This window comes from Ischnura elegans, chromosome 4, assembly GCF_921293095.1.
Source record: "Ischnura elegans chromosome 4, ioIscEleg1.1, whole genome shotgun sequence".
NCBI lineage: Eukaryota > Metazoa > Arthropoda > Insecta > Odonata > Coenagrionidae > Ischnura > Ischnura elegans.
In genome coordinates, this window is record NC_060249.1 from 56,038,454 (window position 1) to 56,182,632 (window position 144,179).

Genomic DNA, 144,179 nt, shown 5'->3' on the forward strand with positions numbered 1-144,179 from the left:
CACGCCTTGAAGTGGTTCGCAATCTGATGCATCGTCCAGGACCATAATGAATAATTTTTTAATGGTTACATTTGAATAGAGTAATTTTGGATGAATATTTTGCTTTTCATGAGTGCTTAATTGGCATCCTTCCTATCAAAAGGAATAAATTGCATAGTCGCGAGTGTGACTACTGCTCAATTGTTTGTAATATTCTGCAATAGGCCGGTCAAATTGTCTTTCTTAAATGTATTATTTTCTGCCATGGTAGGGTAGTTTTTATTAATGAAATATATAATGTTTACAGACATTCATTTTCATTTTTATCGTTCTTTCATAGACTTCCCACGATTTTTCCTATGTATGTGGTACATACATTTTATATGACGGTCATCCGGGGAAACGTGGGTCGGTGTGTGTTGACTTTAAAAAAGTGGATGAAATTAGTTAAATTTAAAGATTGTCCATAAAGTAGTGGTATTCTATTGTCGTCGTGATAGAAAAAGATAATTTTGTGCAGATGCCCTCCAAGTTCATTTACGTCCACATACTAACCCTAAAACCGCCGTAGTTATGTAAAAAAGTAGGCGTGCGGGAGGGAGATGTTAAGACACCAACCGTTAACAAAAACGGAAGTGCCCGCAATGAGGTCCGCCTAGTATTCCCTTATTATTCGGAGGAAAAACGAATTCTATGCATATTCTTTCATAAAAACATCCCTCTTAGTTTATCTTTCTGTCGGATAACACATTATAACTTTATTGCTTTGTTTTAAAATTTGACTTCGGCTTCTGAAGACGGAAAGGAATGATTGCATCGCTGCGGCAGTTGGTTGGTTCCTCAACATTTCGGACCGCTTTTTCGCCTTTGGAGGGAAAGCGGAAAAAATGAACGGATTGCATGCGGCGAGTAGCCCGCCCTCCCCTCCCCTACTCTCTTTGCTTCCTCGTGCCCATCCCTCTGTCGACCTCACGTATCCCACAAACCCCTTCGCCTCTCCACCCCCAATCTCCAATGCATCCAGACGAAGGAAGCAGCATTCGGGCTCCAGGTTCAACGCTCCAAACGGACGCTACCCCGCATCATTCCTACCCATACCTTCTCCTTCCCCTCCCTCCCCGCATACAACCCAATCTTTTCCCCCATCTCCACACCACCGAATCGTGCCCTCCCCCCCCTTTCCCTCCCATCCCGCTTTCTCTTATCCGCACATTTATATTTTTTGCATAAATGAATGCTGCATCCCTTTTTCGTCCCTCCCTGCAACTGCCCAACTCTCAAAGCCCCCATCCCAACGAGCCATCCCTCTCCCCATGCCACCAACACGTATCCAAACCTGGCCTCTCCCTCCCGTCTTCCCCTCCTCCCTCCCATCACTATCTGCCTCCCCCTTCCCTCTCACACACCTCACGCCCCCACCCCTCGGTCCTACCCTTTCCCAAAGTGACAGGCGATGATGGAACTCGCCCGTATCCGAATTTGATCCGATCTGAAAGTCATGTGCAATGCAAAGCATATGCCACCAAACTATTGGCCTCACTCTGCATGACATATCTTACATATCGGCCGCAGCTGAGGATGACGGTTGACGTTCAATGGTCATTAACTTCGGCCAATGGCTCGGTGGCAACGATACCCCCTGCGTTTTCCTGTTACATTATGCGATTCATGCCCATACTTCCACTTCAACTTACGTCGCGCCCGGTGCCGCGTTCATTTTCTGCATTTTTTTTTCGACTTGTTTTCAGAAATGCGGTTGACTAAATCTTTTCGTGAGTGCGCCGGGCGTCGGATTTTCTTTTCAATCGAATTGAGTTGTTTCATTGCGGTCAATCGTGATGATTTGTCACCAGGAATCGCAATAGATTATTTTATATATGTTCCTATCGTGAGTGAGATTCTGCCTCCTTCTCATGTGCCCCATTAAAGGTTATCAAATTTCGACCACGTGCATTTAGCGTTTAACGTTTGAAAATTCCTACCCTGGTTGCACCAGATCTTCGGTAAATATTTATGAGTCGCAATTAAAAGCGATTCGCGTGTACCTCTTGAAAAATGTACGAGCATGCAAAATCCCCAAGGGTAAGTGACAATTGCATCCATGAGACCCACCAATCTCATGTCGGGAGAGAACAGCGGACAATTACTCCTTTGTCTGTCTCTTCGATGTCCCCGTCTGTCTTGCCCTTTCGGTCAAGTTTCTTTCTCACCCTCCTTCCTCTCGCTCTGTGTCTCTCACCTTCCTTCTCAGTCCTTCAGACCCTCTTTCGTGCCACCGGAAAATTTGCCTTCCACCTCCATTTCAATACTGGAGACCCGAAAGATTTCAGGGGAACCAGAAATTCGTATGCCTCAGCTACACGCTGCTATGGTCGCCCGAGTACATGGATTGTATATTATTTGATTCTTGGTCATGAATTCTTCCCATAATTTGTTACATTTCCTTAAAAAATGAAGACTTTGGCTGGCAATGAGACATTTTAACTTGCTCCAAGTGGTGTTCAAAGGGTGCGCTGGGGACTATTTCCTATACTTACATTTTCGAAACAGTTTCGAAAAACATTGAAGACGAGCGGTTATAATTTGTCGGGCAATTAAACATTTAAATATGTTGCAAATAGTGTTCAGTGGTAGCGCTGGGGTATTCCTTTTTCTCCCCGTACATAAGCTCATTTTAATGCTTGCCATGTACTCTAGACAATGTATAAGTTTCATCTTACTTCACTGTTCGTTAGCGTGGTAAATCTAATTTTAAATTCACGCTTTTGAGGTCTAATATGCTTCCTTATTCTTTTACTTAATTGAACTGTCGCAGTTGTTTTTCAAGTAATAAAGGAATCCAATCCCGTTGTGAAAAGAGATAAACTCGTTCACTTTGAGCATGCGATTTTGAAAATAAGTAGGCCGAATCAAATTTTACGGGGTCAAAGGGATAGCATTTTTTCTGCAGATTATTGTTTTAGGGTAATAATTTTGGAGTAAAATTTAATGCACGGTAAATCAGTGGGATATGCCATTGATGAAGTATATGATCTCATCCGCAATGTCGATTTGTCAATACCCGTGGGGTCGACTTGCTGATGATTTATCTCAATTTTGTCGTGTTGGCAACTAATTATAATAATGCAATGCGCAGCTATCATGCCATCAACTTGTGGGTGAAGCCTTGTCCCTTCCAACTCATTTAATTGCTTTTCACCTTTTTTCTTTGGGATCAAAATGAATAGGTCTTCAGGCCAGCAAATAAAGCTTCAATCTTCTTATCTAGTGTGTGAAACTTGAAACCGATGAGGTTGCTCTTGTTGTATAACTGACATTATTATTGCTCATTGACATGGCTCTTAAATTGTTGAAAAGAACCTTTCAATTTATTAGTTGTCTTTTTCAATAGGTTTATTTTACCTCGTTGAAAGGAATAGCCTACCTGACGGAGAGAACGTTAATGCAATGCCTTGCGAGTGCTGTGCTTTCTTTCAAGTAATTTTCAATGGTTGCGCTTGGTTGTTCCTATTTCTCTCACTAAGCTCATTTGAATGCTTGCCATTTATTGTACATAATAGTTATTTTTCATCCTGTTTTTACCTGTCTGTTCGGTAGCACAGTACATCTAATTTTGTGATCCCGCGTACATCTATTTAAGCAACTTTTCCCTCGTGTGTGCTCCAGCACCGCTGCCACACTTATTTAATCTTTGCGACTATAGGTGCTGGATCTCTTAAAAACAGATTTTTACACGTAGAAGAGTACTTTTCTTAGTCATTTACGAAATAATATTAGTGAATATACGAGACGGACAGCTTTTAGCGAAATTATATAAAACCAATTATTTTTTACTTCATTTATTTCTATCAATATTGAATTTCCTATCTTAGTTTTTACTATCGTCTAAGACTTTTAATACGAAGCACTCAATAAATCAATAAACATCAGCGATCTATATTCTCGTTGAATTATTGAGAAATCCCGAATATATATTTTTAGGAGTTGAAACTCTAATGAGTTAACAGCAAATCGTACGTACATACCGATTCGTTTGTGAGTAATTGACCTGAGTAACTTGACTCAACTACTGGATAGTCATACAATGACGATATGGGTATCGCACCGGCTGGTGGGTTGATTAATTTACATACAGATGGTCACCGGCCAGAAGAAGTCCTAGGATTAAATTCATGACCTATACGTGAAGAATTAATATTAAGGAGTGCCGCATAAATCGCACTGCGACCGTAATCTCACAACTGGCCTAAAATCTGACACGCTGTACTTAGTTTCCGTCTCATTTGGAATATGTTGCATCCCTATTATTAACCATTCCTTTGGGAAGCGGTGAGTAATGCTATGGTAATTTTAAGAAAATTACTGGCTCATTAACTATTTTTTGTATATCTACGCAAACATATAGGAATCTCCAAATCGCCGCATGGTGCAAACTTATGTTTGGATCCATGTTGCGAATAGATAAATTGAATTCAGTTTTGCCTTAGATCAACGACTTCATTTCATATTTTCTCAAGCGCAGAGTTTTAATTTTATCGATCAAAATGTAGCTAAAATACCATACCCTACCTATAGTCCACTATCCTAAAATTAATATAATTTCTGATGATAAATAGAATTATCTTCAATTCTTCTAACCGTTCGGTCCCAAAATATTACACTCAATTGAGTGTTAATAAGGAGTTTTTCTCAAGATAACTTATAGTCATCTTTTATATTATTCATAGAAGTTGATGATGGTACGATTTAAGATATCCCGTGGTCAAATCGCTGCATTCAAGGCTAATATAATAAAAATAAATAAATAATAGATTACGAGTTTTGCCGCTAGAAAGCTATTGTATCATTAATTTCATGCTTTATATAATTACCAGTATAGAAAGCATTCATGTATTTCTGTAGTTACTTCATTTTTTGTTTGAGTATGTTAAACTACCTATTTTTAGCTTTATACTTAAGGCACGTCTCATATACTCACACAGCCTTGTCTTACTCTGCAAAAGATCTGCCAACTGTTAAAGAACATATGCAAAGCGACTTAGATAAGCTAAAGTATTGGTTTTCTGTTAATAAACTTACGCTGAGTGAAAAAAACTAAATTTATTCGATTCAGCTTAACAGATAGAAAAGATTCTATTGGTTGTTTGTATTATAAGTGTGCCAGTTGCCTTGCATTTAAAGATTACATGTGCAGAAACTGCGTGCAAATTGATCAGGTTAGTAACATAAAGTATTTGGGTCTTGTTATTGATGAGAATTTAAATTGGAAAAATCATTTACAAAATTTAAAAAATTACATGAATACAGCACTTAGGAAATTCTATTACTTAAGACAGATTTGTAATTTACCTGTACATACTAAAAAGTGTATATTACTCACTGATTAATTCCAAACTGCAGTATGGTCTTTGTTGTTGGGGAGGAACATATATCTCAAATCTAAATCCAGTTTTAGTGTCACAAAAGAAAATAATAAGAATGATAATGGGGGCAAAAAGAGACGACGCTTCTTACCCATTATTTAAATTACTAGGTATTTTACCACTCAGATATTTATATGTTTATAGAGTTTTACGCATGTTTTTTATCAGAGGAGGAAATGTCAATGGCTACGCAAATATTCCCTATCATGGCTTGAGGTCACGGAATAGAGTATCTATTCCACAACCTAATAATGAAGCTTTCAGAAGATTTTATTTATATTGTGCAAGTAAGATGTTTAACCTCCTACCATTTCGTATCACATCAATAAAGTCCCTCACGTTGTTTTTACATGAATTAAAAATATGGTTATTCTCTATAGACAATATTGAAGTGTACTTCTAAATACTATCTTTGCACATTATTTTTTACATTGTATTGTATGTTATTAGTATGATTTCTGTACAGTGTATGAAATATTTCTATGTATCATGGTAATTGATGTATTTGTTTTCATTTATTTTTGTTTCAATTTTTCATAATTTTTCTCAAAGGAACAGACGCTTAAGAAAAGCGCACTTTGACTCATTACTTACGGTATATTCTTTTGTTTTTGGCCGCACCAGCCAGCTGTATGTTTAATTTAAGAGATGGCAACCCCAACACTGGTTCTTACCACAGGGGTGCCTATATTCCACCTTTGTAAAAACTCATGCTTGAGTAACCTATTAAAATTTCATGTACCATAATGTGGAATAAATATATATTATTATTATTATTTTGTTTTTCAACCTTCGGTAAGCTCTATAAACTGGAATTCTCTCAATTCTAATTCCTTGCTATAATTCTCCCAATTGGAATTTCGGTTTGGTAGACCCTTCTAAGCGACATTCCGTTTAAAAACTGGATTGAGAGCTGATTTTATAAATGAAACCTGTCAAAGTTGCAAAAAAGCTAAAAAATAGATTAAAAATTTAGATTTATCTTTAAGGTTAAACGCAGTGATAGACGATTGACGAGCCTTTTTTACCGTGTTAGAGATTCAATTTAAAGCCAAGGAAGCCTAAAAGGTACTTTACAACCTCTATAAAGAAAATGGCTTGTTTAAATGAAGTAACTTTAAGTAAAGTGAAGTAGTCATCACTATTATCATCATAAGTTAACAGTCATAACATCGGTTTGACGCAACTATTCATCGCGCTCCGTTATCTACTAGCTTTATCATGCTTACGTATTTCTTCTCTTTTACATCCTTAATTAACGCTTTCATGTAACTCATTCGGGGCCCTCACCCTTCTCCCCGTCCACCTATCCTTCGGCGATTGTCTTCATCAGCCTATCATGTCTTATGGTGTGGCCGACTATATTCGTTGCCCCGTCTTCTTCTTAGGCCATTAGAAGACTTCCCTTTACTCCCGCTCTTCTTAACACTTCCTCATTACTTACCCGATGGATCCATTTTAAACTTCATCATTCTTCGGTAGCTCCACATTTCGACTGTTTCCAGCAAATCTCCTATCTCATCTCAGTTGCTCATACCACTATTAAGCATTCCATCGTAGTTCAGCAAACGGTTAAACCTAAAGGTCTTATGCTTAGATGAAAATTTTCTATGCACCTAAAACTAAGTACCGCAAGATAGTGTTGCGATAAAAATATTTGCGTACTTCATGCATATTTTAGTTTTTTTATATGTATTTACTTTAAATGATTATAGGAAAATTTATAGAGTGATTTCGTATGGCATTTGGATGAGGTTTGAAGGTTGTTTGCACCTTGTAAAGATTGATTGGTAAATGAGTTGGAGAAGAACAGATGGTAACCGAGGAAGTGAAGCTCAGCGCCAGCAAATCCTTACTCTTTTCGATATGCACAAAGGAGACTGTGGTGTGACGCGTATTGTATTTTTATTCCAATTCCCTATCCACAGTATCAATTAGAGTTCTAAATTTTTGAAACGGTTCCCCGAATTTTGTGTTATGAGAACTGTGATGGGAACGTAGTTCTCACACCTCATCAACCACATCTCCATTTTGAATTCTGATCAGCCTAATATGGAAAGACCTTGTGATTAGCTTTAAAGCGAAGAAGTTTTTTGTACTCCTGTGTTAGCTTGAAGCACAGGGTTTATGGTTGTGTTGAAAACAATCCGTTATGGAAAGAAAATTTCAAAATGAAGCTCTGGCTCTCTTGGTTGGGTTTTAAAGCATTAAGCTACTCCCCGTTATTCTAAGTATTTCAATTTTTAAAACACCCAAGTATTTGGCTAGGATATGCAGACTAGATGAATGCAAAGCCATTGAGAGAGAAAATATCGATGACATTAGGTATCTAAAATGCATAAGATTTCATTAAAAGTATTAAGAAAGGTTATATTCGGAATCTCAGTATTCTCCATCAAAAGTTACCAACTAGAAGATCACGTTTGGATAAAAATTTGTCCCTCCAATAATTCATGGATTCGTACTGGACAGCACTGCACACCTCTTTTTGATATTGCTAAATAATTATATATATTTTTTAATGAATTTGAATTATACTCCCTCTCAGAGAAAATGGAAAGTGATGAAATACTACTGTTCATGACCTTTTTTTCATTGCACTTCTTGAGCAACCAACCGGTTGAAGGAAGAAATTTCTTAGATAGAGCGCCATTAGTAGACAGTTATTTTTTAAAAAACAAATTTTACGACATAATAATCGATTGATTCGAACATTAAGCTTTCTCATTCACGAAAAGTATAACTTTCCGCTTCAGACCACTCTTGACGGTTTGAATCAGCTTCCATCTCAATTTTGTGACTTCTGGCCGTACGTGCGCCTACGTTTTTTCGTCATCCCTAACTTTAATGGTGATCAAATTTTTCGGCGGGATTCGATTCAGTTCCTGTTTCCTCCCGCGCGATCCCTTGTGTTCAACCAAGCCTTGGAATTCAGATAGACCTGATAGCCTCTTGAGGTGTGGAAGAACACATCCAAGCGTCCGTTAATATTACAAATTTTCGAAAATTTACCGGTATTGCGGTTTACCTTTATGGCCGTTTCCCGGACGCAAATGGGAGCCGCCTCAGTCATCATCTCCCCCCTCCTCATTTTTGCCTACTTATCCCCCTGGCTATGGATCCAGTTAACTCATCCAGCATCTCCTTTCCCTCATGTCCGTCCGGTGATTCCGCGTAATCTCGGCCTGATGTCCAGGTGCTCTCCCGGATGCCGAAATGGGGCGGTAGCAGCGGGGAAGCGTGGAAAGGAGGAGACTTGGTGGGGTACCGAGTACGAAGGAATAAAAAGAGCTAAAGGGTTAGGGGGAACGCACTGGTGGGAGGGGGGAGGTAAAGTAGGGGGGCAAGACGCCGGGAATGGAGGAATTTGGAGTCCAAGTGGTTTTCATCGACGACTCTTTTTGGGTTTTGTGATCTTCTCCACATCGCATACCTACCACATTCACCCCCTCCAATCCCCCACCCCACCCCCCTCGATCTCTTTCCCGCGCAAACGAATTCATCCACGTTCCGTATCGCTCTCGGTAATTCGTTGCAAGCCGTTTTCGAGTTGACGATCGTGCATGTTAATCGTTAAAAAGTTGAAGTGTGGACTGGTCGGCGTAGCCTTCTTCCTCCACCTCGACGTATTATTTTTTTCTGTTTTTATTTCGCTTTTCCACTAAGGGGATGCGCTCTCAGGAAGGAAAAAAAGGCAGTAAAACTCGTTTTTATAAGCGTATCAGTTGCTCTTTCAGGGAGCGGCCTGCTTTAGTGAAAATTTATGATCCCCCACCCCACTTTCCTGTTGTTTTTCCCGGGCACAAGTACCCCGTGTTGCATTTTGTCCCCCCACCCCGACAACCATCCGCATCCGCAAAAGTGAATAGTGAACTAGTCCGTCATTTCCCTTTATAGCTTATACCGTGGACTAGCTCGTTTTTACGTTACCAATTTCGGTCGGAGCACCGGGAGTGGAATCTCAGACACTTTTTAAAATGGGAATGCTATGCGCGAAACACTGTCCATGATGAAATAGGTTGTGCTTTGTTGAGGAGTGGGAGGTAATGTTGTTCACTTCGCGCGAAAGAATCCCGTTTTCACGGAACTGGATCGACCCAAGGTCACTCACGTGCAGAGAATATGCTACGTCCAAAATATTTATTTTGTCTTCATTTTTGTCCTAATAGCCTTATTATAGTCTAAACAACGTGATACTTAGCTTGGGACTCTTTTATGTGTTTCCTCATAGGCGTTGAGTGTCCCCTTTTCAGAAATTAAATTCGTGGAACGGGAAATAGTTTAAAAAGTTATTATTTTATCATATTCTATATATATGTTTCTGAAATATTGTTACCCTAATGCAATTTTGCAACTAATATTTCGTTAAAGACCAACCGAAACCTATTAAAATCGCCAATGCTATGGGAATAGATTCTGTGGATTACTTCTCAGAGCTAATTTAAAATAATTATCGTTTACGTAACTTAATTCCGAGTTCCGCTCCTAAACTTTCGCCAAAAATCCTTAAATAACTATTAAATATATAACAATAAATAATTATAATTTTTGTTTTTAGCATTTATTTCTTTCATGAGGGTAGATATGCACTGTATTTTGGCTTTTATTTCTAGAAACAATGAACTTTGATTTACTTTTAGATTTTTTCCTTGCTTTCATTACAATCATTCTACGCCCTGTTCTTATATGTGTACAATCATGACTATCCACTTGTATTACATAAAATATGCTGTACTGCCCTTTGGATTTACAGAGTTATTCCATGTGGATTCCTGTATTATTAATACACCATGGGATATGTTTTCGATTACATAATCGGTTTATTCGCCGTGAAATTTTATTATTTTAAAATGATTGATTTGGTGAATAAACTATTCCCGGATGTTTATTGACACCTATTTCTGATGGAATTAGAATTTAAAATCATAATGATTGCGCGGAAAAGAATTCAATAATTATGCCATCGAAAACAATTCTCACTAGTCAAAAACCTGAGAGAGAAGAAAGATGAACAGAATCACTTATGTCCTGTTAATGATTCTTACGATACTACAAAAGAGAAGATAAATATATTTTTAAATTATTCTCATCCCAATAAAATGCTAAAATAGAATTGTTACACTGGATTTTATGTGTGACAGAGGATGTTTTTAATATGATTTCCTCCAAACTTACGGAAAAGGATTTACTTTTGTCAAACTATCGATTTTTTGTGGTTAATCGATGATGCCAAAAAAAAGTTTCACCCAAAGTTAATACTGCCTACGAAAGGATTGCCATTCATTCAAGCTTCATTTAGTGTTTTGATGACAGACCAGCCGCTAAATCCGCCATGGAGGAATGAATTGCCTGTCTAAGGGCAGAGAATATTTTGCTATCTGGTATTTTTACAGTATCCATGAATTTTTTACATTTATTCAGAATTCAGGTACAAAGATATAATTCTGGTTTAGTGGTTAATGTCATATTTGTAATCCTGAGCATGGCGTCCTGAAGTTATTATTTTTCACTTACAAATGCCATCCGATGAAATTATTTCCAGTGTTATCCTATTTGATCCCGAAGTCGAATATCATTTAACTCAGCATATTCTAATTCAGAATTGGTGTCTACTACGGGGAAAATAATCGGAAACCATCCGTTATTTATTCTTATCGATTCAATTTTTTAGTCTGGAATTGATTACTATTTTTTCTCTTATTTCCTAACTATCCTTCGTCACCATCATATGATTATTAATCTTGTATTTCAATAGAAGAAGCGTTCGATTTATCATGCATTAGGTATAATATTTCATTTGTTTGTATTTGATGTGAACGCCAGCCGAATATTTTTAATAGTTTTTTTTCATTTAGATATTATTTTATTGAAACATTCTATCATATATTTTATGTAATATTAAATTTAATTTGATTACTATAGAGCACATGGTCATATTGATGTGTGGTTATTTTTTTCCTTTAAAAATGTTCATTCGCTGCAGGTGATTGTAACTGTATTCAAGGATGCAATCATAGTGGATTCATAAGTACTTAAACTCGTTGAATTTTGTGCAAAGTCACCATGTATTTCCCTCGTTCCTAAACAACGAACAGAAAGTGGATATGTGGATTTTACAGCTCAAGACGTGGTATGGCTGATTTTAGTCTCGCCCATTTGACTTTTTCGACACATGATGCGTCATTTCTTTGAACAACACCTTTTCAAAAGTTTGTATCCACGTCACCTATACTACACGGCATGATATAATAAGGAAGCGACGGATAGCTAAGTTCTTTTACGCCATGAGGCAAGGGTAGAAATGAAAGGGTGGAGAAAAAATCGGTGTCAGAATTAGCCTTCTTTTTACGAAAGGCGCCAAAAAGACGAAAGGATTGTTGTGCTGACGTTTCCTCCATGTAACAGTCAAACAGGGATCGGGCACACACTGAAAATTCCCTTCTATCGCCGGAATTTGAACTCGGACCCGTGGATTATGAAGCCAATTCTCTATCTACCCCACCAATCCGATCCTTGTACCCTAACTACCCTTACGTTTAGTAGGGAATTGTATTCCTTCCATCATCCCTAACCAACTGAATAGGAGGCAGCAGGTAACAATGTTATTTTTAAGCCCAAGGCATGGTACGGCTGATTTTTCTCTCACTCTTGTATCATTTGCGAAGTATGATACGGCTTCCCTTTGGCCTGCGCCATTATGCTTTTTCATCGTTGTACGCGTGGTCACTGCTCGTTTTATTTTTGTTTTTATGGTGCCAATACGAACTTTCATATCCAAACAAATCGCCATTGTCATATTCAAGGGAGAGAATAAATAAACAAATGATTACACGCACTCTCCAAGGCATCTGCTTCACCCGCCTCCTTCTCCTACCCACTCTCGCCCCATCAACCCTCCCCACTCATATTTTTTTATTCTCAATCTCGCTCGCGATAGGAACTGTTCGCGATCCTCTCCATCTGCTTTTATGATGTGTCGATCCCATAATAGTACTGGGGAAAGGCGTCGCGGGGTGTCAAGAATCTTTGCAAGGGCGAAGTAAGGTCGGTGGGGAGGAGGAGGTGTGTTTTGTGATGGTTGTTGAGTCTTGGGGAGATTATTAGTCGGTGGCGGATGAGGTGGGGGAGGGGGTTGAGGAGGAGGTGGAAAGAGAGGGGTTGGGAGTGAGTAGGATTGCAGTTTGCCTTGTGGTCCATATAAGAAGTCGAGCGAGGACGTAGAGCGAAGACGGATGGGTCGATTGATTGGAGAGTCGTTGGCTCTTCTGTGGTGGGGTGGGGGAATCTTTTGAGGGGGTAGGAGGGGGGTCCGTGGCAAGGGCGTGTGGTACGTGGACGCAATAATATGCGAGAGATCGCAAGGCGAAGTTGGGCCTATCCCCTCCATCCTTTTCTACGACCATGTTATTTCCCCAACCAAAACTTCCAATCGACCAAAGGGATGAGGCTCCAGTCCGTTCGGTGGATTCTTGGTTTCTGTTGCCAAATAGAACGCGTATTTAATGGTTTTCAAAAATATCCACCGTGCGGTCATGAGTACAGAGGTATCCATTGATTCATAATATTTGCAATTGCGTATTAGTACCCTCAAGGATTAACTTGGAAAGGTTTTGAATTTGATGTATATCGTTTTTAATATTTCGTTGAACAGCTCTTAACTTTAGATAATTTTTCCATGAAATTTGGATCGCTTTGTCCGTTTGCGACGTGAGTTGCAAAATAGCAAACCCATTGAAATGCGCGGTTGATGACAATACGATTAGAGACCGACTTTATCGCAATATTCGTGCTTCTAACCTTCTCCAAAGGAGTGCCATCCAGCCACTGTTGGGTGACCCTGACCCAAGGTCAGAGTATTCGGGTTCGAATCTCGGTCAAGGTAAATATTTATTGCACTGTTAAATATTCGCACTTCGAGTGCAATTGCGGGTGTCTTCCTAACACTATACCACTAGGCAGTCCTTAATTTTCTAAAAATAGCCAAATTGGTTTCCATACTAGTAGATTATTCTTTAGTTTAAGTGACGGAGCGAAATGTGGCGAAATGCCGATGTGCTTCTAACGCTAAGGGAGTTCCTGGAGGGGAAATCATCTAATTCATTCGTATAGGTTATATCTACTCTTACAGGAGAAGTACTGAGATTTTGCCCATTTCTATACCGTATTGTCAAATGACATTTAAGTGCGTACATCGCAAAAACATCTGCCTCTAGAGGAGGGTAGAGTAGAATTTCGTTTCTTTATTTTGCCTAGTGGCTGATATTCTAGCTACGATACTCCCCAGTCGTCGCATTATTAAGCCACTTCAGCAATTCAAATTTTCCAAGTTCCTGGCGCCTGCTGAAAGTTTGATTTTGAATATATTTTAGAATTACTTATGGTGCTTTGTTCTTGAATATTAGTTCACATAATTTCTATATGGTAACGGTTGTTTTAGCGAATATACGAAGGGTATGAGAAGTGCTTCGGGCGAGAAATAAAGTGGAGAGGAAACATAGAGTCACTTAAGTGTTGTTGATTAGTTAGCAAATTTGACATGAAGGCATTATGATATCGTTAGTAAATAATTTTGCTGTAGTATTATTTAAGCAAGATAAACGTAATTATGTTCATCGCAAAATTAATTGGAAATTTTTTTTCCTGTTACAATTGTGATTTAAGGTAAGATTTTGAAGTAATACATTGAATGGCTCGGAGAAAATGTTGAGCAAATTTTTAGGAAAATTGACTCTGCACTTTAAAAAAAAAATATGGTTCTATTGCGTGAATATTAGAGGCGACCTCATTTACCCGTTTCTAGCTGACTTTGGTATTACATTTTTAGAAAGAATAATTGGCACTGGAATGAACAGCGAGGTTTCTGAGGAATTTTATTACCCTATATCATAATTTTTAATTTCCGGTTATGAATAAACAAGATCCAGAAATATTCATTGGTATCAGAGCTACGGATGATAATTCTTTCAAAGAGTCGAAAATCGAAGGGCAATGAAGGACATGTTGAGTCAGCCAAGGTTGGGGAAGTCCCGGAATTACGTAAGGGGTTGAGAAAAGTCATCGGTAGCACTTCATCTCCAAGGCTCATCATCCATGCCTCTCTTCTGCCATTATATCTTTCTCACTATTTCTTCCACTCCCTCTTTTGTTCTCAAATTCCATGACTGAAATTCAGCCCCATTCGGATGGGGCGATGTGGTTTGATCCTTTTAGCGGCTTTCGATCAGAGCGGTCTGATTGCGACGCCAGGTTTCTCTCCACCCTTCTTACCTGCCCTTTCGTCACGGTGAAAGTGATAAGATGTCGGTCACTTCCTTCAAATATGGCACCATTCATTCCATTCTATCGCACCTCAAACAGTTTGTAAATTATTAGACAGTTGATTGATTCCTTAAGCTTTGGAAATAGTGATGGGTCAGTCATGAGCGACTGACATGCGCGATCGAGATTTTGTGTGCGATCAATTGATGAACGGTATCACTCCGAAGAACGACACATTTCTTTTTAGCCGCTCGCGAACGAAATCCGTGATCGGTCATTCGTGATCGAAGTCGATGCACTGAATAGTAGAGGCCTTCACGTTGTAGAAATCCATCTTACTGATTTGTGAATGAAAAACTTTGCTGTTTCTAAAATTTGGAACTTTATTTTCCAGACTAGTTTCGATACACTTACACTATATCATTATTTTCCAGGCTAGTCCTATGAATATGATACAGTGCATCGAAACTAGTCTGGAAAATAAAGTTCCAAATTGTAGAAACAGCAAAGTTTTTCATTCACAAATCAGTGATCGAAGTATGTGGTCGGTCGTCGAATTCGGCAATGATTGGCATCGATTGTGAACGAAAGCTAATTGTAATGGAATTGAACCGGAGAGGTAAAGCCTTTTTGGAAACGAAAATGGAATCAAAATTAATTACAGACGACAATAGGACCTCTGAACGAAGCTTAACAAAATTCACGTTTCACACCAGTGCAATCACCGCAATAGGGGTACACACTGTAGTTTGAAGTTTGAGTGTCGACGCTCACTCGTGAGGGTTGATTTTTGACTGTGGGTACGCGGATTTTCGTTTTCTCTGCGCAGTGATCTTGCTTCTGGGCAGAAAAGACCCTATTTTACTCTCTCATCTCTGCTATTGTAGTTGAAATTTCACCATATGCGTAGGAGATTCGAACATTTAATGTTCGTTCCCAGGGGTAAATTTTCGTCTCCGGTTGGAAATAAAGTCAGCATCATGTCGGGACGAAGCTTTAAGTAGAAGCTTTAAGTAGCTCATACTTCAAAAGCAATCCCTGGGATAGCTTAAAAGCTTACATTAAACCTCACATTTGCTTTCAGCTCGGGGTTTCGATGAAACCTTCGATTCATTTTGATTTCCGTCCCGGGATAGTCGCCTTTATTTATGAAAAACCCTGGGCTTGGTTTGATGCAATTTTCTATTCAATATTCCAGTCAGAGTGTCATATTACATTTTAATTTTTTCTTAATATTTACTACAAAGAATGATGCTTTGATGCGTTCCATCGTGTCAATTGAGTTTAATTCTCTCTGGTCTTCCACCGGTTGAGTTTCTCTATTAATGTCGACGTTTCGACCGGCGACTCGTTGGTCGTCATCAGGAATACTGCGTTGCCATGCGCTGGAATTTTCTGCCTAACATACTGTCCGTCTAGGCAAAGGTGCCTCCTGAACGTCGACAGTAATGAAACAACTCACCCGGTGGAGGACCCAAGAAGATTATATTCAATTGCGTTGAGGATTTAAAATCGGTAAAGATGTGGTTTACTTCGTTAAAATATACGTTTAGTTTATAAGAGTGGAATGTGGAAGCAGATTGAATATATTACAAATATTTGGAAGTTAAGCGGTAGGATAAAAGAACTAATCACGATCGTTACAGCATTTAATATAACTCCTGAAGTTGATACCTATTACATCACGAGACTATCAATCTGGGAGCCGGTACTGTAGCCTCCGTATCAAACTATTCCTCCCTTTTTTTCTTTTCTTTACTCAGAGTATTTGAGTATGATGCCTCTGCAGTCAATTTCTAGCTATCCCATCTCCTACCTCAGCATCCCGCCAACACACCAAATACTCCCCTCTCAGAGTCAAAAAGAGTTAGGGGCACTTTATTCGGCATTCCTCAACCCTACAAATTTCCCCTCTTCCTCGCCGTTTACTTGGTTCAAGAATGTTGATAAGCCTGAGGATATTGTTGGTACTGGGCAGCCAAGTGTGGAAGGGGTTATTTTCCTGGAAAGGGTTAAGCGGGTTATTCCCCTTTCTTTCCATTTCCTGTTTCTTAAATTTTTTCACCCCACAAACAACAGGGTATTGTGATATATCAGCAAAACATCTTTAGCAAAATGTTTACCACATTTCTACTTCACGCTTGTAAGTGATAGTAGATTTAAAAGCCCTTGGTAATAGTGAGGGAATAGTTGTGAATATCTGTTGTGGAAAAGTTCAAGTAAATGAAAGATGTTGTCTCAAAAAAATCTAGTGGCCAGCGATGTTTATTTAGAAGTAAGACGGCGCGTCATTGCAATAGGACTCGCAAAGACCACCCCTTTATGTAGAAAATATTACCAGGCATTAGAACGTTGTTGATTTAATTTTGTTGGGACGTAGAAAATTCGCCTTCGCAGAAGACGATAGAGTATTAAGTTAATGTGGTTAACCTAAAATTCAGCAGTGTTCTTAATGGTTAGACACTAAGCAGTCACGCTAAAAAAAATACGAGCTAGTCAAGGATTAGCAGCACAGAATCGAAGTTAACCTAATGAATTAATCATTATCAGTGTTTAGCATACTTTTTGTCGCTGTGAATCCCGTGTTTGAACGTCAATCATGGTAAATGGATTGGAGTAAGAAATATTATATATTTAAGAATGAGAAGGCTTTTAAGGGTAGTAGGATAAATTATGTGATACGGATAGTCGAGGTAAATATCCTCATTAGAAACGCTGCTATTAGTAAAAAATACTAATGTACCTATACAGCGCAATTTCTGAGATGCGTTCCCGCCATTCCAGCTTTAATGGATCCTACTTCGTAAGGAAAAAATTAGGATGAGAAAAAATTAAGAGAAAAATTCAATATATAAAAATACCCTAGTAAAATTTCTTTAGGTCTCAATTCGGTATTCGGATGTGGAATGAAGGCATCATATTGAAAAAGACGGATAAGATGGATGGAAAGCAGCCTTAATTGCTGCTGTTTTGGTTTCAAAAACTATAGTTACTTGTAAATTTAGGTGTCATCGAGCGCAGCAAAAACCATGAAAACGGTCGAAATCGTTATACTCGTCAGAATCAATGAAGAAAACGTGGAGCTTTCATCGAAAATTGTTGCCGATTTGAATTTAATTGATGGGATTAAATTTAATTGGCGGTTCGAGTATTTCTACTCGTGGCAGCTTGCGTGAAGGGCTGGAAATTGCGAGTGGATAGTGGGATTCCGAGAACTTTCATGCGACTACCTACACCTGATTTATTGCTACCCGTAAAATATAAATGTCATGCAGTGAACGTCACGTACTCATTCCATTTCTTTAGCCGTATCAGGTCATTTAGTTGTCGGTTTTTTGCATTCCCGAGGAGCCTTAGCAGAATAAAGGTTGTAATTTGAAACCGGTCTCTCCTCCCCTCTCTCTTTCTTGCCCAAAGGAATACATTTTTAAATTTCTCACTGTTCAAATAGTTTTTACATTTTTTTCGCGGTCTCCTCTCATCGTTATTTGTCCTTAAAATCGCCTCATTACATTTTTAAGCTAATCTCTATACCTTTCCTTAAACCTATTCAATTTCTGTAGAATATAGTTGCAGTATCAGTAAATAATGTGTGTTTATGTCCCGTATTCTGTTCTTAAAAGCGTATGGAGTGCAATTTATTAATTCAAGCTTTGGCCAAATTTTATAAGACAGCTTTCCGTGCGAAACGCTTTTTACTTTAAGTAAATTTGAGGGAAGTAATTGGTACTCCTCTCTGTTGATAACTAACTCTTAATTACCACTGCCTCCGGTTCTAGGACGTATTAACAGTTCAGATGGGGAATAGCAATTCTATAATAGGTTTAGGTATCCAAGATAACCTATTTGTCATTTGCCAATGAAATAATTTTTTAGAACAATTGCCATTTTTAAGCTAATACTGAGATAACTTTGAAACTAACATAGGTACTATTTTTAGAATTGAGGTCAGATGCTGAGCAAATATATTGAGCAAAACAATATTGATCAATCTATTGTACCAACTATTCGTAAAGTACCTTAAAAAAATTGGCCAAGTTTTTCTATTTTTCGGATTAGTAACTGAGCCTTATAGCCACTGAAGATAAAAAAAGAGATTTTCCCGAACAGTGAGATGTAGTGAATTCGTTTTTCCCTCGAGAAAAAAGGACTTAAATAAATGCTAGGCGGAACCTCATATGCGCATTTTCCTTTCATTTGTTTATGGGTGATGTCCTAACGCCTTGAGGCGGCTTGCAGGGTAGTATGTAGATGCAGATTTTGTCATCAATTGCTAGGAACTGTTTTTGCACGTTACTATGAAATAAATGGTGGGTGGCTATGAAATAAATGGCAAATTGGCCAAAGTTTGCCCACTTTGTATTACTGTACGAGGTGATTTTGTCATCATTTGTCGTGTTCTCAAATTTTAATATCCAAAGTAATACCTCTTAAATGTCGCCAAAAGGATGGAGACATAAAATTGATGTTGATGCTATAAAATTGATACCTTTTAGACATAAAAATCATTTGTGATGCTGCTTGGGAGATCGCTCCTGTATATGTTTACTTTGCGATTTCGGCCGTGTGATGCGAACCCTCCTGACGCATTCCCCCGTCAGTCGCCCGCCCGCCATGATGCATTCGGCTGCGGCGAATGACGTGGCTAACTGCACCGCCCCGATGAGGTCCTTCGCCTCCTCTTACACGGGAGGCCGATCTCGATAGTCTTACTTCTCCGAATTACTCTCCCGTCCCCGAAACCACCCCAAAAATACGAGGTCTACCATTCCACCCCTCTCTTCCTTTCGCCGGAAATTCCCAACCGAAAACTCCCCTCTCCGCGTGCTCTGATTTGCATTTTTTTATTCCAAGGAACGCAAGGTATGAACCACGGAGTGTTTCTAGAATTTTGGTATTTCCGATCGATTACATTGTTTTAGAGCCATCTTGCTGGTGCACATGGAAGCTTGTAGTCACAGCCTTAATCGCACGATAATTTTTCTTGCAAAAGTTCAGGGATGGCGGCAATAGCTGATCAAGCGATGACTCTCGGACGTTATAATTTTCAGAGATGGCAGCAGGTATCACGGTCCCTATTTTTTACCGTCACGTATTCCATGAGTGATCACGTACGTGAAATACAACAGCAGCCCATCGGCGGACGAACCGATACGCATATTGAGGTGACACGTCGCGACGCCATTGATGTTTATGATAACGAACACATAAAAGAGCAAGGATGCCTCGAATGACCGTGTTATATAGAAAATGAGGGCTTAAGTAATCATAGGCGGTAGGCGACCAACAAACTATTCAAAAATACCGTTCGTATATACGGGCCGTTCACTCTTATGCAAGGGGATATACCTGTACGTAAAAGAAGAAGGAAATTTTCACAAGTTTTCCCTCAGCCTAGCCCTCGTGGATCACATGAACTGGTTTTTGAACTCTCACGAAGTATTTCACTTTCAGACTGAAAATAGAGACAGTTTCAAGATGGAAATACAGAACCGCTTTCATCCTCTACATATGATTCATCAAAGTATCTAATTATTCGTTGTTCATTCATTTTTAAATGTCACGTATTTTCCTTCTGTTGGTAAACTAGTAAAAATATTTTAAAGTAATTCTTCGTTCTTATTTTCTTTGTTTTTTTTCAATTTGTAATTTCATTAATTTTACTTCCAACTCCTCTTGTCTCACACTCGTGGGCAGGCAGGCAGTCAAATTTCCCCTTTTCGTTGCTTTCCATAAGTTATTCCTGTTGATGTTTTGCCTCTTCTTAAGGCCTGCTTATTTTTCAGATGCAGTCCAAAATACGACTCTCACAAGATAGATAGCACTACCTCAACTTGTTTCCTTTTTTTATGTATCTAGATATAACTTAAATACCTAGGGCAACAGGGTTTAGTACAGATAAAGTAATGGAATTAGAGCGCCTTAATGTGTTCCTTTTAAAGATGAAGCAGGTGACAGTTTAATATCCAGCGTATTTAAATAATACAGAAACATTTGGAAATCCTTTATATCAGCATAAAAATGAAACTCTTCGCATGCCTAATAAATCAATGATTTATGAAAAATTGAATGGGATGTTATTTTTTGCCCAGGGCTGCCGAGGATCGTAACAAAACCAAGGCTATAATGAAAACGCTCCGAGAGCGCGCGTGAGCATTTGATTTTACGATACGTATTCCTTTTCATACTAACTGCTGATTTCCTAACAACCCCCACTTCCCGCTTATTAAGGTATCTTGCGAGTTAGTATGTATGTAGATGTAGAATATTGATTGGCTAATATAGACCTCACTTCCATATTCCATGAAAAGTACGGACGTTCACTCGAATTCGAAATGGTAATTCATTGAGTGAATTTGGTACCGTCATCTACGTTTGCTTTGTCTCAATTTTTTTATGTTTATACGTAAAATAAGCTAAAACAAGCCATTAATTCTACTCTTTTTTTTAAACATATTTTAAATACCTTATAAACAAATTTACCTGCATAATTTAAACGAAATCCTCGAATCATCTTGAAGTGATACGCCATTTGATGTTGGTCAATGCATGTCCTTGCCATATCCAAATCGTTGCCGGTCTTCGGATTTCTGCTTAAGGAAATCCTCGAAGTTAGGTTTAGGTAAAAGCAGTTTTGCTTCGGTTTGTGTATTCAATTTATAAAACTGGTTGAGAAGTGGTGGAACCGTCTCATCATAAATGAAAAATCCTTTGCTGGTTCCACTTACATTTCCTAGTGGAAGCTGCAAAGGATCTTTCATTCATTTTAAATGCATGTTTAAACCTGGTTATAACGGTAAATTTCCATAGTATTATCCTTCGTTCCCAGCAACTTTACTTGACTTAACCTGGAGTAACTTACAGCCCAGTAAAATTGACAGATTAAGGCTTGAAATAGTGGAAGTTTCGACAGACTGAAATAAAAGGTAGTTGCACTTTTCCACGATTATTTTAATGCGAACGGTGCGACACTTTTCGGCTCATAGAGCCATCATCTGGTCTTTTACGAAGTGATGGCTCTGAAAATTGTGGATAAGTGCATCAACCTTTTATTTCAATACAGGTCTGTATCGCGGGTAGTCGCCACAAAGGAAAAAATTTCGGAGTGGCTGAAGCACCCAAAGGAACCCCCCCCCTCTCTGGGTACGTGCCTAGTCATTCAGAACACCTTGCTTTATACATGATAAAAATATAATGGTGACCGCTGATCTATGCCAACATCCTTAACTTTGAGGCACCGTAAGCGTGCATGGCCGAGGGAGTTTTTTTTACGTTAAACAGGACGAAAAAGTTTGAGGAGACTGAAACCGAAAAACCACAGAAAATGCGGATGTTCTCATCGATTGATGGTCTGTTGGTCTGTTATCTTCTTGATTTATGTTCAAGGAAGGAGAATTTTCTTGCCTCCCTCCTCTAAGATTTTTCTTTTCGGGCTTTCGATTTTGTCTTTTATAATGCTTCTTGCCGTACTCTTCAAATTCATGTTATTTCACTGCTGGAGGCGGATCCTCCTTTTTGGTTTCCGAGCTTGTAAACCATGGACGGTCTTAGGGGAGGACCACAGGGATCACGATCTCCCCCTAAATTTTGTGAAAATTTTTATTTTTATAATTTAATAGTTTTTGTATCCTTTAATGTCTAATGTTGTTCAATTGCATTTGTTTTTAAGAAATAAAATGAAATACTAGGCTTCAAAATGCAGAAAAAAAAATGGTTTTTTTTTAAGTATTATACGAGAGAACGCCCCTCTCTCCTGGGAAGTATTCCATACTACCCGGGCCAAGGTCAAGACCCCCCCCCTCAAATTTGATACTGAATCCGCGCCTGGCTTGTACTTAGTGGTATGATGGCTACTTTAATTGGCAGTGATACCTGCTACTCGTTTCAGAATTCCTCACATCTAGTGGTCTGGATCAACATGAGTCTTCTCTTTTACTTGCCTCGTCATTTACATCCTATCGAATTAAAATTTTGGTTTAGTGCTTAAAATAAAATACCGTTTATGACTCTAAATCCTCAGGAACTAGACTTCCGAAACAATTCTAAAATACTAAAACTCATTGGAACTTCTTTTTATAATACTCTCGTCAAATGCTATGTTGGAATAGCCTTGGGTCTACGACATTATATGAAATAAATTATTCATCTTTGTTTCCTCAATGTATCACAATTTCGAAAGGAGTCATGATTTTTCTAGATTCTAGATTCATGGAAATGCCTTTATCGTTGCACCATTGGCATATACGTTCCGCTTCGAAAGTGTTGGGTTTGTACGGCTATTGTGTCACAAAGGGATTGAAGTTTTATGCAATAATAAACCACTGCCGCACGAATTACTCGATAGCACGAGTTTACGGGAGCATGAAGCCGTACGAGATTCAGCGTCAAAGCCCTTGCCGTAAGCATAGATTTTATATCCTAGTGTGTGACAGCTTATATGGGCTAATTTGTTGGATCGTGAAAATACGGTGTTCGTAAAACACCTATTGAAGCCCCAAAAGATGCATAATCTGCGTACTCACCCTGTGTTGCATGCAACATTGTTCGTCTTGATACCTTTTTATATTTCTGCTATCTACTTTTAGGTCTGAACATTTGCTGCTGGTTTTTAGTTTAGGGCTCATTGCCTGGATTTGAAATCGAACCTGATTTTTGATACAACTCTTTTATTTTATATTTAGGTGGTTTTGTTATAATATTCATACATTGTGGCTATCGTTTATTTAACGTCTCATCTTTAGGTTAATGACTTCAAAAAATCTCTCACAGCGATGGAAAGATTTTTTATACAAATATGATTCAGGAGAACTATTTATATTTATAATCCTTCATTAATTGCCTTTCAGTTGCTCTTGTGTAGCTTGTAGCGTAAAATGTTATTTACCATTGGATTTTAATGTCACTGCGTTCTTTGGGTTAAGAATGTATCGAGTCTTAATGATGCAAAATTATTCATTCATAATGATGCATACTTATTTATTCATAATAACTCATTTTGGATATATTGTGCTTGATACACGCTTATTATGAATGATTAATTAGCAAACTGGAAAAGCGTTTTTAACTCTTCTCTGAGACAATGTAACATATTTTCTTCAGCCTTCATCTGTTTTTCTCGAGTAAATGATTCAGAAAGTATCATTAGGTGCAAGCATTCCAGTACGTTCCATCTATAAAATATATTGTTCTATTTAAAGTGTTCATTTTTCTCGTGCTGCTTCAAATATACGTTTCTTAACGACCGTATGCTATCACATAGTGTTTCAAGGTAACTTGCAACGCGCAAGACTCCCGCTGTAACCATGGAATGCCTTCTCCAAGACTAGGTAGATTTCCTTTTTATTGGTAATAATTTAGAAAAACACTCCCTCACTTGAAACAGGTAATGCGTTTAAGACTAATATCAATCAATCATTCTAAATGTACGAGGTAATTGAAGATGGTAATTCTTAATTCTAACAGCTATTTCATTTTTTAAGTATCCCAAGATAGCAACTCGAACTAATGCTGTTCACAATAGGAGTCTCATGGCTTTAAGCTGAATTATTACGATCGATGTTCGTAATAACAACGAATTCTGAATGTGCATGACTTTAAACACGTCGCAGTCTAATGGTTTTTGCTCTCTTGAATTTCTCCATTGAGTAGCGCTACGACACTCCTATGGCGTAACGTGCTGGGGAATAGAAAGAAAGAAGTGAATGAGATTCAATCTTAAAACTCCATTCAGTTGTGTGGCGAGCCTATTCGCCATTCAGTCTCTACCGTGCTCATTATACTAATGCTATGACGGAATTATAAGTTGAATGGAATAGTTGACCCGCTTATCTCTGTTATACCTTAATCATCACGTGGTCAACATTCTGTACCTGTCAGATTTCTTCAGGTGCATTAATAACGTCCTAACTGTTATTCAAACCTCCTGTATAATGAGCTCCGAACGGAAGTTGCCAAAATTTAAACACCAGGAAGTTGCCTCTGTATCAGCGGAAACCCTATTTTTACACCCGAGAACTAGTGTAAAAGAATAAATAATTCATCTCCTCGAACAGTGAAAAGTAATATTAGTTATTAGCCTATAAAGAACCATAGATGCTGTTGAAATTATCGACGACCAGATAGTGATAACGTTTTAATGTTGGATTTAACAGGAAACACATAAGAAATACAATGCGAACTTCTTCTATGGCAGCAGAATTGACTACTAAGCAGACTGAGCACATGGTGAGAATTGCACACCACACTAGAACCAAAAACGATATATCGATAGTGTCTTGTTTCAATATCGATTGACTCATCAATGTAGTTAGTTTGCTTTTCAATAGAAGCAAACCTTATTATTCGTGTAAGATGTTTCCCACTAATATTGCATGTTATTCCGGAAGTATTTCACCGTTTACGTAGTTGATGATCTTTGCATTCGTTTTCGGTGATGATGCGAAAAGGAAAAGAAAAAAGGTATTCTTCCAAGTTATTGGATAAGGCATCCCCTGGTTATAGCGGGAATCTGTACGACTTGCGCATTGCAAGTTACCTTGAAAACTAACTATATAATAGCAGATCGTCGTTTAGAATCATTATCACGCGATTAAATGCTGTTCAAGCCGTAATTTGGAAGGTGAATGAAACGCTGATATGGAATCTGTGCAAAAAGCTCTTCTGGTTTATTTATCGTTGAAATTATTTGCTTGAATGTCGGGTGAAATCCGCGATATTGAAGCGATTTTTTTTCGCGTATTTTCTACGGGAGTATGCACTTTTGAATTTATTGACAGATTAAGATAAATTTAAGTTGTATGTCATGTATTTTCGTAAAGTATGTTCTTATCTGGTGGAGTACTTTATCGTATGGAGTCCAAATTTGTGATCACGTTTTGGCAATATTGTTAGTTCTCGGATAATTGTCAGCTTTGCGTGTTCTTGAATAAATATTGGCAATTCTTCTACGCAGACGAACATGTCATGTCAGGTAATGTTATTCAGGTGAAATTATATTGCGGGACTGGTAATTGATTACTAAAAAAATGATGAAGAAATATACCCAGTGAGAAATTGATTATCGAATCTGCGTTGATTCGACGTCTATAGATCGTTGTGTGGTCGACTTCGATTTTATTTGTTCAATCGACGATTTTTCGACGTGTTATTCTGATAAGTCAGGGTGTTGATTGGTGGAGGGGGGCATAGTGAAGTAGTGTTGAAGTCTTAAAATTAACTGAGAGACGCTATTAAAACATATCTGACAGAAATAAGAAAGCTAAAATTAAATAATTATGTTGTTAATTTTCGTACATTAGCCACATAATCCCGGAGAACAATTGTTGATTCCTTTTCATTCAGTAACTTGACAGGAAGCGCGAGGCGTTCTAGCTTGAAGGCAATTGTTGTAGAAGAAAGAGTCGAAAAGCCGGTCGAAACGTGTGTCGGTCGTTGTTGGTGCTGTGCTCGCAGTTTCTCTGTGCAGATTTCCATGCTCACACATTTGCCTCAGATACACTGGACCTTCTACTTGTGTCCAGTTCTTAGTATTTCCTGCGTGATGTGTGACATTATGCTTAAGCATGGCGTTGTTGCGTCTAATTCATTTTAATAGCTTGGCACTCGTGCCACGGATTTCAACATGATCTCTCTTTTTTTCTTAAGGGTGTCTGCTTATTATTCAAGATAAATGTGCAAGACTTGAGGTTACTATTCGCGAACATAAAATTGTAACCACCTAATTATTTCAGCCTTCATTTTTTTACACATTACGTGCTCGATTGAAATCCGTCGTTGTGGTCGCTATAGATGGTCATTATTAGTCGAAAAGATTGTTATTTCCGTAATTGTTATTAAACCTTATTTTCTTTTGCATCATAATCAACCGAAATTCGCTATTCATAAAATCGCAGGTAAGTAGTCGATATCACGTCGAAAACTCATCGATTTTTGGACCATATAGGCATCGATCGATGTTTTACCATCAACGTTTTATCGAAGACTACTTTGACGTCGCATCGACGACGATTCGATAACTCATTTCTCACGGGGATATATCCTCACTTTTCGTTATAAACGCACCCGAAATTATTCACGCTAAGTATTATTATTCGTTCTAACTCACCATATCGTCGTTTTTATTTGGATTGGATAGTTTAGGCCGTAAATGCTGACATCGAATTTCTTGTTTAGTCTCAATAGCTTGTTTTAAATATAAAATTATATATCTATCCATATCTAAACCCATCCAAACCATATCCAAATCTAATGCCCACACGGTCATTAGACTTACTGCTGTAACTTACATGCCTATACATTAGATATAGGCGTCTAAGTTCTGCAATCTTCCCCTTCATATTGATTCATCTTAATATGTGAATTTCTTTTCTTATTTTAATAAATATCCTTTATCTCAGCGAATGATTAGGTAATGTACGATAGGCCAAAGTCCCATTGGAATGTAAGGAAACGATTGAGTCAAGGGCATGACATACCCTGCATTTCCATTGGCATTACGACTAACATGGGGTCAGTGGCGCAGCGAGGGAGGGCTTTTGGGGGATAAATCCCCCCCTGAGCTCAGATATTTTTTTTAAGTTTGATCTATTTTACTTAATTAATTTAGAGCAACAATACTTATAGAAAGTGTAAGGATAAATAAAATAACCCTCAGAAAGCCGTAAAACTCACCATTTTGAACCATTTATCTTAGACTTTCTCTGGGGAAGAGCCCCCGCACCTCTCGCTTACCCAGGCGGGTATTCCATACCCCCAGAACCTCCAGAAGCAGTTGCGCCTAAAACCCCCCTAGTCTTAATTCCTGGCTGCGCCCCTGCATGGGGTGACCACTAACTCAGGAAATTTGATGATATAGGGAAAAAAATACTGGAATTTAAAGAATTCGTGAACTGCTTGAAATACTGGGGAAAGTTTTGTTGGTAAAGTAGTTCAGTTTCTTGAACTAGAAAATATGGAAACGGGAAAAAATAATGTATGAATGCTGAAATTTCTGATGTAGCGGAACCGACCTATGGATTTGCGCAGTGGAATATCTATAATTCGGATTAAATTTTCAAATATCCTTAAATATGATGTGTGCTTCCCCGTGGTGGCGTGGTAGAGTTCTCGCCTGCCAAACCGAAGGTCGTGAGTTCTAGTTCTGCCTGAGTAGGTAGCTCCTACTCATATTCAGGATAATGGTGTTTGTGATCAATCAAATTAAATTGCTGAGTAGTCCCCGTCGTGAAAAGACCGCCATTTGTGCTTTTTTCGTGGCGGATGTGTAATGGAATAATTGTGACCACCGTGAATAGGGTAGTTTCCTTCATCAAAGAAAACGAAAGGCATTGATTGCGATTCGTTACCCACCATTAGTGTATTCATAATATACAAATTATTTGGCTTTAGAAATCCCATTTTAGACGAATGGCAATGGTCAATTTTAACCGCATTTGGAAAAGGCCAGATTGGCGCCTATGCGATGCCACTCCACGTGACGTCACAGGGACCTAGTTTCTATACGAGTAGATAGGAGTTTTACATCGTCTGAGATTACCAATGCATACATGAGGCACAGAACTCAGGGAAACATGTCTTAATAATCACCTATTAAAACTGCCTATGGTCGGAAAGTTTTCTTCTAATCATAAGGTAGTAATAATCCTTATTTAAGCCAAGCGCTACCGCTACCTGATAGCAGCCTGCATCTCAGCGGCGCACACATCCTCGCCCCAAGGTCACCTCACATGGCGACAGCGGGAACCAGAATGACGTAACGTGGCATTTTCCCAGCATTCATACTTAGTCGTCGCGTTTTCACGCGCTTGAAATTTTTCACTTTTCATTTAATCGCAAAAAATAGATATCGAAATTTAAAAATCTAAAAGCATGAAATTCGTACTCCAGGAGTAATAATCTTTCGAATTAGGCAATAAAAAAATAATAGGAAACCACCCTATTAATACTCTCAGCTTTACACATGGCATCTCACCCTGAAACTATACTGCCTGCTGTACACACTTATGCTTCCCCTGAAATTATACTGAGTGCAATGCATATTGTCGGATATCCTGATTTCAAATTGTCCATCTACACTTTTAGAAATAATACAATTAATATTGAAATATATATTACATTAAATCCATCCATCGCAATTGGTCATCTGGTTAACTGTGGTAAATCCCTATGTTTCTTGAGAAATTTGTTGTCATTCAGAATTATAAAGTAGAACCAAAAATGCATTAAAACTGTGAAATAACCAAAGAAAAATGAAAGGTCATTAGGAAAACCATAAAAATCTTTTATTTTTATAACTGACTGGATGCCCTTGGTTTGGCAGAAAAAAAAAACCTTAATGGGGTTCCAAACCATAGAGCATAGAAGAAAGAATTATTGAGAGGATTAGGGAAAAAGTTGGTGGAGATATTTTTCATGTGAGTGCTTCCTCGATAAAGTGGCCACATAGTCATCTACCTCCTCATTGTTTGGGAAATGTGTCAATGAAATTTTTGTTCTGTATGCCTGGCTAGTGCGAAGGACCAATGAGATAGTAATTTTCAAAATACATATAGGTACATGCAGCGTGTCTAAGGAAAGATCATGTACTAATGATGGTAGGAAAATATCTTCTTCTGCTGCTGCTTCTGTTCTGATATCCTACATTATGAGAAGAACAGAAAAATATAGATGCATTTGGTCAAAACAAATCAAACATCATACCTAAAATATCCAACACTTTATGACGACACTATTCCACTTGTTATTCTGTTAAACACACTCATCTGCATTTTAATCCATCAGGAACCGAAAATGACCACCATCCTTCCACATCCCCTATCCCAACATGACTTCTCTATATGCAGCCACAATACAATGTCTGGATGATACATAAGTACAGTCATTCTTCTTTTACCTGCTCTACTCTCTGCCCTTTCCTGCTCCTGCGTCACAATAGACCAAGAGGTGGTGCCCAATCAGAGCTACTACTTCAAGTATCCCATCCCCAGTCCAATGAGGTAACCGTAACAATTTTAAGTGGTTAATTGAGAGAGTGGTTCATTATGGAGATAATGTTGGGGAGAAGGCTTAACTCAAGATATCATTGAGAATAAACGTCAGCTCTTTGTAACCCATCATACTCTTACTCCCAAAAAGTTTTGCTAGTTAACTAGGAGAGGGGTTCATTTAGGAGGTAATTTGTGGGGGAAGACCGAACCCCTGATGTCATTGAGAACCACCACCTCCAACATGTCTTTTTGTTAGCCTTCTTCCCTCTGAATTCTGGTGTAAAATCTCCTTCAGCAAACATACCTCCTCCTTTCTTAGGATATATCCAGCATACCTGATTATTCTGGATCTCACTTAAGATACCAGGATTTTTTAGAGAATCCCAATTTTTCTGTTTTTTTTATCCTCTGATGTTCTTTTTTGTGCATGGGTCTTTAGATTTTCCATGTACGATATTCTCAAATGCTTTATTCTTCCTTTTTTACTCGTTTTATACTTCTGGCTCTTTTGTATAATTTTTATTTGCTGAAATCACTGCAAGTATTTGAAATGGCTTGCTTTTTAAAACTCATATCCATTCCATTTGCAAAGGTTGTATGTTTCAGTTCATGTGTTTAAGATGTATTGATACAGCAATGGGTTGGGTTGCAACCCCCATATTCCATCCAAAATCCTCCAAATGAATTCCAACCTCCCTCCTATATTATCCTCTTAAGGTCTCTTCATTTGCTATCTGAAAAAAAAAGTTTGAAACTCGTAGTCAGAGTGTACATATCTTGGTTAATTTCTGACCCTTCAATAATCATTTGTTACCCCATGAGAGTCACTTGTGAATGGAGTTTCAGTGGAAAAATAGCTCACCTTGATAGACTTGGTAGACTTGAGCCTCCAATTCCCACCAGATTTTTTCCACCAAAGTGATTTGAAGAAAGAGCTTCTAATTCCCTGGTGAATATTGTGGGGATCAATAGGAAGTGTTCCAAGTCTACTAAAATGCTCGGTAGCTTATTTGATTAGACCTCTCAGTATGATAAATAAATGTAAAAAACTTTGTAATTTGACAAAAATTAGGTAATGTGGAATTACAAGGTTTTTTTTACATTTCATTGTGTTGAGTTGATTCCATGAAGTCACACCCAAGAAAATGAATTCTCTCGGCATAAGTTTTGGGATCATGGATGGAGTTCAAGTGAAGGCAATTTTTCCGCTGTTGGTTCTTATGCTCAACATCAAAAGACGTGTTCTGAAAAAGTTGTGTTTTTCAAACAATACATACATTCATTGGCACTCAAGAGGAGGGGTACCAGTAGTCACACTTACAGACCCTAGTGGATGTTTGGCAAATGATTGTGTTTATTTTCTGCTGTTTTCTTTTTTGTAATATTAATTCCAATTTTTGTACTTTGAACTAGGATTAAAGAATCAAAACAGCATAGAGTAATTAACTCTAATAATTGGTACACATGGAAGCCAAGCAGCCAATGGATACCACTGATTGTACCATAAAAATTAAAGCCTTGGATGTATGAGCATTAAAAGTTGGAATTAAGAGGTGTGTGCCTAGGTACCCATTGATTTCATATCATAAATTTATGGAATAACCTAATAAAGATTTATCATATTTCAGATTGTGTACTCCTTCCTTTTTAAGTCAGTTTTGCCTAAGTTGTGTAACCTCTTTCTTTCTAACCCTCTTCAATGCAAAGAGATGTTTTATAAAATTCCATTTCTGTGAGCCTGCTGATATTAGTGTCGTGGTACGTCTCATTTTCTAGTTTAATCTCCACGTTGTAGGAATGTAATCTATACAAAATATATTTACTCTTCTTGAATCTCTCATCGATATCTTCAAGATTTATGTACTGTTTATATACTATTGCCATTTTAATTCACAAAAATTTCAAGAGAAATCATGCAATCTACTTTTGGAGACTGTGTTTTTTCTCATCTACTATACTCCAGCCGTCACATTTGAGTAGCTTACAATTTTGAAATATTCATCATGCATCATATTAGTCATTTACCATTAAAGACCACCACTGTAGCCATGCCACTGTATCTTAATTGCTTCATGGGTAATACCCACCTTCTTGTTGCTGCTGTAAGCCTTTCTCTTTTATTTTTGCTCTTCCATTTTTCCTATTTCTTCTGTTGAATATCTAGCTGTCCAATTAATGTGTACAATTTTCTTGATCGCTCATAAAATTTTAACTGTTAGGGGCCATTTCATCCTGCTCCCTCTCAAATATCAGTGCCAGTTATATGGGTATAATACTTTTCAAAGAGCCAGTTTCTGATGGAATTAGGAACCCTCAATTTAAAGATCCAAACCCAGCTTGTCTTTTTCACATTGTGTATATAAGCCAATATGCATTGTTGGTATTGCCAAGAGGATATAGAGGGCAGTAACTTCCTCCCTCACTAAATGTGGATTTTGTGGGAAGGATTTCTTTCTAAGTCTACTGGATGGGTTGGAAACAAGGTGAACTGCCTCATCTGGGGATTTTCAACCCTTTTACTGCTAGTGGGTTGATATATTGGCCCTCTCTTGTTGTGTGGAAACTGCCACAGAGGAAAAATTGGTGTCCACAATGCAGCAGTTATCAGGGTGATTGATATAAATTCTGCAGCAGGAAGTATCAGCCCATACTGAACTTCATTTTTTTGTGATGAGTGTGAGAAGGGGAAGAGGTGGTGAGCGCAACAGAGAAGGGATCTATTGGAGATGTGTCAGTCCATAGGACTCAATACGGTAGAAAAATGGTTGCTGAAGAAAAAGGACAGGGGGAGGGAGATTGGAGGTATTCAAGTTGCTCTTTGGAGAAAGAATAGAGGTGTTGAGATGTTTGGTGAGAAATAATTTATGAGTGTTTTTTATATGGTGAGTGGGTAGAGAAAGCCGCTAGAGAAGATGAGGAGGAGATAGAGAGGGGGGATGAAAAGTGAACTGAGGGAAGAGGAGAGGCTGAAAATCATGTTAGTGGGAAGGATGTTGCCTAATGTGAAGGGGGATAAGAGGTTTCATGGACATAATGAATAATAATTGAACATATAACCATTGAAGAAAGAAAATTAATATTAGAAGGGGAACAGGTAGGAGCTATTAAAAAAATGTTCTGAAAAATGAATGGATGAAAAATTGGATGTTTTTCTCCAACATCACCAAGAGAATGTAACAGTCTTTAGGAATCAATAATAGTAGCTTTGCCCAAAGTAAGGATTTTTTTTGCATGGCATATGAATGTCTCAAGTACAACTTGATGAAGCTGTATGCATCACCAAAAGGAAAAGATAGTGCATAAATAGATTAGCACTGAAATGTCTACATAAGCTTTCATTGCTTTGCTGTCATGAACAAGCAAATTTGTGTAACATTTTGAGCTATCATTATATTATTTGATGGTTGTGTGAAGGAGTTTAACCCTCTCCATCCTAACCCATGTGATACTGGCCCAAGAAAATTCCCCGTTTAATTTAAATTTGTCCTGGAATGGACCTATTTATCTGTCAGATAAAATGCTCTCTAGTGCTGAGCTATTGAAGCTGACAAAAATTATAGTTTTTATTTTCAACCATTAAAATACATAGCCACGTTTCAATGTGTGAAATAAATTATGTATTACCTAATGGGGAGTTAAATTCCTAAAGACTATTACATTCTCTTGGTGGTGTTGAAGAAAAACATCCAATTTTTCACAGAGAGGAATTGCTGCAGTGGCATCTTCATTTTTTTTCTACTCTCCCTACTTTATTCTTTTCTGTGACCATTCAGCTACAATAGCTGGGTTGCAAGTCTTCCACTCTGTGCAGGAAAATTGGTCAAGAAGGCCTCTGCCTTTTTTTCTGCGTGGAGGGGCAGAGCATGAAAAAGACCCTTGTAATAACACTTCTATGCTTCTAACTTCTTCCATCCAGTCCCTTAATCATGTTGAAAGGATAATGGAAGGACAGGCCGATACTGCAAGGGATTGCCATGTGACTCTCAGCAAGCAAGAGAGGGACAAGTTTGGGTAATAAAGGAGCATTGTCAATTGTCCCATTCATAAAAGGAAGAGATTGAACCATAGAGATAAGGAGGATCTGGGTAAGCAGGCCAGAAGATATGGTCATGACTTCCTTTATTTTTTTCCTGTCGCCATGGATACAATTGCACTTGTATGTTTCCTGCTCCTGAAAGGTCAAGAATCAGCACTCACAAATATAAAAAATTTTTTGTCTATATTTTTGCGAGACTATATTGCTATTTCCAAGAAAAAGGCTCTACTACTATAGGCTTCTGATCCATCCTAAAACTTGCAAAAGGATCATTTTTTATTAGAGCGAAATGGAAAATTTTAGATATATTTTTCCAACTTCAACACCTTCATATTAATTACTTTCCTGGTACAGAATTAAAATGATTTGCAATGCGATGTTAAACACAGAGTTAGATACATACCTTTGCTACATCTTTTTTTTCTACAGCCTATGTATCCCTGCTCTGATCAGTTCCATTAGCTCAACTAATGCATTCTATGTATGTATTTTTGTATCACTCAATTATCAACTATATTCTCTTTCTCTACTATCTCATGCACTCTCAAATGGGCTATCGCCAAAACTGCTGGCCAAAGGGAGATAATTTTCATCTGAAATTCCTCTATCTCCTTTACATTGGAGATAAGATGGGACCAACCCTATTGGAAATTTCTTATAAGAAAATTTCTTATCAGAAATTGGACATATTTCTTATAAGAAAATTTCTTATAAGAATTTTTCTATAAGAAAATTTCTTATCAGAAATTGGGCATATTTCTTATAAGAATTTTTCTTATTAGAATTTTATTATAAGAAAATTTCTTATAAGAATTTTTCTTATAAAAAATTTCTTCTAACTATCAGTTACAAAATGTTATTTATTACAAATTTTCTGATGGAAATATTTATTATAAATATCATATCAACATGCTTAAAACACTTGCGCAAACTTCTATAAAAAGCTACATAAGATTTACATCCCTACTGAGAGTACAAAGTTAGTATTATACCTAATTCAATCCATATGTAGACGCCTATATCTTATACAGCAAACCTAATGATTTCCCATGAACCAAATGTAGATGTCTATCATCAGTGTACATCAAAAAGGACATTGAAGCTCTGTAAAGTTCACCTGGCTGGCCAGACAAGGCGAGATACCATAGAGGTCTTTCAGGGCATGGGTTCTGTATAGGGTTAATGTCCCCACATGCTAAAAGAAACTAAAATCAATGAAACCAACGATAGCCTAGAATGATGGACTGATAATTGAATACAACTTTGGCAATCATTACGCAATGAAAGATACAGGAATTGCAATATGGAATATGATTTAACCTGGAAAATTGAAGAAGCAAATGAAATAAAATTCAAGTTCCACTGGAGATAGGTATTTCAAGAAATTATATGGGAAGGAAGAGTAAAATTTGATAAATAAAATGCATATGAGCAATGTTTATTTAAGATACCAGAGAGAATGAGACCTCTACATGCAGATTTGGATAGATAATGAAAGAAATAAGCAAAGCAAAATGGAATTTGATGCCATTTAGGAGAAAAGAATACGTAGAATATGGCTAACAATAAGTGCAAGATTTGGGGAAATTAATAGGAATCACAGAAACACTGATTGAGAATAATAGTTGATGTATTTTCCATAAAATAATAACTGTGCAGATGTTATTTAGGTTTACTCATACATATTCATTCTCTCCAGAGACGACTAAATCACTCACTTTGTCCATTGAAACACTGTTTTCATTAAAACTTCCACTTATATTAGATATGTCACAATCTGAAAAATATACAAGTCTATCTAAATTAATGATGAAAAGTTTAAAATTCCACGAAACTGTCTGTTTAAGGTAACATGATTTTAGGAATGCCAGTTTTGTAAGACTTACCAAATGAGGTCAATGCCTTATTTTTGTTAGAAGCACACGACTCATTTCATTAAACAGGTCACACAAAAACATGGTGAATGATTAACATATAAAAGCAATACCTAGCAACCTAACAACCAAACAAGGTTTCCATGGCAACCGTATCCTGCAACGTATGCAATCGTAGTATACATCGTGCTTATTCATGGCCCATATCAAACTTCCATCGGTTAAGTAATCTATAGACTCGAAACAGACAGATTTTATAAGTGTACAATTTTTCGTGTGCTCTTTGGGATATATATTAACAAGTCTCATAAGAAGAAGCCTCAACTTCTTGGAACCATTTATGTCAAATACATTGCTGAAAATGCCAATAAATTAGCAGAATATTACTTAACAAAGAGTTATACATTATTTCCAAAAAAATCTTATAAGAATTTCTTAAATAATTATAAATTGCCAACATAAGTTACGGTGACTTAAATGCATGCCGGATAAAAACCTGAAAGTTATGTGACCTGCGCAACATTCTTATAGAATTCTATAAAAAATGCAAAGTTCTTATAAGAATTTCTGTAAGACTTATAGAATCCTATAAGAATTCTGTAAGACCTATAGAATCCTATCAGAATTCTGTAAGACTTATAGATATCTATAAGTCTTACAGAATTCTTATAAGAATTTCTGTAAGACTTATAAGAAATTTCCAATAGGGAAGGCTGTAAAGAAGACCACCAAAGGATAGATATTCTCAAAGTGGTTGTAAGTCATTCATAGTCGAGCTAGAGGTGGCCTACTGATCTCCTCTGAAATTTACATATCATGAACGGAACCCATTCATTCTCACCAGATATCTCTTCTCATCAAATTTGAGAATCCAAACAATAAATACCTCTTAGGTGATTTTTTAATCCTCTCATATTATTCCGTGGCCATAAAAAGAGCAAAAAACTGCATTGCATCATTTGGAAGTTAAATGATGTACTGTTTTGCATTGTTTGGGTCTTCAGTCCCTTGAGTTTTGGTGACAGAAATTAGGGAACTATGCTTCATGTCTGCGGAGCAAAGGTTAAGGAGAATCCCTGAGTTTGCAAAGATAAATAACGTCAAGTGGAAGCAAATGTCTGTAATCATAAAAAAGTGCCGTAAGCATACCAGGTTAGGTCAGCCAGCTTATGTGGGAGAGGTAGAACCAGCGGCTGTTTCAGAATGGTTAGGAAGAAAATGTGTATTAAATTTTGGTAAGGAAATATTTGAATGCTCATCAGTAACAAAAATTTTGCTCCATAACAAATGAGCTGGCATAGGGACTATTAGCCAAGAAATCTGCCTGTTTTTAAGGAGAGTGTTATTTGGTGTTCTAGGGAATGATTCCCGTTCAATTATATAATTTTGAGAACTGAACACTGAAACCATATCTTTTGATACTTGTTGTCAGAAGAGTAAGAAACATAGCATTTTTGAAATTTTGAAGTCTTTTCCTCTAACACAACAGAATAAATTGTTCCAAGTGTATGGAATATATATATAAATTATCTTTCCACATCAAATATTACGCATACATTCATACTATGTAACAATCTATTGTTTTACATTCTTAAAATACCACTGTCTCATTTTTCTTTTTTTACATCATATGATACATAATTACAAACAATCTTAATAATCTAGCAACAGATAAACTATGCAACAAATTTACAGTTTTTAATATACAAATTGCAATCATTTCTAATTAATTTGAAGTCAGGTGATTTACTTCATATCTGTGGATTTGTATAAACTTGGCAAGTTTAAACACTTCATGGCACAAGATTGTGATCATTAAGATTATTATGAATTGGCTGTCGCAAATGAGTGACGCTTGGGGTTTCCATTTACTCGGGGAAAGGCACCACTTTCAGAGTCTGTTGCGTCTTCCTCACTGGTAGCTCGAGCCTTTACCCTCTCTAAGCCATTCAAATTTCCCTCCGATATCATTTCAAAAAGTGCAGAGCACCTCTGCCGTTGACTTTGCAGCTGTTCAGCTTTTTGTGCTGCTGTTGAGAACACTCTGAAGCTTCCAAAGAATGAGTCAGTAGCAATACTTTCTGCTCCTGACTCACTGGCACCATCAAACACAGATTCTCCCTCACTGTCACTTGCCATATCCCCATCACCTTTCTTTGATTCAACCTCATTGTCTACTTCCATCTCAATCAAGGCACAGCTTCCCCGCCTTCTCAAACTCACCCTGCCTAGAGCAGATTCATCACTGCTGCTCAAATATCCTGAATCCTCCACTCTGAATTTTAAATCTTTCCTTTGAATTGGCTTGCCACCATTGTTCATAGCTTTTCTCAACTCACCTTCTAACTTATCCATTCCTCTCACCCTCACCTCTCTTCTCGACTCTTCCTCAGCTTCTCTCTCTTTTTCTCTTTTTTCTATTAGTCGTCTCCAAGTCCTTTTGTTGGCTTTCCCACTTTCACTATCTCCCACTTTGCCAACACTTACTCCTCCTTGCTTCTTGGGACTACCTGCTCTTGAATTCCTTTGCTGTGCCTTGTTTAGTTCTCGCTGGAGTTCTAGTGCTAGTCTTACACCTTCAGAGGCTAAAGTTTTTTGCAGCTTCCTTCCCTTTCTGCTTCCAGTGGATCCATTCTGATGAATCAGGCGGCTTTGATTTTGCAAATGATGCCAAAAAGAGAGCATGGATAGATTTTCTCCTTGGAAGGGTATCCCTTCATTGACAGTAGGAAAGGAGATATCCTTATCTAAAGAATCAAGAGGTGTATTGCATTCTTCATCATCTTCTGCAGTGTCAGCATCCTCATCCATGTCTTCATCATCATCCTCATCACAGTAAGGGCTTGTGTACAATCCTTCCTGCTTGAAATATCCTAAATTTGATGTGGCTTCTATTCCTGAAATAGAGTGGGTATTAGAAAATGGCTGTTGAGCTTGTGTTGATGTAGGGTAATGCATGTGATTTGATAACTCTTTTGCTTGAATGCTTGGTTGGCTCATTAGCTTAAATTGATTTTTCATTGGCGATGGGGGTGAAGGTTGTTTCTGCATCATCTGTCCATGCTTATTTTGTATCATTTCTAATTTGTTTTTCATCAAAGATGGTGGTGATGACGGTTTTTGCTGTGACTGCTCATTCCCTTTTTTTACTGGAGGCATTAACACGAGGTGAAGGGGTGAGGTATTTGATTGGTGTGATATTGGACTGTAACATTGTGGTTTAAAATCATAATAAGTTGTATCATCTTCTGGTGGTCTACGGGCCAATCTCCATGCAGGAAGGGCAGAGAGGTTGTGGTGTCTACCTTGCACAAATCCATTTTTAGAGGCAATATCACTTGTTCTTCTCCTCCTTTGTTCCCTTCGCCTATGCTGTCTTGCTTCATACACTTCCCTTAACGATCCATACGCTCGGGTTAGAGGTGATGCAGCTAGTACTGAAGCTAGATCAGTGGCACTTCCACTATTACTTACTGACTTAGTATTGCACACTCTGTCCAATGTGTCACTTCGAAAACTACCACTGGAACGCAAAGAAATTCGACGAAGTGGCCTCTCCAGGGAATCCATGTAGTTGCATTCATCAGAAAATGCACTTATTGATGCTGCACTATCATCCTCTGCTGAATCATCTGTACTAGTTTTCTTCCTATCTAATGTGTCCATCTCAAATGTTTCTTCCTCCTGTAGCAAATTTCGCCTATGGTTTGAAGGTGAGTCCTCAAGTGTTATTGTTAAAACTTCCTTCACTTCCATTTCCTCTACAGTCTCCTCAGCAATTTTTTCTCCTTGACCAATGGAATCCCTTATCCCTATACACCCATTCTTAGTATCTTTTTGGGTACTAACTGATCTCTGGTCATAATCTCCAGGAACGACATTTATTTCATCTGATTGTTTACTATTCCTATCTACAGTACCTCTGTTAGTGCTTCCAACTGTGTCATAAGTGTCATTTACATAGACTTCACTGACAAGACTATACCCATCCACTCTGCTAAGTAGTTCTGGTAATCTATAAAGTTTAACTGATGATGTTTCATCCACCAGTTTAGCCTCTGAGGCCTTGTTTTTTGTCGCGACCACTTCTGTGCTTGTTCCTACTCTTGATTTATTTGTCTTTTCTAAACTGTCAACTTCATAAACACCATTTTCATTTTTTCCATCCCATCTGCATGCAGCACTCACCCCACGCCGTACCTCCAGCTCCCTTATCACAGCATTCATGGCTTTCATTGTATCACTTGGCACAGTTTTGCCCTCTGCAAGAGAAGGCACTGGTGGGGCTCTTTGCTTCTTCCTGATGGGAGGTGGTGGGGATCTACCAATCTCGGGACCAACCTTTATTGGTAAAGAATCAGTGTTCACCTTGGATGTAGAATTTAAGCTGTTGAGCCATTGCTGAATAGCCTTGTCCCCTGGCTTGCAGGAATGTCGACTGTTCTCCCTCTTCAGATTGGGAAGGATGGCAATGGATGTATTATCTTGGGCCTTGGTAATATTACTGGCAACATTCTCACTTATACAATGAGCGTCTTCTTCTTCTTCATCTTCTGGTATACCCAAAAGACTGGGAGAAAATTTTTTTGCTGCCATCCGATGCCGAGCTAAAGCTATCACTTCTCTGATTTTGGATAGGAATTCTAGGGCTGCTGGTGGAGGTGCCTGAAATGTAAAGTATATTATATATATATGAAAATATAATATCAAAATATCAAATTAAAAAAATTCAATATCAAAATTTGGATGTAGCTAGCAGACAAAGGTTATGATGAGGAAAGCTGTTGGAAAAATAGGAGCATGGGCTGTTAAGATAATCATAGATCAAGATAGAATGAATGAATGTTCTAAGGCTGGCAGAGGTATGAATGGAAGAAATGGATGACTAAAAGTGTGCTACATGAAGTTTTTATGTGTATGGAAGGAGGAAGCTGTTAACCTAAGGTGACAATTTTAAAAGGAAAATGGGAAAGAGTGTTGCAGGCATAGCTTTACAAATTGTTGCTTCAAACAATTGTTGAAGGGCAGGTGGAAGGGAAGAAAGGAAGGAGTAGCACAGGGGCACCTTTTTGTATTACAAGCCATTTTTCATTGGAAGTACTGATGAATTGTGCAATTGCATGAGTGAGTCATCTATTATGGGGGCCAAGGATGTAGAATGATGAAGATTAAATGTATGGATTGATTGAGTAACGAGGAAATTCTAAGAGAAGTAGGAGATAAGAGAAGTCTTTTGAAAACCATCGGTAAAAGACAGGGCTATTTAATTGGCCACATCATGAGACACAATGATCTAATGTAAACAATTGTTGAAGGGCAGGTGGAAGGAAAGAACAGAAGGGGTTGGCCACATTTTAGATGCATATAGCAGGTGATGAAAGTATATAAATCAGAAGGATCACATGTGTGTTAAAATATTAGCCAATTGGAGAATTGAGCAGAGAGCTGCATGCAATCAATTTTAGGATTGACGACTGTTGATGATGATTGGTCATCAGGTTTGTAGGGGATGAGTTGTCATTCAAGGCCAGAGGGAGGGGAGGTTTGTCGCTTCTGATTAAAACCTGGAGAATCACTAATGAGTAGCAACCTGCTAGATTGCGTCATGTAAATAAAATCTTCCTTTTGAATTTCATCATACTAATTACAAATTTTTGAATGGAAGGATGTTAGCACTAGAAAAAGTGATTCTTAGAAATTGCCTAAGCCATTTCTGTTGTACACATTGTGCTGATTGATTGTGAGTTTAAAATTATGAATGCATACCTGTAGCAGTTCTGGCTCAAAGAATGCAGGGTTGAAGTACAATTTTCTCCTACTCTGTCCAAAGCTATCTCCCATTGCCGCTCCATTCATGCCCATCATGGCAGCCAAAAGAGCCTCTGGACTGGATGAAAATAGACTAGGTACAAATGGATCGTCTGACGTGATATCTGGTGGCAGTGAATCTGGTGGTTCTGTTCTCACATTGATTGCCAATTCTTGAGAAGCCAGAGCATTAGATGTTGAAGGAGGCTCAACTATGGATACATTTTCTTCTGGAAGCCTTTCAATTGGTGACAGAGAAGGTGCAGAGGAGTGCACCAATGCTGATGTTACTCTAAGCCAACCCTGAGATGAGTGATGGAAGTCTCTTTGACTACTGTTATTTGTGGTTTCTTCATCAGAGGAGAGGCCCTCCATGTTTGGTCCTACTTTATGCATCATTGGTGATGATGACACTGTTGATTTATGCATTGGTTCATCATCATTTGAATCTTCACTCCCTGGCTTATTTTCTTCATCTCTGCATCCACCTTTTCCTCCTCCTTGAATGTAGAAACTACTTTGCCTTTTTTGATGCTGTCTGCACTGGTGTAGAATGAGCAAAGGGTTTGTCTTAACTATTCCATCTGGGGCGGAGTTGGTGCCATCATCATTGGAGACTGATGAAGAGCCTTTCCTCCATATTCTTCCTCCCATGCATCCAATATGTTTGTTTAAATAAGAATTTTTTTCCTTATCCTCCGAACAGTTATTTTTCCTTGTCTTCTTTAGGTTTAAGTACAAGAAAACTGAGGTAACATAGATAGCTCCAAGAAATAGTGATGCTGCAGCAATAGCTATCCATTCACTTGATGTTAAGCTGCTACTTTCTCCATTTGAGTCACTTGCAGCATTGTTTTTAGAATTACTTCCAGCAATTAAGTCTGGCCCTGTTGTTTCTTGGCCATCAAAAGTCATCTCTCGAATTCCTGTAACAAAATGAAAGTAATTACATGAGTGAGAACTTTTTTTCTGTCTATTAACCTAGACCTGTATACTTGTTTTTATAGTGTGGGAAAAAAATAAAATATTTGGATGTAATCACCATTTTTTCATCTATATCCAAGCCCAATCATGCATTCATGGCCAATCCCCAATTCCAATAGCTTACCTTGGGTCATTGAGATAGTTCCAGCAACTCGAAAGCCAACACACTGGAGCAAGGGGTCATCCATATCATATGTAAGGCATGAAAGATGAACCAGAACCATTCGTCCACCTAGAAGTTCCCTTGTATTCAACTCTCCCATCCACTGGAAATGTAAATATAAATTGTTTTTAATTAAATAGGCCTAAAAATAAACATAAAGTAGTAAGGGAATTTTATTTGGTCACAATGAATTAAAAAGTTACTGATTAATGGATTAAGACTAGGATGATGTTGATTTTTATGCATATCTATTTTGCCAAATAAGCAATGTTAGCAATGCTATTTTCAAGTTATGGATGTTTCATAATTTTTATTTATAGAGGATTTTGATATGGGCAAATATTATTAGAGAAGTTAAGAAGCTTTAGGAAAAATAAAATTTCACAGCTCTGTTCGTTACATTTAAATTATAATCTTTTTTATCATTTGCTATTGGTAAATGCATTTCTTATAAGGTGGTGATGCCATGCAATGATTCAATGCCTTTACCCTGCATTCCATGGTGCAAGCTCTAACAAGGAAGATTGTGCCATGACAGTATTTAAATACTTAAGAAATATAAGAAAAGTTAGAGTAATTTTTGTGTGTTCGTCTGAACAGTGGCGCAGTGAGGGGGGGTTTTGGGGGATAACCCCCCTCCCCCCCCATCCCCCAGAGCTCGAGAAAATTTTAAGTTTAATCCATTTTACTTATTTGGATTGATATTACTCATAGAATAGTGGAAGGATGAATAAAATATACCTCAGAAAGCCGTAAAACTCACCATTTTGGACCATTCATCTTAAAATTCCTCAATTTATTAACCTCGCACCTATCGCTTGTCCTGGTGGGTATACCATACCCCATTACACACATCCTGGTATTAGTTGCACCTAAACCCCCCCCCCCCCCCCCAGCCTTAATTCCTAGCTGCACCCCTGCATCTGAAGCCCTCTGACTGGTGGAAGCACACTACCCAAAGCTACATACAAGATGTGTTAACAAAATAATGGGAATTTTAGTTTTAATGGGAATATTCATTTATTTGTCAACATAAATTTGTTGAAACCTTTAGTTATTTGCCTGCATAAATTCAGTTGCCTTCAAAATAATCTCCATTAAATATAATGTTATTGTGCCAGCACTTCTTCTGATCCTCAAAACTCTCCTCAAACTAGATCTTTTGGATACCTTTTAGCTCTGTCAGTGATTTCTTTCAACAACATCTGTGCCTATAAAATGACACCCCTTTAAAGTTCTCTTTATTTTTAGAAATAGGTGAAAGTCATGTCTGGTGAATATGGAGGCTGGGGCATTGTTACAGTATTGTTTTTGGCCAAAAATTTAAAAACAAGCAATGCAGTGTGAGCCGAGAATCGCCAAGCTCATGAAAACACCTTTCACCTTAGGGGTTGCCACAGACCAAGTAAACAATGAATACATCTGAAAGTTTTATCAAACCTCCAGGTCATGTAAACCAACATAATAAAAAAAGTGACAAAAGGAAAAAGTGACTCTCCAAACTTACAAGAAATTTAAAAATTTAGTTCCTGTTATTTTCTAAGTATGCCTCATATCAGCTAGCAATATTAACATCCAAATAGCATTTTCTTCCTTTTAATATTTTGTATGAGGAAAAATTGATTCTCCTTCAAATTCTCTTCTCCATTCCATCTGCAACAGTTGAAATTAACTTGAGCTTTTTGATCTCTTTTGAAAAAATTATGCTTAGGCAATTACATGATTGGTGCAATCTATACCACAAGTGGGTGCAGCATCCTCTCTGCTCTATGGAAATCTTGCTGTTTTTCTTCAATTTGTGGCTCTTACCATGAAGCGAAATGAGAAGTTAGAGAGACATAAAATTTATTGTGACTATGCTACTCGTAACCTATCTAATGTTACTGGAAGTTACGTGTGACTCACTAGTAGGTCACCCAGGACGAAACTAAATTGGCAGAGGGGTAAGCGTGATCCATATATGGGTCAGACTTTCGCCAGACTGGGTAGTGCCTCACAAAATGGCCAACCAAATACAACTTGGCCCACCACTTATGATCACTGAAAAACCTGTCGGCTCACAATTTTGAGTGAATTCATACATTCTGTGAGCAACACAACCTCAGGCATCATTTCAGATTGGAATATTATAATTTAAGTTGAAAAATGGTACCGGCGGCACCCAAAGGTTCATCTTCAAGGTCAAATGCTCAGTCTCTGTCTCATTTCTGTGCTTTAATGCGCAGGCTGCATTAAAGCACTGAAATTAGCAGCTCTGAGTCCAGGCAGTGGGCCTGAAGCACATTCTTAGGGCATTATACTGGAAAGGTATCATAATGAAGTGCCTCTTGCATAGTCCCTAGCTGCAATGGGCCCAAACAGTGGCTTCACTATGCTCTTGCCCTTCCCCTCTCCCATTGGCGTAAGGCCCCTGAGTGTTGCACCAGCTCTAGGCAGTGGTTAGAAGATGAGCCTACCCATGACCCACTGGTGGGTCCCACCACAATTTGAACCCAGGAAGGGAGATTCAACTCTGCAGTGAATGTGCTAAATAAAATAATTTGCAGAGCCAATTTTTAATAGCTGAATTTATTCAATATGTTTATTTTCCTGTCTTAATTTTCAATTCAAATGCATAACAAAATTTTTGGTAGGTATCATGTGCAATTAGGCTTCTGTCAAGATTTTATTGGGTCAGAACTTCAGTGAAATTTTGAGAGAAATGGGGGAAAGGTATTGTTATGGTTATTCTTAAAAATGAATAAGTAAATAAAGGTTAAATCTAGATTAATATATGCAGTAGTTTTTTATTTCATATCAATGTCATGATACCTACCTTTAACTGGATATTTTCTCCATCCTCATATATTCCAAAAGGTGTTCTGAACTCTCTGTACAGAAGATAACCATCTTGATCCCTTTGGTTGATGCCCAAGTCGGATCCAAGGTTGTCCAAGATGTCTGTAGTGCTGTTTGAGAGTTGTACCCATCCATGTCGGGTCAGAAAATGAGCTCCTGCTATGCTGCACTTTGGATTGTTGTGGTACAGTTCTCCTCCATTTGTTGTGATTCCTGAGAGGTATGAAAAATATCTTGCAATACTTTTATTTTAAATATTCTCTCAGGAGATATCATCACAAAAATGTTTGTGCTATGATTAAGACCACTGAGCCAGATTGCAGAAGAAACTAGACGTTAATCTAGGCATAAATTTGTGGAGGAGGAAACCTCAGCAGAATGTAGGCAACACTCAACTCAAAACTGGTTGCAAATGTGCAGGGGTAAGTCCCAGTGGCGCAGCGAGTGGGGGGTTTTGGGGGATAAAACCCCCCCCAGAGCTCAGAGAAATTTTTTAGTTTAATCCATTTTACTTAATTGGATCAGTATTACTTATAGCATAGTGTTAGGATTAATCAAATATCCCTCAGAAAGCCATAAAACTCGCCATTTTGTACCATTATTCTTGAAATTTTCTGAAGGGCCCCGTAACTCCTGATTACCCTGGTGGGTATGCAATACTCCCATACCCCTAAGTATTAGTTGCACCTAAAACCCCGCTAGCCATAATTCTTAGCTGCGCCCCTGGTAAGTCCTCCAGGCTGTAAATATTTTAATTTATCTATTAGTCCATCCTTGCACCCAGCAGAATCTAGAATGAAATCTGAGGAGTTGATCATAAAATAAAACAGAGGCTGCTACCCCATATTGTGCTGGCATAGATGGAAGTCAGTTCCTGACACGCTCATCCCTTCAATGGCAAGCTAATTCTGGATCATTGCACATCAATCTGCTTCACCTCCCATCTATAGTTTAAACGTTGGAATTATGTCAAGCCAACCCGTGCAATCCCAGTTGTTCTGAGTACAAGGTGGTGGACAGGAAAATTTTCCTGAGAAGAGAGGACGGGGGCCATTTGCAGGGGTTTATCTATGACTGTATCTCTTAAAATTTTGGAGGGAGTTTGAACCCCTTGAAGCCCATCCCTAGCTGTGGGATCAAATATCTCCAGCCCATCAATTAGCCAAAGATTTACTGAGATCACAAGGGAAGGTTAGGCGGACATCCCCTGTAAACCAAAAGTGTTATGAAAACATTGCAGAAACATTGTGCTGCAACCAACATGGAGTTGCTGAAACACAGTGGCGCAGCGAGATAAACCCCCCTCCCCCCCCAGAGCTCAGAGAAATTTTTTAGTTTTATCCATTTTACTTATTTGGATCAGTATTACTTATAGAATAGTGTTAGGATTTATCAAATATCCCTCAGAAAGCCATAAATCTAGCCATTTTGAACCATTATTCTTAAAAAATTTCTGGAGGAGGGCCCCCGCAACCCCTGCTTATCCTGGTGAGTATGCAATACCCTCACACCCGTAAGTATTAGTTGCGCCTAAAACCCCCCCTAGCCTTAATTCCTAGCTGCGCCCCTGCTGAAATATAATGCTAATGTTGCAAAACCAGTCAAAAGTCCTCTGTACCATGTTTTAGCTACGTAACAAGAATGTAACTACAACCTCTGGTGAAACATAATTGCAACACTTAAGCAACTCCTGCAACGCACTTGCAAGATTTATGCAACTCCTGCAACGTACTTGAAAAGTTTATGCAACCCTTTAAAATAATACCCTAATTATGCCTTTAAAAAAATAAAATATTTGTTTATGACAAAACAGATTTTTCACCCTTCTTCTCATTTCTTCGGTGTCTGGAATTGGCATGTCTCAGCCAATCTATTACCTTCTTCTTAACATCTTTGTGGCTGTAAGATGCCAATATTGGTTTTAAACGAAAAGCATCTGGAATGAAGGATTTCGATTCCAGTTACAAGATGGTGTTAATTATTATTCTCCAAATAAGTACCCATTCAATGACAATTAGCACACCAAAAATGCAGGCACAGGTTAGCGTGGTGCTAAACTACCTTTTTCTCATTCCGGTCTTTGAGTGCCCTAAGTATGAGAAAGGCCTCCCAATTTCGTCCGTAAAGATATGGTACCTACATCATGCCAAACACTCCATTTGTGATGTTATTTCCTCCTCTTCTTACTAACTCTGTCTTAAGGGCAAAAAACAAAATTTTTCTTGTGAGAACCAATTTGCTTCAGAAGATTAAAAACTCCATATTTGAATATATGTTCAGCGAAAACTATGTCCAAATAACACTCCGCTAAGCGACCGGCAACTTGTCGCAACCTTTGTGCAACCTAGTGAATATTCCACGCTCACATACAATCAGCGTCTTATGAATAGTATGAATCGGATTTAAATATGTATATCCTCTGGCTAAAATATTACTTTCTAAAATTTTCCAGACCAAATGAGTGTATCAGCGACTTAATTAGGACGTTCCAAAAATGTTGTCGAACGCCTAGCTCCATCCTGCAACTCCTGCAACCTCGCACAACCCTTTTGCAATGTTTCCGCAACATATTGTGTTTACTGGGTCCCTTCCAGAATCAAAGTGGGAACTGACCAATAGGGAGTATTATTATTATATTATTAAAATTAAATATTAAAAGATCTTATTTCAAGTATGCTATAAACACTACTTCAACCCGAATTAATGATTACTAAATAATTTAATCGATAGATAATTACGAAAAATATGTTTAAATATCTTGCTGTCATTATAAAGTAAGCTATATTTTAATATTTAATGCGTAAATTCCTTAAAATAATCTTAATTTGGAATGAAGAGAAGAAAACTGAAAACCTTTTTTGTTTAATATTGGTAAAACCCATCGAGAACTTTTTTTGGGAAACCATATTGCCGCCCTTAAATTGCATTCCTAATAAGGCATCATGCAGCTCATGTAATCAAGAAGAAGAATTTGCCATTTTTTACTCTCGCTAACCCGATGAAGTACTAATGATCCGATCATTGAAAGCGCTGTTATTGAAGTTGGTTGTGGATCGAGTAAGCCTCTCTATCATGAGACACGCTGAATTTGATTGACAGTTTAAGATTTGCGCATTTCGTGAAGCTGTCGCCAAAAATCTGGAGGTTATTTTACGAAAATTACCTAAACGTATAAATTACTGGACCTTAGTCATTATTTATTTTTACTTCTTGAACTACACTTTACCAATTTTGTTACTGACCGTTTTCATGCCAGTTTGAAATTTTATTATTTCGGAGTGATAGCGTATTCTTATCTTTACACTTACATGTATGAGATATATTTATTGAAGAAGTTTTATTTATATGGTACACGTTCAGATATGCAAAGGACGATTATGATAGTTTAAAGATGCTTTTGGCCGTAGGGTACTGGAATGTGTGATGATGAACTTGCATGGTTGAATGTTATCTCCTGAGAAGAAGACAGAATTAAATTAAATTTTCATTTTTATTGGCCATCATCTTTTACATAATTCAAAATATATCATAAGATTCTTTTACTTTCCTATGTCCCATTGAATCAAGTTATAGAGAATCGCATATCACTTTTTGATTTTCTCAATTGACATTTCTCTTATGTGAGGCCTCTCATTGTTTCGGGAAAGCTGTTAAGCCACAATAATTTTTTTATTTGGAAATAAAATCAAGAGTGCTTACTGTTCGCATGAATAACCTCGATGAAAGCATATCTATGAGTTCATAAAAACAAAGCTTGAACAACGATAGGCGCAGAATACATGAAACTGTGCGGATAGATTGCAGGGTGTTTCGACTGGTCATACTCGTCTCCGCGGGAATCTCCACGGGCGTGAGTGGTAATGTATTTTACCATTTACGTGCACTTGAAAGTCAGTATCTTCAAGCGGTGGTATGTGTACATGGCTCCATTTCCGCTTGAAAGCAAGTGGGAATACGGGATATCCCGCCAGCCTTATCGCTCACGACCGCCAAGCTGTCCAAAGGTAATCGTGTTCTATGTGAATGCAATCAAATGGGAAAGAACTAAGAAATTACCTGGGAATGAAATGTTCTATTTTATTATCTTACTGTTCTGTTTTAGTGATTTCGTTAGAGGTTTTTAATTTTGGGATGTTTCTCGTGAGATGATAAAATTCAACTCTTCCGTAAATAAAATTTACCTTCCAAGGCAGTGATGGTTACTGCACAGATTTGAATTGAATCCTTTAGATAGGAAAAGTATGTGACTTCTCTGTAAGTTATTTTTCTATGAATGCATTCCAATTTCTCTTTTTTAATTATAGTGTACTACAAGGTGCACTTTTTTCTCAAGAAAATCATGAAAAAATGCTATGACCGAGAAATTTATGGGATATGAAGATAGAAAAACAGTTATTATATAGGTACGTGCTTTATCATCGAAATTACTCTATCTCACCAATCAAGTATGAAATGCTGAATAATTTCGAGTGTGCGTTTCATGCGTATTGTTTTTTCTAACGAAATAGTCAAATTTCTTCAACCAATTGAGAAGTTTTGCATACCTTCCAGGCTCCACGAAAAGTAGAGGTGCTGACCGGCTCACCCAAAAGAACAGTTTTAACCTTCTCTTGGACCGAGACGCAATGCAAACGAGTTCGATGTTTTGACTTGGCGTCAGTCGCAAGATAGATTATATTATATGAAATTTAAATGGGGGCCAAACACGGGAGAAATTTAGAAAGGATGAAATCGTGATACAAAAACGCTGCACCAGCTGGTCGAGACACGAATCTCCTCTCCACCAGAATCATGGGAATCTCTTCGAATGAAAAAAATGCAAATGGAAAGAGGATTCGTAAGAGACGCATCACTCTCTCGCCGAGTGGGAGGGGAGGGTAGCCGGTCCCCCCCCGTAATTTCTGGAAAAATTTAAAAGATGGTGGTGGCTCTCGAATGAAAGTTTTTATTTGACCACATTATTAAAAGACATTTACAAATAATTTATCAGTATCTAAAAGCCACTTGTCGACGCATATCTGGCCTCAGACGCATTGTCTCTGCGAAGTATTGCATGCCAATAAGGCGCCGAGGAAATTGATTAACCGTCGTCAACCTCTTCCCCGAAAAAAATTGCCTTAATCAAGTCCCTCTCGACCGGCTGAATTTTGTCTTTTTCACTACGAATCACTCGAGTAGATTGATGTAATGATCTAAAAAATTTCAGTTTTTATGTTGGAAAACTTTGTCGGCATCTGCTTGTATCTCAAAATATAAGGCTAATATTTGAGTTAATACCTGGGTGAAATTTTCAAATTTGAAATACTTGCAGATGTTGAAAGGGGTTTACTTTATACACCCTGAAAATTTCAAGACGATATCCTAACTTTAAGTTATCTGTTGCGAAAAGAAAGACCGATCGAGAGAGAGAGATGCACCCTCTTAATGCGACCATTGCCTCTTCGGGTGGATACAAATATGACGCTGATGCTTCGCAAGGCCGTTGATCGATTCTCGAGCATTGCAGTAATAGCAGGAAGCTATTTTTCTCGGAGACGCGGCAGTTGGGATGGCTGTGCCGTTGTGCGCCGTAAACGGGTTGGTTGGGTATGAAATGGTAAAAAGTCTGGAGGAGGTAGTTAAAGCAGGGTTGAGGAAAGTGGAAGCAGTAGTTTGATGGGAGAATACAGGATCGCGCGGTTGAGCTCATTTGTTGGGGTGGGAAGCGGTGGAGGAAGGGGTATTCAAACGGGAGTGGGAGGCGAGGTGAATTCCTGCCGGACAGATGGGCATCGAGGAAGGTGTTCCGTTCGGACGTGGTCCACGGCAGTGGGGCGCGTAACGTCACGAGGAATGACACCAGAACACACGCGCCCAACAGGTTGTTGAACGATCCGCCGTTCGCGGTCCGCCGACATGACGACGGCTGTGCTCAACGACGCGCGGTTCCCCCCCAACCTTAGGTACCTTCTCTTCTCCCGATTCATATGGGTTGACGATCGTATGGACCCCAGGGAGCTGAGGTAATTCGAACATTGGATTGGAAAATAGATTTCTATTTCAATCTTAAAGTCGATTATTTCGCTCCAAATTTCGATTAAATCGAAGTCGACTCTTTGTTTTAATAAATCGAGTAAATTTATCCTAGATTTTGATGTTACGCTTGCTACAGTATTTGAATTTTGCTGTCTCAATTTGCGTCGTTTGATTTCTCTTTTCCTCGTCTTATCTTTCTTCGATAAGGATCTGAGACCTACGCATACATTTTGACGGTAATAGTATTTCTGAAAGACCGCAAATACTGAGAATGCTTCGGAGTGACAGTGAAGGGAAGTGTTTGAATTTTAGTGAAAGTGCTGATGGGGGCTTTTTTCATTCTATTGAACATTGGCGCTATCAATAATATTGTTACTCGCAAAGTTAACTCTGGTAAACTGATAGATATCTTTGTAGATAGTACTTGACTCATTTTAGTCAAACATTAACCAGAAATTGCATGCTATGAAGGGAAATGCTCCGGAATATGCGATTGTCTGTCGATACGAGAGCGCGAAGTTTTGGAGGGAATATTTGTGAGAGGGGTAAGAAGAGCCCTCCTGTTGATAGATTGTGGTATTTACTAGTCAACCAATAAGTTTAGAGAAAAAAATAATACCAGAAAAAAGCCTTTGAACGCAAAAATGTGCGTTGATCACTGTGTATTCAATCGCATATTTTCGCATATGTTACCAAAATGCGGATAATTACTGAGTCGTAAAAAACAGTGCCTTCGTTCAACAAAGAAAATTGTCAATTGCTCATTGCCTCCGTAATTTATTGTTGTTTCATGACTTAAACATCAGTCTTTACGTTTGTAAAATATTTTATATGTTTAAAGTATCAAATACATGACACTTGAGTCATTTATGAACGTTTGTTTAACGGCATATCACCTGTCGGTCTTTTCCCGCCCCGCCCCGCGTACTGTCGCGTCTCATGAGAAGCGCGTACTACCGCAGTATAATATCTTCAAAATAACTTACTGTATTAATATATTTAACTGTAGTCAGATCTTTTCCTTAACGCCTCTATTGGCCCATATTTTGCATTTTGTCACAACACCATATCCGTATTTTAGCAGACAATTATTTTACTATTTTCAAACGTCGATTTAGAAATTTCGATTAATTTGGACGAAAAATAGATGCTCATAAAATCAATTTTAAACACAAAAATCTAAAATCGATTCTAGATGTAAATTTCCGATTCCGAATTCGAACGCAAACATTGAGTCACGGAAACGGAACTTCAATGTCGTGAGTGGTTATGAGTGGTGTCCATATGTCCTAAACGGAATTGCTTGTAAAAATGTTATGCCCTCTTGGGGAGAAAGAGTCGGCACCACTCAGCACCACCGAAAGTGCGTACCACCATGTGTTCTCTGTTAGCTTTGATGAATCAACATAATATCTCGGTAGTTTGAGTTGTTGGTTTTTGTAGGTTCTCCAAGGGCCACGATTACATTGAATCATCCCACAGTATTTCTAATTTTAGGCATATGCTATCTCGAGGAAAGTCTCTGGCTTATTCTTGTGATGGATAATCTGCCATTTTTCTAGGAATAGCAAATTCGGTTTCGCTAGTGGCAGACCGTGTCGCTATAGTGACGGCATCGGGATTCTCCGACCTTACCCTTCTGTGCCTATCCTTATCTCCGGAGGCGTCGGCGCACTCCTTGTCGTGGCGCCGCCTCCTTCCTTTTTCCTTTCTCTGTCCTCCTCCCTCTCGAAGTCCGGGAGTAAAGACCAGGGAGTCCAGTCTTTGAATTATTGGCCTGAGTTCGAGAGTGTGTATTTGCGGGAGACCTAGGGTTATGTTTCTGTTGTTGGTTTTATAGGTTATCCAAGGGTTACGATTACACCGAATCATCTCACAATACTTCTTATCCTTGGGCGTATATTGGATAAATTCCCGCTGCTGGATTCGGTTAACAACGAGGAAGTACACATAATTGTGCAACTACGTGGCGAAACTTATCGTGCCAGTGCTAAGAAAATATGCGTAGACCTCAAATTTGGTTAGGTCATGTAGGTGCCCATCGTCACCACCAAATGAGACCTGGTACAATCAGTTTAATTTATATGAATTTCATTCTTTATTCTCCTGTTCTTGAGGCTGGTAAACCTATGGAATGATCTCTAAATAGTCCTTGAATTATTCAAATTAATCATTTAAACATGAATTTCGAAAAAATCAAGCGTAAAAATTAATACCATTTTATTTTCACTAAAGTTTTCTATTAAGAGGCAGAAAAATATTTATAAAATATCCTGGGTGCCGAGAAACGCCTTTTTTTATTCTTAAATTTCTCTTGATTATTCTGGGCGTAAGGCTTATCAAAAAGACGCACCAATGCAGGTTTAGATCAGTGTTTACTATGGCTAATTAACGTTTATTTGTTGAATTTTTCCTTTCAATATAAATATTAATTCATGATTCGTGCGGATTCTAAGAGGTACGTTAGTCCACGCATTAATGCATGCATTAATGCACGCATGGATTAATATTTTCGCAGCTTCCGTGTCTTCGGAGTTAACGGGTGATGGGCCGGAATCATCGCTCATATTGTACGAGGAGTAATAGACGCGTAAGACGTGATGTATTTCCCTCCGCCCCTCTATCACAAGTGTGTGGAATGGACTTCGACAGTGGGACGGCATATGCATCCGAGTGACCTTTCCTCGAAGGCGTTTCCGACCGTGGGATTCGTTTTCCTCATAACTCGGGTCAGCTGGCATGTGGAGCGCGATTCCTCCCCAACTGGACGCACGGGGTGGAAGATCCAGTCCGACATCCTATCGTCGCTGACTGAGTGATGCTTGGATGCAGATAATTCCAAACGCCACTCGTGAGCTTAATTATTCCATGCGTGGTGGAATTTTTTTCGAGGGAACTTGCATGTTCCGTGATTTTTCGTGTTGGAGCGCGTTATCTGACAAGATGGATAAAGAGGGCGTCCCATTATGAAACGAAGCGCTTGTGTCTAATTTGTATCATATCTTTTACGTTTAATTTCAACGTGAAAATGATTCGTCAAAAGCCTATTTCTACCGATGAATGGCTGCTGTTTTTTACTTATGTGGTCCATAAAAATTCTTCACCGGTATTGACGTAAATATTTTGTGGGAAGACCCAATTGAATTTTTAAAGTCTCTAGTTTTCTTATCGATTAAGAAAAGTCTTGAGACTTATTTTGACTTTTGGTAAAAGGAACGACCTGGCTCGATTTCTTAGTAAACTACCAAGTTACCCCTTTCTTCTGAACACTAAATTGTTTGAAATTGCGAGCTCTTCACCAGTCGTCTATACCATTTGAAAGCTATCATATCTTGTTCGAATCCAACTGTAGGTAACTGAGATAAATGGTAAGTTTAGCTCCCGATATGTAAAATAAAGTTTGGAAAATGACTTCACCTTTATCGCTATTACCTACATACCACAAATTAGCGTTTTCGCCTGTTACATAAGTTCGGCCACATCTCACCCGACGCGTTTGAGTTTGTTGGCAAAGGATAAATGTGTTTTAATTTACGACGTTTCCTCTGGGTAACTATGGCTTCTCTTTTAGTACGTACTGTATTAAATAAATTCTGATTCTGGGGTGAAATCTGGAAGAAATCATTTAGTTTACTTGCCCCAGGAGTCGGGCTACGTTACTGGACGTTGCCCATAAAATCTTTTATTTTTCCACCTTCAGTTCACGTTTCTAGTCAGTCCACTCGTCTCTTCTATTTCTTTTCCCCTTGGTATCTATCCTGCTCTTGTTCAATCGCTTCCCTCGCAATTCCGTTTCCTATGGGTCGTCGAACTCTTTTTAACTCTATTAAGCCACTCGTCGGGTTTCGCTTCGCGTCCTCCTTCCCGCCAGGCTAATGGATCACACAACCACACTGGACCTCTTTTTTACCACGCTACCCTGCATTTCTTCCGTCATCCCCATTTTATTTCGAAATGGTGGAATGTTGCCGGATTAATCCTCACCCCCACGTGGAGAACAAGCGGGAGACGCCATACAGTGCTGAGAGCCCGTGGCGCAATTTTATCTCGTGCAACCGCGATGGCGACAGGGGTTTGCCGCCAGATCTAATCTTCCCGCGCGCGCCGAATGATCTTTCGGTGTTAGCCTCTCCCGGCCTGTCACGCTCCCGTGGTTCTTCCTTCGATGTTGCGTCCTCACTCTTGAGCCTGACATGTTCAAATGGTCGCAATTTCATTGCCAATGCCCCTTTGCAAGTGCACCTGTTGCCTATGCGGCCTCGTGCGTGGAAGGGAGAGCTGGATCGCTCTCATTACTCCGATCTCTCCTCTCCAATTATAATGAATCGCTCAGCCTCCTTGTGGCCTGTGCCGGACTCTCACAAGTTTAGCCTGGATTAATGAAGTAATGCCTCGATGGATAGCTGGATATCGTTTCTCAAAAGCCAGCGTTTTTTCTCGAGCCGGATTTATCTGCTGAAATTAATCATCTTTGTATATTACTGCACATGCAACGATGAAGTGTTATTTGGCCGTCAGATTCAAGAGACTTGATGATGGGCTAACAGTCGATAATGGTCGACGGGGAAATAACAGTCAATAATTTTTAAGTATTTCCCTCTTCTTTTGATTGGTATTTAAGTGCTAACTCAGGCCGCAGGGTCAACCTCTTTGTAACAAAATTTTGTAGTCTCAATTATGCCAACGATGCGGCTATTTTGAGTCTCTCGGGGAAATGGAACCTGTTAACCTATAGATTGAACTGAATCCATACCAAATTCATTTTCTCTGCCAGACAGAGTTTTCTAAATAGTTATGTTGGTGATCATTCTTTCTCTCCCAGTAAATATTGTATTCACTGTTTTATTTAATATGTAAAAAATATATTTAATTTACTATGCTACCGGTCCAATCCAAACTCTGGACAATCCTGGCACTTGCAGGTACTATTGCGGTAAATTCAATGATGAATGTAGAAATCATCGTCCCTACCAATAAACTTATTAAGATGTGCAGGAGGTTTATCTGATAATCGTTTAAATTTTTTGAAATGTTTTGTTTCTACCCGAAACTTTCTATCGTCACTCATATCATGTGGAATGAGATGGTACAAATCATTACGTTCATTCAGGTTCCTCAGGTTTAACTTCCTCTGAATACAAATTTATTCTTTTCTCTCAAGGGTTGAAGAAGAAGGGCATTCCTCTGAGCAGAAACTAGGTTGATCATTGATGCTGTTTTCATTAAGAAAATGGAGTTTAAGAAATTAGAGATACTTGAAATTATCCTTTTCATCGCCAATGGAGTAGTTATTCAACTTGACCTTCGAGTAGACTTTGGGCAATTTAAGATAATTAATCATATTGTTTTATATGAAATTCTTAATTCCTTATTTCTTATTTAGCTCGCGCCCACGCTTTCAATGAGTAATCAGATTTTTTTAATCTTTCCTGAAAATTTTGACATGGGGAGAAAAAAACGTGAAGGAGAACCAAAATGAAGGCCTCATAGGAAAATTCCTTGTAATTACATTCATTTCACTATTTTGAGTTCGATTTTTTTTAGACAACAGTGAATTAATTTTAAGTTTCCCTTATTATTTTAGACATGTAAAATACTATATATGTCTCTTACAATAATAATACGTATATTATTCGAGAAATCATGGAGGCTAGTCACCTTGAGTATTATAACATCATAGATCTCGATATTAGGAATTTGAGCATTTTTGGAGCGCTCACAGTGTTTGTGGAGCTAATTCACTAGAGTTAAATTTCTCTAAAATACCTTACTCTGAACTTTCACCTCGACTCGTTTAAGCTACCTTAGGAATATCCATTAATTTAATTTCTTTAATATACTAGCCCCACCAAAGGCCACTCATTTCCTCTTAGATTCTTATTACTAAGCTTACCGTCAATCTTGATGAATGCGTTAGGATGTAGTACTTGTCCTCGCAAGGGTAATAGAACTAATGGTAACTTTCTTGAAACAGAAGCGAGGTTGTCATCGCCGATGGAGCTCTCAAAATCTGCCAAGGAGCACTCTGAAAAATAAGATAAACAATTACCATAATAGCTGAGCTCTCAGCGTTAAAGCATATCAATACGGTTATGTCACTGTTTGAAAGTCGATTAAGTGTCTAGATAGGTGTATGATAGATTGACCAGAAAGCATTTACGTTGGAAACGAGGGTTTACTTGCTGTAATAACGTATCATTGTAGATAACCTTAAGGAAATTTGCTTAATTATTTCGGAATTTCGTATAAAAATATTCATTTTGATCATATTTTTTCGAATATTAATCCCTGCAGCTTGTATTAATATAATATATATTAGTTATAATACATGGTGTATAACATAAAAGGAAATATTCGCATCTCAGCCACTTCTTTGGATTTGAAAATCACATAGAGTTTTTTTATAGAATATTTAATCAAGTTGAAGCATGAAAAATAAGTTAGCGATAATGAACACCTTGGATATAAGAGAGTATTTCGAAATGAATAATTTCTATCATAATGTATTACGGATTTAATTTAGAGGATATTTAATTTACTTAACCGACATTTAATGTTTAATTTACTTACTCAACCACCTTACTTAACCTTGAATACTTAACCTACTAAAAAACCAAATAGAATTTGTTTTAAACATACGTTTTTCATTATGTTCACTGACCTGTAGAAGAGAGAGATTTTAGGTGATATTAAAAATCGTGGGAAAGTGATAGAATTCTAAGAAACAGACTAAATATTTTGGAATGACATTAAAATATTTTGCACCTGATTAAGTGAATAAGATTTAATTCGTAAAAGATCATTGGACCGGAGCAAAATGGTACGAAAGACAAGTGTTAAAATTATCCATATAATGAAAACTATTTAATCTCTGTATGTGATGTATCAACTTAACAGAACTGTGGGGAATTATTAAAGTCATATAGGTTGTTCATCATTCTTCGCTTAAATGCTCTCTTGCGTTGCAATTGTGTATAATTAAAATATCCAATACCTAACCAAATAATAATAATAACCTAACATACCTAATATTCTCATGTTGCGCCACCATGTGTGTAAACTCTGTTTAATACATATAATAATTTTCCATGTCCTACAAGGTTGTAAATTAATATTGTTAGCGACACAAAGTAGCTTTCTCAAAACAGAAGCGAGGTTGTCATCGCCGATGGAGCTCTCAAAACCTGCCAAGGTGCACAGCTAGAAAACAGACATCGATACCCTATTGAAGACCGTGGTGGTCATGAAAACAACGTTTATGAAATTCCAAGTTGCACGAACGACAACGTATTGCCCGTCCTAACCGTGGAAAAGAGCTTTTTCAGCGTTAAAATTTCCTCTTACTATGCCGTCGACATCAAATTTATAGAGAATAGGTCACTCTCACACATCAGCCATTCAACTTTGTTCGTAAACTCATAATATTTTAGGTAATTTTCTCTTACTGTATGAAAATGTCATTTTTATGGCATTTTTTAAACGCTTTTTTAAACCTCTATATTGAGGATATAAGAAAAATCGTAAGAAAGTGATAGAATCCAAAGAAACAAGCCTCTTCAAATTTATTTATTTATTTATTTGCAACGGATAATACCACTTTACAATACTGATCAAACTAAGGAAGCATCAATATGACTAAAATAATAAACAAAAACTAAATTTACAGCAAGTACTTTACTATAAGTAGGATATTTCACAAAAACAAGTGTACACTAATCAAGTAACTCATACAAGACAAAATAGTAAATGATGGTTGTTATTACGTAGATAACATGAGATAGAGTACGACTGCTGAACTTCGGTGATTGCAAGAAGCCTGATTCTAATCCTTAGGTCATTAGAGACGATGAGAATATTTTTTACTCTAAAGTTGTATGCCATACAGACATAATTGCATTCCGTTTGTGTAGTGCAAAAGTAGATAAAAATTCTATCGTCATCATGAATCATCAATCTGAAGATTGGTTTGATGCAGCTCACCTCTCCACTCTCCTATCAGCTAATATTTTCAAAATTTCGTTTTTCTTCTCTTTTACCCCCCTCACAGTTTATTCTGTGTGACTAATTCGGGGCCGTCCTTTGCCTTTCTTCTAGTCTACTTCGACAATCGTCTTCCAATGACCATTATGCCTCATGATGTGGCTGGGTAAGATGTATTCTTCTTAGAAAAATTATCTAAGTTTAAAATTGTATTTCCTGTGGCCATGAAAGATGATGCTGCGTTCAGCAAAACCTTTTACGTTTATTCAGGGGCGCAGCCAGGAATTAAGGCTGGGGGGGGTTTAGTTGCAACTAATACCGGGGTGTGTGGGGGTATGGAATACCCACCAGGATAAGCGTTAGGTGCTATAAATTGCGGAATTTTAAGGTAAATTGTTCAAAATTGTGAGTTTTACGGCTTTCTCGGGGATATTTTACTAATCTTTACATTATTCTATTAGTAATAGCAATCCAATTAAGTAAAATGGATTTAGCTAAAATATTTCTTTGAGCTCTGGGGTGGTTTTAACCCCCAAACCCCCACCCCTCGCTGCGCCACTGCGTTCATTAGCACTAAACCGCGAGGTCGAGGGCCAAGATATCCATTTTCCTCATTCGCGTAGTTTACCAACTGACATGACTCCCCTCCCGCGGGCCAAAATATGCAATGTGTCCATTTTGGCTTTGCTGTTTAATGTCGCTGACCTGGGAGACGGGTTCAACCACAGCCACCTAGAGATAAGGCCCGTTCACAGGCGTGTGACGTCACTCATTGAAGTGCTACCGCCAGAGCATGGCAGATCAGAAGTAGTTGTGGTGCTGTCTGCGAAGGTGGTTAAGCCGCCGAAGTGAAAAGATAAATGATACCTAATATACTCAATCAATAAGAAAATAGTCAGCGGGTTCCGAGAAAATACTGACACGCATCAACAAAAATATTTTTCAATCTCAAAGTTATTCGTTAATATTACGTCTTATGGCACGTAAAATATAACTTCGCCGTTCTCAAGAAAAAACTATTTATAACTAATTCATAAATTGTCGTTGTGAACTAGAAGTACTACATAACAATATTATAATCTGAAATAACTATGTAGAGAAGGCTCTTTGCATCCAAAGAGCATTTATTATTCAACATAAAACCGTCTCGAAATTCGATAGCATAAAGTGGTGATGGCAAGTATTTGATTAAACCTCGTTGCATTCCATATACTGCCCTTGGATAAATAATTTCTTTCTGGCAGAGTAAAAGGTGTTCACACAAAGTCCCAAATGGATCTATTATTTAAGAGTGAATTCTTCTTTATTTTGACATTAAATTAGATATGCTCATGGGCTATGAAAATCTTACCGTAGAGCCTGACGAAATAAGATTTTCAATGATAGTTACTTGTGAAATTTGGTATCGTTGACTTATCTGCCATTATTACTCTCAAATGCATCAAAATGCCAGCCAAAATTTACGTATGGTCCAGCCTCGGCTAATAAAACGTACCCGTCCCAGGAGCTTAAGTATTTGAAATATTATTTGGGACGAGCAAAAGTTTCAATCCCACTTCATTAGATGTATCAATCTAATAAAAAATTTGGAAGTCCTGCCATATCACCAGCATTCACATTTGTATAAAGAACACGACATCTCTTAAATCACAGCTCAGATCTTACTTAACATGCATGAAGTAATCACCACAAGGAATTTTGGCGGCAGGAAAGAAAAAACACAGAAGTAAAATACAAATATTTTGTATTTCCATTCGTCAATCAAAATAATACCTACAATTTTCTCTTATTACGATGAACTAATTTGGTGAAACAAATACTGGTATTTTCTTTTGAACAAAAATCATTTAAAAGAGCACTGGCAGAAGCCACAATAACTATCTTCAATAGTTTTTCAGATGAATGTCCATTGTCACATGAACCACTTATAAAAAACAAATCTACCATAGTCCTTTATGTCACTTCAACCACTATGACATTCTGTCTTCTAGATGACAGTTTCAAATGAAGTAATGGCACCCTCCTCCTATTACACTTCTAATTCAACACGAGTTATCTTCCCCATCTTCTCCCGCAAGGCCACAGGTTCTTTTCTGATGTCACTCGCTGAGAAGTGAAGATCACACGACTAAAATTAATAAAAAAGAAAATCGCGTAGATAATTCAAATTGCTTTTCAACTATGAGTAACAAAAGTGTAGTTAAATAAGCACTGTTTTGCTGAGTTTTTAGACGCATAACACAGCAGAGGGCAAGATAATAAAGAATATTCGATGCTATAAACTTGGCAGCTATATTATAATTCCCAAGAAACTCCTTCAACCTCACGTTTACTGAACGAAATAATACAAAAAATTCAGCTAAAATACAAGAATTTCCAATTCAAATGCCGCTTCTGTATTTAAATCACCACTTTTAGTACTGTCAACATCCCCAAGACACATCTAGCTAGAAATTACATCCAAATAATTACAGCTAGAAAGAGTACATACGTTTATGTTTTCCGTCGAGGTGACATTGTCTCTTTTTATCCCCCATATACACTTCTTCTTCAGCTCAGGATCTTTTGGAAAGTTAAAAACTTGAACCTCGGGTCCACTCCTGTGGAGTTTTCTTCACATGCCGGCACTACACACGTGAAAGGAACTTTTTAACAAAAAGGCCTCACAAATACACGTTCATGAAGTCCAGCGAATGAAATTCAATAATAAAGGAAACTTCACTACCCTCAGAAACTTAAATTTTCACCAACTAACACCACAAAAGTCCCTAAAATGTGGTAAAACGTAACGTAAATACACTCGTAAACAAAGTGGTCTCCAACGGCAGCCGGAACAACACAGCACTTCTCGTGGTGACGTCAGAGCCTCAGCCGTCGCTTGTGACGGGGCCTTTTCTCTAGGTGGCTATGGTTCAACTCGTCTGTTCTTCTTTCACCAGGGGGTACAGCGCGGCGGGATTTGTTTCATCTCCGGTTTCCGAAACGGAAAAGCCGCTCGTCTAAAAGTGTGATTTTTTTCACCTTGCTGCAGATGAGAAACGTGAAGCAAGGAGGAAGAAGATGCAGTAGCTTGAATATTCGTCCATATTAATAGCTCTGGGGTTCCGCATCAAAGATTATTATTTCCTTTTATTTTATCTCTTCCCTTGTATAATTCGGGGCACGGAGCTTCAACTAATGCAATAATATAAAATTCGGTAATGTAGGTTCGAAGATTTTCGCGGCGTTGGTTTGATGATATTTCCATTCTATTCGGGTTTCTTCACCGCGTTTGTTGTATTTTAAAGACAACAGTTTCGCCGGCGTTACAGTCGGCGTCTTCAGGTCAAACTGTTGGCTGAAGAAACCCGAATAGAATGGAAATATCATAAAATTCGGTAGCTTAAAAAATCTGTCATCAATAAACATATTTCTCCAAATCATGACAGGTGAGTGTAAAAAGGCTTGAGGGTTTAATTATAATTATTTTTAAAATTATATAAATTTTTAGGCAACTCAGGGCTTATTTACGTTATCACCACCCGCATATCGACATGACCTGATATAGTTGCCAAACGCTCTATATATGCAGTTGTTGTGGTGCTCTTTCTACAATGTGAGAAAGCGGTATATCTGGCAATCATAGATGGGCAAGGATACAAATAATTCCTTAAAAATGTGTTTGATTGAGCATGGTAATTAAATAATGAAGGTGAAGTAGAATTAGTAAGCTGGAATAATTGATCCTCAATCGCGCACTGTGGCAACATATTTCCATTGAACGATTTCCGTTTTGGTAAACCCACATGCACAAAGTTGTCAGAGAAGTAACTATTTTTTTTTTAATCCTCAAACCACCGAATACAGCTCCTATTGGCCATTTTACATCGGGGTAGGACGTTAACCCGCCGCCACCGAGGCCGGCTAATATGATACTGCTGTGGTCATTGCTATTTTTAAAATCGTGTAGCAATTAACAAAAATGTGATATTTACCCTCACATTCCAGTGGCATTCGTACTTTATGTGATTTCCGAATATAGTGATAAAATGGACAAGGAAAAGTTGCACTGTAAATAGAATTACCCTTTCGTTGAACATTAAATAATGGGTACAGAATTTTGAGTGTGTATGCTATGACATTGAATATAATCACATAAATATCAGTGGCATTACAATTATGAAATATTGTTCCAATCAAAGTATGTTTTTCTGTCCTATCCAAAGGTTTTATGCATTGTGTCGGTAGTTTTGGATTTGACAGCATAGAGTTTCAGCCACAATCACCGTTTTAAATGTACTCACATGCTTCCAACCAGCAACCTTTGTTGTGTCCACTTAGGGCCTTAAATATAAGCGATAAATTGGTACTTTTAAAAAGCCGATCACTGTTAGTTTATTTTTAATGATTTCTTGTAAAAAAGTAATTTACTGATGTCACCCATAGAGTTACTGGTGTAATTTTATTCCGAATCTTAGGGTAAATTTTAATAAGCTTAGTTATTGAAGAGACGGTAGTTGGCCTTTTTACTGTAAGTGACCTAAGAGAAACATTCAATCATTGTTCTTGAAATGTAGGTGGGGAACATAATTTTAGCTATTTTTGACTCTTATTCAATTGCATTTAATTTAATGTTCGTCATAAATAGCTAGGTATGATAGCGAAAGCATATTAGATAACCCACTATCGTCTCACAGTAGTTTTGAAATATCTGGTGTTAATCTCATAACGAAAGATCCACAGAGAAAAAATCATTCGTCTTGACCGGGATTGCGGGTGACTCCCGTAAAAGTTATCACCGCGGCTAGTCCCGGTATACTTTAAATTAATCTCATAAGCTGTAACCCGACACATTTAGAAAGTCAGAAGAAAATGTAATTGAGAAAAAGAATTGACTTTTACATTTGAGTTCGTGAGATACTTCTTAATTGCAATGTGTCAGAAATGCAGATCGTGGTGATTTTATCCTGACTTTAACTGAGTGGATGCCCTGGAAGGAGGAGTTGTTTTTGCTGTCCCTTTGAAATTTCCTGTTTGAAATCCGAATTCTTCTTTGGTGCAATGTATCTTCTTATGCTCGCGTATTCTGAGTAGATAAGGTGCAGGTGATCTGGTACAGACCGTCCAATATTTCATGTGTTTAGAGCGTTGTGGAAAGAAGCTAGCGGTTCTTGAGATTTTTACAAAACCCTTGCACCAATCGATGATATACAAGCTTTGCAAAAGTTGTTTCACTTCGCTGGAGAGCGGTTGGTCGCTCTAGCATTAATCAAATTAGTCTTAAAGTTGGAAACGGGCCTGACATTGAATGAGGCTAGATATTACTGCACTGATTTGTCAACTCTGATAACATTGATTTGTCGGAAATATAACAATATCCATATAATTACCTTATCCTTATTTTTAAAAAAATGAAGCAGTACACATTTGGACGCAGGTATCTATCTGAATAATACTTAATTCTTTAAAAGAAATACTTATAGTTTTACCTCTGATTATTTTTCCTACGGTTATGGTGAAATGAAATGCATGTTAATTAAACCTACTGCTTTCGTCAGTTTTTCTTTTTCTTTTTGCTTGGAAGGTTAGGGGGTATGCTGACGCATACGAAACCAGATTCCAATCGAGCTCGGCATTTCACCCAGGACTGGGGCATTTGCCATTCTTCTTGTGGAAACAATGGAGTTGATTAGCATTGTATATGGTCGGTTTACGACGTAAGAACAGGGTGATAATTGGAAGGAAGGAGAATTGAATGCGGAGTTTATTCGTGCTCACTGCCTGAAAAAGAAAGGGTCATTTAATTACGATTCCTTATTGATGAGTGGTTTGCGGTTCCAGGCTTAAGTTCTCCCCTTAGCTCAACTAATAAGGTTAAGTCATCAGCTAGCTTTATTACCAGTCAAAGGAAGTGAATACGATGTTGTGAGAGGTGATTTCAAATTTTACAATTATAATTTTACTATGGCATTTTTATAGTATTGAGTACATTAGTTTGACAAATTATAAATTACGGTGAGATATAAGTAAATATCACAATTGGCTGCTCGCGAGCTGTGAAAATGAGCAAGTCGATCGTTGAAATCTCTTGAAAGTAAATTTAGTGTATCCGTATTCTCGGCGACATTCACATCTAATTTTTTTTATCGTTCCTTAAAATGATCACCAAAATATTTAAATCCATGAAAATTCATTACTGTGGCATTTTTTAACGACTAATTTTACAAACAGGAATTTCGGGATTTATATTATAATCTTTAAAATAAAATCTTGTGTTTTCGTTGTATTTTGTATCCTAAGTATTTTTTTATCGTATCGGGCCGTCATATAAGTTGAAATATGTCGCCTAAGAGTTCCGGCGCAAATGTTGTGGAGCATTCAGGATAACAGTGAATGGGGACTCGGGATGAGCGCCCATTAGGGAGCAAGGAAGTGTAAAGAGGAAAGATACAGTATCTGCGAGATATGCCTTCGATTTTCTCAAGTACTTTTTCGATCCCGGGATGCCATGACTTATTTCTTGCACGAGCGAGCACTCTATGGGCTAGCCCGGTAGGCCGTTAGACGCGGAAGATGTCCGTAATTGCTCGCGTGTTCTACGGTGACTGTTCTCAACACCCCTCGCCTGCCCTCCCGTGCATAGTATTTATCTCTTTCAGCCTATCCTATTTTATTATTCTTCGCCGTCTTCACGGGCCATCGCGGGAGCTAATCTCTCAGGGTAAAAGAGCTCGATGTCGAGCTGATCCTGTTTTCTTACTATCCATCTCTCTAGCTCCTCTGATTTCCTCGTATGAAGGATTGAGAAAAGTGATTGGTATTTCATTTTAAAATTCCTACATAGTATTTCTACGAGCCCTTTTCCTAATCTAGTGTAACACACTCATAGCTCGAAAGTAAGCTTTCGTCCTCCATTGGTTTCTGTAGTAAATATATTGATCTTAAAAATTGAAGATTCAATATTTTCTCTATAAATGTATCAAATGAACCCTTCGAAAACATCCGTGAAACTTTGGTGATATGTTTTCATTGTCATCTTGGATAAAGGATTTGCAAGACTACGAAAATTTTTATCAGTTGGACTGACATTCAATGGGATTCACATCAATCAGTTTATCTTGTAAATAATTCACCAAGTTTTTTGGAATTTCGATTTTTCCTGCCTTCTGCACTTATGTCTAGAGTAAGAAACATCTTTTATGCATTTCCGCTTCAATTATTTGAAATTTTCCATCCAAAAATGGATAATCTTCTTGATATGAAATCAGATCAGCTCATCAACTTCTAAAATCAATTCTAACTCATCTGCGATGAGAAATTTTGCAAAGTAAAATAATGAAAAAATCAATGAAAGAATGATGCAATCATTCAGGTCAAAGTGTAAATTCATACATTAGATTGCGCAAATCTTGCACCAAATCAAAGTGAAACAATTAAATTGCACTTGGTTGCTAGACTTAAAATTATTGGTTTCCCTGAATATAGCTCGATTCAAATTATTACAATGCTGCCACCGCCATTGACCACAATCACAGAGATTTTTTAAGTCGTACTAGTTGTACTCCTTACGGTAAAGGTTTACCCAACGATGCTGCCTGAAATGGACAACGAAATGCGCGTGTGAAATACCTACCTAAAAACTCGCGTTTCTGGTTTTCTTGCCGAAGACGAACATGCAAATCCGTTTCTTGGCTGCAGGTGTTCAAGAGCAAATTAGTCTTGGACCTGAATAATGTGTCAACCATGAAAAAACGAAGATGATTATTTATAACGCTGGGTTTGTTTAGTTCAGAGAGTAACCGATAGCGCGGGAGGCCTTGTCCGCATTTAAAAGTGGAGAGCGTTCAATGTGTAGATCGTAATCAGGCATAGGTAAATCTGTGCATAGCAAGTCTCGACTTCTATTAATGAGGCAAAAATTGCAGGTTGCTCACACGCCCAAATGCATTTCCGTTTAGAGGAAAAACTGCACCGTTAGGGTTTCCAAGTTGATTTTTATGCAATCGCCAGCCCTAGTTTCTATAACAGCAAACAAACTTTTTTATGGATCCTTTATCTCTGATCATTTCCATTGTACCTATCCGATAGTATTCTATAATTTTTACTATCTCCACGTACATATTTCTAAATTAGTTTAATTGTGTATGCCGTATTATGAAGGTACTATTGTCTGAAGAATGAAAACTACGTTGGTCTTTGAGCGGGTGAGTCGTCGTCGACCAGAAGCATGATCTTTTATTTCGTGCCAAGTGGATCTGAGTCCTACCCTTCGCTTAGCTTTGCCAGTGCGGTATTCATTGCGTGTGTACTAACGAGTTGTATTTAAACATAAGATTACTGCCGCCCCACCACCTTCTGTTTAAAAATCACGGTTTATATCCCACATGTCTTCAAATCTAAATCTTCATCTCATTATTTAAAATGTTTCTCAGTCCTCAATTGAAATTATTTCATCCCAATTTATCCGCAATTTTCTTTTTGTCGTTATTCAAATATAGAATTTAAGGTTCTGATATTTGGTGATGTCCTCATTTCTAAATTACAGTAAAATAGCATATCAAAATGATTTCCATTGCAATTCAATCGTACATTTATTACCAAGGTTTATTCTACAATTTTTTCCTTGCGCTTCCATCCCCTTTACGCACCTAAGGCTATTTTCTTCTACAATATTTCTCGGCACGGTAATTTTTGACTACCCGTACCTCATGTGATGGTTTTTGTTTTAAGGTTTTCGCAGCGATTAGATGCACTATTATAATCCATTTTCGGGTGTACGTCTGCGTGCTTAACATTTGTCTCAACGTTTCATTCCACTTACTGGGAACGTCGTCAGGAGAATGAAAATATAAACATCTATCGTACCGTTGGAAAAACTGGTCCATTGTTGTCAAGGTATTTAAAAAAGTAAATAAAAATAAAATAGAAGCCAACTTCTTTGAAATATCTACTATAAAAAAGAAAGATGAAAAGTGGAATATTGTTATTAAATTTCGAAATATATCTCTTCCATACATGGCTTAAATTATATCCATCATCCCTGTTAAAATTCATAGGTCGTTTAGAAATTTCTATCGCCTCTCTAATAAGCCGTGGATAATATGCAGATTTTCTTGCAATGGCTTTGGCCTCATCCAGGAGGATCTTGTGTCCTGGCCCCGACATAAAATGATCGGCGACAGCAGTTTCCCATTGCCTTGCCTTCAGCGCCCTTGCATGCTCTTTCAGCCTAGTCACTATCTTCCGTTTGGTCTGTCCGATGTAACTAGACCCACATGAACACGGAATCTCATATATACCTTCCATTTGTAATGGGAGAATAGCATCAATGACGGATGAAAGTAGGTCTATGATCTTCCTCAACGTGCCAAACCTGGTTTCAACGTTGGCTTTTCCAAGGATGCGAGCAACCCGGTCCGTTGTTCCTGATATGTAAGGCAGAACTGCAAAAGCACTTGGTTTTGTTTTCTCCATCGGGGCCTTGACTTCCCTTAAAGCTCTCCTAATGAATGAATTAGCATATCCGTTTCCTTTTAAAATTGAAATAAGATGTTCCATTTCACTTTCCATGCTATCTTCATCAGAAACGGCAAGGGCTCTATGTCTTAAGGTCTTGATAACGCAGGACTTCTGACGCGGGTGATGGTGTGATGCCGCGTTTAAGTACCTGTCTGTGTGGGTCTTCTTCCTAAAGACCGAATGTCCCAAGCTTCAGTCTTGCCTTTTTCTTACTAGAACATCAAGAATGTGAATCATCATGTGATGGTGTTCATCGTCTACAATTTATTCTGGATTCGAGTCCCAGTCAGGCCGCATTTTTACCCTCTGATTTCTGTCTTTTTTCTATCTACCACAGCACCGTTGCCCTCGTCCTTTCTCCATTATATGTTCCTATCCCTTTCTTTCCTTATCTCTGAATTTATTTGTATGTTTGCGCTTAAGGCGCCGTGTGAATGAATGAAGTAGTGTATTGGCCATATTGGCTCATTTCACTTGGGCTCAGCGTGCCTCGAAACGCATGTTCCTGTCTCTTTCCTGCTATAGTGTGAGTGTGTATCTTTCCTTTCATCCTTGTGTCCCCGTCCATTTCTTCTGCTGGTGAGTGGTGAGCTGCCCCAGTGCTATCTATTGGTTTCTCTTGTGGGCCAAAGCAAAGGGAGTTTTCTGTGCATAAAACCCCGCCGAAAACATGGAAAATCTAAACGTCCTGGTAGCGCAACTAGTACAGCGCCTAGCCGGCAACCAGGAGGTTCTGGGTTCGAGTCTCAATCAGACTTTTGCATGATTTCCGGCTTTTTTCCATCTACCACAGCACCGTTGTCCTCGTCCATTTTCCATTATATGTTCCTATCCCTTTCTTTCCTTACCTCTGAATTTATTTGTATGTTTGTGCTTAAGGCGCCGTGTGAATGAATGAAGTAGCATATAAAATCAAAAATATGTTATTTATTTATTTATTTAAATATAAGAAAATTTATGTGCCATCGGAATTTTAATTTTGAAGAGAAGAGTAAAAACGTTTACACTGGTGAATGAAGTATGAAAATTATTGGGGTATAAATAAAAACGTTTTTATAGTTAAATTTGATTCACCTACTTGTGAAACGTTTAGAGAGGATGTGTATCTGAAGAAAGCACCCCAAGGTGTCATTCGATATTCCAGGTCCCTATATCTCCATCTCATTATCCACCCTAAGCAGCCACCTACCTAGGATGACCCCAGCTACGCCCTTCGTTATATTGCGCCGTGGGCGCGGGCTCTCTTCGGCCATAATGCAAAGCCGGTCTGGCCAACGAGATGCCCAACGCGCTTTTTTTATCGCATTCTCTTATCAGATTCTGCGGCTAGAATATTCCAAACGCAACTCCATCCCTCAATTTGATAAATCTTATTTCATATACGATATCATCAGCATTCTTGTTATGAGCGCCAAACATTCATTAGATTCTATTTCGTTTTTTTGGTCAAATTTAATTTTTGAATGGTACATATTGGCACGGAGAGTGTACACTGTACACCCTGGAGTAAGATTAGTTATGAAATATTCCCGAGCTTTAAGGTTGTGCCGACATCGTTAGTCTTCCTTCCAATTAGTGTTTGTTTTCTTTTTTCGTTTACTGTATATGTTTTTCATGGTCTCTAGGTAGTTTGTGTGCCGTGAAAGCAGTTGCGTCATTGAGGTAGGGTTAAATCAGATATCATTTGTAATAGCATTTTTTCTGGTTGGTAAGAATATTAGATTTTATTTGTGTAGACTTCTTGGGATTTCCACCGGTTAACATTTTTATTTATCACCAACTGAGGAAATCCTGAGCAGACTTCAGGAAAATAATTTTCCGAAAAATATGGCATTATATTTTAAATATTGAATTCATTTTTTTCCCATACAAGTCACCTGTCGGAGGCGGAAGTGTGGAATAATTTAAGAATGGGTAAAATAATTGTAGCTAATATTCTTATCGTTTTTACATAAAAATTACCGAATGAAGATATATATAGTGTGTATTGTTAATTGTTGAATTGAAACTGGTAGAAAAATCTCGGTGAAAAAATAATATGACAAATTAGGTAACTGAGATAAACTTTAATGCAGAGTGTAATGAGAAACTTCAATTCAATTCCCTTCGCACGGTAGTTCCAACGTTATTAACATCGACTTCTCGAGTTTCACGTTTCAGTATTTTCTAAAATTTAAAGATTTTATCCATTGGCCTTGGGGAAGAATCAGCACATCAATGCTTTATCTTCATCGCTTTTCCGGGTATAAAATAGCTTTATCTGTTGTGGAACGAATTCATATTTAGTTGCCGAATTCGTTAAGCAAATGCGGTTAGAAACTTCCTGTGTTCTTTTTTTCTGGTCGCCCTTGTTGGAAACTTGAGATACGAGCTAGAAATTGAAACGAGCTATTGACCTCTTATGATGCTAAATATTTCTATATTTTTTAGATTTTATTGTCATCAGAAGCCTTCCTCTAATATTTACTTGTACCCTTGATTGTTTATAATGCAATATTCCCCGGTTTTCGTGGAAACTTCCAGTTATAAGTATATCTACTGTATTGCAGATATGTTCCAATTTTTAATCTAATTGATATCAAATCGCTCCAGTAATGTGATCTTATTTAGAGAGGAAATTTTTTATGATCCAAAATATCATTGCTAATCTATGGTATTGTTATCAGCGAAAAAGAATCCTGATTTTCAATGAAGATACTGTCTTCCCTGTGTTTCTTCGTCGTGAAATTAAAAAAATATGCTATATCAGCCACGATTAATCTTATTTATTTCCCTTACGATCAAAGCCTACATCATGAGCATGGTAAAACGTGATATAACGCTCCTATTTAACTTCGGCGTTGTCACTTGGTGTCAGGGCTATACATCTAACTTTGTCAGTGGGTCACTATATCAACTTGTGCCAAAAAAGTTATTCCTCCACAAAATATTTTTATTGATCGCCCACCGCAGTTCTCAGCATTCTATTAAAATCCTTTAACGTTCCGGACGCCAACGGTTATCTTCGGCAACCTAGTATCTGTATGAAAGGACTCTTAGGGGTTCTCTGTGCCGTGAGAGAGTTCTTGTAGGCCATTGAAAATCCTCTGCTACATACCTCAAGAGGACCTTTCCATGCCCTCTCTTTTCCTTCCTATATTCTCCTATTTTCCAAAGGTTAGGGGAAGTCTTAGCTAAGGAGTTTTGTTTAAATATTTCTTTGTCAACAAGAGGTCACTTCCCGCTGCGAGGACGAACTCGAAACTTCGCGCTACCTGTAGAGCTGGAATGGGACACGGCCTCTGAAGTATGACCTACGATTGTACCTGAAAAACAGGTTGACGTTAAGGGCTGTAAATCCAAAGACCGGCTGTGGCTACGAAAACAAATTCTATGTGGAAGGAGAGGTGGGGTGACTTAAGAGTGAGAGCATAATCGAGTGTGTTCAGTTTATCTTCAGCTTTGAAATCTTGGAGTAATTTAATGTAAATTATGATCTTCTTCTTTTGTGAGTGAATTATTTTCTTCCGGTAACTTCTTTGGAGGACAATTTATCATGACGTAAAATTCCGAGGTGATGTATCATGAAGACTTTTGTGGTTGCCTTGGCGAATCTAGAGGCTGTTAACTGCAATTAATTTGCGAGGGGCATCATATTTTCTACAAAATAAAATTATCCACGTCAGAAGAGTGAAATAAATTTGTTTTATACTAAACAGGTGCAACACTTGGAGTGTTCATAACAGATTTGGAATATTTTCTTCTCGTGTGAGTCTGTTTCCTTTTTTTATCGAGAAATCTGTTAGTGGTATTCATCTCTTGATACACGACGCGACGCTCGATGTGTAATATTCTATTTAAGGAAACCACTTGGCTGCAGCCAAAAATTTATGAATGAGGAAAGCTGAGAATTGGTCTGGGTAATCAAAGACTGTAATTTTTGAGTGAGGAAGTTTTTTTTACCGTTTTGGGTGAATTAGACTTATGATGTCTTTTCATCGAAAAAATACATGGCTTAAAATACATGAGTTGGTAATACAAGATGTTAACTCTTGTATTTCAAATTAGGTAAATTTCCTAACATGTCTGAAATTTTTTTCAGAAACTAATGTTTAATTTACTGCGCTAACGTGTTTCATTTCGTTTTATTTCAATAGTAAGGGGACTGTTTTGTTTAGTGTAGCGGAATTAACATCAGTAAGGATAGATCTTGAGTGAGAAAAGTTATTTAATTTATAGGTTTGATTTTTAATACTAACATTTGTAATTAAATTATATATAATTTCTGAGGTATATATATTTTTTTATGTATTTAATCTCAAAAGTTCGCATATTTTTTGGGATTATCAGGAATAAAACCAATTTAAATATATATACCTCAGATATATTTAAATATATATATCTCAGTAAAAATATATATATATATCAGAAATTAAGATTTCTGAGGTATATATATTTTTATGTATTTAATCTCTAAATTCGCATATTTTTTGGGATTATCACGAATAAAACCAATTTTATTTTGAAATAAAGTCACATTGTATTTCATTTTATATTTATTTTACATAAAGGATGAAATTCGCCGAAAAAGAGTTACTTAGCTTATCCGGAATTCGAATCTGAATCCCCCGAATGCCGCTCAAGTATGCCACCAGTCACACCATCGAGGAGAAGATTCGAATCACACCTAAGACAAATCATTTCATATGACCAATCCTAGGATTGTTGACCAGTGATGATAATGTTGACTTTATTTCTTGGTGTACATTTTCACCCGAGCGCGTGACTGCGTAAAAGGTTATTTATTTAATGAATTGTTTTGCAAAGTATTGTCATATTCAAAATGTTTCTGATCCCTTATCTTATTAGAATTTACCGTTGTTATGTTGCATTGTATTATTTACCTGTTGTTGTTGTTGAGGTTGTTACTTTCTCGCTCCAATGATTAGGGCACACGACCCCTTTACAAATTACGCTTTCTTCACTGTGGAATGTGCCTCTCCATCTCGTACGCTATGTTACGCAAATTTTGGATGTCAGAGGCACAAAGCTGGTGATTGCAACTTTATTTGGGCACTTATATATATAATATTAATGGTTTTCAAGGAAAGCCACGGTCTATACCAAAGTTAATAGCTATTAAAATGGCAAAGCCAAAGAGGTTTCAGCATAGTTGCGTTGACAGTAGTTATTTTTCGTAAAAAAGTATTTCACTAGCATCAAGGCGAGACATTACTATGCCCCTAAGTTGTTTTTCTTTAATTATAAATGGTTTTCAAGGCATGACAGGGCTCGTTTAGAAGTTAATTGCAATTTAAACGGTGAAGCCTAAGAGGTTTCATCACGGTATTGTTGACAGTATTTATTGGTAGTTAAATTAGCTTAAATATTTACTCATGAGCATAAAAGCTGGTTATTGAAGCATTCCTTCTATATTTTTAAGTAATAATAAATGATCATCATGAGCTTATAGTCCTTTAAACATCAATATGCAATTAACTTCTAGCCACGATCTTCCTCCGTATGCCCTCTATGATGTGTTAGCTTACTTTTAACCCTAGATTTTGTCTTCATCCGTTCTCGTATGATATGCTATGTGATCAGCTGTTATGTGATATGATATTTTTAATCTTTTACCTATATTTTTAAGGAGAGGGTTCAGCTTTACCATCCAATTGCCACCTCACTCCACAACGAACAGAGTTTAAGCCGAGCTCCACTCCTGAAAACATATTGTAGATACCATTAATTCCTTTCGCTTTTTATCCATTCTAATTGATGGTAAATGTTTTAGTCATAATGTATATTATAGTCTGATACCCAAAGATATTTTTTTAAAATATCGTTTCTGGACATCTTCCCATTTCGTGCGGACTTGAATATTGACGATATTATTAAAACATTTTGAGCCAGAATATAAATGCAATATCATGACAGTACAAACATTGTTTATTGTTAACTGCCGCCATTTCCTTGATATAAATTTTGCTGACGACGTTATATTCCCTATACCCATACCATGCGAAATTTATGTATTATTGCCTTCATTTTTCGTGGCGTGACAAAATAGGTACAAGTTTTTTCGAGAACTTTCTTCTGCCTTTTATGTGCATGAGGTAATAATCTGTGAAGTACTGACGTTCAAACTAATAAACTTCTTTACTTATTTTATTCGGGGCGTTGTCAAAGGGAGCGGGGGTTAGATAAGGATGAAATCGGATACATGTGGAGCGAGGATAAAATGAGAGAGAAAGAGAGAAGTGGGTAATATCCGGGGAGGATGCAGAGAGGAGAAGAGGAATAGGTTACAGAAATCGCAAGCTGATTGGGCCGCACTTACAGACGGCAGCGGTCCTCGAAGGCGTGGCGGGGTCGCTTGGGCCCAGTGTTTTATTTCCAGGAGAAAGGAGGACGAGAGAGTGGACGTCTGATGGCGAGGTGGCGATGGAAGAATCCAGCTCAGATTGTTGAGGAAGCGGTGATGTCCCGCTCCGCCCATCTCAATCCAGAATGGGACGGGCCGGTGGCAATCCGGAAAAGTTACAGCGAAGCCGAGCGCTCTTTTCGTGCGTGTCTTGATAGTTAACGGGGAAAAGATGTTCTTTTCAGATGCGAAGTTGTTACTTGATCGTTTCAGCTATATATACTGTCCCATTGATCATGTGTCCCATTTAAACTCCAATTTTTAGTCACTTCCCCTCGAGCTATATTCATAAAAATTGGCATGCTCATCGGAAAAGGTCTTATATTTTGTTGAGTGTAAGCAAAAGTTTACAATTTTGACCTTTTGATCTCGCGATGTGGGTCCAAACCAAAATCTAGAATTTTCCTCAAGGGGTTTCAGTGTTAAAAAAATTCGAGATAGTAAAATGTCTGAATTTCATTGACAAAGATGTCAATTCTTAAGTTTTCGGACACGAGAAAAATGAAAAACACACTTTACTTCTTAATGACAGGGAAAAGGATTGCTTAAGCCATCATTTTCTACAGCATAGGGTTATTTTAAGACATGCTTCATGTTTACTAAGTCATTATCATAAATCTCAGTGGCTACGTTACAATATGCATTTAGTCTCGCGCGCCGATTGGTTGCTACTTTGTTAACGCTCGTGTTTAGTGATGAAAATAGAAACGGTGATGCCTATCATTGCTGCCATCCTTGAAAATGATGGCATTCGAGAGTCAATATCTGAGCTACCATTGTCGCCATACCTAAAATCATTTGAGGGAAATGATCGTGTTATTCAGGCTTAGATATGCGCGCCGACGCGACGGTGAGAATTCGATAGGGGTGGGCAGCGTCAAGGCGTGTATTTTTCTGCATTTGGCGTCCATGGCGATGGTCCCTACGGCGTAAATTAGTCACAAACGGTTAAAAATAGAGTTCCATGAATTGATAAGTACAGAACTGAGATTGAATATCGAGTATTCATCGTAGCACTAAGAATATCCTGGGATATTGATGTGTCGATAATGGGGGACTGACCGAGGTTCGGCCCCCGCGTAACGTACGCTAGCCAATTCGCGGTCTTATTTTCAGTCGACTCGGTATCGGCGGCGCGGCATTGCCTAGTTTTTGGTTTCTGCGACACACACAAACAAGCGATTTCAATTATATGTGGTGTTCCACCAATTCAGTTGTTGGTGTGGATGGATTATCCTACAATTTCAGTGTCATACCTGAGAAATGTATGACTTGTACATTCTGGCAAGTCCCTAATAGTAATTGTTAATTATATCTACATCCACGAGGAACCGTTCAAGCCACCAACAGGGTGTGTGTCACGGCGTGATTCCACATCAGGCCTGCAGAACTCATCCTAGCCTTAATCAGCCGAGTGCATATGACAGCGAGATGCGGTCAGACCAAAACACTAGGCTAAGAACACGAACATGCTACCATGAAAAAAAACTGTTAGTTAGTTATAGAAATGAAATAACTTGGTTTTAGTCGAAAAAAAAATTTGGTAAAGAGATAGGAACTAGCTCTCACTGTGAATGTGCGAAATTTATCAGTCCGGGATGAGCTCTATCCTTACCTATCGAAACCAAAATTCTCTTTGAAGTGCCGAATGTATGTAATGTGTGCTTGATCGTGGGACAGAGTATTTTCTGAATGAAAAGAGTTGTAATATCATATTTATACGCACTGAGAATAAATGTGTCGCATTGAAGCTTTAAAAATTCCCATGCATAAATAACATGAAGAGTAGCTTGTAGTCATTCAAACGGAGGCCTGGACTTAAAAAACATGCAAATAAAAAAATAATGGGGGCGCTCAACCTTAGGACTTAAGTGCACGTGTATCCAGTAGGGTTAGCTGGTGGTTGAAGATCTCTTTATTAGATCAATATGAGAACAGTTTGAATCTAAACCTTGCTCCAACTCCTAATAGTCCCTTTTCATAACAGCGGCTGCATTTCGACTCTTGATGTAACGTAGCTGTCAGGTGTACCACGTCATTGCGCTCGGCTTATAACCTTCCAGTCCCACCTTTATGCAAGATAAACCGCATTCCCTGTTATAACTGGAATAGGCACAAGGAAATGCTTGTCGAGATAAACCACCTGCTCTTCTGGAGGACGTCAAAACGAAGGCGCTCCCTAAAAAATCACCGCATTACTCGTTAAGTCCCAACTACTTCCGTTAGCGCATGGCGGGTTCGAGTTTGGTCGAGTGGAAACCTGGCCAGTTCCTCGCCATTAGAAGGATGGATAACTATCGTGAGAGCTCACTTCGAGCTCATTGAATGTCTTATTTTCCACAGCGAGAAACTTTTGCCTTGAGTAAGTTCTTAGTATCTCCTCAACACCATCATAGATGTATTACATCTTTCAGAATAGCAATTAGCATACAATTAAGAATTGATAAAAATATTAGAAATTTGTAGAACGAAATGGCATGACAATTCGTTTATTCCTAAACAATGAAGGATTTTAATAAAATCTAGTTCGAACTCTGAATGTCAAATATCTCATAACGAGCATTTAAATTTTTTTCTTGAATTCTCGAACAGGTTAAGGGCTGATATCTTAACGCCATCCTCCGTGCCTATACCGAGGGGGAGAGCGTGATATCATTCAGATCCAGATTCTGTTAGAAGTTTTATTTGCGGCATAAGTTCAGTTGAGAAATAATTTATTACAGCTGACTCCTTCATTTTCATTAATTACTAGCTGACCCGGCGAACATCGTACCGCCTAATTATCAATGAACAGTTTAAATACACTATTCATAAATCAAGAGAGGCTATACTGGTTTTAATAATTATTGACTTATTATGATAAATTAGGAAAAGCATTCAATGAAACTTCAAAAATAAGCATTTTAATGGTTTATTAGAAACATATTTTCTTCAATCAATCTACATAGGATAGACCGGGTCAGGCATACGCGGATTGATTTCAGTGAATATTCTCATTTTTATGTCTTAACTTAAAGGAATTTAAACATTGTGGTTTTACAAAGCATTTAATAAAGTCAAAATTTTATGCGTTGAGTTGTTAGCGTATTTTCATTTTTAACCGTAAAAAAAAGTTTTTAACCATTTTAACAATTACCCGGTGGAGCAAATCGAACTGTTTCAGGGGTAACCGTGTGATATGTTTCCATGATGGTCAGTTAAACCCGTGTATTTCACGTCTTGCCCCATTCTTATCTTGGAGCTTCTATCTGATATTAAAATAAGATTGATAATAATGGCTACAAACTTTTTAATGTATTGATACTCGGGTATCTCACCGGGTAATTGTTGACAAGGCCGCGGACGTTACCTACTACGGAGCGATTCCCATCTTCAGGGCTTTCGGAACTGACTCGGTTTCAGAAACGTCGGCAGCCATGTTAACAATTACCCGGTGGAGCAAATCGAACGGTTTCAGGGGTAACCGTGTGAAATGTTTCCATGATGGTCAGTTAAACTCGTGTATTTCACGAAAAATTTGAATTATGACACGCTGAACACAAAAAGTGTCTTGTGATCAAAATTTATGAAGTGGAGGTCGCAAGTTTTGGTTTATTTTCTACCCGGTGAGAAGTCCGGGTTGCCTTCCAAAACGCTCTAAGTCGGTTAAACACAATAGAATACTTCGCTGCATTGTGTAGCACATATGTAGTTGAGTTGTTGTTGCCGAAAGAATTCTTGTTGAGTTCGCAACATTACTGTAATTTTTCATTTGCAATGAAATTATATCTTTGTAAAATTCTTATTATAAAATACGAGAGGCAGAAATGCATCCTCAATATCTATCGGTGAATAATCAATAAAAAACGAAAATAATGTATACGAAACCATATCCAAAACCATGGATAAGGTCTACCAGTTTCTTCCTTCAGTTGAAATCATTACTGTGGCATTGAATGAGTGAGGTCATTTAAAAACAAAAAATGAAGTCGAGGTATAACGCGTTCCATTGTATGCCAGTAAAGGTAAAATTTCCGAAGAACGGAGAACGTTGCTATTTCCTGTGCTTTTATAAATTTGCATCGTATAAAATTTCCTCGGATAGTAAAAAAGTTTAATTGCTAAAAAGTATGGGTGAGCAACATATAACACATAGCATTATTTGTATTGTAAAATCTCCGCAATTATGTATCTTAAACTAATGTTATGTGAAGTAATCTTTTTTGTCTTATGATCTGAAATGTATGTAATTTACGGAAGCAAGCGTTTCTGTGGGATATTTTTTATAGGTTTTTACTTACAATTTATGCCATGACCTGAGCTAACATTACCTGCTTGAAGGCTGTGTCCACGGATACATTTCTGCGAAAATCCATTACTTTATTTCTATCATCGGCTCCATTTGCATATTCTGTATTCATGTAAGGTGTGTCACTCGATTTCAATTTTATCCAATCGTTTCGATCGATTACAGTCGAAGCAATGCTCTTGTGTTGCTTATTTAGCGTAGAACGACATTTAGCGAGTTCACATCTGCGGCTATAAAAACAACACTAATGATGTGCAAAAATCAACTTCAATATGCTTTGTATAGGGTTGTCACTCACTCCCTGTCAGTGCTTCAACTCGAAGGCTGGTTAGAGTTATATCTAATTTTAATCCGTAAGTCAGACGTCACGTGAACCTCACCCCAACGTCCGTAACTATTACAGCGTAGATTGAGGTAGCCACCGTAGCGGATTTGGTGTCACGGAGGTGCATTGGGAGGTCAGCGACATGTATACATAATGTACTCTAAAGTATTCTGCAGGGAATAAGTAGTAATATCCGTAGAAAGCAGATGACGACATATGATACGAGTTCAACTTTTTCAACATGTTACTTCCATCACTTGATGGCAGTGAATACCTCAGGAAAGATTAACCACTGATTGCGTTCATGGCCGTTGCTCTGGACTCACTACTTTCATGTCATTGATTATGTATTGGTAGGCAAATAAGTAAGCTCTAATTAGTGCTAAATGATGATTTGAATGAGAAATATTTCAGACATAATCTCGTAAAGTAGATACTGAAAAAATGTTAGCTACAGTAACCACGGATATTAACGATGAATGTTTCTCTGTCTCGGACAAACAATTATAATCCATAGGGAACATTTCAATGAGTGCGGTAATGTGGGCTACTCCACTGCCATGAAATTGTTCATTTTGGTCCCTCAGCCCGATACAAACTTTGTTAAGATGTCTTATTTCACACTTCCCTTACATTTTCCTGGTCCATTAACTGTTTAAAACTTATGCTATCACCTTGAAATTCTCATGTTAGTATGTAGGGTATTCTTTTGTCAAAAATTTTCAATATCTTTAACATGAAAGTGTTACCTCAGTATTTTCTCCTTTGAAAAAAATTTATTTGATGTGATTAGAATAGGCATACTCTACGTATCTAACCTGGACATTTAAGGATTATGACCTAATAAGACGCATCACTTTCGCGCGATCAGAATTTTTCCGTGATGTATTACCAGTTCGATTCCTTAGCTATTACCTTGAATATTTCGCAGTATGTACCGCAGACCGTATCGAATATTTGTCTATACCTAAAATATAAAATTTTAAACGTCTCAAATGTAATTAATTTGTATTTTAGATACAGGTAAATGTTAACCACGGTCTATTTTATACACCGTGAAAATATTAATTTGATAGCTTAAGCGTAAAACAAGGTGCACGTCGCGAAAAAAATACCACTCGCGCGGGAGTAATGAGTCTTCTTATGAGGTCTTTGTCCATTCATATTTTTCACTGGAAGAGTTTGGTTCCCATGACTTGAGAATGAGGGAGACTCATGGCTCTACCAGATAGTGCAGTCTTTTTTTTACTCGATTTTATCAGATTTGGATATATTCGGTTTTTAGCCTGGTTAAAATTTCATGCAACATGATATTTCTTATTTTACGGTTCCTATGAAAAAAAAGATCATGTTTACAATGATTTTCGGTCCAAGACGACTTCATGCGGTTCTTTTGGGTGAGAGTGTGAATCTACCCTTGCTTTTCATAGAGCTTAGGAGGTATGCAAAACCTCTCATCAAGTGCAAAATTTTGGTTTGATTAATTTATTGGTAAGAATGAACATCTCCTTGGTAGGTAGACGGAGTGTAGAGGAAGTTCAGTATCCTTCGTAGTGGATAGTTGGGCTCCACATACCCATGGCCAACTCTTCACCTTGTGTTGGAGAAAGAGAACGATCATTATCTGATGATAGAAGATGACTTAGCCGAAAGATTTTGGTATTTCAGTTCTTAAGTTTTAAACAAGTAATTTGTCTGGTAGGGACGGATTAAAGACGTTTTTTGGGGGAGGGGGAGTGGTTCATTACTTTCCGCTTTGGTGGTATGCAATACTTCTCAGTGATAATGTATTTGAGATCTAATATGAGTAGGCAAGACTTTTAGATATCCACCAATGATTTTAAAAAAAGATCGCTAAGCTGTTTAAATAAACTTCCATTGAAGAGCCACCATAGAAATGGCCATTTTTTTAATCAATTTTTCCATATATTCCGGGCGGGCATTACTATTCTCTCAAATTTTCCAAAAATATGGGGAGAGGCGTCCAGCTTTACCCCCTAAATCCGTCGCTGGTGTCAGGAAAAAAATATAAAGAACTGCAGCACAAGTGTCCATGACTACTATCACTTAAAATCATAATTTATTGTCTCAAAATAGTGAATTCTTATTCAATAGCCTTGAATTTGTAGAGCATTTGCTAGTGGTGAGTGCAAAAACATTATTTTTTTTATTGTGCTCATGGTATTAACATTCTAAAGCTCTATAAATTATTTGTATGTTACGAGGTTATTTTTAGGTTTTCGCACATTGCCTACTTGTGTGGCGGGAGAAATGCTAAAGGGTGCTCGATCGTTCACTCCCAGTATGCACCGCCCTCTCGGTGGTGTACTGAGGAACGGATCAGGTTTCCTCCGTTCGTGCGCGAGGTGTCCCTACCACCCATTTGGAGAACGGAGTCGCAGATCTCTCTTAAGACGCGTCTCCGCCTCCAAGCGGGCAATTATGGGGCGAGGAAGCCGCCTAGGCACGCTCCGAGGCACCGTTCGGCAGTCCCACATTTCCCTCCCGACCTGTAGAATTCCACATTTTCCGGTCTATCGCGGTCTATCCGACTTCACCGCGGGGTTGTGTGGATATGGGCCAGGTATTGCGCCAAACGAGATGTTTTTGCGTGACCCTCGAGGAAAGCCGAGGCGACCTTCTAGGCGGTGATGCAAGGATAACCCTTAACTGCTTGGCTCACCTACTCGGCGTATTTACTCGTCCATCCTCATGACCAAGCCGGCGTGACTTGTGTGGCCAAGTGACCGGGAAGCCGTGATTAGTTCCAGTAACGCATCGTCAAGGTGATCAAATCAGGCGCGATAATGGCCGTATATTTTGAGCAAAGGATTCGCACCTCCTTGTCATCATATATGCGGCCAATTCTTAAATCGCTTACTGCTTAGGGATGAGTCGTAAAATCATAATTTATTTTCACATAGTAGTTAATTTCTATTCAATGAATAGCCTTTTATTTATGTAGCTATTGCTAGCGGTGAGTGGAAAAATATTATTTTCTGCTTTGATATTTGGTTGGCTTTTTCTCGTGTTATTAAAATTATGAAACTCGATAAATTATTATTAGGTAATCTAATGATGCCAAATATCTGAGATTTTCAAATACAGCAATTAGTGTAAAATAAAGAGAGATTTTGTGATTTCCCGGCGAATAGACTCCGTAAAGCAGTAACACAACATTATAACTATAACCCTGAAAATCAGAATTGCCGTGCAACCACTCGGCTTTAGTTCAATTCACGTCTCAACTTGTGCTAAATTATTCTCACTCCCGTTACCATGATGGCTTTCCCAACATTTCGCCTGCATGTCATCTCATAGAAAAATTCCATCACGTCATTAATGTTTTAACCAAATGTCTTGCTACTTATGAGTGCTGTTGTTACGCATCTTCAATAATTTTCAAAATTGTAAAATTTATTGGTTGCCTACTACCTATCGACTACCTTCTTCATGAAACTTGCGTTTTTTTTTTATAATTCAACCGTCCCACCTTTAAAATTGATCTACGGGAGGAAGAAGAACCTGATTACTGGTCTTTTCAGTCAGGAAGTACCGAGGAATTTATTTATGACGGAAGATAATACTTAAAAATATTTCCTTAGGGCTATAACATGTAACATTTATCATTACATCAAACCGTTTTGAAGGATACCCTAATTATGCTCGCTGAGCTTTATCTCCATCTTTTATCCCTCTGGTAAATATCACAGCAAATATTAGGTATGTTTGGGAAAGTGTGATGGTAATTTTACCTAATAAGCATTGAACGGTACCGAGAGAAGGATACATATGCTTGGTTTCTCAATCACTGCTAAGGGCAAAGGGTAACTCTTAGCGGACATACGGCGCCGAAGGTGGGACAAGGAAACTTGTAATCCAACTAACGTGACCTAATTAGAATGACCTTGTCCTAGAAACTTATTTGCAGCTAGTTATTCTCTTGATTCCCTTTTTCGTTAGCCTTACGACCAAATAAATACAATACATTGATTGAATTATAGTATATTTAAAGAGGTTGATGTACTCAGATATTTCCCATTCTATCAACCCAAAAAGTTTTAAGAGAATCATGTCTTATAAGATATGAAAGTTGGAACTATGGTTTTCGTTATAAAATACATCTAGTTTTATTCTAACGTAAATAGTTACCTATAGAATTCATCATCTCATTTCCTATCGGATATTTTGGATGCTGTAGGTATTTGCGAAAAGGATACATAAGACACATATCCCTTGAAAATCTTACATATTGATTGTCAATTCGATGAATTTCTCCCCGAAGCTCTTTTGAGATTAGACCATTAAAAATTAAAGTATTCTCTCAGTCTTATAAGGTCATGCTCGCTAGAGAGGATGAATTAATTTTCACTGTCTACACAAAGATAATTTAAAACAGCGAAACTTATGCATCTCAGAATGTTCCCAATGCTCAAAATTTCTAGGTTTGATATCATAATAAGTGACATTCACATTTTGTTAATATGCTTGAGAAGCGCTTTAAATGGGATAAGAATTCCCATTAAATTGAGATTTTTAAGCTTGAAATTAACTAGGAAATAAAATCAAAATTTTCTTTAAAATGAGTAAGGATAAGACAACTTTTAAATCATAAGTGTTGCTGAGTTTACGAAAATCAGCATTTAAAATGAGGTTGATTTGGTGCATTTTATTGCTCTGATGCTGATTTTACGGATTTTTTGCTCTGATTCAATAAATAGGCAAGAAAGTACTGATCATCAGGCTAATTCAGGTAGTCTGCTTCCTGTTAATGAAATAACTGTCGATATATCGATAATTGCACTATTCTATAATAACTACTTTAATTACGACTTTCATTTCTTTATGTTTCCTCATTTTTTATTACTGGCTAGACTAATCGGTTAGACTAGCTAAATATAATTTTCAACAATCAATTTTTTTAAGGTAATATCCTTTTAGCAAATTTGATCACCACTGAGCCTCAATCAATTATTCATATGGAAAAGAGAAAAGTTTTATGATAATTATTTATATCAAATGTGCAGTCTCAGACGCAAAAATCTTACCATTCAAGTGCCGAAATTTTTCTAAATCCCGAATTGGCAATGCCACTTAACCACGCCTACGCATCGGAGAACAACAAACCCTCTCCTTATGGAGGGAGGGCCTTTTTTCGGCGCGTTTGAAAATGAGTTTGAAGCTCATTGAGGAAGGGAATTCGAGCGGCAAAGTGATTTTTATGACGGTGTGCGCAAGAGTCTCAGTCTCTGAGCGTGCGTGAATTCCTCTCGGAGATGTGTTAAGAAGTATTCAATAGCCGCCATATCCTCCGCGGAAAGCATTTTTGCGCGTATTTCAGGGTAGGACACGTCAGAGTGCAATTTAAAAGCCATTTTGTCGCAAGGGATCCCCTAGGCAAGGACATATTATGAGGTGATATATGCGTATCAAAGGTTCAGCTGAGAATTCGAAACTTTTAAGGCTGGACTCTTGATTTTTTCTTTGGCAAAATATTTTTCAGAATTTTTATTATTAACTTGTTTTTCTATTAACTTAATTAATTTTTCTATTTACAAAAATTAGTAGAATTAATTTAAAATCTATTAACGCAAATAAAGAACTAAAAATTTATTCATCCCGCGTTGTTTTCATTTTCTTAATGTAGCTTGGGTTCCATTGATCATACAATTATAGAGCATAGTAATGGTCATGTATTTCATCCATTCCTCCTCAATGGCGTTCCAAATCTGGTTTTCATTTCTTGGCCGAGATTTCCTGTTTTCGATATCCCGTTAAACGTCTCTTTCAAGCCACTTAAGTGATGGATTAATGAGATACGTTACTCATTGAAACTGATTATTGTCATCAAATGGAATTTTCCGTCTTTATCTTAAATTTTTAAGTATTAAGTATGCGATATATCTAATGGTTGCGACAAAAATGGTTTCCGCGTAGGATATGACGGCTATTGAATACTTCATAACTCATTTCCGAGAGGAATTCACGCTCGCTCAGAGACCAAGACTCGTGCGCACACCGTCAAAAAAATCACTTAGCGGGCCATAATCCCTTCCTCGATGAGCTACAAACTTTTTCGGACACACTGAGGAAAAAGCTCTCCCTCCATAAGCAGAGGGTTTGTTGTTCTCGAAAATTTTTGGCTCATGGGTGTAAGATTTTAATGTCCTGGAATGCACTTGCCGGTGCCTGCACTGTAAATCGTTGTACATATTCCGTGGTTTTACCCACCGATCATGACCATAAATTAATTTTTTGTCGGTATTGGTGGATCATAAAAAGCGTGAGATTTTTTTGATATCACTAGCTAGTCCTTACTACAATTTACATATTTTTTTCCATTTGGATCACAAAAATGTGGTGTATCGTTCGGTAGCATTTTCAATGCAATCAATACGACCTATCAAAATTTTTGGAAGTGGTCGTCAATAATACACATTTGCTCTTATTTGTGCCTAAGTTTCGTAGTTTGATACGATAATCCTCAGGGCTGCATAGGGTAAGTTAATTACTTTATTTAGCCATGTTGTAAGCATTGTGGTAAACAAAACTTTTTCTGAAACAAACTACTCTTTTCTCGGCCGCTTAAATGATTATTTTTCTTACTTTTATTTTAGACAATCATCCATGTAATAATCCGTTTGGTAACTTTGCTAAAAAACCAGAGTATGCATACATAAAATGTGAAATGTTTGCTACAAAGCAGAACGTTTAATTTAAAAAAACGCCCTCTTCCTTCGAAGCTCTTTGGAGAAAATAAGAGCAGTATAACATATCGAATCCCAAAAACTCATAAAATATATTGGATAATCCCAAGGAACTTTTAAATGAAGTACAAATTCTCAATTTAGTTCGCTATGAAGCATCTATTCAGAGTTGGACAACTTTAGATAATCCTTTATGTTTATTATACCCTCACTCTTTTTATTTACTTACACTCGCTCTTTTTATTTTTTACTCTTTACGTTATACCACATTGACTTTTGCCCTTCGACTTTTAACTTTACGGAGATCTTTAATTTGGGATCTTAGCCATCCTTCAGGATCCCATCAATAAAGATTTGAATTAAAAAACAATCAATTAAAATGCGTTACTGCGATGAAATTTTGCATTGGTTAATTAATAAATATTTTCAATTTTGTTTGCTGTTCACCCCCTATCCAATGTAAGACAACTAAATGGGGACAAATACTTCGGGGAGAGTGATTGTGATCTCGGGCCTCGTTCCATGGGATGCCATCCACACAGTCCTCCTTCCCGCGCTCCCTAGCCGACGTTTCTCTTCGAAGGCCAAGGGTTCAGCGCTGCGACGAGAAAGAGACCGGTGAAGGAGCGTGGGTGGGTCGGTCAGACGGTCGGATGGGGAGGAAGGAGGGAGTGGGTGCTGCCGTGAATCAGGTTCTGCGCGCACCTTGCAGTCACCGTTCCCACGAGTCCACATGAGGGTGTTTGTATTTATACGAGCGTTAGGCTCAGATTCCTAATCGCACATGCTGTACGTTTATGGGGATGTAGTTACGATTTTTTAATGGCAAGGATTAGGCCCTAATAAAAGTTCGACGCTATCTTTTTTCATCTTCTTTCATTGCTTTGAGGAATTAAATTGATCGTATGATCCATTGATGGTGCATTAAAATGTTTTCAAAATCTTCATATAATTATCTGTTCCTACTATGATTAAACACCTACCTGTCCTATGATACCTAGAATATGCATTTAAATGTTAAAAATTATCTCATAATTATGTGTCACTACAATGGCGAATAAAAGTTATCGAATGATACATTATTCAATTTCAAAATTTTCTCGAAAAGAAACTGCTGAAATCTGAGTATATATTTACCGTTCTGAACCGCACTGTGTTGCACCTAAGGATGAATGAGTGAATCATGACGACAAAAATAGAGAAAAAAAACTGATATATTCGGTACCATTCGCAAATACTCATAAAGCGTTAATTATGCACCCTCGCAGAGAACTGAAATGATTTGATCAAGTGGAATGATTTATTAGCCTGAGTAAGCGCACAAAGTTGAATGATCTTGTGATTTTGAAGCTGATTGTGAATTTTAGGACGTGCATTTATCATGGAGTTATTCGGCTCTTCCTGTTTGCTACACTTATAAGTCGCAAGATTACCACTATTTATGTAAGTGATGCTAGAAGTCCTGGAAACGGCCATTCCAGGGTAGAGTTTTTGATGATGCGCAATTATTTTCTGCGCAGAAATTTTCATTATTACTGTTAATGTTGGTTTAAATTTAATAAACTGCTGTATTTTGAATTTTCATGAAGTTATTTTTTTAGTCCCGCACAAAAACGAATCAAGACTTAGATTTTAAAAAAAACTTTAAATAGAAGTAACTTTAAATACTTTAATGAATAAAGTTTCTCAAACATCCGATGCAGATCATTTTAAACGGCAAGGATTTTCTCGAAGATATTTTATTATTATTTTAAAAGCTAAAGTGTTCTACAAATTTTTGCCTTAATAGTGTGATGATCATTTATTCAGTCAAGTCAAGTAATACACAAAATTAAATAAAATATGTTGCATTAGTTTTTATTTCAAATTTTATGGCTGTAAGTTGAATGGTTGTTAATATATGAGCTGGAGTTTATTCAGCAAGGCAGTTATGTGGCGTAAAATGAAATTTCGATGTCTATAAAATCAAAGCGATTGATGATTTAAAAAATTCTTGCGGGGAATGTTTTTAAAGAGGCTAAAAATATAGAGCAAAGTAATGAAGAACTAGAATAAATTATGGAGATTACCGTTTTTTGTATTATAAAGTTTCAAATTACATGTCAAGATAATATTTCAAGAACGTCTAATATTTGAAAATATTAGACGTTCAAAGAAATTCTGTATGCTCGTGAGAGTACCAGATTGATTGGCAAAGCATAAAGTAATCTCATTTTTGGTCTGCCCTCTGGGTTATTTTGAGCAAAGTGAAACTAAATTTTCCTTTTGCGTCGTTTGAGATTTACCGGGAAAGTTTTATCGTAATCCCCCTCGACGAGATACGGGCATTCCTGAATGATAAATGGCGGTATAAAGTTTCTCAAACATCCGATGCAGATCGTTTTAAACGGCAATGATTTTCTCGAAGATATTTTATTATTATTTTATAAATCGAGTAGTCGTGAATATTTGAGTAAATATGTTTCCTCCATAAAAACTGAGGGTCTTGCTGGTTATGCTAAAAATGAAATGTGTTCATATAAAAAAAGTCCTCTTAAAGGTGTAAAATATATGCACAAGCATGAAAGTAGTTTTCGAGTTTATCGGTCGTTTCTTGAATAAATTGTACAATTTTTGGGGAAATAGTTTTCTCGAACGCTTTTTGACTGTCCTTCATAACATGTTGAACTTAACTGAGGTGAATTATCTGTTTTCGTGCTTACCGGTCGGTGCTTGAATGTGTATCAAGCATCGATTCGAGTTAAACTCTAATAATTTGAAATGATGCTATACTGAATTGATTAAAAATCTAAATTCGCATCGAATTGTAAACACTAATGCTATAAGTATTTTTACATTTATTATTACTATATACTAAAAAAAATTGCAAGTTTAATCTGTTTCGGAATGAAAGCTTCTTACATTTTCAGATCTCTGCATTCAATCAACAAAAAATTAAAAACACAGTGATTACTTCTTTCATAATTACAAGCAACTACAAAGTCAAAATCAATGAAACCCCGAAAATATTCTTCAAAAGCAAAACTATTCATGGTTGTGGATTTTTGTCTTTCATAGCAATTTTAAACGGACTTTAGAATGTCCAAGTTCTTTAAAATTATCCACGCACTAACCCTTGAAATTTTTAATGCTGAGGAAATGAAAAAAATACTTTTTTAAACAATCCTCGTTGCACGATTCTGTAAATGACATTTTGCGTGGTGACCTTTATCCAACAGCCAAGACAGTGATATACTACAAGGTCACTATCCACATCGAGTGAAGTCTCTTTCATAGCAGCAAATGATGAATTAGAGTCTCCTTTGGAACTTTAGGAACTCCTTTGGAATGGAACTTTTGAGGTGGTTTCTCAGAGCAAGAGTTTATTCGTCCGCCTTAAAGGTGGTCTTGGTATCACGATCAGTGCGCAGGATTTACATCCTCCTCCAAACGACTATGGGATGGTTTTCTCTGGCTTTACCCCTCAGCTCTTCCTTTTTCAGTTATGAGACTCTAAATTACTCTATGACATCCTTTGCATGAATCATAGCGGTTCTCAGATGGAAATAGTTCCTTTACGTAAGCGCGTGAGCCACAGATACGTGCAGAGGCAGATGTGGTTTTTTTAGATATCCTCCACCTGTCGCACGGTGTCATCGATGCGTGAGATTCGTAGTCAGTTTGCTGCTTCATTTAAAAGTCAAATCAGTGGCTTACGATAATCATTTATCACAATTTATTCCGACTCACAGTTATTAATCTTAGGGCTATGTAAAGCGAATAAAATTTATTATGGAGAAATTTATTTCACAATTAGTTTTAGGTATGATCTTCTTGGCAATTGTATGAGTACCTTTAGAAATGTTGTCATATTTAAATATTTTGTAGTTGAAAATCAAATGAAAAATGAAAGACCCTGTATTTTTTTCTTGCGTCATGCCCCTAATTTATTGTTGCTTCAGAGGATTGTGTACTTCTTTTTTAGAGTGGCGTCTTATAATTTAATTTGGATGTAGAAGTATTGTGATATTTATTTTCTAAGCTTCTTACCATTTCCTCTCTCTCTATTAAAGGAATGCACTGAATAGTAGAGGCCTTCACGTTGTAGAAATCCATCTTACTGATTTGTGAATGAAAAACTTTGCTGTTTCTACAATTTGAAACTTTATTTTCCTGACTAGTTTCGATACACTATGTCATATTCATAGGACTAGCAGTACAAGTAGCGTCGTTGTGGGTTATATACCAAAAAGGGAAAGAGTGGAAAGTGGGAAAGAGTCCCTTTTTTCCGAAAATTTTAATCCGGTCGATAAAGAGTTCTATTAAGAGTTACAAAGAGTTGTGTAGTATCCGTGTTATTAACACATGCTCGTTCAAAATGCTTTTTCAAGACATAACTTCTGACTACAAAGTTTCAAATCTGAAACTTCTCCCCCACAGCTTTTCAAATATTCCAATAATTTAGCTTCAAGTGAAATTACTCTCACTCAAAATGGGTGATATGTGCGCCTGTTACTGGTTCTGCGTTCTTTTCTATCAGATAGAGGACTTACTTCCCGACATTTCTTTGGCATGTTCCTTTTACTGGCTGTTATTGCGGCTCCAGCGAAGTAGTTCAATTGTACTTTAAAGAGTGAGGGTTTGCCGAAAGTTTCATACCTCAAGCCTTTCCTCTCTATATTCACCTTTGAAAATTACCTTAAATCCTTGGTAGGAAAAATAGCTTTGCGTTCGCTCGTCCTCAAAAGATCTCGAGTCTTTCATGGGGCCAGATGTGTGGTCATCCCCGAGTCAATAATATTGGAAGAAGCTCTTTGATTTTTTTCTAGGGCAAACACTGTTTGTCATAAAGAATCTGACGTTAGTCTCGTGGTTCGAAGAAAAGGATAGGAAAACAATTTTGGCGTAGAAAGCGGCGGTGAATGTGACTTCCCTCGAGTTTGATGACCTGCGGAAAACAGGATCCCTTTGCTTCGCCCACTCTAGTCAAGATTTCATGGTTTACGGGGTTTGTCCTCTGTCAACTGCTTGTCGCATGCATTTGATTTTCTCTCTTGACCCTTCGTGTTTAAAAAACCAGTTTGAGAAAAGTCTTAGAGCTCTTAGCGGATTGTTTTTTGTGTCCTATATCAGAAGTAAAATGTGGAAAATCGGGTTTAATCTGGGTAAGAATAATTGCCCATAAGCTATGCGCGATAAAAGTAAGAAACTCACTGGAAACTGCCAACTGCACAAATTTAAGTACTTTTTCCATGTTAAAAACGTTTTTATAAACTGACTTTAAGTTATTGTTAAGTTTTAAATTTAACTATCGATAAACATTTTTGTGATTTTAGGATATTTCTAATTATAACCTATTTACATGTCTAAAGATTTACTCAACCGATTTATGATCATGCCAGCTGCGAATTAAAATTAATGTTCTTTCTTAGTTTGAATCTCTCACTTATACCGTGTGAAATTAATAAATTGAGATGAGTAATTGAGAATATAATAGATACTTTCAGCTCTCCGAAATTCACGAGTAGAATTTATCGCATGAAAATAATTACAATTGTTTAATTATTTTCTTTATCAGTTCTATCACCATACTTTTTTCAAACTATCCGGCAGGCAAATTTGTTACAGTGATCCATTTTGTCTCTAAGATTATGATTTTATGGGACCATAGGGATTTACACCAGCTGTCTCAGAGACGATACTCATAGCCCTGAATTGAGCGAAATTTGTCGAAGCTACACCCTTAAACTAGAGCAGGCATTGAAACTCATTGGCTCCTCGTGAGAGGAGCAAGTGGAGAAATTGACATATTTATAGCGCAAGTACTTCAGATCTCATACGTATAAAATCACTATTAGTGTCACCACAATTGTGTTTATATATAGTTGATAAATATCTCGAAAAACTTGTGCATAGTTCTATAAGAGAGTTTTTTTCACGTAGACTTAAAGTAGATTAGTATATTAGACAATTCAAACTAAATTTTTTCTTCATTTATTAACCAGACACAGTTTTTTATCATTTCTGTTGTACTTTGTTTAAAAGTGGGTCCTTAATTCCCTGATGATCGCACTGTTCACATCATGTGATCATTATCGCTCTGTGGAAGTCGGAAGCTCTCTCGTTCGACCAGACAACGTGTGGTGACATAGCCACAAACCTTCTACCAACTTCGTAACGGTCCGTAAACAAGTTCCCTGTCGCCAACCCTTCTTTTCTACGCTTACGGACAACCCCTTAGTTCCTCGAAACTGGGACAGTTGACTACGAAGGATGTTTTCTTGCTTTGGCTAGGCATGATAGTCAATTTTGTAGTCCTTTTATTTTAGTACCGCGTAGGTATTTAATGCTTTTCAAGGGAAATATTTTCTTTCGTAAGTGTTTGCGCTTCAATGTTATGCAATTAATTCTTGTGTGTACTTTAATCAATTTATCCAGCGAGTGAGTACAAGGGACACGACGACATTTATACATTTATCCAGCGAGTGAGTCGGTAAAATTAGATTTTTTAGAAATTTCTACTTAAGCTTCTACCATTTGGGGTATAGATTAAATGTCTGTCTGAAGTAACAATTTTCTTTCCCCTTATTTATTTTTCGAATTATTCCAGCTTTACAGTTTTCGTAAATAAATATAAAAGATGATTTCAAGTCAAATTTAAATTTGCATTAACTGTATGTAATAACATCCTTATCAAATATTTGGAAACTATGTATTAGTGTTCAATTTCTCTCATCAATGCGCCTATTTGCTGTGACGAATAAGGCCAACGGCCTTATATTTCAATTATAACTGATAATGACCTTTAATACGGTATTTCCTTTGCGAAAAAATAGCCAATTTGTTTTGGTCAAGGTTTGCCCTTTGACTTGAAAGGTTGTAAAGAGTGCACCAGCGAGAAGTGGAACGATACTTGGTCGCTCTTGACGTTACGAATATTCCAAAGCCTTATTGGTAAACTCGCCGGGCATAATTTATAGCGAGTATTAATCTGCGGTCGTCATCTCCGGCAAATCCACTGCAAGAGGGCACCATTTAGCAGCTTCGGGGCAAGACGAAAAGGGGTGGCTGGCGGCAACAGCTGTAGAGGAACGTGAGAACGTGGAGAAAGAGATCTGATGAGTTGGTTGGCGGTGTGCGAAGGGTATTAAGGTGGCCGAGATTGCTGGACGATACTTGTCGCGGGTCAGGTCGAAGGTCGTACGCAAAGAGGTACCGCTTTCCTCCCGCGTGGTCCCGAACCTAGAGGGGCTCCCTCAACCCACATACTAGCGGAGAGCATATCCCGTCGTCCCTATGGATCCGGTCGGTTTCCCGACACGCAACCGGTTTCGCACCGCGCAACGATAGGGTCATCGTGTCCCTTGTACTCACTCATCCACACGTCCGGGGTGTTGATGGGTCTGTGGGCCAATCAGTATTTCCGCGGAGGCCTTACTGTACCACGTCGGAGAATCTCGTTTTAGAACGGTCACCTCCAATGATCACACGACCCGCGAACTCACGTCATTCATTTATCCACCTTTTTCCCATTTACTGCCAGACGGTAGTTCAATTTAAGTGTGCCCCCGCGGGAGCAGAAAAATTCTCGCGAGCCCGTACCGGTTGGAGTGGATCCCTTCGGTTTCCCCGTGTGATTTTAATTTCGCGTACAGGCTCTAAATTGTTTTCGCATGTTTACGGCGGATGAAAAATATAATTCATCCTGCCTCTACGTGACTTTTGGTACTTCCTTCATCGCAACCTACATTCGCCATATAGTTGCCGAGGTATTTTTACCGAATGAAATTTGTTGTTGTTACAATCTAAAAGCACTTCGAAAAAACCCTCACCAAAATATTCATCTCGTGCATCATTCGTCAAAAATATTGATGTTAGTTTTCGCTGCTCTCACTATACTCTCATGTCGGTCTATCTTGTCGTGTTTACGTTTTACTTCTTTACACAGCTCATCAGTTGTTCAATATATTTCATGCGAGGCCTTTCGTTACCAATTTTCCCGCGTACACATCCCTCTGTGATGATCAACAATGCCGATGAGAATGCCAATTTAGCTGCCCTGTCTTCCCTTCAGGTATTTCATAAGATTACTCTCCTGGGGGTATCCTAAATATTCGCTCTGTCAATCTGTTTGATGCGACCTCCGTATTGGAGACAAAAAGCTTGAATGATCTTAACTATCCGCCATATTGGCCATAAGTATCCCTTAATTATGGGTACTGATAACTGAAATCCTGGTGGAACAGAGTCATTACATTACCGATAAAATGTGCATCATGAAACCACCCAGTCCGGAAGTTTAATAATACTCATAATTTATTTCTCCTAATGTGTTTGCCTTAGGTGGCTTTGCTGACCTCCGTACCTTTTAGGACAAGTGTATTTTGCATTGATACCTTTCGTGATTGATCACATCGAGATAGCCATCCTGACGATTTATTGATTTTTTTCCTTCATGCTCCAAGTTACAAATATTTCAGTGGCGCGAGAGAATCATTTCTGCTGAGATTTCTATGTTATTGATCCCTTCTGATTTACATCTTTCCGTACGGTTGATTAATCCTTCATTTCTTTCCTGATTTAAATTCATATTCTTGATCTTCTACTCCCTGACTTGTGCTCTGGAAAAATTGTGGAAACCACTGGAAATAAAAAGTTCGGAATGATGGCCAAAAAATACTTCGGAAGCGTAGATTTCACAACTTTAAAGTCTTACTCTATTTAATACGTTTAATTTTCATACATCGATGTATTTTTCGGCCGATAAGCCCAAACATTCCTCCGGTTTTCTTTTATCTAAAACTTTTCCGCCGCGTCGCGATATATATTTCGATATATTTCGTTTTCATGCCTCAAACTCCTTATGCATCAGTTTGAAGATATCTTGCACTATTTTATCCTGCGTCACTGCATTATTTCCTGCCGTGGCAGGACAACCGTTAGTGAAATCAGTTATATAGCTTCAAGTTTATAACATGCAGTTTTATTCATTCACCTGTCCATAAAAGCGTTTTAAGTACTATCCTACTATATCCACATTATTGGTGACTTTACGAAACACGAGAAGTTGTAACTGTTTACGTTTACATTTCAAGTTCTTGAATCAGAACATATATATATATAAAGACCTCAGGAGTTACGGTATGCTCGTGATAGTAATTGCCTTTGTTGCAAGAAATCATCTTCAAACTTCTGCATGCTGCAGGGTGCTCGGTAGATATCTCGATACGTCTGGTAATAAAAGGAGACACGCATAACGAAGCGAGAGACTAGTAATTACTGTTGCTTGGAATATCGACTGGTTTTAATAAAAAAGAAATCAACTGGCTTTTAATGTAAGCTCATATAATTCCCTTTTTAACAATGAATGCGTAAAAATGTGTATTTTTTTCTCAAACTAACTGAACTATCATTCTTTTTTTAATCATGCTAGTAAATGATTTTAGGAAATATGATGAAGTGTTTTACCAGCGTAGATACAAGCTATACTGCCATCGATGCGCTGTTCCATTCGTGTATCGAGTCATCAGAAAAATAGACCTACTATCGCGGTCTAGAACCGATATGGTACTCATAGAAAAATGCCTAAGCCTTTTTTCATGACCTGGTAACGTCATTAAGATTTTCAGCTCGTGGAGTCGTTCAGAGAGAATTGCTCTCGGAGGGAAAGTATCACTCACAAGAGTGGGGACAACAATGATCCAGGCTAGGTCGACGCAACGCGAGAATCAGAGAAGTATCTGAGACGCAGTGACCCGCTCGCCTACATTTAGTGGCGTCATCACCTTAAGGCCGTCGATTTTTCGCAACGGCAAACTTGAGAAGTAGTCGACGGATCGACGAACGGAAAAATATAGGTTTCTCTATTTTTGAAACATTGTCACTGTCGATAGTAAAAAAAAAGTTGGTGAATGAGCCCTTTATCCACCGATGACGTTGATGATGAGGAAGTTATTAGTTCAGGGTTAGTCTTTGTGGCAGTTGTTTCGGAATTCATAATTCAAATAACATGGTTTTAGTCTTCCTAAATTAAATACAATCACCGACCCGGGTTTCCACACCAAGTCAACCAGCTTGCTTTCCCAATAGGCCCAGGAAATGGTTCTATGATTCTTTTCAAATATCTCGCGACTGGCCCAGTCGTGCAAGCTCGGAATGTTTCGAGCGACGTCGCGGCAGGAGCTGGGACCTACGAATCTAGCGATGTGGGATGGGGAGTGAGAGAGTCGCGAACGTTGCCATGTTTTCTCTAAAGACTTAGAGAATGGAAACGAAAGACTTTGTCAAATACCCTCTTCCCACTTGGCAACACAGCTAACTTACTTACAAAGCGTTCTCCATAGTGGTCTGAAAGTGACAGAATTTCCCGGAAACTAGGCTCCGCTTATCACATTTTGGTTGGCTTTTAGGAAGTAACCTGCCCTTCTCCTTCACCCCAAAAACCTTAGCCTGCTTCTCAGTCGCAAGTATATTTGAAATGAACTCTAGGTGTTTAAACCCGGGTCTGTGATAGTGTAAATTTTTTGTGGACTAAAACCAAGTTATTATAAATTTGATTATTGCGATGAGGAAGCATATCGTATCATAGTGGATCGTTGATATTGTGTTTACTCACCATCGATATCGTCGGTGCATTTATGGATGTCTTCCCTGAACGATGGAGCATCTTTGGGGCACCTGCAGGTGCAGCGGCCCCAAAATCCTCTTAGTCCAGGGTCCGAGGAGCTCACCTCCGGTGAACCTCCCGCGGATCTGCAGAAGTCCTCGGCGCACGAACCATGAAGGCCTCCTGTGGCGGATTGTGAAGAAAAATCGAATCCATTAACCACGCCCACAGTCATGGCTGAGGAAGAAAGGAAGCCCCTCCTTCCCCAACTCCAATACATTCTTTCGTTATTTCATGGGGGGGGGGGGGGAGAACCTGCTGGGAATCTTCTGATTTTTGAGCATGGAACCGGAGCCCTATAATTACGATTTACGGGTCTGTTAGTTTTCGGCATCTGGCCTTGAGATTTGCTTCATCACTCTAGCCAGCATACGTCTTAGGCTTAAAAGATTCAAATCTTAATACTTGGAATGCTGCATTTTTTTGTTTTTCAAGTAAACAGTGTAGGTGGAAGATGCTAGGAATGCTGACCGTTCCTTTTTAACCAACAAATAATTTAGATCAAATATAATATTGGTGAATTATTTCTCCATTTAAAAACATTTAGACATGACTATTATTTATTTATATTGGTAATTATGTTATCTCGTGATTTGGAATGAGGGCATAATCTCTCCGTAGTTAGGTATTAATGATTCAATCATCCATAAAATATGTATCGAATGAAGAGTACCACACCAAATCATGCCCTTTGGTGTTTACAGTTCTGCCTGCTTTCTGGAAATAGCACCCAAAAAAGAATGTATTGACTTTTTCCGCATTTTCTTGGCAGAGAATTAGGTACTGAAGTCTAAGATGAATTAATGCAAGAAGGCCTAGAATATCATGACGCCTGATTAATGAAAATCAGCTGCAAAAATCACCACTTAAATGTATTTTGTCCTTATTCTAGTTTTTTACAGGCTTCACACGATTACTGAGTCTATTGGTAGCTGAGTGATTTAGTGCGGTGGGTGGTAATGAAAATACATAATATGATTTTTTTCTTGTAAAATCGGGGTGTTATTTTTCGCTCTAGAAATTTAAGCATTGCACAAATACTGTTCTAGCACACAGGAAAAGAATAATATGACCTTTATCTAAATTTTGTACCTGTTATGAATGTAAATAAGGGTATCAAGGTAATTTAATAGATATTCTTAGAATTTTATCAAATTCAAAATTTTTGATGCAAAATATGCGGACTTATTTTGGCTGTATGCGTTATATTGTACATAAATAGCTCTTCTCCTGCTTTTACTACCCCTTTACACTTTTACTAATCCAATGAAGCTCAATAAAAAGAAATAGTTCTTGGTCTCTTATACCCGAGATTTTTACATGTTCACCTTAATTCACCCACTTTTCCTCAAAGCTTTACTATTATTTCACTCCCTAGTAACAGGGCTTCAGCTTCAAACTGAAAAGAAAAACGAAGTTTTTCCTGTATCTTAATTTAAAATATAATTCCAAGGTCTAACTTTCAAATGCAAATGAATAAATAAAAATTCTATGTATCTGTTTCTTTCGGATAGCATTCTTTCTATCCAGATACGGCAGTATCTTGTTAGGAAGATTGGGCTCGAGCCATACTGAGGCCGCCAGAGATGTACTGTCTCCTTTTCCTTCGTGGGTGGTTCGACTGAACCGATACGAAGTTAAATTTTGACTTTGTGCACCGTGAAACCCCCTTAGATGTGTCCTTAGTCTGAAGAAGAATAATACCGTGAATAATAATGGCTTTCCACCTACTGAATCTAAACAAAGGGAAATTTGACTCTAACCACTGGGAGCCCGCTAAGGATGTGTCATGTCCCCGTCTCCTTCATGGAGAGTACTACTGCACCGAGTTCAATGGGAGATTTTTAATTTTGCAATAGTGAGCCTGGAAGGAGTTTCGATTGTGGGCCGGAGCTTTTCCACCGTCACTCACCAGCGTCTCGAAAGGCATCACCTCCGTTGAGCCTTCGGATGGCCACCGGCGAGTTGACCCTGCCATCCAGCGGCCTCCACTGCGGCCACGCCCGCGCCGAAGACGCGGCGCACAGGATGGCCAAGAGGGCCGCCAGGGAAGGAGCCGGGGTCGTGCCTCCTGCCCCATGCCTTGCCGAAGCACCCATGGGACAGCGGCGGCGACGACGGCCCTCAGTGTCTTGCAGGCGGCTGTTACGCGACCGGGTCCGGCTGGGAACACATTACGGCGCGGCGATGATCCATCCGGCCTGGGATCTGCGGGAAACTGCAACGAGCGAAGAGGTCAGTGTGGATGTTAGTCATGTGAGGGAAATGACCATTTCAGCGCGCATTTTTCAGCGACTAGCGGTGTCTGAGAGTGCAGAGCGGATTGCGTGACGGCTGTATAAATGACGCTCCGGATATCCTTCATGTTTTACGAAATGGGGTTAGGAACTGCTCAATAGCCGTTTGTGTTATTTGCTTAATTTGCAAATAATGTCGTTAATGTTTTTATGAGGGGATCGTAATCGCAAAGTGGCGCAGTAATGATACTCATTCTCTTATTATTTTAAGTAAAAGACAATCATAAAATTATAACCCAAGTATTTTCTTTAGATACTCAATGATGCCACCATACAACCTTACAGTGAGTATTTGAAATTTAGTCGAAGATGCTGTTAGTAATTTTAAGTACCCGTTAGGCAAGAAAATATTGCTCAGTATGACTGACCAATCCTTGCTCTCTCAGAATTTGGTTCAAACATGTGTATATAAACATGTTATTGTTGATAATTTTTATCTTTCTTACTTTTACTGTATGCTACTGCGCATTTATACATCGTTAAATTGTCAAGATATTCTGACAGAAGAACGAAAGCACTCCTTACAAGATCTTTTGTGGTCTGCTTTGCGTCGCTTGGCTAATTCGGCGTGTTTTTTTCTGCCGGTTCAGTTAATCTGTGTGCCTTCGGATCAAGCTTTCCACCGTAACCTGTTTCACTGTGATCAAATTTACCACAACCGCTCTCAGCAAATATCAAAGTCATGGGCTAAATTTCCGAGTGTTAAAATCCGGTGGACCATTGCCGGAAGCGATGGAATGTGAAACCGACTTGGGGGGCGCTAACTATGTCTCTTAGTGGTAATCCCCTGCTGGGTGGGCCGTGAACACTCACAAAGATCTCGTGGTCTCTCAAAGACGACCCTTCATGGTTAGGTAGCTTAAAAAAAGAGGATAGCGCTAAAGCCACGAGCCTTATAATAACAATTTTCTCGGCTTGTTAAGGGGGCGCATCACTTCCACTCGGCCGATTATATTTTCTGTTTTTCATGGTGTTTAACTTGTTTAAAATTTGCGCTATCATCTTGAAAGCGTATACGCTTTACTACCTTTGCCCATGACTCAAATGTAACCATTTTTATATCTTAACCCAGCCGTCTGGGACTTTTACCTGTGTGTTCCTAAGTTTCACGCTGATTTTCCCGTTAATTCAAAATCGACCAACCCTTTCGCTAATTTTCGCGTTGATTTCTCCGTGTTATGTGCTATTCTTTCTGTGAACCCCGCCATTGTCGTACGAGTAGTAGAATCCCAGGCTAAATGCTCCTTGCTGATAATTTATTGTTAAGACTGAGCTTTCTGAATATTGTGAGGAAACACGTTGCATCAAAAGCTAACGTAATGCCAATATTGGAGCTCTATGGTTTTTGAGATTTTTATGCAGGCTTCTCATCTCGAGAGCCTAGGTTCAACTCCTGGATGTGGCAGAGAAATGTCCTCGATTCCACTTTGGTGCTGTATAGAGGGCGAAACTAATGTGTGTTGCATTCTGACCTTCGGATGTGATCTTAAACCTTGATTGCGCGTAAATTCCACGGGGAAAAACTCATTCGCATTGACCGGGATACGAACCCCGATCCCCCAAATTCCAGTCGAGTAAGTTATCGAGATAAGCTACCGAGGCGTCGTTCCCAGCCTCGCCGAAGACGCGACTCTCTGTCTTCGAGAGCATTCGACCAGAAATTGGGTGATCGGGGTTCGAATCCCGATCAAGGCGATTGTTTTTTCTCCACTGTGATATTTTCGCACAATTTTTTCATGGTGTGACTCAGTAAAGCTATCGCCGTGGCTATTCCCGGTATACTTAAATTAAACCTTGATGCTCTGGTCCGGTTAGTTGACATTTTTATTAAGCACTGACATTGACGCCGAGTATCCCTCGACCCTTTCAACATCGGTAGCGTTTTTATGACGAAAATAACTTTGCATGTAGATCGCAATGACCTAATATATCCTCATTATGTTTCATTTATTTTTTATTTAAGTTTTCATCCACGTTAAGTGAAAGTAAACGGATTTGTATGCACTTAGGAAAAAGATGATACGAGGTCTTAAAAAATAAGAGATATTGTGGCATTTTAGTTAGGTTTAACCGAAAATAAGTTGGGAAAATTATTTCAGTATGATCAATTAATGGTTTATATGCAAATCATCAAGTGAATTAATTGCACATGATTAGGTTTCTCCACGAGCACAAATTACCTACACGGTTTACCTCCTTGTTCTTGGCTTTTCCTACGTTGGTTTTTTTTTTAGCTTTCGGCTGTAGTCAAATGGACTGTCAGGACAGCGTAGTAAATAATTCCAACACGTGGTAAGACTTGTTCGAGGCAGAATTTGAATTCGAGAGCCTCAGGTTAAAACTGCGTGCAGCAACTCTTGCTGCAGTAACCGGTTTTCAACTTACGCTTCTTACTTTTTTCAATAGGATGTTGCGGGTGATACTCTTTTCGTGTTTTCGTCTCTGACTCATGTTGAAATACCAATATTTTTTTAATAGCCGCAAGTAATTATTAGTTGTTATTTTTCACTTTGTTGATACGTCTCCACAAAAACGAAAAGATGGTCGGATAAATATTATCCTTAGAGGAAAAAATATAGAAATGCCGTGTATACGGTTATTTTGACTGCAGATCGAAGGATAGAATATATAAGTACCTACATCTTAAAAGGGTAATCGGGTTTTACCATATAATTTAGTAATTTTTTAATGTGTTTTGTGCGCCTTTTACCCGTGTTTTGTTAATTAAAAGCGTGACTCGCGGAAGAAGGGATCTTGGGATGAAAAATTATATGAGTATTGCAAGTGGACAGGTTATATATAAAGGGTGTAAAAGAGAAGAAATACGTCGCTATGAAAAGGTTAGCTGATAGAAGAATTGAGTAGAGAGCTGCGTCAAACCAATCTTACGATTTTTGACTAATGATGATGATGATGATCACAAATACAATGTCAACAGTTGCCCGGTGGGAAACCCAAGTATCGTTTCAAGACTGTTCGCCGGGAAAAAAGGAGGAAAAACTTCATATTTGAAGCATAATTATTGTATATGGGAGAGTATTTTTATTTAACTTCAGAGAAAATCTTATTTCATTACAAAGCCACGTGCTGCAAACGAAACTTCTTATTTCCCTCGTTTCTTCCATCCAAATGAGGAAGAGTGGTCAAAGACGCGCTTCTGTGCATTTGCATACGACTATGTACTTGAGGCCGATAAGTTAAGTAGGATAAGTCCTTCACCGGAACAGATTGGCACAAGAACGAGGGAAGGTCACATATGTAATGGAATGATTCTCGGTTTTCATCTGTAGTGGATGACTGATCAAGGTTTAATCCGTAATGCATGAATTACGTTCCTTCCTTGCGCTTTGGGATTTGTCGCATCAATGGCGGCCCAGTGCAATTTATCACATTGTGCCTCGGATCGGGCGCAAGTTCATGTTTGTAGCACCGGGTCTTAACTTGAACTCGTGATCCATGAGGCCCGCCGCCGTCTTCGCCTCTCTCGAAATGGAACGATGACTTCCTTTGTGCTCCCGAGGTCACCATCTGGGGAACATTCATCCTCCTCCCTTACGATGCAGTGGATTTGTTCTCCGAGTTCACCCCACCCACTACCCCATGACGGTTTATCAAGGGAGGCATCTCCCGCGCAAGGAACGATCTCTCACCCACCCGTCGCCGGGGATGTAAATTAGTTCGGGAGCATAAGTTTCTGCCGTATCCGGTCACAGAGACACAATAACAGGCTGATCCAAACGCGGACTTCGCCGTGGAAAGATCGGAATAAGGCTAAGTCATCTTAGGGCTGCCTGTTACGTCAAAAAATAGGAGTCACTGTGGTTCAAAATAGTTTGGACTACTATATTCCATACTTAGGAATCAACGGTTAAGAGGATTTGATTGACGAAGGCAAAAATATCTTGCTCCCGTGCACTGGTTGAATTAGGTTCAGCAAATTTATGCAACCTAATGAGGCACTTAAGCAGAGAATTTATTTCTTTATCGGCAGTGTTTCATGGTTTTGAGGGAAGTTGAGGTAAATATACTTTCTACCTTAATTCTCTGCTAATGTTCGAGTTCTAAATACAACTCATGACGTTATTGTGTTTGCCTTCCGAAACGCATGTTCCTGTCTCTTTCCTGCTATCGTGTGAGTATGTATCTTTCCTTTCATCTTAGTGTCCTCGTCCATTTCTTCTGCTGGTGAGTGGTGAGCTATTGGTTACTCTTGTGGGCCAAAGCAAAGGGAGTTTTCTGTGCATAAACCTCCGCCTAAATCTTGGTAAATCTAATTGTTCTGGAAGCGCAACCGGTGGAGCACCTGGTCGTCAACCAGGAGGTTATGGGTTCGAGTCCTAGGTAGGCCGCATTTTTTGTTAGCGCACGCAGGAAAAACCTTTTATTTATAAGAGGTTATAACGTACACATCCACTGCGAACAAGAGAAACAGTTACATCTAAACATAAATATAACCTTGGCAACGCCTTTCCGAATTCCACCCAGGCGCTGCTTATTTTGTTAATAACGTACTCTAACACCTCCCCTCGGGATTTACCCTCTGATTTCTGGCTTTTTTCCATCTACCACAGCACCGTTGTCCTCGTCCATTTTCCATTATATGTTCCTATCCCTCTCTTTCCTTACCTTTAAATGTTTTTGTATGTTTGCGCTTAAGGCGCCGTGTGAATGAATGAAGTACTTTATTAGGATATTCTTTAAAATAATTCTGATATCCATTGAAGTTTGATGTATTGAAATTCTCATTCACTCTCAAAGATTGCGGCTAACGTTTCTGTTTCAATAATCTAACATATTTTTTCTACCAATTGTACGAAAATCAAGTGTTATCCTTCTGGATTTAAATTAATATCGTAAGGATATCGAATAAAAATTAGTAATCCTATTTCATAGTTGCCACTGAAAATTTCATTTGTATTGGCTACGAATAGGCTTTAAATTAAAAAAATATATATCCTTTATGTTAAAATACGTATACTGAAATTTCTAATTAGTTTCATTATTTTTTCCTTTTTATTCATATTTTAAGCATCTTTTTATTCCGATCAGAGCTGGCAAGTAGCATCAAATCACCTCTGCAAATGAAATGCAAAAGTAAGTGTTGGACTATGCTACTAATATTTTTTTGGGAAAATTTACTACAGTAATAGTAGCAACAAGCGGCAAGATTAATTATGCAGCGAGGCTTTATTTTTTATGGATATTTCCCTGAAGGCCATCCCATTACATTTGAATTTCGTACGTTTCAATTCAGCCTCTGGGCTCTCCCGTCTAAAATCCATACCATGATATTGTCTTATTTCAGAACCTCATTGGGAATCGCACGTGGCCTCAGGAAAGAAACTGGTCTCCGTACCTTGAATTTTTTATTCGCATCCCGACAGCAAAGTGAAATTTACGAGTCTTCCTCATCGAAGGCTGTCTTAACTGTAAATCCTTTCCTAATTATTTACTAATGACCTGTGCGCTCTCATTTTATGTAATACATTGTTGTTCAAAAAATTTGATTTAGGTTTTTTCTATGCGATTCTGATAGTTTTGTATTCATCGCAGTACGTGTATCATTTATCTTTTTCTATCATATTTAACCTAGAGTACGGACCAAGTCATTTTCCTCAGACATCTTAAATAGAAACTGTTTTATTTGTGTAATGAGCAGATTTTCATTTTAATAACCTTATCAATAGCCTCTTTTCCTAAATATTTAGGAAGAATAAATAACGGCCCTATTTTTTCTACTTATTCTGATTTTTTAATCCTTTTTTTTGCCGTTTCTTTACTGGAATTTTTTGAAGTAGGTACCCAATACAGTAGTGAAAAACACTGCCATCCACTCCAGTAGTTTTAGAGTAAATGATTACTTTACACATTCCGTTTGAATGGGGACCTCAATGATTTTCAATCGTAAGATTCCAACCTACTGAGTTCTGTTGCTACTAAATTTTTGCGGTAAAATACATGTGATATTTTAAATGTAATGGAATAATGGAGAAAGCCTGATGTTTAGATAAATGTGATCCCCCTTCGCGTACATGAGGGATGAGCAGCTTTTTTTAATCGGTTAAATGGGGGTCAAGTGAAATAACATTGCTTGAAACTGGTTTCGGAGACGATTATGCCCTAATTAATTCCACTTAATTTTATTGACGTGATCCCAATCAATTAAAGGAGGTAGTTAACTTGCTACAGCAATCATCTTTTCTCGTTCCTGGAAATTGATGGCAGTGCGCCAAGATAATTGACATCCCTAGGTAGTATTTTATCAGGTAAAAACTTACATTTGGAATCAGTACAAGTCCAGATGCATCAACTAAATGGCAAATACTACCTTTTGATTATATATTGCCTAAATGCATTGGTATCGTAGCGAATATCTCCAAGACCTCATTCAGAAGATCCTATGAGGATAAAGAACAAGTCGTTCTTCGAAACGTCCGTCGGGAGCGATACAACCAAGTACCCGGTGGAGATCACGAGAACACTTTCTGCATCTACCAGTGTGCTTTATAAATAGTTGGAGGTATGGACGACTTACTGAATATATCTATACTTTAGTGGTATCCTACTCGTCTTGAACTCTTGCTTTCGAATAATTGGAGTTTAAAGTGATAGTTTCAATGCCTGCAATTAATTTGTGTGTAATATTTAAGGCAAAGTTATAGAGATACGGATTTCATGTATGGGTTCAATAGGAAAGAAAGTATAATATCCCGGTATACTTTAAACGGGAGATATATTGGTCGACGTACAGATCCAAGACTTTAATTTATAGTGCGGCAGATAATGTTTATAAATTGACTTTATCTTCACTCTCAAGTATCCTTAATTAACCTTTTCTTATCCTTAATTCAAGTAATCGGCTGGTAACGGAAAACCAATTGACGCACCAGCACCACGGGTATAGCTCACGAGCTGATGTGTAGTTATAAATTAATGGGGAATAAGTTCTTGAATGTCCAGATGCTCATCGAGTATGAGGAAATATGCCCATGAATACGGTAGCTTTAAGACCTCTTAGCTACTGGAGTAACGTCGTTATGTGGTTAAAGCATACGGTGTGAGGAAATATTTTAGCTATTGAATTGGATTCAATTAAATAACTTGTGTGAAGTTTTAATCTCAGCGTGCATCATATCTATTGAAGATAACTATTTTTTCTAATTATTTTCTCGGACGAGTGGAGTTAATTTCTGCCAATGCTGCTGTTTGCTGAAAATTGGTCAGAAAAAATTGCCAAACAAAATTTAATTTATCTTCTGATTTGATAGTTGAAATTGTGAAAATATTCTTAAAATTAGAAAAAAATAAATATCATAACAATTGTGGAGACTTAGAGAACTGTGGAATTTGTACACTAAATTATTTACGTAAAATAAAGATATAAAAATAAGTCTTCTTGACTGACTCTTATATCTTAGAGCGTCTCTTCCCAGTGTGAGCGCTTGCAAAATATTTTTGTCCACTCTACTGTAATATTAGAATATAATGGAATATTTTGAACATCTCCCTTCAGGTTTATAAACGGCGGAGGCTACAAGTTGGATACCTCGCGCCGATTATGTCCCCTTTGGCCATTGCACATATTCCACTACTAGTCGTTGATATGTCATCAGCTCCAGAAAACGTGGACCAGCATCCTTCAATTATCTTGTCATTCGGAAATTATAGGGATGAAGGGAAATTTTGTGCCTCAAAACGCATGCCCTACAGCGTAAAACATAGTTCAGACTGGGAAATTATCTTTAAGAAGTTTTCACCCCGAGAAAATATCTTATTTTGCCATTTTATTTGTTCGGAAATAGCGTGCACATATTGCTGTAATAATACTGCCATCATAATGAACCTACCGTAGTTGGCGATTGAAAAATTACTAATTTATTAAGAACTAGCCTCTCAAAATGACAACATCTTTCATCCAGCCATTATATTTTGTGCGAGCTTGCGTATGTATCACACACAGCTAAATGTTTTAGACATACAGCATGCAGTATTGGATCTTCCATTTAATGTTTGAAATTATTGTGCTATTATGTAATTTATTTAGCGTCTCATAAAATACAAATTCCATAAAAAATTCATCGCAAAAAATAGCGCAGTCGGGGTTAACTTAGAGAAAGTGACAGAACGTCATGAAAATACGTAGACAATGAATTTCTTCAAAATTTACATTTTCGTTTGAATGTCTTCCTGAACGCTCTCCCATCCTTGGGTAAGCGGCTGACCCAGAAATTGGTTCCGAAGGGAAATTAATTTGATTCCGGTGAAAAATATCGTACTTTATGTCATTGATTCGGGGTAGAATGGAGAGAAACTAATCATTTTCCCTTTCTGCACCAATGAATGAATTTCTTCTTGTGAGCCTCAGTTGGAAACTACCGGCACAAGAATTGAAACGGGTGAAGAGTATTTGTAAATCAGTAATTTAGTGCAGCATATCAGAATTTAGCGCTGAACAAAGGCATCTTACCAACAATTATAATTAGAGGCGTATTTATTTCCGAATTTTTATAAATGCTCGCTCATATTCCGTTGGTCGTGACTTTTACCGTTTTTTCCCCAGGAACAAGTTTTTCCACGTGTGGATTTATCGTGTCCCACGCACCGCCCCTCTCACGGTCGCGTGGTTTGTCAAAAAGGCTGGAATCAAGGAATCATCTCCCGAAATTGGTGAGAAACGAGTCCCATCGACATCCTCCTCAAGACTTTCGCCGCTTTTCGGAACTCCAGCTGTTTCTAATGCGGGCCAGAAGAGAGTGTGAGAATATTTCCTCAGGGTGGGAGGGGAGGAGACGCGGTTGAGTTTTTCTCTCATCTGTTTGGGGAGAAGAAAGAGCTCTCATCATCCGCATAAAGTCAATAACCTTCTCTCAAATATCTCTCTGAGGTGGGCTGGTTTCGGAGGGTGGTGGTGGGGGATAACTTCTTCTGACCACTGCACTACAATCTCGCCACTGGACTGTTATTCGGCATGTCAGCCATGCCCACGCGTCGAATTTCTAGCGGATCAGCCCTTGGGCGGTGTCTTCGACGGCCTTGCGATAGCTTCTCTCGCCCATTCTACCGACCTAGCCACTTTGACGGGCTATTCCAGAAATTGAAACGAACGGTTAAAAATTAGGGGCGATCTTCCTAGAACGGCAGGCAATCGAAACTCGGTTATCTGGAGGAAAACCGGTAGAATTGACTCGGCGAAATGATTTGAGTGGACGTGGAGGTTCTGCTCAAAACGAATAAAACAGAGTCTTATCTCAGCAAAGGTACTCCTGGGATGAAATTCTTGGTTTGAAGGCGTTTGATATTTTTGCTTATTATATTAAGTTGGGTTGGGAGCGTTGTTGCCATCGTATCCCTTTTTATTTTCTGAAGCGTCCATCTGATGCATGTAAGATTATGATCACGGTTGATTCGTAATGAATTGACTTGAAGTGTACGATTTGTATGCACTGAGATTGTTCACTTTGGTAAGATGCCAATACTGTGGAGATAAATTGCGCATTCACCATAAAGCCATACTATAATACACCTGAAACTTCATTTTTATTATTTTTCTCTTCAGTTCTGTGGTCCGAAATTTACTTTCTTACCCAGGCAAGTTCCCTACAGAATGCATCATACGCCATACCTCAAACCTGCTGCGAACTTGCGAATTAAATCCGTTCTACCCTCGCATCAAAGTATGTTCCTGTGCGTTTACGTGTGTCCAGTCTCAATTCCTCTAAGCTTTTGGGATAACATTTATGCCCTTCGTGACGGATACTAGGTAACACACTCCAATAACGGGCACGGAAGAATTAGATCCGCACAGCCACGAAGAGAATCGAAGTCCGCTATTTCCGTTGGCAGGAAACCCATCCGTGCTCTCCGGCCTTCTACTATTTTTTCAAATACTAATCACGACTTTCCCAGAACTTTTAGCATTTCTATTAGCGTACATATTTTTCACCGAGCGCAAGAAATCATGTTTAAGTGCTCTCTTAGTTAATATTGACCCATTATACTAAAGTTGGTATCATGGGCGATAAATTCCCTATTTGAGAGCTTGTATTCAAAGCGTAGCAATCGTAGAAAGTTGCAGTCATCATTTGCCTCCCATCTGATATACGTGGAGGGTACCCCACTATGGACGACCGGTTCTGCATTTTTATTTGTGAATTATGTATGATAATAATAAACCTTGATGTTCTTCTCTTTCTTATGAACCCTATCAAAGATTCTTATTTCAATTCCTCGAATCTCATTGCGGTCAGAGGCGCTCCTCAAGGTGGAAATTGTCTTAGTTTACCGCCTTCACCCTCATTAAAATGGCCTCAATCGTTGGTTTTTGGAGAAGGTGATCAAAAGTCTTGGCCATTTGTGTTATTAGGGAAGGGTGGAGAGAACCCCGACGTACGCATTAGGCTGCTCTTAACGAAAGGCGCAAAGGGGACTACAGTTTAACGTCCTATCCGAAGGACAGCGTGCTGCACTTAAAGTGCCATTCAGAAAGCATTCAAGGAGGGATCGGGCATTATCTGAAAAATATATGCCACCGCCGTTCATGTCTTGATCGATATTTGAACGTAATCCTCAAAGTTGAAGGCGTGAAAGGCTATTATTTTAACGCATCAATGAAGTCTCAGACCAGTGTTGTAGACGGATTTAGGTACAAATTCTTGTTAGCTATTTCAATGCACGCCTACATTTTTCTTTCTTACCCTTAGCCTTAATGCTACAAAAAAATTCAAACATTTTCTGGAAAATCAATTCTTTAATGACTAAAATTGGAGCCTTTAAGATTTAGGAAGGGAAACATTGTCCTGTCAATGAAGCCTAGCATGGAATTGCGAATAATTTTCTCCCTTTATGCTTTACATAAACATGCTCTTGAACAGGTTTCAATTAAATTATTTTAACGAAATTATCCGCATTTTGATGATATCTATTCTACCAACTGTGATAATTCTGATTATGTCTTGATTCTCATTATTCATCAGATAACTGAGATTAATAGAAGTATAGCACATTTACATTGGATTTTTCTTTAATCGAATTCTTCTCCTTGAATCGAATTTTAGATTCATTGTAGCTCAAAAGTTGGTTCTTAAAATGGGTAGTGAATACTTTGACTAAATTGGTCAAATTTGCAATTGGCTGTGAAGTAATCAGGTAAAACTACTTATTTGTATGAATTTATTTAAAACTGCTGACATTAAGTATTAAAAACTAGCATGCTATAATTTAAGTTTGAAGATACAGACAATGAAAAGGGTAAATAATTTTGGCCAGCATATTGATATGGTATACTTCAGCTTAGCAGATTTCATCGCGCGATTTAAATATTCACCTTTTACCGGCGTTGTTTCCGAGTGTTTCTCTCTCCACAACATGCCTTCCATTTCATCGAAACTGCTTTTTGTGTAAGACTTTCTCTCCTTATAGCTGCCTGTTACTTGTACCTGGTGAGAATTGCCAATGTGGTTCGTAAATTTCACTTTCGGAAAAATATGCCATTAAATTGGAAATGCAAATCCCTTTCTTTGCGGTATTTCTCGAGGGAGCTGAAGTTTTCGGTGGTTCTGATGAGATTGCATGGAGTGTTTACTGGGGAGAGAAGAACTTCGGCCTAGTTTTCTATGCCCTTTCCCTTTTTCATATCTTCTTCGCAGGCTCTTATTTACTTTACCTTCGTTTATGTTTTGTTATTTGCATGTTTCGAAAGTTTATCCCCGAGTGGACCTATCCATATGGCACTCGAGCCCTTGTATACGAATTGAAGCCTGTTTATCTCGTGGTTTCTCTTAAGCAGTGAAAGTAGTGGTTTTCGGACTTTTTTGACAAGGGATACTTTTAATTTTTATTTCGAATCCAGGAGGCCCACTGCTTCAAGGTGTTGCAATTTGTAACGTAATAAAAGGAAATGCAAGTAACATAATTTCCAGCAAACTTTCAGAGCTACATTAAAAACGCCAACGGATTAGGTGTTTTTTATCAGCAGCGTTTCATTTATTAAGGTAAAACGACTACATGTTAATAAAAAAATAACCCAGCTTCACTTCGAATCTCCTCATACTCGATATCTTTTTTCTGTTTTTCCTATTTTATGAGATTTATCTCTATATTGGCGGATGGCTTATGTTTGGTGGGTGGCCCTGGGTTGGTGGATGGTCTTGGCCCCGCCTTTGATCCGGCCCTGGCAAATACTACAATTCAGCTTCTTTCCTAGTTCTTTATTTCGTAAAAGCCGATTACATTTCCCCCATTCTTTGTTTTTATGTACGGTTGTGCAACCCTGTTTTGCTTTCACGTCTTGGTCACTTTTTCCTTAGATCTCGCGTAGAGAGACTCTACTTATAGGTAATACTCCGCGTCATGGTGTCTCCCAAAAGAGTTCCGCATGTTTGAGTCTCTTACGCCGAGAGAATATTAAATTCGTTTTGCGCCGGATCGCCGCAATCCCATCCCAATATGACCTAACTCGTTCCGTGCTCCAGGTGTTCCACCTGTCATCACCCATTGCGGCGCATCCGAGGAGCGCCCCGCGTCCAAATCGAAATGATTCAGCATCGCACGCGTCGATGCTCACGCCCCGGCCATACGCGCGCGCACCCACTAACGGTCGCCGCCGCTTCTCATCCGCAGTAATTCGCCCCGCCATCCATCCCAATCGCACGCTCCTCTTCCGGAGTCCGATTATCATATCCTCATCCACCATTTCCGCAACCAATCCTCGAACGAATTACCTAGGTAGTAGGTAAAAGTATTTGGTAGACGCGGCCGACAGCTTTGAACATTCGCGCCAGGGAAAAAGCTGTAGCGGATACAGAAAAAACTTAAGTGGGGCACATAATATACCTTGAGCTACCTTTACTTTTTTCGTAATAAAATAATAAAGTCACGTGTAAGTTTAAGTTTTATTTAAACTGATTATACACATACACAAGACAATGCCATCTTACGATATAAAAAAAGTTACAATTGTGGTTCTGCAATGTTCGGCAATGCGGGCGGCCCCTCAAGGGGGGGCGCGCCCCCCCGCATCCACCTATATGTATCCGCCACTGGGAGAAGGAGGGATGGAGACAAACCAGGCGTCGTTTTGAGCCCACTCTTAACTAAAGGCGCCTAGGGGGACATTTGGCTCTAGGCAGTCCTCTAATTGCTGCTTTGGATAGTCCTTCGATAGGAGTCGCTCAATGGATGGTTTTAGTTTAGACTCGGGTGCAGCAGTCTCCTCCAAACTAGCGTAACTTAGGTATGTGTCGACGATAAAAGATGTCAAGTGGTCCAACCCTGTTGTCATACAAAATATATTATGACGAAGTTGAAACTTTATGGTATGGTATTTGAATGCGGCGACCGACTTCTCAGGACATTTACTCCATTATAGAGTTGTAGGAAAGCAAGGGTTGTGACAAACCTGGCGTCGGCATTAGCGTGCCCTAAACAAATGACGCCAAGGGGAGTGCGATCTATCATGCTATCCGACGGACGAAGTCAATACCTCCACTGCACAAACGATCAACATTCGCCCACCGAATCAAATCCGATCATTTAGTAATTTTTTTACCAATTCTCCAAGCTTCGGAGGTGAGCGTTTGTGTTCCGGCTAGTGCCAGCTGAACGCATTCGTATTGTTGGGCTACTAGATGAGCGGATTTGATTTGTTGAGCGTTTGCTCAGTGGAGGTATCGACGTGTTATCCTGGAATGCCATCCACAGTCCACACAGAGCACTAAAGCATGAATAAGGCGGTCTCTAAAAATCTCGGCCTCCGCCGGTATTTGAAACCAAGTGGAGGGTCATTACACCAACTCAAACCTCTCGCAATTCCAACCTTTAACCCTTACGTATCATGTATTACCGGTATAGTGTGGATTACCTGACCAAACATAAGAACAAACATGGCAGGGCTTTTAGTATTTTGGAAAATCCGGAAGATGATAACTTATATTTAGGTGCGTTATTCTTCACTATTGAGTCCACCGCCGTCGCATAATATATAGTTGATAGGCAGCCAAATAAATAAACACAAATCCAATGAAATATTCTTTTAAAACGTTATGTATCACACATAATTTTCCTAAATCGCGGAAATTATATTTTCTCTATGGTAAAATAAGGGATGTTAGGTATAAACGAGATACCAGTAGAAATTCTTTCTATTAAATAAAATAGTAGGTTTTCATTGACATTTTTAAACCAATAGAATTATTATTATTGAATTTATATCATTTTTGTTGCATATCCGGATGAAATATTTAGTGCTAAGCAGACACCGATAGAGGCTAATGTGAAGGGTGATAATTTTTATTTTCTTTGGGCGACCATCAATGCTTTTATGGCCCTTTAATTTTCTTCAAATTTTGAGCATTTATAAAGATTTAAAGGGTGCTCTTGGATGAAAAAACTAGCCATTTCCTGGAAAATTTTGGCTCACCGCAGCAAATTCTAAATCATCTTGTAATTGATATAGTGTCACCATTTGCCATGGATTATTTCCTACTATCATAGGGTTATTTTTTTGGATTTCATAATTTTGGGTATCATTCACGGAATGTCATTTATTTGTACTCTCTTTGAAACCGTCTCGCAGGTCCTAATAGCAACCCAATTTGCGTTGCACTCATTATTTTCTTTTAGAAAATTACAATAACTCAAAGTTTCCTTTGTTTATTTCCATTTTTTTTTTGCATCAAAAAGGGCACTAGGAAACCTCGCAGGAAAATCGTCTCCTTATTATAACGATAGCGGCAACTCTCTTCAAAGATCGATGGCGTTCCCAGTTGCTATTTTAGTTATTCAGCTACGATATGTTTACGATTTTGTATACTCTAAGAAAATATGTGTCAAAGACTTAATTCAATTCTTATCATTACCTTTTATCTTATACTAGATATCTGTTTGTTTTTTTATTTATTTATTTATTTATTTATCTCATCATGCGTTTACGTTTTCTACCCTCGTCTCCTCATCATCACGGCCACTCTTCAGATCGTAAAAGCTCATTTCTCTCTTGCCTTTCCTTGCCCACAGAAAGTTCATGTTCTCTCACATTATCAGAAGCTTTACTCGTTATATTATGAAACAATTATACTTCCTTCTCTATCGCTGAATTAGTTATTTTTTTACACCTGGAGCCTTTAAAACTAATATTATTTTTATTATTATTCCTGAGAATTAGCATATTCTTTTAGATGAAATAATCTTTAAGCGATCTGCAGCTTAATATTTTTCCTCGTTTTGTATCTTTTTCTTTTCCCCGAAGATGAAATCAACCGGGCAAATATATTTTTTACTATAAGGCTCATGATAACTGTTCCGTAACTTAAGGGGTGTCCTCTTGATCCGCTTCTCGGTTCCCCATTCTGCCACTTCTTTTAAAGATGAGAGATAGGATGTAAATGGTTTGATGGAAGGTGTACTTTTTCTGTCTAGGGCACAAATGGATGAATTATGCTTTATAAAATGATGAAATCATTGGATGCTATGAAACCATTTACACCAGATCTTGCCAATTGTTTGTAACGGATTTGATAAAGTTAACATTTGAATTGGAAAATGCAGAAATATCGAGCTACTTTGAAGCTCATATAGCGCCATTAGTTATCTTTTTAATAGAGATAATTTGAGCTGAGTTATTCGTAGAATGATCACTTATGACATATCATATTAGATGTAGGAACTAATCTCGCAATCTGTTGGGCATATAATAATAATAATCATTAATTCAACATTCATTCAAACTGAAGAAAATGAATGTATTGGTATCCATGTACGGTATTTTGGTGGGCACTATCAAACTCCGATTGGAAAACCCTTGATACGAGATGGTTGGTACTAATTATTATGATGTACATCTTACCTATTTTTTCTAACTAATTCAAAGTCGTTTCATTTGTTAACCACGTTCTGAGCCACAGGAAAATCGATTAAAGCTGATGGGAACGAAAATTTATTTTTTTATTGAAACCACATTTATTTATTCATTTATGTGTGATTTACCCTTAACCTCATATTTTAACGTCTATTCCAAATCTTTATTAGGAAATCTATATAAATAGGTACAGCTAAATCACTGTTAAATCCTGTGTATCTTTTGCTCTGGTAATATGAGGGACAACCAAGGTACTGTGGAACAGAAATACTATTCTATGAATGGTTTTTCTCTCATTAAATTGAGAAAATAAAGCGTCATTGCTTTTTGTACAGGTTCCAGAAATTCTATTCCATTGTATTTGTATTACTTTTATACCTGATAGAACATATGCGTCCTTCAATTATAAACAACTTCTCTAAAGCGATATAAATATAACTGGCCTCATAGTAAAGTAGCTTTAGGCTTACCATATGGCAATTACGAAGTTACTAAAAATTTTAAATGTGAAACCTCTCTGAAAATATCACACGATTTTTTAAATTTACTATGAATAAATTCGTAATCACGGTTGCTAGTTACGTATCTTTTCATTTTTATGTGACGAATACCTTGTAATATAGTATTTCAAAATAATTTTGAAATATTTTACACTTTGCATGTTTAGTACTGTCTACATCCTCCGACATTCGATCAAATTTAAATTTTCATACTCTTATAACTTTTCACTCTACAATTTCGGAAAAATGAGCTTTAAATTATAACATGTATTAGACGGATTGGACGAAACATTTCTGACAAAACCTTTGGTTGAATGAAAATGTTTTAACCTCGCAGATTTATTATTTCCTGGCATAAGGTTATTTAATGCCACTATAGAACAAATAAAAATGGAACAAATTATGAATTCTAAATGCATTCAAACACTTTGTATGAGTTTCTTAGAGGTTATGGTGAATTAGGAGGAAGGGTGAAAATAACCGTATCGCGATATCCGTCTCCCCTTATATTCCTTCTTATTTCCATAATTTTTGGTCACTAAATTAGCACTTGCGAGGTGATTGAAATTGATACTATTTAATTGTATTCGCAAAACTTATCAGTACCCCTCGAGGTTCACGAGAGATGTGTGCTTTGAATCAAAACAAAGGGCTTGAGTCCTAACGGTTGTGTAGCACCTGTCTGAGGCAGTGTGTAACTACATGAAAATAAGATCGAGCCTAAAAACTGACTTGTTTTCGAAATGAGTTTCTTAACCTTTCCTCGAAGAAATGGCCTATCTCCTATGTTGGTATTTTCCCTTTTTTCTTGGATCTTTTTAGCGCTCATCGTAATCTACCAACATGTGCATTTTTTTAGACTGAATCACGGCTTGGGTATCCAATTTACGCTAGATAAAATGGTAATGTTGTTTAGTTGTCGAATGTATACGGAAGAGCAGAGCCCTCTAGTCCCCCTTGTCCCTATCCTGGATCCACTGCTGCTTTTTTTAACAAATTTGTAACCGTCTGATTCGTCAGAATATTTTTTCACTTTTTTTCATCACCAACCATTTCAAGCGCTATAACTAATTGTTTGTACAATTAAACTCTAACATTACAATGAATATAAAGAATGCATAATTTAACCCTTCCGTCTTTGGCTTTGGAATTTCTATTTATTTTTAGGTTGATTATAATAATTGACAATTCATTTGAATGACACGTACAGAAGTTACTACACTGTTATGGCGGAGCCGTAAAAAAAGAAACGCCTCGGTAGGTAATAAATTCAGGCTATAGGAATTGGAGCAAGCAGCTTTTTATCTTGCTGAAAACGCTTGCTTAAAATCAGGATCCTGATATTCCCTTTAAATATTAAGAGCCTTGTTCGCTACATTATTTGGCCATGGTATTTTATGAAGAACTATAAACACGTGAAGTGGAATGTATTTGCCCTAATTCTCTGTGAAAGACTGCCAGTGCATATCCAGTAAGAAATGGTGGGATTCTTTATAGAGCCGCCTTCCGTCCCTGAAAGGACCAGTTTTCCTTTAGTACCGTGTTCCGGTTTAAGCACTCCGGTTTAGGAGCATTAGGGCAGCAGTGGATTTCCAACAATAGTGTGCTTTTCTGAACGCTTTTGCTATATTGGTCCATCATGTGCTTATAATTTCTAATATCACCACGGTGGCTTAAATTACTTGCTTGAGTGGTGAAATGAAAACAAATTACAGGCAGCGCTTTGGATTATAAGCGTCATAGATATTCTGACAGTTATATATTGAAGTAACGCTGAAAGATAAGCGTCTTTTAAGCTAATAGACGACTAGAATCTAGGTGGAATATTAAGAAAAAAAGTAGTTCATGTGCTCAAAATCAAATCGCACACTTCCATGCTGTTCCTATTCTTTCACACCTTCACATCCTGCGCTGTATTCCCTACCGAACTAGATTTCGAGTGGGACAGGTAGACAGATTGCGTTCATTTTTCCCCGAAAGGAAACTTCACTCCGCATCCTCCGGCCGAAGATTCAATTTTTCCATTCATTCGTCACGCTCCGGCAGTCTAGAGGCAGTCCTCGGGTTGCTCCTCGATTTTCCCCCGGAATATAATATGGCTACGAAATCTTTCTTAGAGGCCAGCAAAGAAAGGATATATCAGACGTTGTGATATCCTAAATGGAGATCTCATGGCACTGTCTTCAGCTATGTTGAGAGATAATTCGGCAAATATGTCGGTAGGGTCATCAATTATTCATCAGCATATGTTTTATGCGAATGGAGGCATGAAATCTTCACATCCCTAAAACTTATTGCTGCTGCATCAAAACTTCTTGATAGAAATTTAACTTCGCTATTCTTTTTTTGTTGTGTACTATTTCTTTATCGCATATTTTAATAATAATTCATTGTCTGGAATTCTCTGTATCACTGACGTGAAACCACTTATGTTATAGACTTAACATACGAAGTGCATCCCGGAAATGACTTTTGTGCGGATAGATCATAGCCCAACAATTGAAAAACAGTATTCCACGACATCGCTAATAGTTTACGTGTGTCTGAAATAAATGAAAAGGTCATTAATGATGCATCAAAAATTGTAAATGTTAGAATCAAATATACAGCTTTTACCTGACCGCAAACTTTATTCATAATGTCTCTAACATTCCATGAATGTTGCTGTGTCTTTTATAAGGCCCAGCGTAATGCAAAGTTCGCAGCGTCTTTGAACGGAATGGCAAGGAGAACATACAAGGGAACCAGTTCTGCATGCTCTATCATTCTTCTGTAAATGCGCTCAACCCATTTTGGCTACAATGACGTCATCATCTTTTGTCCGTATACTATTTCGGGGTCTATTCCATAGTCTCTGATCAGCGGTGCCCTAAACAAGATACAATGGTTATCTTAGCCTGAGAATTTTTAATAACTACAGATAAGCAAATTTGTTAATAACATCAATGAGATATTATTCGATAAAGTAGGTAACTAAACTAGGTAACACTGTGAAACCGGAACTCCATAATAAAGAGAGGACCGATGAATAAACTGCGCTCTTTGCATTGTAAAACTAAGCATTAATTTTCGATGATACAGCTTATTGTTCGACTTATTCATAGAAAATTGGTTTAGAAGACGAATAAGTAAATGAGCGGTAGATCAAAAAAGATTATTTTTAAAGAAATTAGTTCACAGAACTCATTTTAAATAGAAAGCGAGAACCTTTTAGCAAGAAAGGTAAATTTTTATGAAAAAAGGGTACTACTTTTACGCGCATTTTTCTGTAGAAACGTTTTTGCCTTAGCGTCATCACTAGAAAAATCTTCGGAAAATATTGCTTTCCAGGAAAACATATTTTATCCCTCACTTCTCTTTTAATTAATCCGTTAGAAATGAATGAATAATGGAGTATGCAGAACTGGTTCTCTTGTGTTCTTGCCGTTCCGTTCACAGACGCTTCTAACTTTACATTATGTTGTGCCTTTGAAAAGATGCCGTAAAATTCTTGGACTGCTCGAGTTTTTATGGCGAAATAAAGTTTGTGGTCAGGTAGAAGCAGTATATTTGATCCTAACATCTTTCCACTAATAATCTGATTTAATTTTTCCTTTGTTAATAAAATTTCCATCTTGGCCATCTTAATTTTAGGATTGAAAGCTCTTAGTTTTAGAATTTTTTTACGGAGGTGATATGTCCATTAGCCCTTACTCGTGATATATTGAGCCATATAGCACAAAAGATCAATAACTTTGTCTGTTTAGCTTAATAACTGTTTATTTTAAAATCAGAGATTTGTATGGAGTTTGATTTTTTATATGAGGGTTTGAAATCGAATAAATATAATATAGTGTAATGGAAATAGTTTGAAATTGAACTAAATTGAAGTACGTTTTCAAACATCGTAATACTTCTCCTTATTTTCGAAAATTTGTTGTGGTGGAAATAAAATTTCATATCGAAATTAAAATCATGAAAACAAGTACCATCGTTGTGTTCAACGTATCTGACCCATCCCGTGATCTCAAATTTTGCCGTTTCAATCTTTCAAAGTGCAGATGCCGAAAATTGCTTCTGTTTATATTTACTCTAGGGTTCTTCGCCACTCGGCTATTGCTTAGCCATTAGTGAGCGCGGCTTTCGGGGTCTCCGGCCGGAACCCCCTCTGGAGCAAGTCATTTCTGGAGCATCTTCGCAGTATCGTTATCGCTCCCCATCCGAGATCAGGGGCGGATTCATCATCAAATTCAGGGCAGGGGTCAAAACGTAGGTCCGGGAGGTATGGAATACCCCTCTAAAGAAAGGTTCGTTTTTACAGTTGGGAGTACTACGCTCTACGATAAATGCAACTCAAGCATATCTTATGTTTGGATCTTTTCTCGATTTCCGAGCGGCTGTTCCATTGAGCGCCTCCAAGTCTCGGTGAATGACCCAGGAAGAGCGAGATGTAGATGAGAAATAAATAGAGGCTGAGTCAAGGCTTATAAACATTCATCGCTGATGGTCAATTAAATATTAATTTGCATACTATTGTCAAAATACCGTTATTTATTTAAACACGACCTCATCAAGTGTTCAGAGTATTTTTAGCGGCCTCTGGGTCAGAGGACCGACGCAGAGTCCTTAATTTTCGCCAATATTGAGTAGCCCCAGGAGACTACGTACATTTTCAGAGTATGGAACAGTTGGTAGGATCTTAGGTAAAAAGGCACTAGGTCCCCTCCATACCTCACTGCGGCGTACAGATGGAGACAATCACAAACACCGATGACTGATTTTGAAGCTTGGCAGAGAAAAGTCAATCTTCTCGGAGAAATAATTACTTTACTGCAATTTTCTGGCGACTTAGAAGTCATAGCTGAGAAATAAAATGATTTGAATAAGACTCTAGTCCGTCTCGTAGAAGCTGAATTTATGTTGCCGCTTTGCATTTTAATTGGTTTACAAATATGTCTGTAGTGCGGCTATGACTGCGTAGCGATCCATTCGTTATAAATATTTGCAATATATTTTTCATAATCGCGATAAATAGCATTGCATAGTTCTTAATTTGATAGGTTATTTAACCCGAATATAATTTTCGGCCCAGAGTCCTGATAATAACTTATTTCTCCGTGAAATTCGGATCGCTCTTCCCGTCAGCGACGCGAGTGGCGACTATTGTAAGCCCATTTAAACAATACGTGGGTGGCAACACATATACTGGCCTACTGGAAAGTATTCTGTGGTAATATTCATGCAACAGCCTCTCCTGATGTCTCTGGGAGTTTACGCGGCCTTCCGGGTCTCCTACCATGGGCACGTGCCCTGCTCAAAGACGCCGTCCTACGCTCGCCGGAGCACTAATCGACGTCATCTTTTGAACATCCACGCGCTCTCTTTATCGCTCCCGAGCCGAGATGTGCCAGCGAATCGGGGGAGAGAAAGACACACTTACAGCTTTCCTCGACGGGATTACCCCTCCCATCCTGTCTCCTCCGTGGCACTCTGCAAACATCCCTCCACCGGCAATTCCACTCAAAAACGTTTTTTTTTTTTCGTTCTCGGGACCACATTAATTACGCTCGCAATGGAAACCTGTCCTTGAATACGGCTCATGAAGGCATTTATTTATCCTCTGGAAAATTTAAGGGCCTCGCCACGGCGGCGGTCAACGGGGCCTGCCGAGGGATGTTTCCAAGACGTCTCCGTTTCTAATTATGACAACCGGCTGAGTGAGTTTGCTCCGACGGTAGTCTTTGTAGCTACGGTTACGTAATTTGACCCTGTCGAATAAAAAGTTTGGATCTTATCGGTATTGATTTCAGCTGCAACCTTTTGTGAAGAATACCACCCGGAGACGGAAGCGTTCTCGATTTTTGTCGAGAAAGAATCGCAAAGATTTTTCAGTGGCTTTGAGTGGCAAAGTATTCAGCAATATTTACATATAAATCCGTTCCTGTTTCTTATCTGAGAGGTGTCTTATATGAGAGAAGGTAGTTAGAATGCTATGGTTTACCGTAGATGCCTAACCAGTGGCGGATCCAGAGAGGGGTATCCAATGTACACCAGATAAAATGGTAATTTTGTACAGTTGTCGAATATATACAGGAGAGGAGAGCCCCGAAAACCCAAATTACTGAAAGGGTACACAAAATTTTGTTTTAAAAACTTAATTTTTTGGATATTTAGTAATGAGAAAATCTTAAAGTGTTGTTACAAGCGTCGAAATTGACAAAATTTTCATTAACTGCTGGACCCCCACTACTGCTGGGAGGTTACTCCTCAGGCTCCCTACCTATCCCCACTTGTCCATATCCTGGATCCGCCGCTGTGCCTAACTAGATTATCCATAACCGCCTTAATAACTGCCATTAAATCCTTCATCAAATGGGAACCAAAATGGTTCATCTCATGTCAGTAAACTCTATGCTATTTTAACCCATCCCTATGCTTGAAAGTGCGAATTATTCTAATAGCAATTAGTTACTTCGATGCTGACTGTGTGAAATTGGAGTCTCTCATCCGTACGAAGAGTTTTGATATCCAGTAATTGATTCTTGTTTCAGTAATTACCTTCCTGTCTTTTTAGATGTCTTTCTTTTATTTCTTTAAGGAGCGTGTTACAATTTTTTGTGTATCTATGGTGTATGTGATTGTTCGTCTACTTTTTCCTCAAGTAAGCTCTATAGTATCGTTAAATTACAGTGCAGTACAGTTTTCTAATAATACTAATTTTTTGCTACCATTACCTAAAAACATATTCAATCACGGGCACCGTTTACCCAATACCTATACTTTATGATTTATAGTGTCGTGACGAACATAAAACTTTATGAGGTGTTGTACTCTCTACGATATTTCTTACAAGTTGATGTTTTTTATAATGTCCGCCTATCACATCCTCCTACCTTTCTCAAACTTCTGCCTATATTAATTCTGTGTTATAAATATCGTAATCATTCATTATAACTGTACGATGAGTTATCAATTCATCAAAAAATCAATTTAAGGTGGAGAAGTATGAAAATTCCAATCATAAACTTCGTCCTGGAGAGTCATTGCATATCCATAAGCTTGTTAACCTCATGAAACATATCAATTAGTCTTTTTTTTCAATGTTGATGTATCGAGATTAAATATGAGTTTTTCATGCGGAGGGGTCTATCTTATCATTCCTTCCGATAATTGATGATTCAGCTGTCAGTGAATAAAATGAATAGTCAGACAAGTCAATTGTATTTCGATACTTGCTTTCATTTGAGCAGGTATTCAGTGCGTTTTTATAGGTTACACCGATGTGCTGATGGTGATGAATTATTCTACCGAATTCACCGTCACGGTCTGCTCAGGAATAAGACAACGCATTACTATCGTGAAACCAAATTGAGAGGAGTGGCGTGGGTCCAAAAGGTCGCCATATCATGTAAGGCTGAGAGCAAATATTAAATCAGGCTTCATCGGGCAGGTAATTATTCGATGCCAAATGAATCGCCTCATTCCATTTGTTTTAATTGGTTGTCTCTAGCGTAACTTCGTGGAGTCGACTTAAAATAATGAAAAGAGAAACTCTGTAATTTTACGTAAATTTATTATTGCACAACTAATGTTTCGACAATTAGGTGACGTATCTCGATAGGTTTCACAAGATGATGACGCGCCAAGTCTAAACCTAGGTTGTCCATTTATAAATGTATGTGGATTTTCAAAGTTTTACTTTTCATTATTCTTCATTTGCTCCTTATTTTTTTATGAACCTAGTCTTTATCATCCAGATCTTAATCAATTTTATTGAATTGCACCATAATTTACGAAAATCTGCAGCACCAATAGCGTACCTTTATCCCCGCTCTTAATTGTAGGTATCTGTAATGTGTAAACTCTTCTGAAGTTTACAGAAAACTTTAAACTAATTTTTCGTAGTTAATAAACTGCAATTTTGTTTCACAGTCGGTGTTGATTTTTTTGCCCGCATTGCCCAAATCAGGCTTTTAATTTGTCTTTTAGTTTTTTTCCGTGATCACTGCGTTATAAACGAGGAAAACAATCACGGTTAGACGGATACGATCCTCTGCGGTGGTAGTGAATTGTCGTGCGGACAAATACTGAAATCTTTTGCTGAAAAAATATAGATGCCACCGTTACCTTTGCTGATTATTTTAGTGGAGTTTAAAATAATGATTTATTGAGTGGAGTTTTATTCAACTCTTAATTTGATATTTTAAATAGTTTACAATATCTTTATGTAATCGCATTGTTGATGCGCATAGTATTAATTAATTCCTTTTTTGTAATTAAATATGGGATGCTTTCTCTGTTTTTATAACCATCGTTCTTTGATTCAATAGCAATTTAACAAGCTTTGATTCGTTTCCAGGATGTCAGCAATTCCCCATTGAGTAATTAGTTATTAAATTCTTCATGTAAATTTATAATATCTAAATTCTATAATATTTTAATGGTCTAGGTAAATTATTTCTAGTTATGTTATGTAGAGTTAATGAATGGTAATGGTGCTTTAAATATCTAAATTAAAAGTCCTTTTGGGATTAATTTATATGTACGCTTACAATATTTATTCATTGAAAATTATTGTTGACTTCGCGCGATAATCGAAAAGTGAGACGCTCAATACGATTTCTAAGATATCAGGCAAAAGGAAGTATAGCCTTACGTAGACTTTAAAGAAATGAAAGGCGTGTTCGAAGGAGAAAATACAATATTGAATTCTCGTGGAGAATTCCGACCTCGGCTACCTTATGGCCGAAGTTTCTAATAATCGCCTAAGTTTCGCAGGGATACTCAACAGCAAATAAGGCTTGTTGGATAAGTGTTCCATCGAAGCCGTCATTTCAGAAGCTCTTTATGACCCCACAAAAAGTAACTTCCCCCTTGTTCCTGGATACCTATATGCCAAAAATATATTTTTGAGAATTTTCTAATGAAAAATATCAAAACAATACGCTCCAACCATCGGGATGACAGTTCACGGGCTTTTTTATTGCACAATAACTCCATTGAAGCAGTCGGTCAGCCAAATTGTCGTGAAAGCCACTTGTTCTGTCACTTTTTATATTCAATTACCGGTCATGTTTTCGGCTCCTCATGTCATCCTCAGGACCGTGCTTTAGCAAGTGGGTTAATATTTAAAGAGTTAATTAGTGGATGCATGAAAACGCGGAAAGTACAAGTGGTTTTTAATTCAATATGGATTTCCCTTATTTCATATCCACGATTTTCATAGAGTTTGTCTCAACGGTTTTTGTATATTCACTCACCGTTTGTTTCCGGAAATACATCCTTAGATCTGACGGTGGAATACCACACTACTCATTTGGGGGTGGGGGAAAACACGAGCGATGAGGAGGTGAGGGCAGCGTGTAGCAAGGGAATGGGAATGTAGCACTTGCACGCGTGCTTCCGTCGTCGGTATGGAAGTTCTATGCAATTGCTTGGCATTCCCAGCACGGTGCCTGCGCACTCAGTGGGAAAGTTGGAGCGATGCTTTCGCGGCTAATTATTACCTTTTTTCCGCCGGACTCCGGCTGACCCACCTGCGTGGCACCGGCCAGCGAAGGATGGGTACGAGGACGCTGGTTGGAGGAAGATGGATATAAAAAAAACGAACACAAAATTATGCATTTTATCGAGCGTCGCACGCTCCACTCTACCGTCACGCATCCTTTGCCCGCCCTGCTACTTATTCTTGTTTTTTTATTTATTCTTTTTTTTAACTACGAGAAGACGAGAAAACGACGTTAGGTCGACGTAACGCGTGTGTGTTTGGTTCAGTGTTTGTATTTAGCATTCGAAAGGGTGAGAGATTAAATGGGAAGGTAACTCGAGTTGGTATGTAAAAAAGTCGTTCAAAGACTCATCCGTCGTCCCTAACTTCCCCGAACCTTTTCCCACGACCCTTTTCCATTCACTCGCCCGCTCGCGTTTTCGACCGAATCTGAGATTTTCCGCCTCTTCTGTTTCAGCCCAAGAGACTGCCGCCCGCGGCGCCCAGCTTGTTCCTCGATTCCCACCGAATTCGACAGAGCTTTCTACGCTCAGAATTGTGCGGAAGGTTTTTTTTGTGTGTTCGGTTGGTACTCAATTCAGCTCATCCGAAACCTCCTCGAGCTCTTTCTCTCTGTATTTCCTCTGCGGGAAGAGTTATGAGGGACAATTCATTCGTCGGTCAAATCGCGGTCTGCTTAATTTTTTTTATTCGGCACTCTTCATTTTTTGGATGACCAATTCATCCGTGTCTCAAAAACTCGGATTCCGATTGCAGTTTGCCATTTTTTTCCACGTTCACGACTTAATTCTCTCGGCCAAGATTCCATTAGCATTAGCCTTTCATTTCAAGCAAGGATTAACCATGGTGCATTGTCTCCTTGAATGTTTGGCTTGCCGTGGGAAACATGAACATGGTTGAGCTCATGCACTCTCCATTTGACTGATTATGGGAATTCAACGACTGGGTTTGAGCATAATGTAAGACTCTGGCCTGCTCTCGCACGGGTAGAATACATCATATGTTAAGAGTTAGGAGAATGTACCGACTATCATTATAGATTTGTGAATTAAATGACGAATAATGTACCTACATCGTAGATATTAGTATGAGTTGATTAATAATCTCAAGAACTGGAGGAACCTCGTCGGGATGGCAAAAATTAATCGATCTTCATGGCACTTTTATTATTTTAACGAAACTTTCAATATATTTCCTGTATCCAAGTTTCTCGAAACCGAGAACCTTTCTTTTGTTAATTTGCGGTGTTTTCATATTGTTCGAAAATGCAAATTCTCTTTTCGACCCAATTTTTCCTTTGCTATACGAAATTTACTTCTCAAAATTTTACTGCGGATATATTTTTTTTAATAATCAAAATTTTGGAAAAAAAATTTGAAAATAATTTGACAATAAAAGCTGAAAAATATTTATCATGTAAATCACTACACAATTATTTAGTGGCTGAATATTATGACTAATTATGTCAAATAAGGGAGACTAACTCGTTTGTAGGGAGTGAAATAGAAGTCAGCACACCCTTTAATAGAATAAGTGCTCATGACAACGCGACTTCTGCGTTTATTTCCGTCGATTTAAAGGAAGAAACCAAAGTAGTTCTTCGAATCCCGGGCTTCATTCTTATTTAATGTAATAAGCTATTGTCAAAGTTGCCTATTTTGCTTCGATATTGTATGGTGAATTTTTTTCTTGTCCTCGTAACAGCTGATAAACTAGCTGGGGAATGGACTCGTTCGACCATAGGAAACTAAAACATTGGTATTTGTCTTCTTAAACCACATAATTTACCACCTCTGCAAACTCTATGAAGATGTTTCGAACTACCAGTATCTCAAATGATGGCAAAGATGTTGAGCCGTATGTAAAGCATTTCCAAGCATTAGCATAAAATAACTATTTGAATTAATTAGCATGGGGGGTTCGGAAGAAATATCATGTGTACCTATACTTTTCCAATTGCTAACTGCAGTAGTTTTCTTGATATGCGTCTTAATTAGCGTTTGAAAAATCGGGCTGATGAGGTAGAATCAATCTCGCTGTTACTTTAGAATTTTGATGGAGAATATTATGTAAACAAAAGTGTCATCTTCTATGCCAACATTAGGAGGCATCAGGTATGAAAGAAGTGTATCATGTTCATCATCATTATCTATGGTAATCAAGTTAAACGACCTAGATTCTCCGCTGTTATTGTTGAATTGGCCCCATATTCAGAATCAAATTTTGAATGATCACGTAATAACTTTATTCCTTGCTCATTTTACCACATGAATTTTATACTTATATTAGCCAATTTCAATTAATATAACCATTATTCATTGCCCTATCCTTCTCCTATCTCACTTAGAAATTCCATACATTGACACCAAAACCGTAACAGTTGGGTTTGCTGGGTTTCATAGATCCCATCCTCAGATGTTTGGGATGCTAATGTTTGGGAAAAACGGTAATCAGTGCACACCCACCATATAAAAGCCCCAGAAATGTGCTCCCTTTACGAATGACCACCTCTCCCCTGAAATATATCTTTCTGGCTACGGTCGTGATTGGCACTGAAGTTGTGAGGCTGTTAAGTTCACCTTTTCAGAATTCATTTTCCGAGACACTCTCCTCGGACGAACTTGAAATTCACGGTCTCACCTTTTTTATTAAGATCGGTAAAACCGCTCAGCGCCGCCCACCCCGAGGTCCTCCAGCGAGAAGCAGCAGTCAGTGGCTGATTCCTAGTTTTCCTGCCTCACAACTCGGGAATTCTGGTTCCATCGCCCCCCTCGCCCGAAAACAGGCACTCACCTCCGGCGGAGAAATGCTTCTGACAACTTGACCGGAACGCTCACTTATGCGTTCATTTCTTCGTCCTGCTTGGTACTTGTGCGACTCGCCGCTAGTCTTGGTTCTCTCCCTCTCTCTCTTTTCGCTAAGCCTAACGCCTCATACCCCACTGATTTCGCTCCACTTCCATAGGTATCGGTTGGAATGTAAGGCAATAATGCCAAGATACTTCCTGTGAAATTTAGTTCCTTTCCCCATCTCCGGAGCTGCCGCTGGTGATCTGTTGTACGTGTTAGCTTGAGAGCCATCTTAATAAACGTTGGGCGCTGATTTGGATGTCCAGAGTGGTGCTTTTTGATTCTAAACTTCTAAGCCAATGTTTCACAGTCCTTAGACGTCTATGGACGTACTCAGCCTAAAATGTATTAGTAATTTATCATTCATTCATTCGTATTATTACACCCTGTTTCCCTGATTATGGTGGCTGAACTTCTAGCAGATTAATTGGTGCTTATTTTATCGCGTTTGTGGCAGTTGAGAATTTTATCAGCTTAGCGTGCATGAATCCTTATTTTCTCGCACTTTTGGCCAACTTACTGCTTTCACAAGTTCTTGGATAATCCTTCAGTGATGTTCAGCGTTTACAATTTAGGTAAAAGAGAAAGCGTTTACTCTTACTCAGCGCCTTCCCATAAACAAAATTCCAAGGTGATCAAGGACAATATTTTTGAACATATTAAATTGCTAAAAAGACTTGCCCCATTTCGTTCAACGTACGTCACTTTCAATATCTCCAGTCTTTGGCAACTTATTTTTCCCTACAGTACACTCCCGAGGCTCTCTTTAACCATTGGTTGGCAGCCACTGCGCTCAATCTATTCGTTTATTCTGGAGGAACGTAAAATTTATCTCAAGCCTTTCCCTACACTACCTTAATCCTTTTCTTATCAACCTGGAAAACGGTATGCCCAGAAAAGCAGCATGAAGTTAACCTGCGTTGTACGTACTACATATTTTTATTTTTCATCTTCTAGCTAAACGTAACAGTGGCTTACGAATGGGGGGAAGATAATCTTCTTGTTACCAGTTGTGGAGAAATCGAGATCAGTTGTCGAGCATCACGATTATGGCTTCACCACAATATATCCTCCGCTCAAAAAAAGGACCTTCACGCTTTTGATTTTATTATTGAATAATATTATTGTTCTATTAATTTCTCTTCACCTTAATTCTGACTTGGAGCTAAAAATATTGCTATTATCGTTGGTCATTAATTCTAACCGGGGAAAAATATGATTACCATCAAATACAGCATTTAGATAACAGGACCTCTTGGTGTACCATGAGCTCATTATATTTTTATCTTCGGGATAAAAATTTGGCTCCATCGTGATATTTTACGCACGTTTTACGCTTGGCCTTTAAATAAAACGAGTCGATTGGGTGCTTGAATTCTTCAAGCGGGTAATTAGGAGGGTGGGAATATTGTTGTGTCACGTGTTGTCGAGTATTGTGTCCATAAGTGTTTAAAATATTCAAAAATTTCCCTGCCGGTTTTTGAAAGGGTAAGGAACTTAATTGTTTACTTTTATAATTATTTGTTATTTTCATTATGATTTCATTTGACGGATAGTTCATTATTTGAATAGGCTAAGTTTAGCACTGAGACATAATTGGAATAAGGTTTTTAAAATTTCAAGACAGTGCTGATTTTGTGGATATTTTTCAACTCTTAAAGTCCAAAAGCGTTGTGATAAGCGAAACTTGAAAATGAAACGCATGTTCCTTAGATAAATATATAAAGATATACATACCACTCGCAAAACATATGTCCATAATGCAGTTTGTAAAATACTAAATTGTAACGATTCCCCAAATTTCTTTGGTACTAAAAAATAGTTATTCTCAAGATATTCCAATTTGAAAAAATAGCTTTGGCATGTTTGCTATCATTATCGTATCGAATTATCAAGTATACTGACACGTGTATTGAAAATTCGCAATCCTGTTCCAGTCGTCGATCATCAACCCTAAAATTCCTGGTCAACTATGTACGTGGATAGAAAATCCTGTATGTAATAACGATTCGATATATTTTAAGAAAAAGCATATTCAATATATATAGATCGTGAGACAACACGCAAAGCATATTTCCATTGGGCATTGTGAGGAAGACCAAGATGTACCCAATCACCAAGTGTCATTGGTCCAACGTAAATACTAATCATGTTATGCCGTTTCGCGTATTTGCTACAATTATCGAATCGATCTTTCGATAAAACTGCAATCTGCACTGTAATATCCGCAAGGCCGTGGATTTTAATTCCAGTTAATAGAAATCTTCTCTATATTTCCTGGTCAACTATGTCCTTGGATGTAAACATTGTCACAATTCTTCACAATGTCCAACATTGTGAAGAATCCCAAGATGTACCCATTAACAAAATTTCATTGGTGCAACGTATATACTAATCAAAATATGCTAATTTCAGCATTTCCTATAACTATCGAATCGATCTTTCGATTATACTGACATCTGTACAGTAAAATCCGCAACGATATTGATTTTATTTCCACGCTATGGTCATCTTCTATATAACTGCTGGTCAACAATGCCCGTGGGTGTAAAATCCTAAATGTTATAGCTATTCAATATAATTTGTGAAAAAGCAGATTCGATATGTATCGAATGTGAGACTACATGCAAAAAATATTTCCATTGGGCAATGTGAGGAATACCAAGATGTACCCATTCACCAATTTTCATTGGTCCAACGTATATACTAATCCAGTTATGCCAATTTTCGTATTTGCTACAATAATCGATTCGATCTTTCGATTATACTGACATCTGTAATGTAAAATCCGCAATGACATTTTTTTTATATCCAGTCTATGGTCATCTACTATATAATTCCTGGTCAAGAATGCCCGTGGGTGTAAAATCCTATATGTTATAGCTATTCGATATATATTGTGAAAAAGCAGATTCGATATATATCGAATGTGAGACTACATGCAAAACATATTTCCATTGGGCAATGTGAGGAATACCAAGATGTACCCATTCACCAATTTTCATTGGTCCAACGTATATACTAATCCAGTTATGCCAATTTGCGTATTTGCTACAATAATCGATTCGATCCTTCGATTATACTGACATCTGTAATGTAAAATCCGCAATGACATTTTTTTTATATCCAGTCTATGGTCATCTACTATATAATTCCTGGTCAACTATGTCCTTGGATGTAAAATCCTATGTGTTATAGCAATTCGATATATTTTAATAAAAATTATATTCGATATATATCGAGCGTGAGACTACATACAAAACAAATTTCCATTGGACATTGTGAGGAATACAAAGATGTACCCATTCACCAAATTTCATTTGTCAAACGGAAACACTATTGAAGTTATGCCAATTAACGTATTTGCTAAAATAATCGAATCGATTCTTCGATCATACTGACATCTGTACTTTAAAATCCGCATTGCTTTTGGTTTTACTTACAGTCTATGGGTATCTACTATATAATTCCTGGTCAACTATGTCCTTGGATGTAAAATCCTATGTGTTATAGCAATTCGATATATTTTAATAAAAATTATATTCGATATATATCGAGCGTGAGACTACATACAAAAAAAATTTCCATTGGGCATTGTGAGGAATACAAAGATGTACCCATTCACCAAATTTCATTGGTCCAACGGAAACACAATTGAAGTTATGCCAATTAACGTATTTGCTATAATAATCGAATCGATTTTTCGATCATACTGACATCTGTACTTTAAAACTCGCAATATTTTTGGTTTAATTTCTGGTCTATGGGTATCTACTATATATTTCCTGTTCTACTATGTCCTTAGATGTAAAATCCTATATGCTATAGCAATTCGATATATTTTAAGAAAAAGTAGATTCGATATATATCGAGCGTGAGACTATATACAAAACATGTTTCCATTGCGCATTGTGAGGAATACCATGATGTACCAATTCACTAAATTTCATTGGTCCAACGTATACACTTATCATTTTATGCCAATTTGCGTATTTGCTATAAAAATCGAATCGTACATTCGACCTTACTGCCACCTGTATTGAAAAATTCGCATCCTATTGATGCCCCTCCATTCGATGGCCATACCCTTATCCCTCTCTTCTCTACTATCCCCGCTTTCAAAATTTCGCCTATGTTCTTATATTGGTGACGTATATAGGGCGATGCGTGTATTTCTTACGGGGACCTAATACAAAAAGATATAAATTCATATTGATATATCTTCGTTAGGAAACATTACTTATCTAAATAATTTATGTGTACGCATAATTCATTTTTTCCCTTACATATTTTTATAATTTTTATCCCCGTAACTATGTAAATAGGTCTGAAAAATGGCTCAATCGAATGCAACCTTTTATCGATCATAACTTCGACTGTAATCGCTCGATTCGCTTGATTTAACTTTTGTCGAAGAAAAGACATCAACAGTAGTAGATATTATATATGACTTTCACATTCATGCCTTGATTTAGAAAAAAGTTATTAGCGATTTAAGCGTAACCAAGGAGATTGGTATCGATATAACTCGCACATGAATCGATCGAGCGAAATGGTCATCATTGCAAAAGTTGACCATTGTGATAAAAGTATTACTCTGAAAATTTCATTTCTCTAGCTTAAACGGTTGCTAAGATATTCAAGATTGTATGCTCCACAAAAAAATGGCGACAATGATTTTTCGCTTGCAGGACATTTTTCGGTATTTAATTATTAATTAACCAAGAGGGATACGGCGAAAGTGAGCTCAAACGTGAGGGTTCGGAGAACCCTCTAACGGTTTTTCTTGGAGATTCCAAATTTTCATATGGCACATGTCTCAACGCCGAAATCCAAGATTGAAAATTCGACCACCTCTACAATGGAAAATCGAAATCGTTTATTCCTCGGAATTGTTTCGACGTACGAAGATTCCAAGATAGCCAAAAAATTAACCAAAGAATTATCTAACTTTTTGGCAAAGGAAATTTTCCTACGATTATTGCAAGTTGGTCAAAAAAATTCCTAAAGTTTTCCCATAAGAAAAGCATTGAGTGCGTTCAAACAGTAATAAAAAATACTAAATATCAATTCGTCGCTATGACAACCACACCAAAAAATCGACCGAAAAATCTAGTCCATGTCCATAGAATATCATGTTCCTCGGAAGTTTAAAAGTACAAAATAAAAGCGATAAAGTCGTAGTCCCATAAGGCTCCCATGTTAATTCAAGTCGATATATCTCGAAAACTAATCGACTTTTTCAACTTTTCAGATTTTTCCTCCCGATGAATTTTTTTTTACTTTCACGTCCAATATTCCATATACCCACACCTATCACAGTTTGGGCTACTAATTTGTGTCAATCACACAATCAATGAATTACTTTCCCACTTTATATATGTAATTATTTCTAGCAAAATATCACTAATAAATTAAAACCATATTGCGGAAAAAACCGTTTGCTGAGAATTATTCCGTAATATTTGCGTTGCGGTAACATTTGGGCGATTGTTGTTGCATTTCAAGAAGAAATTTTGGTGATTTTTCAAAACTTGTTTTTAAATTGTTTTGAACTACGGGTGGTCCTCAGTCGGAAATTGCCTGAACAACAAAGATCACAAGACTTTCTCAACAAGATTTTGGTGAATATATCTTTCGACATCATTGGAATCTATAGAGAAATCACTGTCATTGTTCTCCAGATTTGCAGTAAAAACTATTGTGTATAACTTATTATGTAGACTACTTTTTCACTCGCACTGATGCGCTTATGCTCTTAACATACCGAGTTGCAGAGAAAATTGGTCTTTGAGAAGTATGTTTACAATATATTTTAATAAATAGAAAGTGAGCTTCTGCCCTGTAAAAATGTTTCTCGCCCTCTTCTCCTGAAGTCGAAAACCTTGAAATACTTGATAAAATATCCGCCACTCCCAATCCGGCGTCAGAATGAATACAAATTTAAATGACCCTATTCTGAAGAGAGAAAGATGAAGGAAGTGAGCGAAAGCAACTCGAGAATGGCGTGATGAAAACTCGATTCAGAATCCTTTTCCAGATCTTATTTGGAGCGTCATATGCTCGCCACACGTGGATTGGGCAGTCCTCACCTGGTGGGAGGAAAACAAGCTGGTGTCTTGTTTATGTTTAAATAGTTATAACAGATATATTTTTGGTTTTAGGTTTATCGTTAGCAAGGAAAATGTTTAGGCAGAATCGTACGTCTAACATGGCTGGTACGTCAGTCGGTATTACTTTAATTTCTTTTTTTTTCTGTTTTTGATGATGGAAGTAATATCCATCAAAACATTTCCCAGAGTCAAATTCATCAATGTTACTACCATCCGGGCTTACGACCAAATTTATTTTTAAAAACAAATGTTGAATAATCGCCCAAATTTCCTCTTGAAAATGCCATGAAAATCACTCGCATATTGCCGCAATGAGTTTCCGTCACGGAATAATTCTCAACAACGGCTATAACTGCAAGTTTCTTTTAAATTTATAAGTGATATTCTGCTTGTAATATTTTTACTTAAAGATCGTGCGTAAAATTTGAATATGCTTTACGGAATGAATCTATGTCAGTCAACGCAACACCTTTTTAGGCTAAATTTTAACAGTAGATGACTAAATACCTATGTACAGGTAACCTGCATATAATTTCCGACTTACGATCAAACCGACCTACGACAAAGTATTCGGAAAGAACATACAGGTTACCTGTACATAGGTATTTAGTCATCTACTGTTAAAATTTAGCCTAAAAAGGTGTTGCGTTGACTGACATAGATTCATTCCAATACATTAGGAACTGCAATCCTAAGATTGGTATACTCTAGCCCTCGATATCTCCCCATCCCATTCTACTTCTTCAACTACTTGAAGCTGTTCTTCCCGTATTCTCCTTGGCCTTCCCTAAGAAATTTTCCAAATATTTCTCAGATTTAAAAGAATATGCACTCAGGTGAATTTGGATTTGGAATAAGCCATGCGAGCCAAGGTTAGGAACTGCATGACTTTCGTCATGTTCCCGTTGTCATATCTAAATGTACATCTATCTACATGTATCGAGACGTACATCTAAAACTAATTATCGTAAATTTTTAACGCACGTTTTTATCATTTAATATCTCTTTTAAAGTAGGTAGAAAGCTCTTTCCTTAGCGTGGCTTTAATTTCCCACGCCAGTCTTTGAACTAAAAAAATTTATTTAAACCATATTTAATCCAGAACTCCTGGATGAATTAACGGATTGCATGTAATCATCATCCAATTTGCCGGCATGGCAAGCTATTCCTCATCCCAGCGTTGACGTGTCATGTTCCTGGCTGTCAAAGAAAGATTCTCCGAGTTTACACTAGTTGCACCTCGTAATTGAGAATGTGCTCTGAAAAGGTGTCTCCCGATAGGGTAGCGGATTATACATTTAGCCCGGGAATTCAAGTTTACGATGGACGAAGACCTTCCGTGTCGGTCGGAACAACCCGCTACTTTCGTGCATGGTAATGTTCTCGCTCGAAAGCACAAGCGTGTCGCTGTTTGCAAGCTTGTACACCGATTATTTTAATTGAAATAAACCGTTGGGTTTTGATGCGATCAATCCAAGATGATGGAACTGGCTGCGTCTAAGCCGCTGGCATAGCTTTTAGCAATCTATTATTAATCGTGTGCTTTTCTCAAATAAACACGCAAAACTCTCTTATTATTAGTTATGATAACTAATATTTAACAGCCATACCCTTTTTAGAAAAATCCTTGTCTTACGTATTTATTAAATATTGCGAAACATCAGAAATTTCTAACCAGTGTCACAAGCTAAAGTGTCCCTCGTGCAATGATATGAACCTTTTTCTTCGTCGAGTTATTAAAATATGTTTTAGAATATTTTGAGTGTATCAAAGGAATTTGAATTCCAGTATTCAACTCAAACATTCATTGTATAAAAAATTATTTTTCAGTTGTTTTTAGTAGGTTAACTATAATGGGTTTCGTGGTTCATCATGGAAATAATTAACATGTTTTTTTCATATTCTATTGAAGTCAATGCCATAAAAAGACGCCTTTTAAACGCTTATATTTAGTTTTAAATCATCGTAAGTACTTAATTAATGGAAAACATAGATACCGGCTGGTTAAATACAGAACCTCCACTCTTACGCATAAAATAATTATGAATAAATTAATAGAAACTTTGTAAAGACTTTTTTATGTTATTTGACATACTTCCTAAGGAAGTATAATAAAAATAAATACTAATAAATGGGTGATACGAAATAATCAACATTTAAATTTCAGTTCGACGCTTTTTTCATTGTTACATACGAGAGTGATTAATCAGCAGTCTAAGTACTTCCAATTCCTTTCATTTTGAATGTAAATTAATTAAAAAATTTTATGTTACTGAAAAACCAACTTTAAGCTTCCATATCATTAATCTCAAAGTCAAATTATTTTTGTGAAATTGAAATCTCTCCTCTCGAAATGTATTGAATTTTGTTCTATCGACTTTTTTATGCGATTCAAGCCACAAACAAGTTATAGTGGGGAGTGGACTGAATCATAATTCTTGTACGATTTGAAATCCGCAATTCTAGTTAACGTGAATGTTACGTATTACAAAGAGGCACTTGATTTGAGAGGTGACTTTCGGTGAGATGAAGGAAGAATACACATTCATTCTTCAACGGCCATTTTAAATCAGTTAATTAATTTTTTAAACGTATTCTACTCGAGAATAAATTTTACGCCAAAAATAAAATATAATCCACTATTAACAGGTAATTTAAAATCTACGGGCTCAGTCGTGAAACAGAAAATCGTCTTTAATGGCCGTAACGTAATTCTGTTTTTTTTTATGTCCAAACTGATGAAAATAATTATTTCGTTGAATGAAAATATTATGTGACCCAGTAAAGATATAATACTTTTTATTGCCAACTTTATTAAGTAGATATATAAACCTTTTGAAGACATACATTACTTACCACTAGTTGCCAATGTACTAATTTTTTCTCGCAAAGAAATTCCGTCTGCTGTAATACTGTAATGCTTCAATATAGTTAGGGCGTAGTGATCTGATGTTCTCGACTATGGAAACTATTACTACTGTCAAATTTAACTTAACGAGAACTAGTTAATTGCTTTAGCGAGGCTATTTGAGTGTTACAACATAGGTTTTGATTATATATGTGGAGTAAATATTTCCTGGCAACCCCTAGCATTCATAAATGCTTTCCAAATGGTAGGCATCATCTCTCTAACGATTTTTCTATATCTTCCAGAGAGTAGTCGTTTCTTGAGACTAATCTCTCTGCTATTCATCCGGGATAGTTCACATCTGATGCATCTCATATCTTTTTTCTGAATATCATACGTTCCTCGTGTCGTATGTTTAATTTATGTTCATTTATTCCATACAGAATTGAATTCCATGGATTAAAGACGCCAAACATTCATTAGAAAGTTTCATTTGATTTCATAACGTGATGGGATGTAATAAAAGAGGACTTTCTGGTGGAATTTTCATTCTTATCATGCCGAATGAAAATGTAGTTTAGTATAATCGGCTAAGATTGTTGTCAAGTTTTAAGAACTTGGAAATATTTCATAATTATAATGCAACATTCTTCGTAATTTTCTCTGGTAACATATTTTATAAAACTCTTAGGCCTTTCGGATTGTTATTATTAAGGTATTCAACCGGTTAAGTTAGGATTGCATTGAGAATTTGCGGAGCACTCCGGCCGTCTTCCCTACCATCACGGACCTTCCTCTTCAGTTCACATGAAAGCCTATCTTCTTTCATTCTATCTGTAAATCCTAATCTCTTCCTCCCACTACCCCGACTGCCAAGCAAATTTACCTCTGGTACAGATGGAATGCGAGGTAAATCTGCTCAAGTACAGAGCGGGCGAATAGGAAATTGCCACCGTGCGATGTCTTCCTCTCAGTAAATTTACCTTCCAAGAAGGCGTCCTTGTTTTTAATTGTTAATGAAATATCCCATGTTCCTACAAATAAAATGGCATTCAAGGTTTATTCACTGAAGGAAACTTCTGGAGTAAGAGGCTACAATTCATTGTATTCTCTTCACCCAAGAAATGCCTAAGAAAAAAGCTTATTTTCACCGAAGTATTGCAATTTCGTTATAGCAGCTTGTAAAAACAAACAAAAACATTTAACTTGATCAAAATGAAGCAATATCGTTATCTTTGCTCAATTTGGACAAATAAATGGAGAAGTTGTGATTTGAAACCCAAAACTAATTTTCTGGAATCAGGTAAAAGGTGGACTTTGACAGCTTAAATAGCACTTTTCTTGGAGGAGAAATCACGAGGACCGTTATTATTCTTGAAAATTGATTGGTATAGAGTTAAAAATTATGAAAAAAATTCTAGAAGCCAAACAATTTTCTTTACGATAAAAAAAGTAACCGACGTTTCATTTTTCCATTTATTTAATGGGCTCTTACAAGAAAGGATTGACGTGCGCCCTGTTGAGCATCCATGTTTGCTTTAAAAGGATTGTATGCTTCGAATTTTTTCTTTTTTCGTTATTTTGAAGGTCGCTGTATCATTAAAAATTAAATGCATCGTTTAAGATTGACTACGATGGAACGGTTGCTACGAGCCTACCTATTCACCTGTCCACAGCAAGTTCTTTCATTATACAAGAGCTTGGAACTAAATTTTCTGGGAAAGATGACAGTATACATTGAGTGTCGGAGGAAAATTATGTGTTGTCCCAGGAATTGCCAACCTCACACTTGTCGGATAAGGAAAGGAGGTAACCAGAACATTTAATGGCTAGCTAAGGCTTCATTTTCGAGACGTATGATGTGTTGCTGAAATTGATTTATTTTCAATTACTCACTGAAGTACGGTTTAGCTACCAATCTTAATTATCTTTTAAAATTAATGTTATTTTTTTTTGTTTTATAGATATGAAGTTAAGGTTAAATTATAGCTGGTGAGTCAACCAGCGTTATTCCATCTCACTCATTCGCTCTAAACCATGAGGTTTGACCTTAATTTAAACTTCTCGACAGGTCTTGGGAAGGGTTCAGCTCTGTATCCCTCATTAACCAAAACATCGATGACACTTAAACGGGAAATATTATCCTCTCTCTCTCACACACTAAATCTTTCCCCCTCTCTCGGTGCCGATGGGAATCTCAGCTCAACGTCTGAAAATATTCCTTACAAGTAGTCTTTTTATGAAAAACATTTTCTTTCAAAATGTGGCCGTTGTAGTTAGAGAATCGGTTGATCATTTTACTTTCATTTACAGGCATTTGCATTCATAATACATATTTAATTATCTTGGATACCTTGTTGTGAAGTTCATTTTCCGCGGCAGCAAACATCGAGTTCGCTAAAACATTCTGTAGTCAGATTTTTTGTTCGAGTTACTGAATACTTTCATCCGCGAAAGACCCTACTTCAGTGCTCATGTTAAACCAAAGTGGAAAATGTATGCCGTACGCTAATTTGATGGAACTCACGTTATAAAACCAACTAGACATCGGTTATTAGTTGAAAGTAGTGGCTGTCCATTAAACTATTTGAAATTCCATTTTTTTAGAAACAGTACAATTAAATAAGGTTCCTCTTATCGTTTAGCGTCATTTTCTTATCATGTGTGCTTCTTACATTGGTTTTTGTGTCAAAATTTATGGACTCATAATATTGATGTGGATTTTTAAGTCATCATTTACGTGTTGACGCAAATTTAATCACATACTCACCAAATGGAATTTTCTTTGCCTCGATTTTCAATAATGAATATACATTTATCCCTTTCGTCTCGAAATCTGATGATTTATACTTCGACAGCGTTTAAAATCATCACATACTGGTTATCTTAGGCTTGAGTAGATAGAACATCTCGTTTGTATATTCTCATCCACGTAAAATTAACTTTTTTTCATAAGTTTTAACCCAAAAATTAAATACATCGAACAAGAGGTGAAGCGAATGTGTTTCATTTATGAAAAGGACAAATTTGGGTTGAAATCCTATGGAATAAATTTACATTTGGCAAAATGGAGAGGGAGAGATATTTTTCGTGCAAAAAGTATCTGATATTGTCAGCCTGTGACGTCAATCATTAGTTGCTATAGTGATGGCCTTCCGTGAAAGCGTTGCTGCCGAGATGTTTGGGTTTTTTTGAATGAGACATTGCCGTGATGATGCGGCCCCCTCTTGGTTTTACGGCTTGCTTGTCACCCCACAGCCACGCGCACTCATTCCGTTTAGCGGTGGATGACCTTCGGTGTGTGAATGGTTCTCCTCGGTCGTAACAGCGTCCGTGTATTCGGATTCCTGTTATAACAACAAATGCGACCAGGTATACTGGACGGCCGGCGATCGGATCTGGTCCAGCGCCTACCACTTTACGAGTCTTTCGACAGTCTCGGATTCCCCTATGTTCTAGTATTTCCACTCGAATCATCATGCGGCTCGATCCAGCCGTCTGGGCTTCCGTGAATCTTATGGAGAATTTGAAGCGTTGAGAGAAGGGAAGAATTTTCTTTGTTGTTGGTAAAAGTGAGGGTATTTACGAGCGCACACTACCCTTGGAATTAGACCTGTTTCCCCCCGGAAGACGATGAAAATGATGGCACCATAAAATTTGTACAGATGACGCCGGTTTTTTTCTGCTACTCTTTCGTCGAATAAAATGTACCGCCTGGAAATAAGTGATGACGTGTCACTCACGTCTCTGTAGCAGTAATAAGCTTTGCTTTTTTGAAATCAGTGCCATGGAAAGGAAATTGAGAAATGAACTTTGTCACCTAAGTTGGCCATTTAAGTGAACACGAATTTAGGAATAAAATTGTTTGTATCTTCACAGTGAACATTAGTGAAAAGGATGCTGATATTTATCACTGGTTTAACTTCTTATTCGTACAAAATGCTTTCATAATGGCCTCAGATACCCAAACCTTTCGGTGGCGTTGCCACCACGGTGATTTTTTTGTATCCACTACCTTTCCATGGTAAATTCTAATCATAAATAATTTTAATAAGTTATCCAGCTAATCTCCATTGGATAAAAATTTCGTAACATAACGAACGCAGCTTTAACCTAATCTTTGTTTTTACGCTACGCTGCATGCATTCTATTGATGTATTACGTCAAAATTGTGAGGGGACCGATAATTGTAAAAAAGCTATTAGCGATGTAGTCAAGTCATTTTCCTTAAGCTCACTGCATAATAAATCGGATTTAATTACTTGAATAGTTTAAAAAATTGCTGGTATTAAGAAGTTCATTTAGTAATTTTAAGGTTAGGTATATGATCCATTGATCAACTAATTAATCGTATATAATTAACCAAAATGGCAGCATTCAATTCATTCACTATTGTTGTAATATTTAATATCACCAAACCTCTCTATGTTGATATAACTCACTATTTCTCTGAATCTTTCTTGATATTAAAAGGCTATATAACCCAAGAACCAGACTTTGGGAGCTTAAACTATTTTTTCAGGCAAAATTTCGTATCCCCTGTCGAACAATCGACTTATTGTTATATTTATCATTAGATCTACTACTTACATTCTTATTATCAAACTTATATTCATCATTAGATCTATTACTTGTAAATCACCTGCCATTATTCTCTTCACTTACAATGATCTCTGATTTTAGTGCGAAGGAAATGTGATAATCTTGTGTTTAGAATGCAAGTTAGGCCATTATAAATTGAAATGATGTTTCTGTTTGTACGCAATTTAATGTGATATATTAAGGCTATGGCCATGCAAGCTTTCAAGATCTAAATGAATGGCATGATGCTGGTTATTGGAAGGAAGTTGTGTCTGCGTTGGTACCGTAACGGCTTGACATCTGACAGACCGTGTAATCGAGCCACAACTCGTGCCGTAATCGTCTGGGTACCTTACGTTTTGCCACTTATTTTGCTTATCAGTTCACAGATTCATTGCTTAGAGCGATAGTTCCACACCTTTGGTTTACCTACTGCAAGACAAATGAAACAGTTGCCTTCAGCGTCAAATAAAGATTCATAGCGAAGAAATTATTTAACTTGACGGGGATTCGGTCCCGGATCTTTCGATACCCGGCTATATTAAGCTACCAATTACACTTCTTCGCCTTCTTTATCGGGAGTTTATTTCTGAACGTATTTGACGGAACAAACAGGGAAAATTTTCCAATTATTTGTATCATAGTCTGTGTACGGCATACGAGAAGGGGCTGGTATAGGTCTTTAGCAAATGTTAAATTTATTCTGAAAAAACTGTTCCACAAAGCCTCCTATGAATTTGGCGACGGCGAAGGTATTGAAGTAATCTGATAGTGAGTGTGCACAAGGGTGACGGTGGTTTACTCAATGTATTGCAATCTTAGTGGTCCTCGGACCTAAGGGTAAATATGAACAAGAGAGCTGAAGGTGGCTGCGTAATACCAAGAGTAAAGGATAACACTGAATCCACAACTTCAGTATTATAATAGTAGATTTAAGAAGTCAGTAAATAAAAATTATTATAAAAAGATATCCTTAAACCCTGATACTTTCTTTTCTCCATGAGGATTTAATTAAATGGAAATACATTTTTCAATCGATATGTACAGCATTAAAACCATCGGAATCGCCGTACTCAAGCAATCAAATCCATTACTTCATCTCGGATTTTGCCATTCAAATCTTTTTCCCATGCCCAGAAGCTAAAAACCGCTCCTATTAAATTTGCTCTGAGCCTCAGATTTCTGTAGGTGTGAGGCCACTGGTCTATGAGCTGGAAATATGCATGAGAATTTAAAGAATCGCGCTATCACCGTGCCACGGATGCCGTGGCGTCAGACAGGGATAGAGGTGGAGAAAAAAGCGGAACGTAGTTATGAGATTGCGGGGAGTCTTGGATGGATCTACTCACCGTCGGGCGTCGTCGTCTCCTTCCTGGACGCCGGGGAAGGTCGAGGCCGCGGCCGCCGCGACAGGTGGTCGGCCTCCCTTCCCGCCTCACCCTCCGCTCCGCCTCCTGCGTCGCGCGAAATTCGAAATGGAGCACCCGCGGAATCCGCTCCGTCACTTGGGCGCACCCGCGAAATATCCAGCCGGTGACAATGGGGGATCACAGGACCTCTTGCGATCGCACGATGTCACGTGTCCGACTATGTTGACACTTGGACACACCCGCGTGGGATCCTGGATTAGTTTTTGAAGATTGAAATTATTTTGTAGCCCAATTCACTGGGAAAATAGCTATTTGCTTCACCAATTCATGTATTGGACGCTTATAATTGGGGTTGCACCAAATGGAACGCACACTTAGGCCAGTTTCAGATTTCTTGGATGTTCTTATACCTTGTATTTTTGTGTTTATGGCTATATATGCTATATTTTTGTCCTCGATAAAATGCACGATAATTGTCGCACAAGGATTAAATTGAGCATATATGTATCAGTACTGATTAACTCTTAGATATCACAAGCTCTTCACCCCTTTTCCGATCTCTTGCTGGTCTTCGTTGATGTCCTCACTAAGTAAAATCACTTTACAAATCTTATATACACTTTGCTGAATTAATTTTGATCACTCAGAGCAATGTCGGTCGCTCGAACAGAACGCCTTCGAGGTCTGCCCGTACGTCGCTAGCCCGTTCGTCTGATGGACATCGACGACTGCTCCGGCCCAAGTGGGGAAGAACGGTGTGTGCTCCGCGCGGACGTCAGCGCGGGTCCCGCTACGAGAACTGAAGGCAGAGCAAGCACGCGTGGAATAGGTCCGAAGGAGTCTCCTCAACGTTCCCCCATCTCACTCACTCGCTGTTTCGCTTTCCTCTCCCTCACCCCATTTCCCACCCTCCCCCCCCCCTACGCCTTTACCGTGAATCTTCTCTCCCTCCCCTCCATCCTCCTACTTCCCCCCACCCCTTAGCTCCCCTTGCCCCACCCCTACCGCTACATGCGGTATCATCCCACTCTCTCCCAACTCCTGTATAAGCATCCAGCTTCCCATACCACGAG

The 144,179-nt window shown here is 37.9% G+C and overlaps 1 protein-coding gene across 1 annotated transcript; it reads right to left on the minus strand.

Annotated features, from left to right (window-relative positions):
- Positions 1 to 37,111: 37,111 nt before the first annotated feature.
- On the minus strand, positions 37,112 to 99,437 carry LOC124157529. The gene is made up of 7 exons (XM_046532338.1): positions 99,121 to 99,437; positions 97,158 to 97,331; positions 57,256 to 57,387; positions 45,325 to 45,560; positions 42,471 to 42,612; positions 41,321 to 42,288; positions 37,112 to 40,219 (listed from the first exon to the last, which is right to left on the minus strand). Exons 1-7 carry the CDS (start codon positions 99,305 to 99,307, stop codon positions 37,379 to 37,381), a joined length of 4,680 nt encoding a protein of 1,559 aa, XP_046388294.1. The 5' UTR covers positions 99,308 to 99,437; the 3' UTR covers positions 37,112 to 37,378.
- Between the last annotated feature and the right edge of the window lie 44,742 nt (positions 99,438 to 144,179).

Bases quoted from the DNA above. Each gene is read 5' to 3' on its own strand.
- LOC124157529 (XM_046532338.1), bottom strand. From the start codon at position 99,307: ATGGGTGCTTCGGCAAGGCATGGGGCAGGAGGCACGACCCCGGCTCCT. The intron at 57,388-97,157 runs GTGAGTAAACAC...CTTATTTTTCAG, and splicing joins ATGCACCGACGATATCGATG to AGTGCTCCTTGGCAGATTTT. The intron at 42,613-45,324 runs GTAGGTATCATG...TTACATTTCCAG, and splicing joins GAGAAAATATCCAGTTAAAG to TGGATGGGAGAGTTGAATAC.